Source organism: Xenopus tropicalis, chromosome 3 (assembly GCF_000004195.4).
Source record: "Xenopus tropicalis strain Nigerian chromosome 3, UCB_Xtro_10.0, whole genome shotgun sequence".
Classification (NCBI taxonomy): Eukaryota; Metazoa; Chordata; class Amphibia; order Anura; family Pipidae; genus Xenopus; species Xenopus tropicalis.
Genome location: NC_030679.2, coordinates 133,091,550 through 133,223,365, shown reverse-complemented (window position 1 = coordinate 133,223,365; position 131,816 = coordinate 133,091,550). Strand labels below are relative to the sequence as shown.

Here is a 131,816-nt window from a genome sequence, read left to right as displayed (position 1 = left end):
GTGAAAACATGAATTAACAAATGAGATGGGGCCACAAAATATGCAGGGCTACTGCACCAGGAGAACCCTGATATCAACTTTCTATAAAAGTGTTTACTCCTAATACAGTAAATGCATAAAAAAAAACACAGAATAATATTCCTCAAATATAAATATAACAATATGCTATATTTCTGTAGGCTTGCTTTAAAATTATGCTCAAAATGGATTATGACCAAAACCTTGCTATGGCATAGAAAGAGTTATTGCAGACTGGAAAGGAGGAGTTTTAACACACATTGTACTAAAAAAAAGAGGGTTGGTCTATGTATAAATTATATACCATTGATATACATATAAATATAATTTATTAAATAACAATGCTTTCATATTTATATTTGAGGCATTTAAATAAGTAATTTATCCTTTTATTAGGGAGGCGATAAACCTAGACAACAATTTTAATGGAAAAAAAAAAAAGACTTTTATAGGAACTGACTGAAGAATTTCACACAATAGTAGTGTCCCTAAAGTCTACAGGGATAAAGTGATCCAGACGATCTGTGAAAGTTATAGTTCTGTGGTAAAAGATTTTAGGACTCATTTTATTAAGATGGGGAAAGGTGGAAAGCATGCAAGTTTCTGGACTTTGCCCCAGCTGAATCCCTATTCATACCCAACCCCTGGCACTCACCCTACTGAGGATAATGTGTCATGGTACATTAATGGATAAAGTGTCATTGTACATTAATGGATAAAGTGTCATGGTACATTAATGGATAAAGTGTCATGGTACATTAATGGATAAAGTGTCATGGTACATTAATGGATAAAGTGTCATGGTACATTAATAGATAAAGTGTCATGATACATTAATACATGGAATACTTGCAGCACTTTCTAATACCACATGCATTATATATAAACATATAGATCTAAAAAAACACCACTAAAACATAAAGAAGTGGATTGTATTGGTCCAATGTTTCAGTCACTAAATGTGACCTCTCAGTGACAAATGTCAATTAAACTGAGCTTACAGTGACCAAGGGCCCCTATAAAGCCTCTATCTAAAGCAAAATGGCACAAAAAGTGCCTGGTTGCCATGGCAACAAACCATAAACAAACACTGAGAACATGCAAAAGTAAGGAAGTCTTGAAAATAAAAATCCAACAGAAAGCACAGTAACTTGATAATCAGAGAATAATATAGTTGTTAATACAAACTGGAGTGGAGTGGATATGTACAGTAGTACAGCTGTGTGTGTAATAAACTGCTGGCTAGCAGTGGGTTAATACTTCTGCTGTGTTAGTTCAAGTGAAGTAGTCAGATACACACTGGAACTTTTGGTATATTTATTAGAACATGGCAGGTAGATCTGGCCTGCTCCATGCTGGCTCTCAGGAAGCACAAAACAGGAACAAGAATATCATCATAAGCAATGGCAAAACAGCAAGAATGCCATTAACCAAAATGTCTACACAAGCAGGTTGCTACAGTGTGTTACCTCTGCCCTGTAATGAGATGTGTCTTCTGCTTCCCTAGAACTTCCTTGAAAGTCTTACTGACAACTCCTTTTTTTGGATCGGCCTAAAAAGGGATAATAAGGATAAGGATGAGTGGAGATGGGTGGATGGAACATACTATTATCCACCACAGCGGTAAGATGAAGAATCTGTCCTTGGTCCTTATTTAAAAGCTTCTATTTTCCATAAAGGTTTATTGAGAGTCAATACAAAATGCACTGTGGAATAAACCACTCATAAATTGAGGCACTACCTATAGATTTATAATAGGTTATGAATAAAAATAATTAATAAAATGAAAAAAATGCGCCCACCTTTTTTGAATTATTGAATACTACATAACAGCAAAGAGAAAATCTCTAAAGTATACAGCAACATAAATACCACACTCACAGGACTTATGGTGAAGAAAAAAGTTCATTTATTGTTCAAACATCAAACTGACGTTTCGGCTGTGTCCACAGCCTTTTTCAAAGCCTTTTTGAAATATATATATATATCTATATATATCTATATATATATAATGTGGCTTTAATATGATGTTCACATTTTGCCCTTTTTAGTAAAAATTATATGTATTTCCATCTTAAAACAAATAGGAAAAAAGTATGTACAGAACAAGCATTATTCACTTTTGTTTTTTATTGTTCTTGGTCTATTTTAATATATATTTAAATAGTATGGGTCATTTTATATGTGCACTTTTTTTCATACAATCATTTGTTATGTATAGTGTAAATGTACTGAATCTACTACATTACATATGTCTTTTTCTCTGGCAATTTGATGCTGTCTCCTTAAGCATCACAAGTGCTGGTGTTAGCGGATATGCATATTTTTGCTTGCTCTCAGTTTAACTCAGTTTGCAATTTTTCTGCAGATTCTGGTACAAGGGCGAGCCAAATAATGAAGATGGAAGAGAAGACTGCGTTCACATGTGGAAAGAAAAAAAGTGGAATGATGTTTTTTGCACTGGCCTGTATAAAGCAATCTGTGAGAAAAACTAATGTGCATAGGAGAGGTTTACATATCAGCCATGTCATCATTGAAAGATTCCTCTATTCACCCCATGCTTACTATTTGGGCTTATATTAACTTGCTTGACCCCCAATAATACTGCCCTCTCTTTACCTGCCAATTAACTAGAAAAGAAACATCCTCAAAATATCAGTCTTCAGTCAGCTGTGTGTGTGCCTTCCCCAAATAATTACTTGCCTACAGCATTGGGATCTGTATCTGCTTTTCAATAAATTGCTGCAATGAAATCCTTGAGTCTCTCTGATCAGCGCCAAGTGATGGTGTCAATATATATCTCTGCTTTCTGGGCTGGGTAGGCCTTAGAGCAGGATTTACTAATCAAAGGTACAAGACCCTAAAATAGGTCACCATGTTGTTTAGAATGGGTGTCTGTGATCCCTTCAATAACATTTGCACTGGGTGCACCTTTGTAAACACATCAAGCCCAAGCCCAGAGCTCAGCACATTGGAGCCTTGTACTTTATACCTGCCTTGAGCAAGTGCGTGCCCATGAATCATCCACATCCAACCCAATACATGGCAGAAGCAGTTTTCACCCCCTTGCACCAATACGGTCACCTGTTTCTATACCCCGGAGGTGCATAAAGTCATTTTTGTACAGGGAAATTGGAATGCTGCCCATTATCAGGAAGGAGCCCCATTGTGTGATGATAGTTGGCATCGACCTTTAGTAATCAAGTTGGGTGACAACCTTTTGAAAGACACAAATATATACAGTATTTAAGATAGCACTACTTTACCCACAGCATCTTATATCTCTCATGTGTTCTGAACATTTTGATGCCCAACATGCACAGGATTAACCAAATATGTGGAATATAGAGAAAATTGAAAACAGTGCATACAAATGTTCATGGCTGTTGCAAATTAAGCACCCAGCCCAAGATTTAGGGGCTGATTTACTAACCCACGAATCCGACCCGAATTGGAAAAGTTCCGACTTGAAAACGAACATTTTGCGACTTTTTCGTATGTTTTGCGATTTTTTCGGATTCTGTACGAATTTTTCGTTACCGATACGATTTTTGCGTAAAAACGGGAGTTTTTCGTATCCATTACGAAAGTTGCGTAAAAAGTTGCGCATTTTTCGTAGCGTTAAAACTTACGCGAAAAATGCGCAACTTTTCGCGTAAGTTTTAACGCTACGCAAAATGCGCAACTTTTTACGCAACTTTCGTAATGGATAGGAAAACTCGCGTTTTTACGCAAAAATCGTATTGGTAACGAAAAATTCGTAAAGAATCCGAAAAAATCGCAAAACATACGAAAAAATCGCAAAGTACCGATCATTACGAAAAAAACGCAATCGGACTCCATTCGACCCGTTCGTGGGTAAGTAAATCAGCCCCTTAGAGTATATATGGTAACCCCTAATAGTAAGTTTACCCCAGAAAACCTTATATTGAAGGAAAGTACAAAAATTCCAAATGGGTAAATATGTCTTTCTACTCCAGTCTATCAAACTGCAAAGCTTTGCAAAAAGTAGCTGTTTTTATGATATTTATAAAATCTAAGAGGTTGGCACTGGAGGCTAACTAAATAGTACACATGTAACATGTGATTGTCATGTGTCTGCAGTGCAGCATCAGTCCTTGGAGTTTGGGTGCCATTGCACAGTCCACTTTGCTTGTTCCCCAGGGGGTTGTGCAGCAGGGGAAAGGTAAAGCCCTTTGTCATGTAGATTCTACTTTGCAGGCACTTTAAGCCTTTTCCTGCCAACACAAAGAATCTAGGCGCTTGGCAGGCAATAGGATGTATAGGGCCTATGAGAAATGGCATTAGACTGTTTTGGATAGCTGGTTTTTGGATAATAGATTCTTCAGCTGTCTACAGACACATAGACAAAAAGATACTGGTGATATAGTTAGATAGTAATAGATACACTGCTTGTTGTACTCAGGTAGTACCTTTGGTACTGTCTAAAAAAATTTTGTTTGATCAAGAAGGGTCCCGCTGAAAAAGAGGGTTGCAGTGTATCTGTATTTTGCCCTGAAATAGGGTTACACCAGCATTCACCATATTCTAAAGGGACAGCAAGCAGATCTGCTCTTTAGCTCATTATCAATATGGGATGCACCATTTCTAGTCACTCATATCAAAATAAATGACATATATATATATATACCATTCTCCTTTTTTGTATTACTTTTTTTTTAAATTTTTTATTAATTATAATCTATACATAGTCTGTATGATCCTCAACAGAGAAGGTGTTTATGAAGTCCAAAGTCTTTGGTAGGCAGAACCCATCAGGAAAAACTGGGTGGGATACTCATGGAATAGAGATTGCTAGAACGTACAGCTTGTAAAATGGAAACTGATGGAATTTAGAAGCAAGATTAGTAACTAAAGAGTCTAGGTCTCCAAGTGGCTGCCAGACTGTAGTTTCTCCCCTGTGTGAGGGATTCCATCAGACAAGGGCAGATGATTCTCTGCTACCAAGAGTAATTCATTGGAGTGATTTGTGTTTTCACAGTGGTACCCATGATAGCCACTGTAGTTTAGTAGCGTAGTAGAGCTCTGTGTTAACATTTTATCTCCCTTGACCTTCCAGACCAGACTCACTATAGACACAAGGGAGCTGTGTTGCTGGCAGTTTGGGTGCAGGAATGCAGCAACTACACAACTTCCTTTCTGTCTTAAATTAGTCAGTCGTGAAAGTTCAGGCATTTGTTCCACTTAAACTGCTGTGTTTTGAGAAATACAATTGTAATTTCCAGGAAATCAGGTTCTGGGGTGGCATGGAAGGTTAAAGTTAATAGCTTTAAGAACTCATGATGCATGATACCAGTGTATACAATAATATGAATTTCTGTTTGGCACAAACCTCTAGCACCGAGACAATTATTGACATGTGTTGACATTGTGTTACATGTACAAAAACAGTAAATGTGGTTTCCAAAAATGAATACCAGACAGGATGTGGCAAAAATATTGTACTCAGCGCATCTTTGAAGTTTCTGTATTCTAGCCTGCAAATAGAATGGAAGTGTGATTAAATAAATGAAAGAAGGAACCAGGCAATGGGGTCTTTGTTGTATTGCTTTTTGTAAAAAGTAGAGTCCATTGGCAATGTGCTCCAGAGCAGGCACACTATGGGGCACATTTACTAACCCACGAACGGGCCGAATGCGTCCGATTGCGTTTTTTTCGTAATGATCGGTAATTTTGCGATTTTTTCGGCGTCTTTACGTTTTTTGCGTAAAAACGCGAGTTTTTCGGCGTCTTTACGATTTTTGAGTAAAAAAGCGAGTTTTACGGCGTCTTTACGATTTTTGCGTAAAAACGCAAGTTTTTCGTAGCCATTACGAAAGTTGCGCAAAGTCGCGATTTTTTCGTAGCGTTAAAACTTGCGCGAAACGTCGCGTCTTTTAAGTTTTAACGCTACGAAAAAGGCGCGACTTTGCGCGCAAGTGTTAACGCTACGAAAAAATCGCGACTTTGCGCAACTTTCGTAATGGCTATGAAGAACTCGCGTTTTTACGCAAAAATCGTAAAGACACCGAAAAACTCGCGTTTTTACGCAAAAATCGTAAAGATGCCGAAAAACTCGCGTTTTTACGCAAAAATCGTAAAGACACCGAAAAAATCGCAAAAAATACGAAAAAAACGCAAAATGTTCGTTTCCAATCGGAATTTTTCCAATTCGGATTCGAAATCGTGTCTTAGTAAATCAGCCCCTATGGGTATTTTTACATACAGGAACAATAATGAAGGTTTTATACAGTAAATAACTCAACACAGAGATGTACAAGGCAGTGGAAGCAGCACATAACAGAACTGGATCTTATGATCATTGTTTTAGACATAAGGCAGGTGTTACTTTCTTAATGTCTGCATGGTAAATTATATTAGGTTATAATCTAAAGTAGAATCCTCATACTGTAGTAGTATTAAGAATAAGAGAACAGTAAAAATAAAAATGGTGAGCTGATCAGAAAAACAGACAGAGCTGACTAGTGTTCCTCAGCTCAGTCCATAGTGACAAGGGGTAGTGTCGTTGGCTCATAGTCTCCAGAAGAAAAACTGTTTCTGAGTCTGGAACTTCTTGCTTTAATAATAATAATAAGTCTCCTGTGCCTCATGTTATATTGTGAGTTCTGCCACCTTGTCTTCCTGGTTATTTTTGCCCTTGTCTAAGTCAAGGTTGTCCAGTGTAAGAAATGTTGTAGCATTAAGTTGCAGACTTGTAGAATATCAGGAATGCTGTTATTAAAACTACTTCCGATTAGCCTTCTCAGAGTGCTTTAGTCTAGTGATTTTACTATTCTCCCTCCACTTAAGATTCTTTGATATGTTCAGAAATTTTATGTTGCATGAGTCCCTATCAGTAAGTTGACCCCAGAAAACCCTATATTAACGGAAGGTACACATTCTGATTAATGCAAAATGTCTTCCTATTCCAAACTACCAGCCTGCTCACAGCATATAAATAAGTGTGATGCCCGATATGCATAGGAGTATCAAAGTATGCAGTGAGCCCCCAAAAATAAAATCATGCAGGTGAATTGTTAAAGCTGACACTGGCTGCTGCAAAATAATCACCCTCTCTGAGATTTATTTCGCAAAACGCCTTAAGAGTAATTTCAACACTAAAAACCGTTCACTTTTTCAAAAGATTACAAAAATCATCAAACTACTAAACTACAAAGATTTGCAAAGCTAGCCTTTTTATGAAAAGTCTTAAAATTGCCTCAAAGCTTAATAATCAGCCTTTAGTATTACCCCATATTATAATTTCATACAGTATTGGTCACAGTTTTTTGCACCAAACTGCACCCAAATAAATACATTTTGTTGGCACAGTAATATTTGCCTGGGTACAGTACAGTAAAAATACAGCAATAACAAAAACATTATTCGGCCATTTCATCTTGCAAAGATTTTTGTTGTCCAATGTTAAGAGGAAATACAAATACATGATGAAAAAACAGAAGTGGAGGCACAGGGAGCGGCTGTCTCTAGTACGGAGGCGGCAGAACCACATTGAGAAGAAACCACTCAGCTGGGCACAGAGACTTTCCCATCCATTGGCACAAGATGGACAGAGGTAAGAAATGTAACAATGATGGGGATACACTGTACAGTATAATTATTACAGAGAGAACATCACAGCTGGGAGGAGCCTATACCCTTGCATTAGCCACACCCATGTGATGGGGGCCACTCTCCTCTTACACCTGCCCCGGGCTGTTTGTTTCACTAATATCTGCTCCCTCTGTATCAGGAGACATAAACACATATATTTATCTGTGTTCATATTTACAGTACATTCATTTAAAAATGTACTAAAATCTTGGTGTAGGAAAGAAGGGTCTGGGCGGCCAGAGTCAGCCCACCGGAGTAGTGAGAATCAATCAGCAGCGCTCTGCATTCCAAAGGGCAGGGAAGTAAAGTGATGTTATTTCATGTTTTTGCTTATCACTGAGGCTAACCTCGGTACGAAACAACCCTGCTCTGCTTTCCTGCCCCTTGCAATGTGGAGATATGGAGATCCCTCTGTTACAAAGAAAACAGCCCAATAGTAATCTTAGATCTAATTCTCTGTTACGTAATATAAATATTAGAAGGAGAAGTAAAACCTCCACTGTATGCTGGCAAATGCACGGAGCTTGTCAAGTAAACTAGGAGAGCCGGAGTTTATTACATGTGCTGAGAATTATGATTTCATTGGTATCACTGAGACCTGGTGGGGTGAAACATGTGGATGGGCTGTATGAGAATTTAAATAGTTACACCCTTTGTAGGAGGTACAGAGGGATTAGAGGGGTTTGTATGTAAAGCCAGAATTAAATTCATGTGCAAAAGAAGGGTGTGGAATCCCTTTGGGTAGAGATCTCAGCAGGGTTACAAAGAAAATTATCATTGAGGTTGTGGTTGTTTTCTCTGGAAAAGAGGTGCTTGCGAGGGGACATGATTACTCTGTACAAGTACATTAGAGGGGATTATAGGCAGTTGGGGGATGTTCTTTTTTCCCATAAAAACAATAAACGCACCAGAGGCCCCCCCCTTTAGATTAGAGGAACGGAGCTTCCATTTGAAGCAGCGTAGGTGGTTTTTCCCCAGTGAGGTTGGGGAATGCCCTTCCTAGAGATGTGGTAATGGCAGATTCTGTTAATGCCTATAAGAGGGGCCTGGATGAGTTCTTGAACAAGCAGAATATCCAAGGCTATTGTGATACTAAAATCTACAGTTAGTACTAGTGGTTGTATATATAGTTTATGTATGTGAGTGGATAGATTGGTAGGTGTGGGTTGTGTGTGCTGGGTTTACTTGGATGGGTTGAACTTGATGGACTCTGGTCTTTTTTCAACCCTATGTAACTATGTAACTAACTATGTAACTATTGGTGTATGCTATAAACCACCCCTTATAAGTGAGGAGGATGAGGCCCAGCTACTATTACAAATGGAGGTCAACTTGGTCACGTTGTTATTATTGGGGGCTTTAATTATCCAGACATTGACTGGAGTAATGGGGTGGCCAAGTCAGTGTAGGTTTGTAACTATGCTAAATGACAACTTTTTATTTCAGGCGGTTCAAGAACCTACTAGGAATGATTCTCTTTTAGATTTCGTAATAAATAATAATGCCAATCTCAGCTCTAGCATTTGTGTGGGTGAGCTTTTAGGGAACAGTGTTCATACCATGGTCTCCTTTGAGATAATGCTGCAGAGACAGCTCTACAAGGTTGTTACCATAACACTACATTTTAAACGTGCAAACTTTGCAATCTCTGCAGTATAGAGTATAAACTGGGAAAGGCTTTAACAGGGTTAAACAAAGAAGGACAATGCAAATAGAAAGGGGTATTTCAGCAGGAGTAAAAGGAATCCAAAATTATATATTAAATAGTAAAAAAAATCAAGCAAGAAGAGGTGTGACCCCTTTCATACGGGGGTCAGTTTGTTGGAAAAAGCAGAAATTCGAAACTGTTTTTTTTAATCTGTCTATGCAACTGAGGAACCAGTTAATAAAGGCTTCCTTTTTAAAAGGCCCAATTCTAGTAATTTAGCTACTGACGCATGGGTCACTCAGAAGGAAATTCAAAAAAGACTTGAACATGTAAAGGTAAACAAAGGTCCAGGACCGGATGGGATTCATCCCAGGGTATTATATGAGCTGAGCGCTGTGATTGCTAAACCTCTTCACTTAATTTTTCAGGATTCGTTGAGGTCTGGCATGGTGCCGAGAGACTGGCGAATTGCTAATGTGGTGCCATTATTTAAAAAGGGATCCCGTTCTCAGCCTGAAAACTATAGGCCTGTTTGTCTGACATCAGTAGTATGAAAGCTTTTGAAAGGGGTGATATGGTATAGGGTACTTGAATACATTGCAAATCACACTACTAGTTTGTGCCAGCATTTACTTCAGATAATGTATAAACAGCTTACCTTTCTTTGCAGGAGGGAACCACCAGTCACATAAATACACAGAAATTTTGTTGTGTAATCACATGGGGAGGCCCATTTATCAACATTCTCATTTTGGTGGTTTTATAGGATTTTAAAACCATGACTAAACTCAGTTTCTCTAAAACCACGAATGTCTAGTCGTTTATTAAAAGATCCAAACTGAAAAAGCATGACATAAAAAAAGATTGTGGAAAAACCATGAAAACTGCAAATTTTTCATACTGTTGCACAAATGCAAGCATCAAAAAACCTCCAAAACAGCCTGCGCCAACGTAACTCAAACTATTTACTTGTTTGATTTATTACTGTACTTCCTGAGACCGGTACTGAACTATTTTTTCTTCCTCCTCTATTTCTTACTTCACTATACCTTATCTTATTACTTCACTTCTTTACTTCCTTATTTCTTATCACATTATAGTAATTACTGCTTTTGTTAAAATTAAAACTCTTTAAAAAACCCTTAAGGAACCAACAGGTCAAACTCAGAACTGTTAACCACTGTGCTGCTTCTAACAGTATCTGGTTTTATTTTCATTTCATTCCTTTCTATGGGGCACATTTACTAATCCACGAACATCCGAAAAGCGTCCGAATGATCAGTATTTTGCGACTTTTTCCGCGAATTGTCGCAAATTTTTCGAGCGCTCAACACGAAAAAGCCGTGACAATTCGCGAAAGTCGTAATGGCTATGCAAAAGTTGCGACAATTCACAAAAGTAATATTGCTTATCAAAAGTCGCGACAATTCACAAAAGTCATAATGGCTATGCAAAAGTCGCGACAATTCACGAAAGTAATATTGCTATGCAAAAGTCGCGACAATTCACGAAAGTCATAATGGCTATGCAAAAGTCGCGACAATTCACAAAAGTAATATTGCTATGCAAAAGTCGCGACAATTCACGAAAGTCATAATGGCTATGCAAAAGTCGCGACAATTCACGAAAGTCATAATGGCTATGAAAAAGTCGCGACGGTGACGAAAAATTCGCAAAAAATACTAAAAAGTCGCAAAATGTTCGTTTCCAATCCAATTTTTTCCCATTCGGGATTCGGATTCGTGGATTAGTAAATCAGCCCCTATTTGTACTAATATGTAAACAATATCAGATAAATGTTTTGCTTACAATGTATTTGATTTATTGTTACTCACCTGACTTTACAACATGATATAATGTAATGTTGGAACCTCAAGACTAATAAAAATTGTTATTGAAAAAAAAAAAACTCCAAACCCACAAAGCAAAAAGAAAAAAAAGATCTTCCAGTTGTAAAAAGGACACTTGCCACTGACTTTAACCTGATCTCAGCAGCTTTTAGATGGTGTATTTTTGGTTTCGGATTTGTCACATTTATAAAACATAAAAAAATTGCTTTTTATCCCACAACAAAATTATATTTTGTTTAAAAAAAAGACAAACTGAGAAAACAAATTTACCTTAGTAAATTTAATAAGTAGAATAAGAAGTAGCGGTTTGCACTCGCCCACAATTCTTTAAGGTTCTGGTTGGTCTTGTGCTGATCTCCAAAATTCAACCTACCCAATGATAAAAGAGTTGGAAACTGAAGCAGTAAACCGCTACCCCAGGGGCCCCCAACCTTTTTTTTACCCGTGAGCCCCAGTCAAATGTAAAAAGAGTTGGGGAGCAGCACAAGCATATAACATGTTCCTGGGGTGCCAAATAAGTTCTATAATTGGCTATTTGGTAGCCCCTATATGGACTGGCAGCCTACAGGAGGCTCAGTTTGACAGTACATCTTGTTTTTATTCAACCAAAACTTGCCCCCAAGTCAAGAATTCAAAAATAAGCCCCTGCTTTAAGGCCACTGGGAGCAACATCCAAGGGGTTGGTGAGCAACATGTTGTCCCCGAGCCACTGGTTGGGGATCACTGTACTAACCCAATAAACACTTTGCAGTCAAAGTTTCCTCCCACAACTATTTTATCATTTGATTTAGCTTCAATATAATTATTTTATAACCATAAATATTTTTTGAACTCTAATTTCAGTCACTATGGGGGTGATTTATCAACATTCAAATTCAAATTTTTTCCATGCTTTGAATGTTTTTGCGTTAAAACTCCCAGTATTCAAATTACGGCTCAAAACTAAGAAGCCAATGATAGTAGCAAAACTCAAGCCAATTTTTCAACTCACAAAAACAGGTATTTGAATTTACACAATTAAATTTGAGCAAGTTTTTCATATTTGGAAAAGAAAATTCACAAAACCGAAAAATTGATAAGTAAGCCCACGTGGGCTGATTTATCAAAATTCGAGTTTGCATTTTTTCCCGATTTAAGAAAAAAGGAGAAAAACACAAATGCGAATATACTCAAGAATATTCTTAAGAAACATGAATAGTCGGTATTTATTAAAGGAAACTCTGCGAAAAAGTCGCCAGAAAAGCCCTGTTAAGTAAAAGCTGGCGAGGCTCAATTTACAATTGACTAAATAGTCTTAATAGACTCAATGAGAATTGTCTTTCACAACTTTATTTATATTCCCAGTTTTAACCTCATTGAAAATAAATGGAACAATGTGATTCTTGCGAGCATGCAACTTTTTTCTGAGATAAAAGCACGCGGAAATATTCCCGGAAATATAATATACCCGCCACTGAGCACAAAACTTACTTTCAACGTGTCAGGGGAGGGACACCGGTGGCCGGGAGAATGGCGACAGGCATCGGGTCCGGGCCACTGGGGCCCAAGGGGCCCACTGCGTTTTTTCCCGGTGCCCCAACGGCCCAGTCTGACCCTGGGTGACCTGGACAATAAACTGTTAAAGAAGAAGTGTGGATGGACATACAGATTGCAGACTAGGGGCACCCTTAGGGCTGAATGAAGGTTTGACTACCACTCCTTCAATTAGATCATTGCAAAAGCACTAAAAATGACACACAGTCTGCAAATTGCTATTTTAATGTACACAATTTGTATGAAGCAATGTAGTGCGCATTTTTCATGGGGATATTTATGTAACACTCTAAATCACTCTGAGCTATACTCATGAGGAACAACATGAGGAACTATACAAGTACATGTAATGTAATGTGGCACCCAAGATATTCATAATTAGCTTATGCATAGAATGTTAGGAAGAAATATTGTTATCTTTTAAAAACTGCAGCCTTTCATTGATTCAAGAAAATTGCTTTAGGCAATGTGTGTTAGATAATTGTAAAGCTGGCCATACACGCACCAATATGATCGTACAAAACAAGGTTTTGTACAATATTCGTGCATGTATGGTGGATATTAATGATGAGTGAATTTTTTGTTTTCGCAAAATGCCTGCAAAATTTCACAGCAGAAAATTCAGCAAAAAAGTCATCGTCGCATCAAATTGGGCGAGGTTGCGTCAAAATGAGCATTAAAATGCCCACTGTCACATAAAAATGGGATAAAAATATGCATGATCACGTAAAGAAAAAAAAATAGCATTTCGTGAATTTTATGCAATTTTGCAATGTAAGCACTGAACACAGGTAGAACACAACATGCACCTGTGTGAGTACAGGCTTATACAGAAGAATAGGATGCTTTGCTTCCTGCATTCCTATGCAATGGAACACAGAGGAGTGCACCGCAGGGAAAAGCAGGAAGGAACATGAGTGAGTAGGAGCACTTAGAGAATAGTTTTCTAAATTGAGTGAGCAGAACCAATAATAGCCCCTGGGGAAGTCACGCTGAGCATAAGAATCGCGTTTGGTGAGTCTTGTTGAACATGGCTGGGTGTAGGTGGAACTTTGGTGGAGCAGAATTACATAGTTACATAGTTACATAGTTACATAGGGTTGAAAAAAGACCATTGTCCATCAAGTTCAACCCATCCGAGTAAACCCAGCACACAACCTATACTTACCAATCTATACACTCACATACATAAACTATATATATACAACCAGTAATACTAACTGTAGATATTAGTATCACAATAGCCTTGGATATTCTGCTTGTTCAAAAACTCATCCAGGCCCCTCTTATAGGCATTAACAGAGTCTGCCATTACCACATCACTAGGAAGGGCATTCCACAGCCTCACTGCCCTCACCGTGAAAAAACACCGACACTGCTTCAAATGGAAGCTCTGTTCCTCTAATCTATAGGGGTGACCTCTGGTGCGTTGATTGTTTTTATGGGAAAAAAGAACATCCCCCATCTGCCTATAATCCCCTCTAATGTACTTGTACAGAGTAATCATGTCCCCTCGCAAGCGCCTCTTTTCCAGAGAAAACAACCCCAACCTTGACAGTCTAACCTCATAGCTTAAATCTTCCATCCCCTTTACCAGTTTAGTTGCAGTCTCTGCACTCTCTCCAGCTCATTAATATCCTTCTTAAGGACCGGAGCCCAAAACTGCACCGCATACTCATGGTGAGGCCTTACCAGGGACCTATAAAGAGGCAAAAATATGTTTTCATCCCTTGAGTCAATGCCCTTTTTTATACAAGACAGCACTTTATTTGCTTTAGTAGCCACAGAATGACACTGCCTGGAATTAGACAACTTGTGATCTACAAAAACCCCTAGATCCTTCTCCATTAAGGATACCCCCAACACACTACCATTCAGTAGATAGTTTGCGTTTATATTATTTCTACCAAAGTGCATAACTTTGCACTTATCAACATTGAACCTCATTTCCCAGTTTGCTGCCCAGTTTTCCAATTTTGTCAAATCGCTCTGCAAAGCGGCAGCATCCTGCATGGAACTTATAGTTTTGCACAATTTTGTGTCATCAGCAAAATTAGAAACATTACTCTCTATGCCCACCTCCAGGTCATTAATAAACAAGTTAAAAAGCAAAGGACCAAGGACTGACCCCTGCGGTACCCACTAACCACACTGGCCCAATTAGAAAATGTTCCATTTACCCCCACTCTTTGTACTCTGTCCTTCAGCCAGTTCTCTATCCAATTACAAATATTATGTTCTAGGCCAATATTCCTTAATTTGATCATTATCCTTCTGTGAGGTACTGTATCAAACGCTTTAGCAAAGTCCAAGTAGATGACATCAACTGCCATTCCAGCATCAAGGTTCCTACTCACCTCCTCATAAAAGGCGACTAAATTAGTCTGGCAAGATCTGTTACGCATAAAACCATGCTGGCACAAACTAATAGTATTGTGAACTGCAATGTATTCAACTATCCTATCCCTTATTACCCCTTCCAGAAGCTTTCCTACTACTGATGTCAGACTAACAGGCCTATAGTTTTCAGGCTGACAACGAGATCCCTTTTTAAATAACGGCACCACATTAGCAATTCGCCAGTCTCTCGGCACCATGCCAAACCTCAACGAATCCTGAAAAATTATGTGAAGAGGCTTGGCAATCACAGCGCTCAGCTCATTTAATACCCTGGGATGAATCCCATCCGGCCCTGGACCTTTGTTTACCTTTACATGTTCAAGTCTCTTTTGAATTTCCTCCTGAGTGACCCATGCGCCAGTAGCTAAATTACTAGCACTGGGTATATTAAAAGGAAAGCCTTCATTATCTGGCTCCTCAGATGTATAGACAGATGAAAAATAAGAGTTCAAAATTTCTGCTTTTTCCCCGTTCTCATCAACCAACTTACCCCCCCGTGATAATATGGTTCCCACCCCTTCTTGCTTCATTTTTTTACTATTCACATAATTAAAAAATAATTTTGGATTCTTTTTACTCCTAGCTGCAATATCCCTTTCCATCTCTATTTTAGATTGTCTGATAGCTTTTTTGCTGCTTTATTTGCTTCCTTGTACCTGATGAAAGTCCCTGCTGTCCCAGCTAACTTGAATGCTTTAAAAGCACGTTTTTTATTACCAACCTCGTCCCTAACTCTTTTATTCAGCCATAAAGGTTTTGCTTTGCGATGCCTCTCCTTACTTACAAGGGGAATATACTGTTGTGTATACCTGCAAAGCAATGTTTTAAAGATGTTCCATTTTCCTTCTGTGTCTAACCCTATGAGAAGCCTTTCCCAGCTTACACATTGCAGAGATGCCCTTATACTGGCAAAGTCTGCATGTCTAAAATTGAGCGTTTTAGTTACTCCCTTATAGAGCTGTCTCTCCAGCATTATCTCAAAGGAGACCATGTTGTGATCACTGTTCCCCAAATGCTCACCCACACAAATGTTAGAGATAAGTTCATTATTATTAGATATTACCAGGTCCAAAATAGAATCATTCCTAGTAGGTTCTTGAACCGCCTGAAATAAAAAGTTATCATTTAGCATGTTTACAAACCTACTAGCTTTTTCTGACTTAGCCACCCCATTACTCCAGTCAATGTCCGGACAGAGTGTTTGTAACTAAGTGGCCTTTGTGTTTGTGTCAAACAACCAACTGAGCCACTACCACTTGTAAAGCAACAGTTTTTTAATGGTGATTAAGATGTGAGTCCAGGTTGGACCTTCCATATAATGCTATATTTTTCTGGCATACAGTATTACAAACCAGTAACATATCACTAGGTACCTTGCTTGGGGGTCTAAGGGAAAGGAAGCTGTTTGACAGTGAATTGGGAGCTCACAGGTGAGATGTAACAAGTACATGTATATGTACTTGTTATTACTCCCAGGTGGCTGTGTAAATAAACAGTTCATTGTTCAACGTTAAGAACCTGGCGCCCATTTCTTGAGAGTTACAGTAACACAACTACCTGGCCTCCACCTCAAGCGAGGGAATAAGTCTCATTACGGGTTATATATGGTGTGGTTTATGGCAAACAGTAGAAGCTAATTTACGATAAGCTTACATAAGATAGAACTAAAATTAAAGCTCTTAGTTAAACTCTTCAACTACAAATATAACACTTTATTTCAAATACCCAGGAACATGGCAAAGTGATTCTGATAGTGATGTATATGAAAATTTCCCTGGCACTAAGGAACCAAGGGAGATGATGAAGATTCAACAAGAATCTAAAGGAGAAAACCTCTCACCAAAAGGTAATCTGTATTCCTGTGTGTGGTTTCCCTACTATAACAACTCACTGTAGGGCCAGTGTTTGCATGGCGCTGATGTCTGTGGAGCTCTATACCTCAGCCACACGTGTCATGTTCTAATTAAGCAACATTCTGTAAAGGAGAAAGAAAGGCAGATTCACTGGGCTTATTATAATCACATACCTGAGACCCTGGGCCAGAGCTCCTGTTGGTTGAAAATGACACCAACCCTGGGTACGACTGTTTGTGTCACGTCTCCATCTTCCTCCTCTTCGGTGATCCTGTCTACAGCCCCTGGCTGGGTGTATTTGCACAGAGTACTGAGAAGCCGGCTCTTTGCTTCTACATTCAGCTTGTGCACTAGTCCTGTTCTGTAAATAAGATCCAAGAAGAAGAGGATGATGTAGTGATTACTGTAACACCCCCCCCCCCCCCCCAGTGCAGTTTGTTTTCAGCCTAACATTTTGGCACCCAGCAGTGATTATGCTTTTATTTCCCCTTTATGACACAAGGAGCATAGTTACAATAAGTCTGAACTAGTGAAATGATGGGCAGCTGTTTCTGCTGACCGGTCGGGTTTTTATTTTTCTCCCCAACTTCAGTTCTATGGGACATAAAGGACCAAGATACTGAATTCCAGGGAGCTTTGCAGATAATCATCATTATGGCATCACTGGAACTAGGCCCCAGTGTAAAAGTCTGTGTTTGGCCCCCTCCTTTCCCCATCCCTCAGTGCCTAGATGTGAGGCTGCGCATAGTGCATTTCTTTAGAGATCTGATGCTTTGGGCCAATAAACTTTCCATTAAATATATGTTATTTAAATGCCAAAAACACAGCATTCCTCTCCCAACAGAAGCAATAACTAATGTGTCTGTGTATCCATTTTTTCTTCAGCTCTGAAGGCAAGTGAAACGTTGGGGACACAGAGGAGACTCCTGATGGTTCTGGTGACCCTGGTGGTTCTTGTCTTCATGTTCCTGATAATCCTGACCTGCCTCATGTTTATATACTGTGAGTTTCACCGACAGCGGCAATAACATATATAATATGTAACTACCTATTCTTCATACACTTGACTCATTTGCCAGTTGCAAAAATTTAACACACTTTAATTAGCTGAATTTCCCATAAATGTAGCTACAACATAGGAAACCCTGTTTCTATCTAGCAGGGAGTTGATAGACAGGTCAGTGTTTCCAGTTTGTGTAGGAATGCACCGAACCTGCTGTTTTGGGCTTCGGTTGAACCCCGAATCCTTTGCAAAAGATTCGCCCAAATACTAAACTGATTCAGAATCCTAATTTGCATATGCAAATTGAGCTGCTAAAGAGAAAAAATGTCAACTTCCGTGTTTGTGACAAAATATCACATGATTTTAAGAATTTGGATTCGGTTTGGCCAGGAACATGGATTTGTCTCAATATGAATCCTGCTGAAAAAGGCCAAATCCTAAACCAAATCCTGGATTTGGTGCAGCCCTAGTATTCAGCTCACTCACCTGTTACTGATCTTCTCTTTCCAGATTCTACAGTGAGCCGGCAGCTACAGCAGGCAGGTGAGTATTCTCTATACACTGTCTTCATATTAGTTGTGAATAAAAGACTTTTTGTTTATACATCATGATTCATCCACTGTTTTTTCTTCATCTGAATTCACACCTGCCTGTGTAAAGACCATAGTCTTATAGACACATTATTATTATTACTATTAATAATAATATGCATTTATAAAGCGCCTACTTAATCAGTAGTGCTGTACAAGAGGGTTTATACATACAGAAAAAGAGGTAAAGAGGGCCCTTCCCAAAAGAGCTTACAATCTATAAGGAGAAGGGGTTGAGACTCAAGGTGTCCATGGGCATAACTACAGGGGAAGCAGACCATTGTAGACCAGACGGTTGCAGTGGGGGCCCAGGAAGGTAGAGGACCCAGTCATGCCATAATTAACAAGTAAATCTAAATTGAATTAGCTGTGGGGCCCAATAACATCTAGTTACACCACTGTATAGACAGAAAAAATCATGACACAGGGACTCTTCAAATGTCCCTTTGCCTTAAACCATCCTACGAAACTCCCATTGTTACATACCTTAATGAAACACCAGAAATGGGGTAAAATGGCCACAGCATTAGTGTGATTTTTAAAAAATGTCCTTTTTCTTTTTACAGGTATTGAACCCCTTATCCAGAAACCCATTATCCAGAGACTTCCGAATTACGGAAAGGCCATCTCCCAAAGACTCCATTTTAATCAAATAATTCAAATTTTTAAAAATGATTTCCTTTTTCTCTGTAATAATAAAACAGTAGCTTGTACTTGATCCCAACTAAGATATAATTACCCCTTATTGGGGCAGAACAGCCCTATTGGGTTTATTTAATGGTTAAATGATTCCCTTTTCTCTGTAATAATAAAACAGTACCTGTACTTGATCCCAACTAAGATATAATTACCCCTTATTGGGGGCAGAACAGCCCTATTGGGTTTATTTAATGGTTAAATGATTCCCTTTTCTCTGTAATAATAAAACAGTACCTGTACTTGATCCCAACTAAGATATAATTACCCCTTATTGGGGGCAGAACAGCCCTTTTGGGTTTATTTAATGGTTAAATGATTCCCTTTTCTCTGTAATAATAAAACAGTACCTGTACTTGATCCCAACTAAGATATAATTTATCCTTATTGGAGGCAAAACAATCCTATTGGGCTTATTTAATGTTTAAATGATTTTTTAGTAGCCTTAAAGCATGGAGATCCAAATTATGGAAAGATCCCCATTCAGAAAACCCCAGGTCCTGAGCATTCTGGATAACAGGTCCCATATCTGTAGCTTCAATCAGAAACGAACATCCAAGGAAATAGTAATTTAGAAGATCCTTCTAAAGTACAGCTAAATGCTACTTCTTCCTTCTACTTCTACTTCTTACTTCTTCCTGCAAGCATTAAACTAACATTCTCCCACTGAGGGTATAAGTAATCTGTTTTATTTAAATTCCAAATGCCTAACTTCAGGTTTAGTGAGTATGGGACATATGTAGTAAAGCATATATTTTCTCCTCTTCTTACTCTGCCAGGGCAATGTTCCAAAATTTTGCTGGCAAAAATACTCCTCCCCTGATTTAAAAAATGTTTAGATGACTTTATATGGCAAATTCTTCCTCTTTGCTCCATAAGGACAAACATATTTCATCCTATGCCTGTATCAACCATGACTGGCTAGAAACCAGTGTGTCAGCTAACAGGTAAACAAGCTGTAGCATAGAAATGTTTCACTTGGGGGAACTCTAGATTGAATTATGTGGTAACTTAATGCTTATAAGACAATAAGCCAGCAATAAACATGACTAACCAATAACATTTATCTTTGCAGATGAGCAGAAAACCAACCTTCTAACACAAATCACAATTATAAAACAGACACTGGGTAAGCGACTGGCTTTTTTCTCTTCTGTTATGGGCATATTTATACATTTTTGAATTTGTTAATTCAAGACTGAATCACCCCCATAGTGATATTTTACTGGAGCAGTTCCACAGGCAGAAAAACAGGCCTTGTATCAGTTTGGGAAATAACGCAATGATCTGTTTTCAAAAGTAAGGGAAGAGACCTCTAACTTGGTGAATTCAGAATGGCAAAGAGAAGAAAATATTGGTTTATCTGGGTATCATAGAAACCCACAGGCAACTTAGGTGGCCAGGATATGACCAGGCCATTGCCAAAAGTCTCAGATCGTCATCTGCTTATTTAAAGACTGGGATTATAACATATTTCCATTTAAAAACTATATTTTAAATACGATTACAATTCATTACAGTGCTCAGCAAATTTCTTTAAGAAACAAGTACATAAAATCAAGAAACAAAGCAAAAATGAAAAGTTAATTCATGACCTATAAGTAAGGTCGGCACAAACCAGTACAGGTATGGGATTCCTTATCTGGAAACCCATTATCCAGAAAGTTCCAAATTACAAAAGGGCCATCTCTCATAGACTCCATTATAAGCAAATAATTCTAATTTTTAAAAAGATTTCCTTTTTCTCTGTAATAATAAAACAGTACATTGTACTTGATCCCAACTAAGATATAATTACCCCTTATTGGGGGCAGAACAGCCCTATTGGGTTTATTTAATGGTTAAATGATTCCCTTTTCTCTGTAATAATAAAACAGTACCTGTACTTGATCCCAACTAAGATAAAATTACCCCTTATTGGGGGCAGAACAGCCCTATTGGGTTTATTTAATGGTTAAATGATTCCCTTTTCTCTGTAATAATAAAACAGTACCTGTACTTGATCCCAACTAAGATAAAATTACCCCTTATTGGGGGCAGAACAGCCCTATTGGGTTTATTTAATGGTTAAATGATTCCCTTTTCTCTGTAATAATAAAACAGTACCTGTACTTGATCCCAACTAAGATAAAATTACCCCTTATTGGGGGCAGAACAGTCCTATTGGGTTTATTTAATGGTTAAATGATTCCCTTTTCTCTGTAATAATAAAACAGTACCTGTACTTGATCCCAACTAAGATAAAATTACCCCTTATTGGGGGCAGAACAGTCCTATTGGGTTTATTTAATGGTTAAATGATTCCCTTTTCTCTGTAATAATAAAACAGTACCTGTACTTGATCCCAACTAAGATATAATTACCCCTTATTGGGGGCAGAACAGCCCTATTGGGTTTATTTAATGGTTAAATGATTCCCTTTTCTCTGTAATAATAAAACAGTACCTGTACTTGATCCCAACTAAGATATAATTATCCCTTATTGGGGCAGAACAGCCCTATTGGGTTATTTAATGGTTAAATGATTCCCTTTTCTCTGTAATAATAAAACAGTACATTGTACTTGATTCTAACTAAGATATAATTAATCCTTATTGGAGGCAAAACAAGCCTATTGGGGTTATTCAATATTTAAATAATTTTTAGCAGACTTAAGTTATGGAGATCCAAATAACGCTAAGATCCCTTATCCAGAAAACCCCAGGTCCCAAGCATTCTGGATAACGGGTCCTATACCTGTATAAGCAGGAAGAAAACGCTCACCGAATCCTGTCCATGGCTCGGATACAGTTTGAAAGGGTATACGGTACACTCACTGGGGGGTGCCAAAATGTTAGGCCAGCCCAGGGCTTCAGGTAAGCGATTAGAATCGGTGGGGGGTGCCTAATATTGTGGCCCGGAGATTGTACCTTTCCTTCTCCTTAAATCACATCGCAGATAAGTTCTAAAGTAAATCTTTTATTAATAATCACTAATGTCTAACCAATGCAAGGCAGTTAGCTCTGGTTTCTTTTTTATTTATTTATTATTTTGCACTTATTATGATCACTCATTAACCTATCTTCCAAGACTTATCATTTATTTCCTTTTATATTATTCGTTCTTATATTAAAATGCCCTTTATTTTTCCTTCTGAAACATTTCAACAAGAAACCTTAGCTCTTACATACAGTATGGGGCCCATTTACTTACTCACGAACGGGCCGAATGCGTCCGATTGCGTTTTTTTCGTAATGATCGGTATTTTGCGATTTTTTCGGAAAATTATCGCGACTTTTTCATTACCAATACGATTTTTGCGGAAAAACGCGAGTTTTTCGTAGCCATTCCGAAAGTTGCGATTTTTTCGTAGCGTTAAAACTTGCGCAAAAAGTTGCGATTTTTTCGTAGTGTTAAAACTTGCGCAAAACGTCGCGCCTTTTAAGTTTTAATGCTACGAAAAAAGCGCAACTTTTCGTGCAAGTTTTAACGCTACGAAAAACTCGCATTTTTTCGCGCAAATCGTATTGGTAACGAAAAAGTCGCGATAATTTCCAAAAAGTCGTAAAGGCGCCAAAAAAAATCGCAAAAATACGAAAAAGTCGCAAAATGTTCGTTTTCCAATCGGAATTTTCCAATTCGGTCGGAATTCGTGTCTTAGTAAATCAGCCCCTATGTCTATGAAAATTCTCATTCATTCAGATCCTGATATACAGTATCTAGTAGAATTAACCAAGCCCCCACATCTGTATCTGTATGATGGAAAGATCCCCCCCAATACCCTGCAAATCGCAAAGCACAATGTCAAAATATTTATTCAAGGCGCCCGGATGACGCACAAAACACGCAATATCACAATGTTTATTCAGCACAAAAGCCCCAGAAAAGGCAGGCGATTAAAAGGTGTGCTGTATTAAACAAAACAAAAATATAGTAGTGCAATAAACAAGCTCTTCAGCTGACAGACACTGCCTACAAAATATCTGAGCAAAATTTACAACGCCTCAGGGCCTGGTAGAATACAACCATGTGTCCTTCAGAGAGCTTATCTCAGTTATACCAATCATTATTGAACCTCTACTGTTTGGTATTGCCCTAACCTGATACTGAGCCTAGCAACTAAGAAGCATACTGAGTTATGTCAAGATACAATAGTCTATTGATGAGAAAACTATGGTGGAAACCCACTTGCTTTAGCAATACATAGCACACTGATGGAAAGTATCTTCTACCAGGTCAGTCAATTCACCCCACTGGATCTGGAGATGAGACAATGTATAACCAAACATATGTACGTTTTATGACTTTACTAATTCTGTTTATTGTTTGCAGATGTGCAGAAAACCACCCTTCTAACACAAATCACAACCATAAAGGAGACACTGGGTAAGCAACTGCCTTCTGTTGGATTAAGGCATGCACTAAGTAAAAGGTTCCTTCATCAATCTGGCTGCTACATTCTGTAAAAGAAACTAAGGCATACAATGTTCTAATTCCATCATTTTATATGTCTACAAATGGATGATTTTACAGTTCACATCTCTTCTTTTCAGATTCCCATATATCTGAGGCTAATAACAGTATTAGGCAGGACATCTTACAGACAATACAAAAAGGTAACTATGTGACAAAAGTGATATAATGACATCTCGGTGCTGTTGTGTATTTTCCAGAAGATAAGAAACTTAGCTAGATTTAGGAAATTTGGTTTGGTTTTTGTTTCCTGGCACCTGGATGGGTGGATGGATAGATGGATGGATGGACACCCAGAACTGTACATGTTTTTAATAGAAAGTGATACGTTTATGCACCAAGGTAGCATTACATTGATCAGAAATTATAGTGAATACATTGACACATATCATATTATTTTATTTTATATACTGTAACTGTTCTATTTATCAAAGTCACAGCAACTTCAGCTTTGCAGACCTTCAACATCATAGTTTAGGTTTGGTGATTGTGCCGACAGGTCCAAAGACAATCAAAGACAGTACAAGAAACTCTTGTTTCTTTCCCAAACAGCTTTCACAATAAAAAAAAAACAACAAGTTAATATTTTTACAGCATAATAGGGCTTAGTTACTTGTAGAAGTTGTAACTTGCACAAGTGCAGTTGCCCACCAGCTTTTTGCTGTCATTTTCAAACCCACTAGCAAAATGATTTGCTGACTAATTGTGCAGTAGTGATGGGCGAAATGTTTTGCCAGGCATGGATTCGCGGCGAATATCCGCGTTTCGCCATTGGCGGATTGTTTCACGAAACGGATGAAAAAATTTGCCGCGGAAAAATTTGCCGCACGTCTAAAAATTGTCGCCGGCGTCAAAAAAGAATTGTCGCGGGCATCAAAAGAATAGCCGCGTGACAAAATAATAGCCGCGGGCGACGAAATAATAGCCGCGCGACAAAATAATAGCCGCGGGCGACGAAACAATAGCCGCGCGACAAAATAATAGCCGCGGGCGACGAAACAATAGCCGCGCGACGAAACAATAGCCGCGCAACGAAACAATAGCCGCGTGCAACAAAAAAATAGCCGCGCAACAAAATAATAGCCGCGGGCGACAAAACAATAGCCGCGCGACGAAACAATAGCTGCGTGCGACGAAACAATAGCCGCGCGACAAAATAATAGCTGCGGGCGACGAAACAATAGCCGCGCGACAAAATAATAGCCGCGCGACAATTTTTTTTTGTCGCACGACATTTTCGCCGTTTCGCAAATTTTTCGCCGTTTCGCGGATCTTTTTAAAGATTCGCGAATTTTTCGGCGAAGCGAAACGGAACAGATTCGCTCATCACTATTGTGCAGTTTAGCACCTGGGCCTGTAAATCTGCTCAAGGAACTGAGAATGTCTGCCGGGGTAACAAGAGGTAAAAAAACTTCCTGATTCAGTGTATTAAATAATTTTTGTTTTTAATACATATAAATTACCAAAAGAAATTATTTTTTTTCACCATAAACATCTGTGTTATTAATGCAGCAATCAAAGATCAAAATAATTAAAAATTTAGAAAAAAATGTGTTATTTTGATTAGGGTGACTCCTTTCAGGGGCCCATTTAGCAATGACCAAATGGGATGGCAATAGGGCATCCCACTACTATGATGGAACCCCACTTTGCAGTACAAGCATCGGGTGGAACATGTAAGTTGTACACTTGTACAGACCAAAACTCTATCTTCCCCCTTTCAGACAAACCCCAGTGTGACTCTGGCTGGAAAGCATTTGATGGAGGCTGTTATTATATTGTTACCACTCAGAAGAACTGGGTGGATGCCCAGGCCATTTGTAAAACAATGAACAGTGATCTGGTTATTGTCAACAGTGACAGGAAAAAGTTGAGTTACTTACTGTACGAGGGCCATTGGGAAAAAGCCGGTGGGCCCAGACCCGATCCCACAGGGCGCTTCGCAGAGCTTCCTCCCCCAACGCACTGCAAGTAAGTTTTATTTACGTGTGCTCAGGGAAGGGGGTTGGATGAGTGGTGAGGGCCACTCCTGGGGGACCTGAAGGCTGCACTGGGGGCCAATTGGGGGGGCACAGGGGCCCCTGAGGCAGTTGCCCCAGTGGGCCCTGCACCTCCCACTCGACCCTGTACTGTACATGCAACACAACTGACTCCACTATCTTCAGTATAGATACCTTATTACAATACTGTAGAGATATCCATGTCCCATCTCTAAATGGTACTGTATCAAGGTGACTAATATAATCATTCATACAAACGATTACAGTCCCTGGAAAAGGTTGAAGCAAGCTCCTATGTGTATAATACTGCTAGCTCTGACCAGAGATCTGACCAGATCTGACTGGAGTTTTAGTCTTTGTGGAACATGTTGATATCTAATATACTTTTGTGTTATCTCAGTCCTGTAATATGAAGTGTCTTCTGCTTCCCCAGAACTTCACTGAAAGTATTACTGGTGACTCCTATTTTTGGATCGGCCTCAAAAGGGATACGAAGGATAGGAGTAAGTGGAGATGGGTGGATGGAACACACTATTCTCCACCAGAGAGGTAAGCTGAAGAATCTGTCTGGGTCCCATATGGACCCTGTATTGCTTTTTATTTTATTTCATCTATATATTTAGATAGTACAAGTCATTTTATATATGCACTGAAATCCTTCTTGTTTTTTCTCATACTGTCTCCTCTTATTTATATTGTGATATATTGACTCTACTATATTATAGTATATGTTTTTCTCTTTCTGCTCGTTCCTGTCTCTTTAAGCATCACGAGTGCTGGTATGAGCATATACTGTATTTATTATTTTCTATATCGACCTGTCCTCTGTCCGTAGGGACAATGTGACCCATAACACCATTTTTTTTGTGTGACACCTAAACATGCAATTCCCAGTTTAACCCAGTTTGCTATTCTTCTGCAGATTCTGGATGAAGGGGGAGCCGAATGATGGTGGAGCTGGAGACGAAAACTGTGTTCACATGTGGAAAGAAAAAAAGTGGAATGATGTTTCTTGCACCGATCTGTATCAAGTGATCTGCGAGAAAAACTGATATTCTGTTTATAGTTTTGGAGGCATGGATGAACTTATTAGAAAGCCAATGTCCAGAAAAAAACAAAAGAAAAATTAAAGTCTCCTAATAAGAGAACATATTATTAGTGTACCACGGGTAATATATATACTGCTATAATGTCTGGGGTGGGGCTGAAGAGGTACTTAAAGAAGAATGGGCAAGAAACTTACATTAAAAAGAATAACATTAACTAAAAGGATATGGTTCATAAGCAGCAGTTTATCACTAGAAATTCAGCAAGGTGAGCATTGAAAAAACCCTCAAAATACCTATTATTTGGTATTCTATACACTTTCTAGACCACTAGCCCATTAGCTGATGTGTAAGCCTACAGCATCGGGATCTGTATCTGCTTTTCAATACATTGTTGCAATGAAATCCTTGAGTCTCTGATCAGTGCAAAGTCATGTTGTCAACAGATATCTCTGCTTTCTGGGATTAACCATTATTTACCTAAAGTCCAAGACCCTATAATAAGTCACCATGTTGTTTAGCATGGGTCTTTATGATCCCTTCTTATGTAGAGGCATGTTTTCTTGCAAAACACATTAACAATTAGAATAAAGAATAATTAATTCTACATCAGTTCTTTGGGATGGAGTCTGATGTAATTTAGATTCCAGGAGAATGTGCTTATAAATGAACAGTTTTAGTAAATCATATTTTTGACTATGCATTATGTATCTAGTAGCTGCTAAAATTGAATAAGGCCAAATGTGATTCCCATTAAAGAAGGAAAGGCTAATAAAGAGTTAATCTCAAGCTGCAGGCACACCTTCAGTTCTCTCAATAGTGCCCTTAAGTCTCCCCATGTTTCTCCCATTCAGATGATCAGAAGCCAAACAGGAAGAAAAAACACTGAGCTGTGTAAAGAAACTTCCCATAATGCCTCACTCCTGCACCAAGACCCAGACCGGTGTACATGCTCAGTGTGTAAGACTATGAGTCAGCTTCCTGCTGATTGGCTCAGATCCACATTCCTAAGGGGGGGAGGGAGTTCTTAGCATTCTTGAGGGAGGAGGGAGCAGGAGAGAGGAGAAAGCTGTGTGTCTCTGGCAGAGGAAAACAGACACAACAAATCTTTTGACAGAGAACTCAGTGCAGCGGTCTGTAAGTGCTTATGGCTGTATTTACACAGACCTTTCTGATAAAACTTACTTAGTTTTTACCTTTCTTTCTCCTTTAAAGGGGCTAATACCATTACTGGCTTAGATTTGTTACCTATGTCCTGTAGGAGGGAGGTTTTCCAAATTGGCTCAGGGAAATTGTGATCATAGTTACTGTTCATAATGGGTAGGAGAAGATGGCTCTACCTCTTTTGACTGTTGGAGCATAAATCCCCAGTATAAAGTGTGAGCCTGCCCCTATGACTGAAGTTAAAGGTAGTGGATATCATTGTCAACCATTGTGAACTTGTATTTGTGTTGTCCTATTGTCCCATGAATACTTGAGTGGGACAATATGAGTGGGGTGCATGTCGGCCACAGCTTTATTACAAAACACTTAGTCCTTGCCATCTGTTTTTTTCCACATGTACAATAAACATCTTAATGAACTTATAGCTGTTTTATAACCGAATGCCGGCCACTTCGAACGCAGTGGGCATGTAAGTAAAATGGCCAAGAACTATCATATGCTGTGACAAGTTTTACAACTAGTAAACGAACCATGGTTTATAAACTATATACGTATTTATATGTTTTTTTGTTTTTTTTTGTAACAAACAGTTATTGCCAATTTGAGTTCAGAACAGGGTGGGAGGTGTGGCTCCAGTCACAGCAGTGGGGCAGTGGAGCGCGGGAGGAAACATCAGGCAGAAGAGGAGGGGGCAGGAAAAACAGGGAGGAGATCACTTGCTATCTTTACTCTGCGCGGGAAAGCTGGGATGGGTACGTTAACCCCTTATACAGTATGTGGGGGTCATTAGCATATTGCTAGCGCCCCAGTCCCTCTGCTCTTTCATTAGTCTTTTCAGTGCTCTCCAGGACTTTTATTATACAGCTTTTTTTGTGTGGGTGACAGGTCCCCTTTAACTGAAAGTTAAATAGTATTGCTGTAAGAAATCATGGTGCAGGTTACTGATGTATGCAATGATATCCATTTCTGTTCATTTTAAATCTCTGGCACAGGAACAACTGCTGACATATTTAAAAAGCTGGAGAGTTACTGTATGGGGCACATTCATCAAAGTACAAATTAGTCCGAATGGGAAAAATTTGTATTTTTTCCAATTTTTAGAACTGTGCATATTTTCTATGATTTTTTCATTAATTTCCGCAACTTTTTCGTGCTTTGCGTCAATTTGTGCGACAAAATCATATTTGTCACAAGGAGTATGAAAGTTTCGTTATTCATTCAAGCTTCGGTATCATGACTTTCCTTTGGCCAGGTTGGAGCTGCAGAGTGCCATTGAGCCCTATGGGAGACTTTCCTTGGGCCGGGTTGGAGCTGCAGAGTGCCATTGAGCCCTATGGGAGACTTTCCTTTGGCCGGGTTGGAGCTGCAGAGTGCCATTGAGCCCTATGGGAGACTTCCCTTTGGCCAGGTTGGAGCTGCAGAGTGCCATTGAACCCTATGGGAGACTTTCCTTTGGCCAGGTTGGAGCTGCAGAGTGCCATTGAGCCCTATGGGAGACTTTCCTTGGGCCGGGTTGGAGCTGCAGAGTGCCATTGAGCCCTATGGGAGACTTTCCTTGGGCCGGGTTGGAGCTGCAGAGTGCCATTGAGCCCTATGGGAGACTTTCCTTGGGCCGGGTTGGGGCTGCAGAGTGCCATTGAGCCCTATGGGAGACTTTCCTTGGGCCAGGTTGGAGCTGCAGAGTGCCATTGAGCCCTATGGGAGACTTTCCTTGGGCCAGGTTGGAGCTGCAGAGTGCCATTGAGCCCTATGGGAGACTTTCCTTGGGCCGGGTTGGAGCTGCAGAGTGCCATTGAGCCCTATGGGAGACTTTCCTTGGGCCAGGTTGGAGCTGCAGAGTGCCATTGAGCCCTATGGGAGACTTTCCTTGGGCCGGGTTGGAGCTGCAGAGTGCCACTGAGCCCTATGGGAGGCTTCCAAAATCATGCACTGAAGGATCAAAGTCAGAAAGGTTTTCGCGTGTTTACAATAGTTTGGATACGAAAATGTCGTAACTTTCGGATCGTACCACGATATTTTCATACAACCACAATGCATTTTGTTTTTGTTTTTTTAATTAACGCACATCACAACACTTGTAGTGATCCGAAATTTCGACTTTGCCAAATCTGGCTCATAGTGTTGCCCTGAAAAAATACTATTACAAAACCAGCAAATGTGGTTTCTAAAACATAAATATCAGACAGGATGCAATATAAATATTGTACTCAGCACTTTATTCGAGTTTCTGCACCCCAGCCAGCAACTGGAACTGAAGTGTGATGAAATAAAGGATATTTTAATACAACTTTAGCAGAAGTGACACTTTGTGGATATAAGGAACCAGGGCAATGTGGTACATCAAGTCACGTTTTATTGGCATTTGTACTAGGTAGAGTCCATAGGATACAGGGACTATATACAAAGCTTTATACAGCATGAAGTCAATAACAAAACACAGATAGAATGTACAAGGCAGTGGGAGCAGTAGATAACATCACTGGATCTTTTACTCATTGTTTTAGATGTAAGGTAAGGATCACTTACTAATGTCTGCATGGTAAATTATGCTAAGATATGATCTAATGTAGAATCCTCATATTGCAGTGGTATTAAAATAACAATAAAAAATTGACTTGTTTTCTTCAGCTTAGTTCATAGTGAGGAGGTAGTGTTTTCCTGCTCCAGGAGCTTCTTGCTTTAATAATGACCGGTCTCCTGTGCCTCATGTTATATTGTAAGTCGAGGTTGCTCAGAGTAAGTAATGTCAGTTGCAGGCTTGTTGAATATCACGTCAGGCACTCACACTATACTACTCCTCTATGTTTGTACTCAGTGGACTTCAGTGCCACTTTTACATAGTAACATAGTAAGTTGGGTTGAAAAAAGACATACGTCCATCAAGTTCAACCGTAATGCCTATATATAACCTGCCTAACTACTAGTTGATCCAGAGGAAGGCAAAAAAAACCCATCTGAAGCCTCTCTAATTTGCCGCAGAGGGGAAAAAATTCCTTCCTGACTCCAAGATGGCAATCGGACCAGTCCCTGGATCAACTTGTATTAAGAGCTATCTTCCATAACCCTGTATTCCCTCACTTGCTAAGAATCCATCCAGCCCCTTCTTAAAGCTATATAATGTATCAGCCAGTACGACTGATTCGGGGAGGGAATTCCACAACTTCACAGCTCTCACAGTAAAAAATCCTTTCCGAATATTTAAACGGAACCTCCCTTCTTCTAAACGGAGTGGGTGCCCTTGTGTCCGTTGGAAGGACCTACTGGTAAATAAAACATTAGAAAGGTTATTATATGATCCCTTTATATATTTATACATAGTTATCATGTCACCTCTTAAGTGCCTCTTCTCCAGTGTAAACAGACCCAACTTGGCCAGTCTTTCTTCATAACTGAGACTTTCCATACCCTTTGCCAGCTTAGTTTCCCTTCTCTGGACCCTCTCTAACTCAATCATGTCCCGTTTGAGCACTGGAGACCAAAACTGAACAGCATATTCTAGATGGGGCCTTACCAGCGCTCTGTAAAGGGGAAGAATAACCCCCTCCTCCCGTGAATCTATACCCCTTTTAATACAGCTCAATACCCTGTTTACCCTTGCAGCTGCTGCCTGGCATTGCTTGCTACAGCCATAGCTGACACTGGCTGCTGTTAAAATAAGCAACCCTCTGTTGCTTATGTGTGGCCAAAACCCTTGAGTTCAATCCCAAAAATCATATATTTTTGGAAAATAGACATTCAAAAGAATACAAAAATGGGGAAATATGACTTTCTGCTCCAAACTACTAAACTACAAAGATTGGAAAAAATTGCAATTTTTATGAAAAAGCCTCAAAGCTTACTAATCAGCCATTTACATTACCCCACATTACAATCTCTCAAATGTTGCAGTTTCTTTATGATATACCAATATGACCAAGTAAAAACAATATATTGTGCTGGTACAGTTATATCTGGCTGCAAAAAAACATAAAAATACTACTCAGCCATGTTACATGGAAATAAAAAAATGACAAAATAAAGCAGAAGTGGAGCCCCAGGGACCTACTGTATCTGGCAGGGAGGCGGCAGAACCACACTGAGAAGGAACCACTCAGCTGGGCAGAGAGACTTTCCCATCCATTGGCACAAGATGGACAGAGGTAAGGGGTATAACAAGGGACTGGGATGGGAGAGAAGGAACCACTCAGCTGGGCAGAGAGACTTTCCCATCCATTGGCACAAGATGGACAGAGGTAAGGGGTATAACAATGGTGGGGATACACTGTACAGTATCTATTTCATCATTATGGAAAGAGAACAGCACAGCGGGTAGTAGCCTATACACTTGCATTAGCCACATCCATGATGGGGGCCACTCTCCTTTTACACCTGCCCTGGGCTGTTTGTTTCAATAAGGTCATTTTTATCTGTAAATACAAATGAATATTTGGGTTCATATTTACAGTACATTCATTTAAAAATGTCACAAATTTTAATGTCATGTGTAAATGTCACTGCTACAGAAAGCAGAATCTGTCTGTACTTTGCTATTCCCTGCACTGCTTGCCTGACAACAGAAACAATGTAGCTGAAATCATCTTTCTCCAAAGCAGGACCCCAGTTCCCACAATGCCTTGCATTAGATCTGTGGTTCCTCACAGGACTGTTAGTCACAGGGGCATTGTGCAAATCAGAGATATTTTTTTCACATGGCTGAAGATCTTTATTATAATATATTTTAATTTTGTTACTTGATTTCTGTCACATTAATGAGCCAGATATCAAATATAGGAAACATGTATCTTTCACGCAGCAGTGCAGTAAATGTTACTGAGCCTGTAAGACAGAGGATACTGATACTGGGTTGTCTTGTGAGACTCATTCTACTGTATATCTAGGGTCATTAGGACAGTGAAACATATAGTAAACAGGGCCGGAACTAAGGGTAGGCAGAAGAGGCAGCTGCCTAGGTTGCAACGATTGGGGGGCGCCAGGCAGGAGAAACATAGGCCTGCCCCTGATAGTAACAGATTTTCACCACATAAACATAGGTCAAACCCCCTGTAAAGCACTGCAGGAGATGGAAGTACTATATTAATAATAATAGAAGCAGGGTTGATAATTGAAAGATGCAACAGTGAGATTTGGGGCATTTGCAGCTATTTATATAGCCTGCAAAGGGAACCCTGGTTTTACCTCAACATTCAGGGTGGCAGTAATTCCAGGGTTCCCTTATGAATAGGTGCACTTTCTCACCATTCATCCCTAGAGGCAGGATAGACACATGTGTGCATAGAGAAACCATGCCTAAGTGCATGGAGCAGATTTGCGCACCACATTGCATCCATTTCAGTGCATCTGAACTTGCAGCTCTGTCCCAAAATCTCTCTGTAAGAGAGGGAATGGAAGCAGTGACATGAGTAGCAGTTTATACATACTTTCTGTCCTAAGTAATATGTGAAATCTGTTTTTTTGTCGCACCGACCCACGTGACCATCTGGTCCAGCATACGGGTAGTCACAGCAGCAGGCAAGAGGACTTGAACACATCAGGCAGAGATACTGTAACTTTATAACATTTTATTGTTGTGCACCTGTCTGGGGACCTATAAAACAGTAAGGAGAACAGTAAGGAGAACACTGCTGCTTTCAGGTACATTACAAGGCCAATAAGGCCTTCTGTGGAGTCAATGCACTGAGGTGTCCTAGAACAAGCATAGTGATGGTATAATGGATTTGACATAACAGAGACATTTCAACAAGTGAATATAAAAATACCTGTAAAACAGTAAGGAGAACACTGCTGCTTTCAGGTACATCACAAGGCCACCAGCCCACCTCTTCTGTGGAGATAATGCACTGAGGTGTTCTAGAACAAGCGTAGTGATGGTATAGTGGATTTGACATAACAGATACATTTCAACAGGTGAATATAAACATACCTGTAAAACAGTAAGGAGAACACTGCTGCTTTCAGGTACATCACAAGGCCACCAGCCCACCTCTTCTATGGAATTAATGCACCGAATCCTAGAACAAGAATAGTGATGGTATAGTGGATTTGATATAACAGAGACATTTCAACAAGTGAATATAAACATACCTGTAAAACAGTAAGGAGAACACTGCAGCTTTCAGTTACATTACAAGGCCACCAGCCCACCTCTTCTGTGGAGATAATGCACTGAGGTGTCCTAGAATAAGAATAGTGATAGTATAGTGGATTTGACATTACAGAGACATTTCAACAAGTGAATATAAACATACCTGTAAAACAGTAAGGAGAACACTGCTGCTTTCAGGTACATCACATGGCCAACAGCCCCCATCTCTTCTGTGGAATTAATGCACTGAGGTGTCCTAGAACAATGGTAGTGAGTATAGTGGATTGGACATAACAGAGACATCTCAACAAGTGAGATGCACTGAATCCTAGAACAACAATAGTGATGGTATAGTGCAGTGATCCCCAACCAGTGGCTCGGGGGCAACATGTTGCTCACCAACCCCTTGGATATTGCTCTCAGTGCCCCCAAACCTGATGGTAGTTATTGAATTCCTGACTTGGGGGCAAGTTTTGGTTGAATAAAAACAAGATTTCCTACCAAATAAAGCCCATGTAAGCTGATCGTGTGCATAGAGGCCCCTAATAGCCAATCGCAGCCCTTATTTGGCACCTCCATGAACTTTTATGGTGCTTGTGTTGCTCTCCAAGTCTTTTTACATTTGACTGTGGCTCACGAGTAAGAAAGGTTGGGGACCCCTGGTATAGTGGATTTGACATAACAGCCATTTCAACAAGTGAATATAAACATACCTGTAAAACAGTAAGGAGAACACTGCCACTTTCAGGTATATCACAAGGCCACAAGCCCACCTACATTACAACAGGCAGTTAATTCAGCATATCCCCATTACTATATTACAGGATTTATAAAACTGGAAGGAACTGCAGCATAGCTGAAATACATGACACATTGCCACATAACAATCTCAGCACAGGACAATAGGCACGTCACAACAATCGGGGGACAGTGTGAGGATTAAATCATAGTTTTTTGTTTTCACAGTAGCCATTTTGGGCACATGTTCTCTGCCTGCCTACAAACATTTGGTAGTAGGCTACACACACTGCAAGAACTTCTAAAAGTATGAAATCACTATGGCTGAAGGTAAACAGGTTGCTGCAGTAAATAAATAACCTTTACAACTATATCATCAACTATAACACTTCTGAGGTGATTAGAGCAGTGACAGACACAGCACCTCTTCTGAGGAGCTAATGCACTGAGGTGGGACCAGACCAACTGACAGAGCATACAAGGGGGGTTTGGGAAAGTCCATTTGGCAAAGATCCTGCTCAGTGTTTGGCTATAGCTATGCTTTTTACACAGATGTTTGCTGGTCTGTCAGAAACGATTTATAACTTAATCAGTAAAACATACACACTTATATGTTGCACTCCTGGTCAGTATATTGGTACAATCCAAATGATTTTTCCAGTCAGGAGTTTAACCTCTTGCAGATCAGAGATATTTGGCCAATATTCATATACAGGTATGGGATCCCTTATCCGGAAACCCGTTATCCAGAAAGTTCCGAATTACGGAAAGGCCATCTCCCATAGACTCCATTATAAGCAAATAATCCTAATTTTTAAAAATGATTCCTTTTTCTCTGTAGTAATAAAACAGTACCTTGATCCCAACTAAGATATAATTACCCCTTATTGGGGGCAGAACAGCCCTATTGGGTTTATTTAATGGTTAAATGATTCCCTTTTCTCTGTAATAATAAAACAGTACCTGTACTTGATCCCAACTAAGATATAATTACCCCTTATTGGGGCAGAACAGCCCTATTGGGTTTATTTAATGGTTAAATGATTCCCTTTTCTCTGTAATAATAAAACAGTACCTGTACTTGATCCCAACTAAGATATAATTACCCCTTATTGGGGCAGAACAGCCCTATTGGGTTTATTTAATGGTTAAATGATTCCCTTTTCTCTGTAATAATAAAACAGTACCTGTACTTGATCCCAACTAAGATATAATTACCCCTTATTGGGGGCAGAACAGCCCTATTGGGTTTATTTAATGGTTAAATGATTCCCTTTTCTCTGTAATAATAAAACAGTACCTGTACTTGATCCCAACTAAGATATAATTAATCCTTATGGGAGACAAAACAAGCCTATTGGGTTTATTTAATATTTAAATGAATTTTAGCAGACTTAGGTTATGGAGATCCAAATTATGGAAAGACCCCTTATGCGAAAAACCCCAGGTCCCAAGCACTCTGGATAACAGGTCCCATACCTGTACGTAAGTTAACTGTGTTACATATGGAACCGTCCTGATTTTCATTACAGAACCCGCAGTCCCAAATTGCAGTTTAAATATCCCACTTGGTGTCCATATGATGCCCACCACCAATCTCAGCTTGATGATCATGACTGGACAAGGTTTTTTTCTCATTTGAAAGAGAGACGGAGAATCAAAGATGGCCAAGCCTTCCACTAAGGGAACACATGGCCATCTAGGATTTGTTACAGGAGTTTGAGCTAGGCATCTATCCATTCCACTGGCATGTGTTGGGTTAATGGAGTACTCATTGGCTATTTCTGCAGAGATCTCACTGGAATGCGTAGGGTTATTAAAGTTCTCATTGGCCATTTCTAAAGAGATCTCACTGGCATGCGTGGAGATAATAGAGTGTTCATTGTCCGATTCTGCAGTGATCGTACTGGCATGTGTGGGGTTAATGGAGAGCTCATTGCCCATTTCTGCAGTTGTCTTAGTGGCTTGTCTAGGGGGATTTATGTTTTTTTTATTTTTATGTTGTTGTTATGGTCATGGTGTTTGGGAATGTGAATAGAAGGTGGTGTGGTTTTTAATTTAAGATTTTTAAGTATTGGGAGGTATAGTTAATGGGTTCAGCTATAACAGCATCATGAGTGCCATTAAGGGTTTCAGAAGTAAAATAAACATTTTCTGACCAAATACCACTGCTATATGTATGTTACATATTTGTTTCAGCCAAAAGGAACCTCATTTCTTCTGAGGACAGTATCCCTTTAAGAGGATTCTGAGATTATTGTTTTCACACTCTCTATATATTTATATATAAAACTACACATAAAAACAGTATAAGGAGGAAGTCACAATTCATGTGAATAGACAGAAATACATTTTGTTGTGCAATCACAAAATGACACTTCTGAAAACTCTCTATATACTATATATCTATCTATCTATCTATCATCTATCTATCTATCTATTATCTATCTATCATCTATCTATCTATCTATCTATCTATCAATCTATCATCTATCTATCTATTTATCTATCTGTCTGTCTATCTGTCTATCTATCTATCTATCTATCTATCTATCTATCATCTATCTATCTATCTATCTATCTATCTATCTATCTATCTATCTATCATCTATCTATCTATCTATCTATCTATCATCTATCTATCAATCAATCATCTATCTATCAATCATCTTTAACTCTTTCTTTCTATTGTATTCATTTAGAAACCATTTTGCATCAATATAAATAACCATAAATATGTGTAACCCCTATTTGGCTATGAAATAGTTATAACCCAGGCTAGTATGGTTTAGAGCATGGGCTACATGCGACTCTGAGATTATTGTTTTCACTCTCTCTATATATTTATATATATAAAACTACACATAAAAACAGTATAAGGAGGAAGTCACAATTCATGTGAATAGACAGAAATACATTTTGTTGTGCAATCACAAAATGACACTTCTGAAAACTCTCTATATACTATATATCTATGTATCTATCTATCTATCTATCTATCTATCTATCTATCTATCTATCTATCTATCTATCTATCAGTCATCTTTAACTCTTTCTTTCTATTGTATTCATTTAGAAACCATTTTGCATCAATGTAAATAACCATAAATATGTGTAACCCCTATTTGGCTATAAAATAGTTATAACCCAGGCTAGTATGGTTTAGAGCATGGGCTACATGCGACTCTCTTAGACAGGATGGGCCTTCGCTATATGGAAGAGACCTGTGGAGCAAGGGTGTAGTGGAACTACAACTCATTGTAGCTGTGTGTAGTGCAGATTAGCAAAGATGGACACCAGTAGGTTCTTGCAATTGAAAGACAAGCAGAATTTCAGGGTTATACTCACAAAAGGCAGATATAGCAAAACCCACTAAGGATAACAAGGGAGGATGCACACCAGTTTATCCCACCTCTTTTGCAGACTGGGCAGGGTAAAGCACCTGTCAGCTTGGCACCTCTTTGGAAGTCTGGATAGTTACTGTAATCCTCAGGTTGAAAACCTTTAACTTGTGTGGGTCCTACGGCCTGCATGGATCAGGGTTTAGACTAATCTGCATCCTGTCACTGTGGCCCTAAGCTAAGGCAACATTGCCGGATGGAAGGGTACTTCCAGCTGTCCTTCTAGTTGGGGCCTGAACTGCCCTTGCTATCTAGTTCTAGCTATCTCACTCTCCTAGAGAGTGCTCTTACATTCCTGCTATTCTGACTAATCCTCATTCATGGGGCCCTGTCCCCGACTTCACCAGAGTGGATGTTAACTCTGGGGTAAATGGCTTTACTGGAGCCTATTTCTGATCCCAGGCTCAGTGGAACTGTTACCTTGAGATTCAAAGGCAGCCAAAGAGGAAGCCACACCTCCTTGCTAGACACTATATGAGACTGCAAGGGGTGGGGACAACCATATAAACCAATAGGGTATAGTGCATAGCTATAAACTGATACATGGGACTTTGCCCAGTAACAGCAGAAATAAGGAAGTGGTAGGGTTTAAAGCCATAGGGGCAGATGAACCCTATGGGTCCCTACATACGTTTCAACTCTAATTTCAGTAACTATGTCTGGGGACAGGATCTGTTTTGAAAGTCACCCCAATCCCAGCAGTTTTTGCAGGATTTGGCAACAATAAGCAGGAGGTTTCTGTAAGGCCGGGGGCACTGAGGAACCCAGCCAATGCTTTGAAGGGTAACTTTAAGTGTTTAAACTCCAAACCTAATCCTTGATTCGGTATCCTCATTTAACTAATAAAATTTGTGTTGAAAATTATTTATTTATTTATTTAATAATTGAATTGAAAATGTAATTTTTTAGTTTGTGATTTTATAGAGGAAAAGACTTCATTTTACTTCTGTTACCCTTTCTTGGCCAAGCAGACCTTCACATAGTCTCTCTCACCCAGATGGGCCTTTGCTAAGTGGGAGAAGAAAGCACAGATATTGTGGAACTACACATTTCTACATATAAAATAAAAGACATGTTCTTGCAAACAAAAAACAGGCTTAATTGTTCAAGACAATCCAGGGCGGTTATAGTCACAGATAGTGATGGGCGAAAAGTTTCGGCAGGCATGGATTCGCGGCGAATTTCCGCGTTTCGCCATTGGCGGATTGTTTCGCGAAACGGATGAAAAATTTCGCCGCGGAAAAATTCGCCGCACGTCCAAAAATTGTCGCGGCGTCAAAAAAGAATAGTCGCGGGCGACGAAACAAGAGCCGCGCGACGAAACAAGAGCCGCGCGACGAAAGAAGAGCCGCGGGCGACGAAACAAGAGCCGCGCGACGAAACAAGAGCCGCGGGCGACGAAACAAGAGCCGTGCGACAAAATAATAGCTGCGGGCGACGAAACAAGAGCCGCGGGCGACGAAACAAGAGCCGCGGGCGGCGAAACAAGAGCCGTGCGACGAAACAAGAGCCGCGGGCGACGAAACAAGAGCCGTGCGACAAAATAATAGCTGCGGGCGACGAAACAAGAGCCGCGCGACGAAACAAGAGCCGCGCGACGAAACAAGAGCCGCGGGCGGCGAAACAAGAGCCGCGGGCGACGAAACAAGAGCCGTGCGACAAAACAAGAGCCGCGCGCGACAAAATAAGAGCCGCGGGCGACGAAACAAGAGCCGCGCGACGAAACAAGAGCCGCGGGCGACGAAACAAGAGCTGCGGGCGACGAAACAAGAGCCGCGCGACGAAACAAGAGCCGCGGGCGGCGAAACAAGAGCCGCGCGACGAAACAAGAGCCGCGGGCGACGAAACAAGAGCTGTGCGACAAAACAAGAGCCGCGCGCGACAAAATAATAGCCGCACGACAAAATAATAGCCGCGGGCGACAATTTTTTTGTCGCACGACATTTTCGCCGCTTCGCGGATTTTTCGCCGTTTCGCGGATCTTTTCAAAGATTCGCGAATTTTTCGGCGAAGCGAAACGGAACAGATTCGCTCATCACTAGTCACAGATCCAACAGAGGTAGCATTTAGAGAAGACAGAGGCAGAGGCAGGTTCACCTTTAGGGTTTCTAGCAATAGTGGTCCGGATCCCCTACAGCAGTAATGGATCAGGGGAGATGAGATGAATATAGCCTGAATCTCTCTTCAGTATTGCAGACCCTTCACAAAGGCTAGCAGAAACTAGGGTGAGCTATCTTAAGAACTTTTTCCTGGGCATTGTTGATTCCAGGTTACCCAGAATCATCCACCTTGGTAAGCAGATGAAGTGACACCTCTTCCAATCACTCTATTGAAGTGTGACAGGAAGTGGTCGCTATCTATGGGTTAATATGAAAGATATGTAATTGAACTAACTTATACACATGTGAGTGGGTCAGCACGCACTTTGTGCCAGTTAGGGTAGTCAAGCTGCCCAAAGCTTTAACAGAAGGTTATCAGGTTAGTACCCTGGTGATAAGGAAGGTGTTTCTTCTATAAAGAAGATCTCCATTCTATAAGCAGTGTCCATCAGCAGACCTGGTCGGGTGAGAGCTTCACTCGTATTCTTTGTTAAAGGTTATATTGAATTATTTCCTGCTGTTTTATGATCACTTTGTCTGATTGCATATATTATTGCATTATCACAGCCTAGTTGACGTGTTACCTTTCAGTTGCTGCATAAATAAATATCATTACTATCATAATAGTGCTACATCCTTGCACCCCACGTTGGGTGCCAAGATGTACTGAAAAGATGGAGAATCCCTCTCTCAATGGCTGCCTGTAGCACTTCCCTGTAGGTCCCCAGAGGAAGTATAACTTCTCTTCCTTTCTTCTTATACTTTGGAAGACACCATACTTTCCCCAGAGATAGGGGATGTTGGTCTTTTAACTATTATCAGAAAGGGTTTTTTGATACATGAACTAATGATACTAATGATACATCACTAACGCTAAAGTATTTTCTGAAGCAATTATGGTACATTCTATCCCCAGTAATTCAGATCATGACGGAGATTAAATGAATATTATTTCTGTTGAACATGTCAATGTTCATTCTAATATTAATCTTTAATACTTCTTAGAGATCCAAGAGAAAAACAAAAAATTTATTTTGCTGCATTATCCAACAGTAGTAACTCACAAAGAATTCATTGATCTTCCCATATAACTAAGGCAACTAGTGATCTTGCATGAAAAAACTAAGGAGGTTTGGGGGTTGTACCCCATAGTGCCTTATATGTATGTGAGTGATCAACTAGTGTTTCTGAGAATGGGAGGAGCCAGTAATCATATCTGAACCATAACTAGGCTTGACTTTACTCTAGACCTGAAATGAATAATCTTAACTCAACTTTGATAAAAATATTATATTATACTTCAAATACCCAGGAAAATACCGAAGTGATTTTGATAATGACATATATGAAAATATCCATTGCACTGAGGAACCAACTGAGCCTGCAAGAATGATGAAGATTCAACAAGAACCTAAAGAAGGAAATCTCTCATCAAAAGGTAATCTGTAACTTGTTTTTCTGTGTATGTGGTTTCCCTGCTATAACACTCACTGGCCATAGTTTGCATGGTATTGATGACTATGGAGCTGCATGTGCCATGTTCAAATTATGTAGCATTCTGTCACTGTAAAATAGAAAGAAAGGCATAATCACTGGGGTTATTATAATTGCATACAAGTACCTGAGCCAGTCGGGGATACTACAACGGCCTTGAGTTCCACTGTTGGTATATGACATTGCCATCTTCTTCCTCTTATTGGATTCTGTCAATGGCACCAGTTAGGTGTCCATACACAGCTGGTTTTCATACAGCCCATGCACATCTAGCCAGCTTTGCAGACAGGACCCAAGAAGAGGAAGAAGATGGAGACATGGTGCTCAAACAGTAGTATGCCAGCCTGGTGCACTTTTCAGTGAACAGGAGCCCCGAACTGGAATCTCAGGGAAGCAATTATAATCACTTACCCCATAACATTGTGGCACCCCATCAGTGATTATAACTTTTCTTAATGTCCCCTATGAAACAACAGGCAGCTATTTCTGCTGAAAGGTTGGCTTTCTGTCTCTAGTGGTTAAATAAATATTACACTCACCCCCAACTTCAGTTATATGGGATATAAAGGACCAAAACACTGAATTCCAGGAAGATTTACAGATAATCATCATTGTAGTATCACTGGAACGAGACTGCAACAAGCCCCAGTCTAAAATTGGGCATTTGGCCTCCTCCTTTTCCCCGTCCCCCATTCCTAGATATGATTCTATGCATGGCACCTTTACCCTGCAGTTCTCCAATTCTCTGCATGAACAAAGGTCTGGTGTGTTGAGGAAATAAACTTTCCACTGAATATATGTAATTTAATAGCCAAACACACAGAATTCCCCTGCCAGCAAAACCAATAAATAATGTATCTGTGTATCCATTTTCCTTTTAGTTCTGAAGTTAAGTGAAACATTGAGGGCACAGAGGAGACTCCTGGTGGTTCTGGTGACCCTGCTGGTTCTTGTCTTCATGTTCCTGATAATCCTGACCTGCCTCATGTTTATATACTGTGAGTTTCACCCACAGCGGCAATGAGTTCTGTAATATGTAACTACAAATTCCTCAAAATTATACACTTGACTCATCTGCTGGTTGCAGGATCTAACATACACATACAAAATAACAAGGGTGGGCTTAATCTACTTGGGTATGTTCTAGTTGACATTGACAGGAATATGGATTTGATGGTAGAAAAAGATGGAGGAGGACAATCAACATTTTTCTCAAATAGTTCCTACCACCTTACTATCTGATCCAAGAGGAGTTGAAAACCCTATCTACGGCTTCTTTAAATTCTTCCATAAAGAAGAAAAATGTCCTGCCAAAATGACTAGTCCTTGGATATTTATAAGATTTATTAATGATTAATGAGTATGGTACTTGACTTCTCAGAGCAACTTAACACATTTGGGAAAATTGCCATAACTTTGATAAATCTGTCAATTCGTGAAATGTTTTATCTCATTCCATTCCAAGTCAGGAATGTTTTTAATGTTTTAATACATTGCCAAAAAAAAACAGTTACTGGGAACCCTTCTTGATTCCCCCCTAGTTTGTAGGGATAATGATACAAGCAAAGGTTTAGAAAGTTTTTTTATAATTTCCTCAAACTGAACTTCATATGCAACGAGTACTTTCATAAACATAGGAGACTATACGGCAGGGAAGAATCAAGTTTGTTTTCAACTCAGTTATCTGTTACTGATTTTCCCTTTCCAGATTCTACAGTGAGCAGGAAGCTAGGTAAGTATTCTCTCATACTCATATTCATACATACAAAAAAGTATAAGGCCTTGAGAAACAACCCCTCTGCCACATGATAGCCCTACTGTTGTTTCATTGTCTTACGCCATACCTGCTGGGGAAAGACCATAAGCTCACAGGCAGGAAAAGTCAATATTGTTAGGACCCCTAAGAGATGCTGAGCACTTTGCAACACATTAATTGTTTGTAGGTGTCAAGCCAATCTGGTCCGATGAGCAATGTCACCCACAAGCACCTCGCACTAGGCTGGAGGCTTAACCTGAAGATGAGACAGGAAGCGCAGCAGTGGAGAGAGGCTGGAAGGCCGAACAATGAAGTACCAAGGATTAGGCAGCAGAGTAGTCAAACGGGTCCGGGTCGAGGGCAGGCAGCAGGGTTCACAGACGAGATAACAGGCGTAGGGTCAAATCACAGAAATTCAGAAGTAGGAATACGCTAGGCACACTGAAAGCGATAACCAAGCACTGATTGCTTGTTTCTAGGCCTATTTAAAGTGTCCCGCGAGATAGCGCGACGTCATGGCGTCATTACGCATGCGTAATGACGCAGGCGTCAAGTCGCACGCTCATTGCGTGCGTCAAAGCGCGCGGCGCCTACGTGAATGCGTCAGACGCGGCGCTGTTGCGTGTTGGAACGCACGATGCCGCGTGCATTCCACGGATCCCCGCCGCGCCTTAGGTCCCGGGACTCGCTGCGGGTAGGTAGCCTTACATGGCCCCCCTCCTAGGAGCGGCCTCCGGACGCGAACCCTAGTCTTAGGAACATTTTTCCGGTGAAACTCCTGCAATAGTTTAGGCGCATGAATGTTACAAGCAGGTTCCCAAGAATTTTCTTCTGGACCGTAACCCTTCCATTTAACTAAATACTGGTGTTGCTTCCCTCTTAGCCTATAGTCAAGGATGTTCTTGACTTCAAATTCCTCTTGACCATCCACCTGGATGGGTGAAGGTGGAATGGGAACTCGCCCAACAAAAGAGTTAACAGTCACAGGTTTTAATAAGGCGGAATGGAAAACTGAATGAACACGCCAAGAGTCAGGGAGTCTTAACTGGAATGCCACAGGGTTCACCTGCTTGATAATCTCGAAAGGACCAAGGAAACGATGCCCCAGCTTTCGTGTAGGGCAAGACAGTTTAAGGTTCGCCGAGGAAAGCCATACCTTGTCACCCACCTTGAATTCGGGGTCCTTGCGTCTCTTTCTATCAGCATACGTCTTGAAGTTTTGCTGAGCTTTCTTAATAGACCCTTGAAGGAACTTATAATTCTCCTTTAAAAACAACAGACGATCCTTCACAGCAGGAACAGTAATCTCACCGAGAGAGGAAGGAAAAATAGCAGGGTGCAGTCCGTAGTTGGCAAAAAAAGGAGATTGTTGAATGGAGTGATGAAAATTGTTATTATAGGCAAATTCTGCGAGGGGTAATAAGGAAGCCCAATCATCTTGGCGGTAAGAGGTAAAGCATCTTAGATATTGTTCTAGAGTCTGATTGGTCCTCTCAGTCTGCCCGTTAGATTGAGGATGAAAGGCAGAGGAGAGAGACACCTTAATTTGTAACGCTCGGCATAACGATCTCCAGAACTGGGACGTAAATTGGGTTCCTCTATCTGAAACAACGTCATCAGGCACCCCATGTAATCTAACGATCTCTTTTATAAAATATTCGGCGGTGCAAGCGGCAGAAGGAAGCTTGGGAAGAGGTATGAAATGAGCCATCTTGGTTAGTCGATCCACCACAACAAAAATGGTAGTTTGTCCAGAGGACGGTGGCAGGTCCGAAATGAAATCCATAGAGATGGAACCCCATGGTCTAGCGGGGACTGGAAGTGGAAGAAGCGAGCCTAAAGGTTTGGTACGGGAGTCTTTGGACCTTGCACAGACATCACAGGACCTGGTATAGTCAATACAGTCAGTAGTCAGTTTTGGCCACCAAAAAAGTCTTTTGGCCAATATGATAGTCTTTTTGATACCAGGGTGACCAGCCAACTTAGAGTCATGAATGGTACGAAGGACCTCCAGGCGTAAGCTTTCAGGCACAAAGATCTTATCTTTGAAAAAGAAAAGTCCATCCTTGGGAGTTAAGTTCCAACCAGGAGAAATGGAAACTGAGGCTTGTTTAATTTGGTCCATCAAGGAGCATTGGATGGACAAAAAATTTTGTGGTAAAAGGACAGTCTCAGGTCGAGTCGGAGTGGTTTCCTGAGAAGAGTGAATCCTGGATAGGGCGTCCGCCTTGACATTCTTAGAGCCAGGGCGATAGGTTAGGTGGAAGTTAAATCGCATAAAGAAAAGCGCCCAGCGAGCCTGACGAGGCCTAAGTCTCTTGGCAACACGTAGGTATTCCAGGTTTTTGTGGTCTGTATAAATCAGGATAGGGTTAAGACCTCCTTCCAAGAGGTACCGCCATTCTTCTAAAGCGAGTTTGATGGCTAGGAGTTCCCTATCTGCCACGTCATAATTTTGTTCAGATTTATTCATTTTCCGAGAAAAATAGGCCACCGGATGGAGAGCACCAGAAGGGGGAATCCTTTGGGAAAGTACAGCTCCAACTGCGGATTCAGAGGCATCCACTTCCAAAATAAAAGGTTTCGTGGGGTCAGGATGCTGAAGGATAGGTGCGGTGGTAAAAATAGTTTTTAAAGTCTCAAAAGCTGTTTGAGCTTGGGAAGTCCAAACAAATTTGGAATTCAAACTGGTTAGCTGAGTAATGGGAAGAATGATCTGTGAAAAACCTTTAATAAATTTCCTGTAAAAATTTGCGAAACCAATGAAGCGTTGGACCTCTTTTCTAGAGGCAGGAACTGGCCAGTTCAAGATGGCTGAGACCTTACTTTGGTCCATTTGAACTCCATTGGCAGAAATAATAAAACCCAGAAACTCAACAGAAGTTTTATCGAAATCACATTTTTCAAATTTAACAAATAGCTGGTGTGAACGAAGTCGTCAAAATATTTTCTTCATATGGAGTCGATGTTCAGCCAAGGATTTGGAAAAAATTAAGATGTCGTCTAAGTAAATAATAACGAAAATGTCCAAATAATCTCTGAAAACGTCATTGACGAAGTGTTGGAAAGTCGCAGGTGCGTTACAGAGGCCGAAAGGCATGACCAAGTATTCAAAATGTCCATATCTGGTACGGAACGCAGTTTTCCATTCATCTCCCTCTCTTATTCTGACCAAGTTGTAGGCCCCTCTAAGGTCAAGCTTTGAGAAAATTGTCGCCTCCCGGAGTCTTTGAAAAAGTTCTGGAATTAATGGTAAAGGGTACCTGTTCTTGATTGTTATGGCATTAAGATTCCGGTAGTCAATGCAGGGTCTTAGAGTGTGATCTTTTTTTTCCACAAAGAAGATCCCTGCTCCAGCTGGGGAAGTTGAGGGACGAATAAAACCTTTGGTTAGGTTCTCTTCCAAATAATCGCGAAGCACCTTTAACTCCGGCTCTGCTAGTGGGTAGATACGCCCAAACGGTATTTGGGATCCTGGCAGAAGGTCAATAGGGCAGTCATATTTCCGATGCGGAGGCAAAGAATCGGCCTTTCTTTTGTCGAAAACGTCAAGGAATTCGTAGTACTCGGAGGGTAAACCGGGAAATTTTTCAGATAGTTTCTCAGAGGAGATGCAACACAATTCTTGGTGACCTGAAAGAAGGCAATTGTCATGACAAAACTGAGAAGAGAATGTAATCTTGCCTTTTTCCCACTCCACTACAGGGTTGTGTTTGCGCAGCCAAGGTAAGCCGATAATAATAGGCGACAGAGGAGAAGCCACCACATCAAATTTTAACATCTCAAAGTGGATTTTATTCATACACACACGTAAAGGAATGGACTCCTTTAGGATGGGACCGGAACTAATTGGGGAACCATCAGCAACTCTGATGAGGAGAGGAAGTGACTTGGTCAGTAAGGGGATCTTGTGGCAGTCCGCAACCTTAGAGTCCAAAAAACAACCGCTAGCTCCGGAGTCCAGGATGGCCGGAAGTACCAGGACCTTGTCTTCCCACTGTAGAGAGAGAGAGAAAGTGAGCAACGGAGAAAAATGTAGCTGAGGTGCAGCGGTACTCAGGGAAGGGACCTTACGAGGAGGAGATGGACGAGTTGGACAGGTGCTGATTAGATGACCAGATAGCCCACAGTAAAGGCAAAGGTTTAGCCTCCTACGCCGGATACGCTCCTCGGGGGACAGAGAAGGTCGTAGTGAACCTAACTGCATGGGTTCCGGGTCTGGAGACGAGGTGACCTCGGAATCAACCCGAATCGGAGGAGAAGCCTTAGGCAATACCCAGGATGATGGGAAAGGGGTAGCTTTCTCCAGCCTTCTTTCTCTAAGGCGTTGGTCGATCTGGATGGATAACTGGATGAGTTCTTCCAAGGAGTCAGGCACTCCTACCCTTGCCAGTTCGTCCTTTAGGGTAGCGGAGAGACCAAGGCGGAATTGATGTTTGAGAGCCGCTTGGTTCCAGTCAGTATCTGCAGCAAATTTTCGAAAGTTCATTGTAAAATCTTCCACAGGACGGACACCTTGTCGGAGGTTCCTTAAGGCAGCTTCAGCTGTAGTTACACGATGGGGGTCGTCATACAGCACGGCCATGGCTTGAAAGAAAGCGTCCACTGTTATGAGGCATGGACTTTGTTGCTCCATCAACCGAAAAGCCCACGATTGAGGTTGTCCCCGCAACAGAGACATGACCACACCCACTTTAACTTGTTCAGTAGAGTAGGTCTGCGGTTGGAGCATAAACAAAAGTTTACAGGCATTTACAAAAGTTCTGAAAGTGCTGCGATCTCCAGAAAACTTGTCTGGGAGCGGGATCTTGGGCTCAGGAGCAAGTGGACTGGCTGTGGCACCCATCAGAGGTGGAGGTGCGGACACGGGAGCAGGAGGCGGAGCAGGATACTGAATAGCCTGTAGCTGTTCTTGTACTTCATTGTAGTCCGCTCAGAGTTCTCTCACAGCATGAGCAAGGGCTGCAATCTGTTGCGTGAGGGCGGTAAGAGGAGATACATCTTCCTCTGGATCCATGGCTTGGTTATACTGTCAAGCCAATCTGGTCCGATGAGCAATGTCACCCACAAGCACCTCGCACTAGGCTGGAGGCTTAACCTGAAGATGAGACAGGAAGCGCAGCAGTGGAGAGAGGCTGGAAGGCCGAACAATGAAGTACCAAGGATTAGGCAGCAGAGTAGTCAAACGGGTCCGGGTCGAGGGCAGGCAGCAGGGTTCACAGACGAGATAACAGGCGTAGGGTCAAATCACAGAAATTCAGAAGTAGGAATACGCTAGGCACACTGAAAGCGATAACCAAGCACTGATTGCTTGTTTCTAGGCCTATTTAAAGTGTCCCGCGAGATAGCGCGACGTCATGGCGTCATTACGCATGCGTAATGACGCAGGCGTCAAGTCGCACGCTCATTGCGTGCGTCAAAGCACGCAGCGCCTACGTGAATGCGTCAGACGCGGCGCTGTTGCGTGTTGGAACGCACGATGCCGCGTGCGTTCCACGGATCCCCGCCGCGCCTTAGGTCCCGGGACTCGCTGCGGGTAGGTAGCCTTACAGTAGGGCTAGTTACAAAATTATTCTACCACTAGTTCTTTAAAATTAATTAGGGTAAGCTTTTGTTTCATTTAGAAATAAACATATTCAGAGGAATAGATTTCTATTCCAAAATGATCCAGATTCCAGATGAAAACAGAATTCCTTCCCACCCCAAATATTGAGATTTTCTGAAATAAAAGAGGACAATGGACTGCAAAAAAGCACATCCTACACTGGTACCCCATGGCCAGCTCTTAACCACTGACCTCATAGGGAGCTGGCTAATAAGCAAGCTCTAGCAAAGAAACTTTCATATGATGGCATGCTAGACTAATGTATGTATCTGTAACCCCTTCTTGGCTGTAACCAAGCCAATAGCACGGCTAGTGTAGGTTTAGAGCATGGGGTACATGCGACTCAATCCTTCAGGAGGGGCCTTCACTATGTGGAAGTGACCAAACGGAGCTATGGTGTAGTGCAACTACAACCTACTGTAACTGTGTGCAGTGCAGATTAACAAAAGAGTGCCAGAAGGTTCTTGCAGTTGAACAATAGAATTGGTTTATTGTCAAAGACAATCATTTTGCAGGGGTATTGCAATATACTCACACAGAGGAGATATCAGGTAATTGCAAAGAAGGTAGAAAAATATGGTGTCCATCCATATAGCCCACCTCAGCCGAGGGTGGGGAAGGTAAGGGCCACCAACCAGCACGGTCTCCCTGCGGAAAGTAACCTGGCCAAGTATCTATATCCTCAGGGTGTACCTTAGCAGCCAAGGATCCCTCCCATCGACTATGGATCAGGGATAGGAACTGACCTAATACCTGCCTCTTAACTGGGGTCCTGCTCTAAGGCAACAGTGCCTGTAGGGAAGAATACTTCCAGCTAATCTCTCCTGGTTGGAGCCGAAACTGCTCTTTCTAACTAATCTCACTATCTCACTTTCCTAGAAAGTGATCTTATAAATTATCGTGACACTTACTATTCCTCATTCACGGGGTCCCTGTTCCCCGACTTCACTAGAGCTAGATGCAGACTCTAGCTCTAGGCTTTACTGGGGCCCTGTTTATCCCAGGCTCAGTGGAACTTCCACCTGGGTCAGCAGATGCAGTCAAAGAGGAAGACCCACCCCCTGCTAAGCACTATATCAGAGTGCCAAAGGAGTGGTCTCCCTGTTAATCAATAAGACACACATGCAAACTCAAAACTGATACATGGGTCTTTGCCCAGTAACAGCACAGACTAAGGAAGTTGTGGGGTTTAGAGCCATAGGGACTTGTTAACCCTATGGTTCCTTATATATTCTTTTTAGACTATAAGCTAGCAATATTCCTACTTTCTTCTCTGTCAAGCACTGATCCAGCATACTCCCATTAAGGGTTTTAAAAGCTTTTAAAATTCTAAATGCATAAATTTAGGTTTATTGACTATGGGCCTGATTCACTAAAGTGCGACTTAACGTGCGCTATTTTTAGCGTGCAGTAAAAATTTTACCACTTCTAATTTTTGGCGACTTTTCGCACGATTCACTAATAGTACATTCGCGCTATTTTACTTGCGGTATTTCATGCGATATCCTTGTCGCGATAAATAGCGTGCGCGGTATTTTCCGCATGCACGCTATTTATCGCATGCGCATGCGACAATCGGCAGCATAAAAATGGCGACATTTTGCCCTGGGAGAGCACAGAATGCTAGAGAGGTGTTGTATAAATGTTTATTTGCAAAAAAAAACCCCAAAAACCAATAAAAATATAAGTAAGAAAAAAAAAGAAGTGCACACCATAAGGAACAAAAATACCCGGGTGCCTGTGGCAAAACAAAATCTAGACAGGCATGGGGTGACAGCACACACAGGATTTTCACAAGGAGTCACAAAGATGTGAAATAATATTCAGAGGTTTATTGTGACCAACGTTTCAGTTCCTCACTGGCATTATAGTTGAACGTGATGAACGTATGTCTTTTTTCAACCCAACTTACTATGTTACTATGTTACTTTCATCATCCCTGACATTTCTTACATTTGTACCTTTAGTTCAAATTACTTGCTAAATCTTTTACTGAACGTATACTGTAAAAGCATAATAAAGTACAATAATTACCTTCTGCAATTTCAGCGACCAGTTCTGGGCTCCTGCGCTTCAAGTCGGACCACAGCCGCTGGAGCTGGCGGGGCCCACATCAAGGGCAAACCCGGCGAGCAAACCCTCTCTTAGCTCGCCCAGGATTGCCCTCTTCCTCTCGTGAACCCTTAAGTCCCCCAGCGGTGGGTGGTCATATCCTGCACACAGGAGCATGCTGATTATTTAGCGCCTCTCCCCTGGTAGCAAGTCAGAAACCCCAGGCATGCCCTCTCAGTTTGGTGGCTGCAGGCTCAATGACACAAAATGGCCCAGAGTTGCACATGTCACGAGATTACAAAATCGCCACAAAATGTCTGCAAGTCGCGAGATTACAAAATCGCAATAAAAAAAATCGCCAAAATATACATAGCAATGTATTTTGCGCAACAAAATATTCACCGCTACAGTACAGTACATTATCGCGACAAAATATTCACCGCTATAGTACTGAATATTTTAGCGACAACATATTCACCGCTATAGTACTGTATATTTTAGCGACAACATATTCACCGCTATAGTACTGTATATTAGTAGCGAAATTCCATACATGCCAAGACTTTAGTAAAATTGAGTAAAATACACATACTTGAATAAATAACACTGTAAGTCCATATTTTATTGCCAAAAACTCATTTACTGTACTTTTCTATAATTTTTCGCCTGCCTGTAGTAGGTGTTAATTTTCGCATAGCCGAATGCGATATTTAGCGCGCCAAAGTTATAGTGAATCATGCGATCGTATTCTTTTCAGCACGGAAATTAACGCATGCGGTAAAACTAGAGCGAGAAATACCGCATGCGAAAATGGCGACTTATAATACTATGGTGAATCGCGCGCTAATTATCGCGTCTTTTTTACCGCAAAAAAGCGTGCGATAAACTTTAGTGAATCAGGCCCTATGTGTACTAAAGCATCCTCATCTAACTCCACCAGGGATCACATGAAGTAGTCAGGTATTAATTTAAAGTAAATATACCACTATGTGCCCAGTGTGGCAAATTGTTTCTGCCATCAGTACTCTTCCCCTGATCATGAAATATTTATATGACTTTATATGGGAAATCTGAATTCCTCTTTACTTCCTTCAGATGAGGAAAAAGTCAACCTTCGAGGAGAAATCACAACCATAAACAAAACACTCGGTAAGCCATTTCCTTTTTCTTTTACTTAGTGTTCTGTCGGTGTACTAAACCATGGGCAAAACAACAGCAACTCCGACCTTGCTAGATAAGGTTGGTTTATTAGCTTGTGACCGTTCATGTAAACCTGTAAACAAAATGTAGCACAGAAATATTTCACTTGATGGAACTCCAGACCGAGTTAAGTGGTGACTGAAATACTAGACTACAAATACTAGACTAATATTAGACTACAAACAGCAATAAATAAGATTACACAATACAGTTTTTCTTGCAGATGGGGAGAACGCCAACCTTACAACACAAATCACAGCCATAAAACATACAGTGGGTGAGCAGTTGGCTTTTTTCTCTACTTTTTGTGTTCTGGCATTTTACTGGAGAAGTTCAGTGAGCAAAACAACAGACTCTGTGACCTAATAATAAAATGTATCTGTCTGGGAATTAACACTGTGATCTCTTGACATGAAAAGGAATGGAGTGGACCTGTAAAATGGTGATTTCCAGATGAAAATAGAGGTTTATCTATGTATCATAGAAACCCACAAGAAGCTCAGGAGGCCAGGATGCCATAAATATCAGATTGACAGTTAAAGCTTAGGGGCACATTTACTAATCCACGAATCCGAATCCCGCACAGCAAAAATTCGTATTGGAAACGTACATTTCTGAACTTTTTCATCGCCGTCGCAACTTTTTTGTATTTTTCACAACTTTTCATCGCAAATTTTTCGTATTGAACGGTCGTAAACGCCGGGAAAACCTTTCTGACTTTGATCCTTCAGTGCATGTCTGCATGGGCTCGATCAGTGCACTTGCGCACGAAAGAATGTTCTTTCGTTCAATCCGAAAATTTCGGTTAGGTGACGAAAAGTCGGGGGAAATTCGAAGTCGCAAAAATACCGATCATTACGAAAAAATGCATTCGGACACCTTTGGAGCGTTTGTGGATTAGTAAATGTGCCCCTAAGTGAAGACAGACCACAAAGCAGCCTTATTTGATATATTTTACAAATATTTTTTACACTTAATAATCGTAAATGAGGCTGTTTAAAGAGAGAGATTTACTTCCTTTGATTGGAATATTGTTACAGAACTTTAATCTGATTATACACTATAAAGACTGGAATTATACAATTTCAGTTGAAAAACTGTATTTCAAATAATATTACAATTCACTACACTGCTCAGCAGATTTCTTTAAGAAATGTGCAAAAACTAAGCAAAAATGAAGTTTATTCATGACCTATGAGTAAGGTAATGAATAGGTTAGCTAAAATAGAAAATGACAAATTGTTGTCAAAAGCAGAATAGGCACATGGTCAAAAGTTGCGGTGTATTAACAAAGCTTAGCACACTTTTACCCATCATTATGGGTACATGGCATACATGGCACGCCAATGGAAAAAGTCTTCTACCAGGCCAATCAAATCACCCCACTGGGGCACATAAAAAGACAAGGTTCTGCAGATAAGATAACATGTATAACCATACATATGTACATGTGGAATTCTACTAATTGTGTTAATTGTTTGCAGATGAGCAGAAAGCCAACCTTCTAACACAAATCACAAGCATAAAGCAGACACTGGGTAAGCAACTGCCTTCTTTTCTTAGTAAAGCATGTACTAAACAGAGGGTGCTACATTCTATGGAGGTCAGCTCAAGAGTGTTTTAAGGGATGTAATGTTCTTCTATCATTTTAAAGTGACTACGCCATATCATTTTTAGGTTCAAAACAAATTTTGAGGGGATGACTATGATGATCTAGGTCTATAAATGAATGATTTTACAGTTCACATCTCTTCGTTTTAGATTCCCGTATATCAGCCGCCATGAACAGTATTAAGCAGGACATCTTACTGACAATGCAAAAAGGTAATTGTGTGACAAAAGTGATAGAATGTTATCATTTTGCTGAGGTATTTCTTCTGCAGGACATCATGGCAAAATGAACACTGAAAAAGGATGTACAGTGTGACCTCAACCAATTGAATACCGGAACGCTTGAATTGGAACGCTTATGGCCAGTCAGGCCTGGTCCTCAGTATCATTGCCTATCCAAATTTATAGTTTTAATGCTGAATGGAAGCCATAATGGTGCCAACTAGTCCAGTCTAATCTAACCTCCTGTTTCTTCCCCAAATAGCTTTTAGTTTAGAAATATACATTGTTGTATATATATATATCCTAAGGATTGGGTCCCAAAACAGCACTGCATACTCAAGATTAGACTTTAACAGGGATCTAAAAAAGAAGCTAAATTATTATTTATTTATAGTGATGAGCGAATCTGTTCCGTTTCGCTTCGCCGAAAAATTTGCGAATCTTTCAAAAGATCCGCGAAACGGCGAAAATGTCGTGCGACAAAAAAAATGTCTCCCGCGGCTATTATTTTGTCGTCCGCGGCTATTGTTTCGTCACCCGCGGCTATTGTTTCGTTGCCCGCAGCTATTATTTTGTCGCGCGGCTATTGTTTCGTCGCCCGCGGCTATTATTTTGTCACGCAGCTATTGTTTCGTCGCCCGCGGATATTGTTTCGTCGCCCGCGGCTATTGTTTCGTCGCCCGCGGCTATTATTTTGTCGCACGGCAATTGTTTCGTCGCCCGTGGCTATTATTTTGTCGCGTGGCTATTATTTCGTTGCCCGCGGCTATTATTTTGTCGTGCGGCTATTGTTTAGTCGCCCACAACTATTATTTTGTCGCGCGGCTATTGTTTTGTCGCCCGCGGCTATTATTTTGTCGCCCGCGACTATTCTTTTTTGTGGACGTGTGGCGAATTTTTCCGCGGCAAAATTTTTCATCCGTTTCGCGAAACAATCCGCCAATGGCGAAACGTGGAAATTCGCCGCGAATCCATGCCTGCCGAAACTTTTCGCCCATCACTATTTATTTATAAAATGCCAACAAATGCACTTTTATACAAGACAGTACTCTGTTAGCTACAGTGAACACTGAGTGACACTACACTGCACAGTGTGTTGTCCAAAAAACATCCGAATCCTTCTCAATCAAAATATATATATATGATATGGTGACTGAATAAAGGGCTGTTTTTAGCAGATCTGCTGCCGTGAGTGCCTTCTATGTATTGTATATATATATATAGACAGAGAGAGAGAGAGAGAGTTAACCTTTACAGACCCAAACCCTGTCTTTTTTTTACAGAGAGACCCCAATGTGATTCTGGCTGGAAAGCATTTGATGGAAGCTGTTATTATATTGTTACCACTCAGAAGAATTGGGTGGATGCCCAGGCCATTTGTAAATCAAAGAACAGCGACCTGGTTATTGTCAACAGTGACAGGAAAAAGGTGAGGCACTTACTGTACATGTGACACAACTGACTCCATTCCCTATAGATATCTTATTATATTATACTAGAAATATCAAGGTCTCACCTCTTAATGGTATTTTATCAAAGAAAAGAATCAGTGTTATAAAACAATACATTTTAACCCATGCAATAAAATGAACTTCACCAAGGTTAAAAACCACTAAAACATATAAAGTACATTTGAGTCCCTATATCTTCCACTACTGTCAGCCCTACATTATTTCTACATATAAGAACAATATGGAACCAAAGCTCTGGGCCTTGACTCCCATTTCATCATGATTTATTCAATAAAGCTCATTATTCTGTCCAATGCCCAGTCTATTCTTTATGTGAATTCTAAAGCCAGCAAAATGACCACCTTCTATAGCATGCTTATGATCTATGGTGGATTTACCTAAATATACATTTTTGAAGAAGATCCCAAGCTAGGCCAGCAATATGGTGCTGAGGTGGGAAACTGTGTTAGCCTTAGGAAACCTAAATCTAATAGATCATCCTTATATTCTTCTTGAGTTAACAATCTCAATAGACAAAATGGGCATCATGCGATAAACGCGTTTCGCTAATTTTTTACCTCTTTGCTAATTTTTCTGTTGTTCTGATTCGCTCATCACTACCAGGAAGGAGGCCTCTAACACATGTGAGTCATCCCCTTTTATTTGGGAGAACACCTCCACCTAGTGGGCATTCTTGAACGGCAGGGGAAGCTCTCTTTAACCTGGAAAGAATAATTTTAATAAGCACATTATAAGGATCACCTAAATTAAGTTCACTTAACTGCCATACCATTCTATTACTTTGGTCTAAAGGGGACCAATGTATAGGGGCTTAAATCTTAGGGTCCCAATAGTAATTTATGATTTTAGGTATTTATTGTTATTAAAGTGCTGATTATTATATTGGACAACAAATTTGATTGAAAGAAAGATATTTATAGGAATTTGAACTGGGGGACAAAGTGATCCAGACTATCTGTGAAATTGGAAGTCATAATTCTGTGGAAAAGATTTTAGGGCTGAATGCTTTTAGGACTTCAGATGGGGGAAGGTGCAGAGCATGCAAGTTTCTGGACTTTGCCCCACTAAATTCCTAGTCATTCCCAACTTGGGCACTCACCCAGCTGAGCATAAAGTGTCATGGTATTTTGATGTACACAACATAGACACACTCACCTCTGTCTGTAATAAGAAGTGTCTTCTGCTTCCCTAGAACTTCATTGAAAGTATTACTGACAACTCCTATTTTTGGATCGGCCTCAAAAGGGATAATAAGGATAAGGATGAGTGGAGATGGGTGGATGGAACATACTATAATCCACCAGAGAGGTAAGCTGAAGAATCTGTTCTTGGTCCTCCATTTTTCTTAAAGCTGCATTGAAAGTCAATTAAAAGATATACTACTCATAAAGGTAGGGCTGCTTTAAGGTACCAGCAGGCCCTGGGCAAAATTTTATTGGTTGGCCCCCACTGCCCCAAGAAATTTGTGATAGTATAACCCTCAAGCATTTGAAGTTCAATATAGTAAGGCAGGCAGTGAAGAAATGGTCTGGGGCTACTGAAGTAGACATGATGCCCAAGTGTGCCACCCTGGACCAACCAGCGTGGAGTAGAAAAATGACAAAATGTTGATGCCACAAGAAAACAGGCCAGGAAATTTAAACAACCATACTATAGAGCTCTTCCAGCTGAGGGGGTGAGGGGTCTGCCATCTCTGCAGGATTATTCTGCCAAAAGATGAAATGTGTGCTAGATGCTCCCTATCCTGGTGGGCCCTGGGCAAATGCCTCTTTTGTCCATTTATTAAAAAGGATCTACAATACGTGAGGTAATATCTACAGGTATATGAAATCACTGGATGAAAAAAAATGCAGCCCCCACTTTTTTTAATTATTGAATACTACATACCAACTCTAAATAATGCATATACAGTATATGTGTGTGGCAATATATCTGAGAAGCCTCTGTATAGTGAGCTATTCTTTATCTAAAAAGATAGCAGGCTGTTGCTGTGGGAATGGAGGGGTTTATTTATATAGTGGGCTGCTGGTTTGTTTGACTCTTCTCTTGGCCCCAGGGAGTGAAATATGGCTTAAGTTTTATTTTCACATTTTGCCATGCTAAAACAAAATAACAAATACCATAGATATTGCCTAATTAAAACAGTAAACAACAAGGATGTTTAGCAAAAGCCCTGTTCACCAAACTCATGTTGGAAAATAGGCAGCCAGTATATTACCCCTTGAATGTTTTTTTATTGTTCTAGATCTACAGTATATATTTAGATAGATGGGGTCGCTATATCTACATATGCACTCTGACTCCTACTGTTTTTATCATACAGTTTCTTCTTATGTACATTGTAATACATTGAATCTACTACATGCCATTCTTTGTTTCGTATCTAATGTCCAGTTGCCAGTTTAACTCAGTTTGCAATTCTTCTGCAGATTTTGGATGAAGGGGGAGCCAAATAATGGAGGTGGAAAAGAAGACTGTGTTCATATGTGGAAAGAAAAAAAGTGGAATGATGTTTATTGCACAGATCAGTTTAAAGCAATCTGTGAGAAAAACTGACATCTTGTGTATAGATTTGGAAGAGTTTTGTGGTCACCTTATTAGGTGCCAATGAACAGAAAAAAGCAAAATGAAAAACTCATAAAAACAGCAATGGGCAATGTATCTTTATGGTAACATGAGTAATGTAGATAATGGTATAATATAGGGTGGGGCCGAACAGATATATGCACAAGGAGCTTACAATACAAGGCATAGTATGAATGGTTCCTAAACAGAAGTTTATCATTCTATGGTCCCTGCATCTCAAAGGTGTAGAAACTCAGCAATGTGAGCACTGAAACATTCCCCTATTCACCCCATTCAGATTAATTTGCTATATATATATATTTAACCAGCGATTATACCTGCTGATTAACTAGAAAGGGAAGGTCCTCAAAATTTTAGCCTTCAGATTACTGTTTAAGCACAACCATGTGCCTTCCCCAAAGAATCACTTGCCTACAGCATTGGGATCTGTATCTGCTTTTCAATAAACTACTGCAATGAAATCCTTGAGTCTCTCCGATCAGTGCAAAGTGATGGTGTCACAGATATCTCTGCTTTCTGGGTGGGAAGGGCTAAACCAGGATTATTAATCTAAGGTACAAGACCCTTAACCCTTTAAGTGCCAGCCGAATTCGTCATTTCGGTTCCCCCCAGTGCCAGACGTTTTTTAAGCATTTTGTACTCATTCACTTTAACAATGTTTTTTGGTAGGAAAACCTCCATGAAACTAGGGAAATTATATATCGTTTTTTTCATCACTAATTGGGCTTCGACATACATATCAAATTTTATAACTTTTCTGGAGATATGATGTGTATTTTGGGTGAAATATGTAAAAAAAAAAAAATTATGAAAAATTTCTGTATATTTTGAGGTTTTTTTCCATAGAAAAGTTAATTTTACTCACTTTTTTTTATTGTTTGTAAAAGCCCTGATACTCCCAATTCCAACGATACCAAATATGTGGTGGTACCCCACAGTTCCTGTCCAGAAGTAACCCCCAAACTAAAGCAATACTTAGTACAATATCACACCAGAACAAAGCGGAAAAGCGCTTGTAACAGTTGATGCAGAATAACTTATATGTAAATCTAAAATATCTCCTCATGTTTGGTATCTTTAGAAACTACAGACCTTCAGGTTTCTAGGTGCAATGTAGTTTTCTCTCAAAAGCCAAATACTTTTTGTCAGTGCATTGTGCAATTTGGAGCTTTTTTTGACATTTTTTTTTTTTTTCTAAAACGTAAACTTGGACGCATGATCAAATGTGGATTTGACAAAAAAAAATCTCATAAAAATTTTCTAACAAAGGCAAATTTGAAAGACAAACTTCTCCTGAATAAAATGATGCCCCATATGTATGGGTGCACATAAAGACATGGGCACCAAACACTCCAAAGCAGGGGCAATGCATAAAGGCAATTACAGCTAAAAATTTGGGGGCTGCGCTCTATGTGCACTACCTGCAGTTTTTCAGTGTTAACCCCCCCTACCTGTGAAATAACCCCCACAAACTATATATTTCTGAAAAGTGCACACCTTCAGCTATTCAGAGACACCACTCTTCTCTTTCTACATGGAAAATTGTGGATGCAGTCCCTTGCAGAAGTCAGCGCTTTGGTCAGAAATCAAGGAAAAAAACAGATACAAACCTAGATTTCTCCCCAAAATCTCCATGGCAACTACCAAAAACTTACTAAACATCAATCTGCAAGTTCCCCTGAATAAAACGATACCCCATATGTATGGGTGCACATAAAGACGTGGCCACCAAATGCCCCCAAACAGGGGCAATGCATAAGGGCAATTTCAGTTGAAATTTTGGGGGCTGCGCTCTATGTGCACTACCTGCAGTTTTTCAGTGTTAACCCCCCTACCTGTGAGATAACCCCCACAATCTATATATTTACGAAAAGTGCACACCTTCAGCTATTCAGAGACACCACTCTTCTCTTTCTACATGGAAAATTGTGGCCGCAGTTCCTTGCAGAAGTCAGCGCTTTGGTCAGAAATCAAGGAAAAACCAGATACAAACCTAGATTTCTCCCCAAAATCTCCATGGCAACTACCAAAATCTTACTAACAATCAATCTGCAAGTTCCCCTGAATAAAACGATACCCCATATGTATGGGTGCACATAAAGACGTGGCCACCAAATGCCCCAAAACAGGGGCAATGCATAAGGGCAATTTCAGTTGAAATTTTGGGGGCTGCGCTCTATGTGCACTACCTGCAGTTTTTCAGTGTTAACCCCCCCTACCTGTGAGATAACCCCCACAATCTATATATTTACAAAAAGTGCACACCTTCAGCTATTCAGAGACGCCACTCTTCTCTTTCTACATGAAAAATTGTGGCCGCAGTCCCTTGCAGAAGTCAGCGCTTTGGTCAGAAATCAAGGAAAAACCAGATACAAACCTAGATTTCTCCCCAAAATCTCCATGGCAACTACCAAAATCTTACTAACAATCAATCTGCAAGTTCCCCTGAATAAAACGATACCCCATATGTATGGGAGCACATAAAGACGTGGCCACCAAATGCCCCAAAACAGGGGCAATGCATAAGGGCAATTTCAGTTGAAATTTTGGGGGCTGCGCTCTATGTGCACTACCTGCAGTTTTTCAGTGTTAACCCCCCTACCTGTGAAATAACCCCCAAAATCTATATATTTACGAAAAGTGCACACCTTCAGCTATTCAGAGATACCACTCTTCTCTTTCTACATGGAAAATTGTGGCCGCAGTCCCTTGCAGAAGTCAGCGCTTTGGTCAGAAATCAAGGAAAAACCAGATACAAACCTAGATTTCTCCCCAAAATCTCCATGGCAACTACCAAAAACTTACTAAACATCAATCTGCAAGTTCCCCTGAATAAAACGATACCCCATATGTATGGGTGCACATAAAGACGTGGCCACCAAATGCCCCCAAACAGGGGCAATGCATATGGGGGGGCTGTGCTCTATGTGCTCTACCTGCAGTTATATAGTCTAAACACCCCCATACCTGTGAAATAACCCCCACAAACTATATATTTCCAAAAAGTGCACACCTTCAGCTATTCAGAGACACCACTCTTCTCTTTCTACATGAAAAATTGTGGCCCCAGTCCCTTGCAGAAGTCAGCGCTTTGGTCAGAAATCAAGGAAAAACCAGATACAAACCTAGATTTCTCCCCAAAATCTCCATGGCAACTACCAAAAACTTACTAAACATCAATCTGCAAGTTCCCCTGAATAAAACGATACCCCATATGTATGGGTGCACATAAAGACGTGGCCACCAAACAGGGGCAATGCATAAGGGGGGGCTGTGCTCTATGTGCTCTACCTGCAGTTATATAGTCTAAACACCCCCATACCTGTGAAATAACCCCCACAAACTATATATTTACAAAAAGTGCACACCTTCAGCTATTCAGAGACACCACTCTTCTCTTTCTACATGAAAAATTGTGGCCGCAGTCCCTTGCAGAAGTCAGCGCTTTGGTCAGAAATCAAGGAAAAACCAGATACAAACCTAGATTTTGGTCAGAAATCAAGGAAAAACCAGATAAAAAACTTAGATTTCTCCCCAAAATCTCCATGGCAACTACCAAAAACTTACTAAACATCAATCTGCAAGTTCCCCTGAATAAAACGATACCCCATATGTATGGGTGCACATAAAGACGTGGCCACCAAATGCCTCCAAACAGGGGCAATACATAAGAGGGGGCTGTGCTCTATGTGCTCTACCTGCAGTTATATAGTCTAAACACCCCCATACCTGTGAAATAACCCCCGCAAACTATATATTTACAAAAAGTGCACACCTTCAGCTATTCAGAGACACCACTCTTCTCTTTCTACATGAAAAATTGTGGCCGCAGTCCCTTGCAGAAGTCAGCGCTTTGGTCAGAAATCAAGGAAAAACCAGATACAAACCTATATTTCTCCCCAAAATCTCCATGGCAACTACCAAAAACTTACTAACCATCAATCTGCAAGTTCCCCTGAATAAAACGATACCCCATATGTATGGGTGCACATAAAGACGTGGCCACCAAATGCCCCAAAACAGGGGCAATGCATAAGGGCAATTTCAGTTGAAATTTTGGGGGCTGCGCTCTATGTGCACTACCTGCAGTTTTTCAGTGTTAACCCCCCCTACCTGTGGAATAACCCCCACAATCTATATATTTACGAAAAGTGCACACCTTCAGCTATTCAGAGACACCACTCTTCTCTTTCTACATGGAGAATTGTGGCTGCAGTCCCTTGCAGAAGTCAGCGCTTTGGTCAGAAATCAAGGAAAAACCAGATACAAACCTAGATTTTGGTCAGAAATCAAGGAAAAAACAGATAAAAAAACCTAGATTTCTCCCCAAAATCTCCATGGCAACTACCAAAAACTTACTAAACATCAATCTGCAAGTTCCCCTGAATAAAACGATACCCCATATGTATGGGTGCACATAAAGACGTGGCCACCAAATGCCCCCAAACAGGGGCAATACATAAGAGGGGGCTGTGCTCTATGTGCTCTACCTGCAGTTATATAGTCTAAACACCCCCATACCTGTGAAATAACCCCCGCAAACTATATATTTACAAAAAGTGCACACCTTCAGCTATTCAGAGACACCACTCTTCTCTTTCTACATGAAAAATTGTGGCCGCAGTCCCTTGCAGAAGTCAGCGCTTTGGTCAGAAATCAAGGAAAAACCAGATACAAACCTATATTTCTCCCCAAAATCTCCATGGCAACTACCAAAAACTTACTAACCATCAATCTGCAAGTTCCCCTGAATAAAACGATACCCCATATGTATGGGTGCACATAAAGACGTGGCCACCAAATGCCCCAAAACAGGGGCAATGCATAAGGGCAATTTCAGTTGAAATTTTGGGGGCTGCGCTCTATGTGCACTACCTGCAGTTTTTCAGTGTTAACCCCCCCTACCTGTGGAATAACCCCCACAATCTATAAATTTACGAAAAGTGCACACCTTCAGCTATTCAGAGACACCACTCTTCTCTTTCTACATGGAGAATTGTGGCTGCAGTCCCTTGCAGAAGTCAGCGCTTTGGTCAGAAATCAAGGAAAAACCAGATACAAACCTAGATTTTGGTCAGAAATCAAGGAAAAAACAGATAAAAAAACCTAGATTTCTCCCCAAAATCTCCATGGCAACTACCAAAAACTTACTAACCATCAATCTGCAAGTTCCCCTGAATAAAACGATACCCCATATGTATGGGAGCACATAAAGACGTGGCCACCAAATGCCCCAAAACAGGGGCAATGCATAAGGGCAATTTCAGTTGAAATTTTGGGGGCTGCGCTCTATGTGCACTACCTGCAGTTTTTCAGTGTTAACCCCCCCTACCTGTGAGATAACCCCCACAATCTATATATTTACGAAAAGTGCACACCTTCAGCTATTCAGAGACACCACTCTTCTCTTTCTACATGGAAAATTGTGGCTGCAGTCCCTTGCAGAAGTCAGCGCTTTGGTCAGAAATCAAGGAAAAACCAGATACAAACCTAGATTTCTCCCCAAAATCTCCATGGCAACTACCAAAAACTTACTAACCATCAATCTGCAAGTTCCCCTGAATAAAACGATACCCCATATGTATGGGTGCACATAAAGACGTGGCCACCAAATGCCCCAAAACAGGGGCAATGTATAAGGGCAATTTCAGTTGAAATTTTGGGGGCTGCGCTCTATGTGCACTACCTGCAGCTTTTCAGTGTTAACCCCCCCTACCTGTGAGATAACCCCCACAATCAATATATTTACGAAAAGTGCACACCTTCAGCTATTCAGAGACGCCACTCTTCTCTTTCTACATGGAAAATTGTGGCTGCAGTCCCTTGCAGAAGTCAGCGCTTTGGTCAGAAATCAAGGAAAAACCAGATCCAAACCTAGATTTTGGTCAGAAATCAAGGAAGAACCAGATAAAAACCTAGATTTCTCCCCAAAATCTCCATGGCAACTACCAAAAACTTACTAAACCTCAATTTGCAAGTTCCCCTGAATAAAACGATACCCCATATGTATGGGTGCACATAAAGACGTGGCCACCAAATGCCCCAAAACAGGGGCAATGCATAAGGGGGGTCTGTGCTCTACCTGCAGTTATTTAGTCTAAACACCCCCATACCTGTGAAATAACCCCCACAATCAATATATTTACGAAAAGTGCACACCTTCAGCTATTCAGAGACACCACTCTTCTCTTTCTACATGGAAAATTGTGGCCGCAGTCCCTTGCAGAAGTCAGCGCTTTGGTCAGAAATCAAGGAAAAACCAGATACAAACCTAGATTTCTCTCCAAAATTTCCATGGCAACTACCAAAAACTTACTAAACATCAATCTGCAAGTTCCCCTGAATAAAACGATACCTATGTCTGGTTGCACATAAGTACATGGCCGCCAAACCTGAAAATGCATAATATTGGGGCTGCACTCTATGCACCCCTTTTTTTTTGCCTGCACCCGAATGAATGGAATACGCTCGGGTGCAGGCACATGTAGCCGATATACGCATGAAAACGTGTGAGAATGCAAAGTCTCGTGTTTTCATGCGTATATCGGCTACATGTGCCTGCACCCGAGCGTATTCCATTCATTCGGGTGCAGGCACAAGTAGCAGGCGTAGGGCTGAATTTTCGGCCAGCGTTTTTCCACTTGCTGAAAAAAATCAGCCCTACGCCATGTGTGGCATCAGCCTAACCCTTGGCAATAGAAACTACCAGAACAATCTTAGCCTTTCTAGAACAACTGAAATCAAATGAAGTTAAAATGGAATAAAACCACTAAAAGCAATCAAAGAACAATAATTGCAATGAAATCGGTGGTCAGAGCCCTGGATCCACCAATGTCACTGCAAAAGCAACCTTTTTGGGGGCACTAAACACACAATAAAGAACAATGCAAAGATAAAACACCATAAAATCAGTAAAATCCAATAAAACCACCTAAACCAACAGAAGAACAATAATTGCAATGAAATTGGTGGTCAGAGCCCTGGATCCACCAACGTCACTGCAAATTCAGCACCCAATAGCAATAAAAAAAGTTACAGTGCAATAGAATAATAAAAAAACAGAAATCAATTATGAAAATGCCAAAAAAACACTAAAATGCAACCAAATAAATCAGATAATTATAGAGCAAGATCAGAAATAAAATTTTAGTAAAAAAAAAGACTGCCAAAGAAAGCAAACAAAGAAAGAAAAGAAAAGAAAGATAGAAAAAAAAAAAAAAAAGTGTAAGTGTGTGTGTGTGAGTGTCTGTGTGTGCTTGGGAAAGTTGTAAATAAGTGTGTATGTGTGCAAAAGTGTAATAATGACAAAGATAGAAGAAAAAATTGAAAAAAAAAAAAAAAAATTTTAGACAGTTGAGATAGAAATAAGCAAAATAAACAGTGGTAGAGAGTTGTAGTTCAGCTTACCCAAGGCAGGCAGGCGATCAGGGGCGACCAATCTGGCAGGAAGGCAGCAGGAAGGCAGCAGGGGAGCTCCATCAGGTCCGAAGTGCGCAGCAGGAATGAGGAGCCAACAGTAGGCGGCGCTATTTAAAGGGACAGCAGTGGACACGTCATCATCGCGTGTCCACTGCTGTCATTGGCTGGCGACGCGATCGTGGGACCGGATCGGTGAGTATGATCCGCTCTGCTCGTTGCCTAGGGGGTTGTGAAGGGTTTACAAGCGCTGCGCTGCTTTAAAAGCGAGCGCAGCGCTTGTAAACCTGATAGTGCTGTAGGACGTAGATTCTACGTCCTGTGGCACTTTGGTCCTTTGCTACCCAGGACGTAGAATCTACGTCCCATGGCACTAAAAGGGTTAAATAGGTCACAATGTTGTTTAGGATGGGTCTCCATGATTCCTTCTAATGTAGTGTCATGTATTCTTACAAAATACAGTAATAATAGAACCAGTTCTTTGGGTCAGAAACTGACTTAATCTGGATCCCAGGAGACAAAATTAAAAAAGAAAATGAAGAAACCTTGCCTTAGGGCTTCCAGGCTTATATTTAGTTGTAACCCATTACTGGTTATGCAGTATGTAACTTGTAGTTGCTATAATAGTATAAATGTGATCTCCCTGCAGAAGGAAGCGATGGGTGCACCTTTGTAAACACACCAGACTCAAGCCCAGGGTGCACTTTGTAGCCCTGTACTTTATACCTGCCTAAAGGACATGTAAACCCCACACACAAAATTTTAATCAGTGAACAGCCTCTTTGAAATCTTTACCTGGCACTCTGGTTTAAAGGTTAATAGTAAGGCTGCAAGCTTCCCCTTAATAACTTTTCTTTCTCCTCCTGTAACCCACTCTGCCCCCTCCCGCAGGAATTTATTTGGCATTTGGCTCCTGGACATGCTCTGTTCTTCCCAGCTCAGATTACTAAACACACCCCCAGTCTAGCAGCCAATGAAGAGATGGCATTGCTGGTTCTCATTACAAATGATGCTCCTATTTTTTCTCCTAACCTCCTCTCCTGAGCTCAGTTTAACCGTAACAGTGCTCATAACAAGCAGAACATTTATCAAAGTAAGTTCTGCCTATGTGAGCTTGTATTCTTGATAAAATGTATGCTAAATACGTGTAGGGGGTATTTATACACATATGCTGTTTGCAGATTTACATAACTGATGATGTGTCAGGGAAAATGGCCACCGGGTGAAAGCTGCTGTTTGTTATAGGAAAATGTGATGGTGCTGGCAAACAGAGGGGATATAAATCCAAATGATGCCATTTGGGTGGGGATGATGTGCTCAACTGATATACATTGTAGTAAAAAATAGGCTTTACACGTCCTTTAAGCAAGTGTGTGCCCATGTAAATACAATGAGGGGATGCAGAATCTGTGGCCCACCAGGAGTCCAACTTTAAGGGTCCTCCATGGGAAGTGAAGGGCTGTCCCCTGGAACCCAAACTCACTCTGCCCCCACACCCTGCACACAAGTGTAACGGTGCTGGTTCATACTTGCACCACTTCCACCAATTATGCACTGTGATCGGGTCCGGCTGGGGGAGAGGGGTTGGCCGGGCCTAGGTCAGCAGAGCCAATGAAGGCCTGGGCCCACCTGGATTTTTCCCAGCTTCCATAGATACCATTCATCCACCTTTACCAATGCCAAGTAACCAGAACAACCTATTTTTATTTAGGGAACGCTTTAAGGCAAGCAATGCTCCCTATGTTCACTGAGTGGTCTAGTAGTATCTCCCACATAAAGCTTTCCACAAGGGAATATCAGTAAGTAAATTATATATTCAGCTTCCCAGTATATACAAGTGCATGAACCAATTGGTCCCTTAAATTAGTAGCTCGCTTGTTTGCCATTACAGGGGGACTAGATACCCATGGATGCAGTTTTGGATCCATCTATAAGAATTCCCTATACTGCAATAAAATGTTTTCTTTTTACCTGTCCAGTTTTGAGTAAGTCCTGACAAATGGTCTCAACTTTCGGCTTACCCTTCCCTAGAGCTCAGATCTCTCAATTTTTCCAACATGCTCTAGGGCTCCCTCTAGGGTTGATTCAGTGTATCCTCTGCTCCTTCACTGTTATATAACAGGGTGTAGGTGCAATGTTAGAACCCATTGATGTACCTTGGCTCTGTTCATAAAACATCCTTTCACCCACCCCAAGAACTGTAAAAGCATATTAGGTATACCATCAGGAAGATTACATTTTCCCTAGTCACTACCATGTCTTGATCATGTGGAATAGAGATATCTAGTATAAATAAATCTAAAGCAACTGGACTTGTTAAGTAATTACTCAACAAGTCCAGTTGCTTTAGATTTATTTTTAGTAGATATACCATGGCCTGGATAAATGAAAATCTTCATAGTCATGTGGAATAGAGATGTAATAGAGGTGATGTCCAAGGCAATACTTATTTATTAAGGCCATATTTATTCCCCATATTTATGGGGAAACACTCCCCAGCCACTGCCGGATGTACCTGGCAAATGTGCTACTTTACCAAACAAAATGGCTACAGACAAACAACCCTAAACAATACACACAATTACAGTACTAGAGTGAATAAAGCCATTCTAACACTTAATACTTAGCTTCGTTAAGGTGGAGAAGTTCAAAAGAGGTACGTTCAAATTGCAGTCCTTGAAGTTAAGATCCTGTGGGCCTTTGGTCAAAATAGCCAACTTCAATGGGAGATTATGTGTCTAGGCCCTTTCAAAGTCCTAGAAGAGATCCTCCTGAACAGACCCGTGAAAGCTTATTTCTTGGGTACTCTGATCCAATCAAACATCACAACCTAAGCAAGCCAACTCCACCTGTAACAGGAGGACCTATCAAAACAAACTGATGATCCCTCCCATATTCCTGTATAATGATATAAACTAAACTCCCCCACTTATATAGTGGGTACGAACCAATGTCTAGCCCATTGCCCATTGTTTAGTGTTTACCTGTGTTAAATGGAAATATTAGTATTCTATGCAGGCCTACACATCTGAAAAGCCTACATTATATAGAACAGAAATCATTTATATTTTTTCATCACACTACAATCCACCCTTTGAATTCTGGTGTGATTAATAACTACTTAGCAGAAACTATAGTTAGTATTCCAAAGCAAATATGACTATGAAGTTCTCCATGTGCTTTCCTTCTAATCTTGTCCATTTTTACAAAAATGTCCAGGTTTACAGATGCTCTTTCCAAGAACGCCATATTCTCCATATTCCATGATCTTCCTCTGTTCTTTAACTCCCTCTCGGATTTCACTTCATCTTCTCTTTATGGATCCTCCACTTGGGAGAAAGTCTGTAAGGTCCTGGCCGCCATGTTGGTAAACTGCATCCTCTTTGGTCTCTGTAACCCACAGAACTCAGACATGGAGGGGAAAACCCATAAAACACTACTCTTGTTTCAGGAAGCCATTTCCTCCATGTAACCACCAATTTTGCTTATACTGTGGTATCTTAATTCTCGAGAATTCCTATTTAAGGAAGTCCAGTTCATTTTCATAATTTTGCCATGCATTTTTCAGATTGTAATTTTCCTCACATAGCAATTCTTTTTCAGTTTTAAGCACACTATATGGCACCCATGTACTCTGGTGGTTTTCCTCTCGGATCCCCACCTTTGGGAATATTGATTCCCCCCTTCTTTATGCCAGGAGTTGTTCCTGCAGTAATTAAACCTGGTACAATCCCTTGCTATGTGGCCAGTTTTACAACTGTTATAGCACCTAACTTCCTTCCTTGCTACACTGGCCCTTTCCTCAAGACAGCTAGGCCTCAATTTTGCAGGCTTGTAGTTTTCAGGACAACTTAAATTTGACTCTTCTACCTCTGTGGATTCTGTCTTTGGACTCAAAGAAGAGAACTGGCATTGGCCATTTTTCTGACTGGCAGCAACTCTAATCTTTGCCTTGTCGCCTACCACTTGTTTGCAACTCGGCTGTGGGCACCCCATTTATATCTTCTCTAGGAACTCTTGCTTTCAACAAATCTACTCATATCTGTTTACGTGTTATTCAGTTTCAGGGTCGGACCCGACCCTTGCCGGCACTCCCCCTCCCGAACGCTCCTCCCCTGATGCATCAAATTTATGCGCTCTGGGGAGGACGTCGGGTGGGGGCCTTGCGAGGGGGGCCCCTATGGGGGGGGTTAGAGGACGCGTCGGGCTGAGTGCCCCAGGGACGAGAGCCCCGGTGGGCCCTTCACACCCCAGTCCGACCCTGTTCTCCTTTCTTGGTGTAGAACTCACTACAACTCTGCTGGGTTTATTCTGGACCTCTTCTAGCTCCTCACTGGCATTGGCCATTTTTCTGACTGGCAGCAACTCTAATCTTTGCCTTGTCGCCTACCACTTGCAACTCGGCTGTGGGCACCCCATTTATATCTTCTCTAGGAACTCTTGCTTTCAACAAATCTACTCATATCTGTTTACATGTTATTCGGTTTTGGGGCTTCCCCTTCATTGGTGTAGAACTCATTACAACTCTACTAGGTTTATTCTGGCCCTCCTCTAGCTCCTCTAGTTGTCCTAAGAGAGCAGTGGAATGATGAATCTGGTTTTCTGATCCCAAACCTTCTAACAATAATAATAAAGGAGATCTAAAATTAAATGTTGCTGTTTACATCACCAGCAGTAAACAGTTCCATATCTGTCCCCAACCAATTCTGTGGCTGATTTAGCCCTCTGATACAACCCATCTCTCAGTCTGGCTATACATTCCCTGATATTTTTCCAACAAAAAGTATCTTCCAAATCAATAGGATTGGAGTACACATGCACTATGCTATCTCTTACTAAATCTAACAATGAAAAGTTCCAGTTGTACTTTCTAGACCTTCTAGCCTTTCTGAGCTGTGGTTCAATGGTTAAAACACCCTAAGTTGCATTTGTGTGCCTCAATGGGATATGAGGCAGGGTCAGGGCAGCACTAAATGCCAAAAAATTAAGACTTTTGTTTGGATAGCAGTTTTTTTGGACCGAACAGGCCTGAAAGCTGCATACTTAGATGTATAGACCAAGAGACAGATATTGTTATATAACAACAGATAGATTATAGACATACACATTAATATATTTCTTAACCACTGGACCCTGTCTTAAGGGGAAGTATAAAATAATAAGGAATGATGATTAAAGCAGAAGTGGAGGCACAGGGAGCGGCTGTCTCTAGTACAGAAGAGGCAGAACCACACTGAGAAGGGACCACTCAGCTGGGCACAGAGACTTTCCCATCCATTGGCACAAGATGGACACAGGTAAGGGGTATAACAAGGGGCTGGGATGGGAGAGAAGGAACCACTCAGCTGGGCAGAGAGACTTTCCCATCCATTGGCACAAGATGGACACAGGTAAGGGGTATAACAAGGGACTGGGATGGGAGAGATCTATATGGGAATATGTCTGTATCATTAATATGGAGAGAGAAGAGCAGGGAGGAGCCTATACCCTTGCATTAGCCACACCCATGTGATGGGGGCCACTCTCCTCTTACACCTGCCCCTGGGCTGTTTGTTTCAATAATGTCTGCTCCCTCTGTATCAGGATACATAAATATATATATTTATCTGTGTTCATATTTGCAGTACATTCATTTAAAAATGTCAACAATTTTAATGTTATCTGTTAATGCCCCTGCTACAGAAAGCAGAATGTCTATACATTGCTATTCTTTGCGCTGCTTGCCTGACTACAGAGACAATGTAGCAAAAAGCAAAATTTGCTTCCAGCCAGGAGAAATATACTGTCAAACCTCAATTTTACATTTCTGTAGTTTAAGTTTTCCAGTACTTTACACTGGTTTGTTTTTTTTGTTTGTTTGTTTGTTTTTGTGCAGTCCCACAAATTTATAACGCACTTCAATTGGTGCATTTCCCAGGTGTTACACCAAAATGTGTCCCTGCTTTTCTGAGAAATACATGTTTGCCCTGTGTGAATGTTATTTTTCGTGAAATTAAGATGTTTGAAATACCCACTGCTGCCTATTTTGCCTTAGATCCTTTGGAAAACAGTGAATGCCAGTTTGTTTGCACCTCCAATAGCCGCCCACAAATCCCAAGTGCATCTGACTCTCTTGTCCCTGCCGTCCCATAGTGTAACATTAATGCTGCACATTAATACTCTGTATTACACAGATAAACTGACCACAGAGCTGATATCCTTTGAAAACTTGAACCTGATGATGTATTTCCTGGATTTTATACCATTTTTTTCTAGTTTCCTGACGAACATAAATTGTGGGTTCCACTGCAAACCTATTCCCCAAATGACACTACTTTATACTTATGTAACCCATGGCTGGTAGGTAGAAAAGTGACTTTGGAGGAGGGATTTTCTAAGATTTCCAAGATGAAACAGACCCCCACATTACAGGCTCCATTTTCCCCTGCCCCTCCCCCCCCATAACCACAGGGTTACACCTTTTTTCTGAAGGACATTGTCCCTTTAAGGGGATTCTGAGACTATTGCTCTTGTTGACTGTAGATAAAATGTATGCTAGAAAATCTATCTTTTTTGTGATTGAGGAAGTTCCATAAATACCAAGATGCCCATTCTGCTATGTAAGCATAAATAGGGACCACTTCCCAAACCCACTATTTTTTTTAATCTAGTATCTAGTTACCATCTATTTAGTACCCATTATCTAGTATCTATCTATCATCTATCTATCTATCTATCTACCTATCTATCATCTATCTATCTATCTATCATCTATCTATCTATCTATCTATCTACCTATCTATCATCTATCTATCATCTATTTATCTATATATCTATCTATCTATCTATCTATCTACCTATCTATCATCTATCTATCTATCTATCTATCATCTATCTATCTATCTATCTATCTATCTATCTACCTATCTATCATCTATCTATCTATCTATCTATCTATCTATTTATCTATCTATCTATCTATCTATCTATCTATCTATCATCTATCTATCTATCTATCTATCTATCTATCTATCTATCTATCTATCTACCTTTCTATCTATCATCTATCTATCATCTATCTATCTATCTATCTATCTATCTATCTATCATCTATCTATCTATCTATCTATCTATCTATCATCTATCTATCTATCTATCTATCATCTATCTATCTATCTATCTATTTATCTATCTATCATCTATCTATCTATCATCTATCTATCTATCTTTCTATCATCTATCTATCTATCTATCCATCTATCTATCTATCTATCTATCTATCTATCATCTATCTATCTATCTATCTATCTATCTGTATCTATCTATCTATCTATCATCTATCTATCATCTATCTATCTATCTATCTATCTATCTATCATCTATCCTATCTATCTATCTATCTATCTATCTATCTATCTATCTATCTATCATCTATCTATCATCTATCCTATCTATCTATCATCTATCTATCTATCTATCTATCTATTTATCTATCATCTATCTATCTATCATCTATCTATCTATCTATCATCTATCTATCTATCTATCTATCTATCTATCTATCATCTATCTATCTATCTATCATCTATCTATCTATCTATCTATCTGTCTGTCACCATTATGCCAATAATTCTTTACATAGTACAGAAATTATATTATATCTGCTGGTCAAAAATGTTGCTATTGGTTACATTAGCATCAATGCTGAGGGATCTGCCCCTGCCCAAAGATTCATATGGATAAAGCAATTGGGTAAGGGAGTTGTGTTTGGACCCAGATTGTTATACTGTATTGGTTCTGGAATGATGAATACATCTTAGGTTATGATTCAATGGGAACTTGGTTCCCCCTTTATAAGCTGCAAGTGGACAGTGTTAATGTACATAAATGCAAACTGTGGGTATTTGTGGGTTACGTACTAGAGGCTGTAATAGCGTGATTTTGTGAATGGGTTTTTATGTAATGGGGAAGGGGGGAACAGTTTTGTTAATGTATCTATCTGTACTGTGAAGGGAGTGAGTCTAGGACTGATAATAACCATGTGCTATTAAGGCACCTTCGATCATAAGTGTATATTTTATTTTGCATCCCCAGAAAAATGCCAGCGCCATGTTGATAATGAGTATGAAACGCATGAAAATATGGAAACCATTCAGTCTGCCATGAAGAACATGGAAGTTAATGAAGAAGATAAAGAAGAGTATAATGGTTAGGATAGATTACTCTGAAACTGAATGCATTTATAACAGCCTTTATTTGGCAATACGTAGGGTGGCCATACTTATTTATAGCCAGTTACGTTGCCCATATAGCTATGCATGGCACCTTGGGGTCAGTTTAGAATTACAGGCAGTCTGTAGCAACTGAATATCTTAACTGGCAATGCGTGTGGATGGGGCAATGGTATATTTATAGATGAGAGGAGACACTACCTTTGATTTCTGGTGTGATTAATAACTACTTAGCAGAAACCATAGTTAGTATTCCAAAGCAAATATGACTATGAAGTTCTCCATGTGCTTTTCTTCTAATCTTGTCCGTTTTTATAAAAATGTCCATGTTTACAGATGCTCTTTCCTAGAACGCCATATTCTCCATATTCCATGATCGTCCTCTGTTCTTTAACTCCCTCTCAGATTTCACTTCATCTTCTCTTGATAGATCCTCCACTTGGGAGAAAGTCTGTAAGGTCCTGGCCACCATGTTGGTAAACTGCATCCTCTTTGGTCTCTTAAACCACAGAACTCAGACATGGAGGGGAAAACCCATAAAACATTACTCTTGTTTCAGGAAGCCATTTCCTCCATGTAACCGCCAATTTTGCTTTTACTGTGGTATCTTAATTCTCGAGAATTCCTATTTAAGGAAGTCCAGTTCATTTTCATAATTTTGCCATGCATTTTTCAGTAATTTTCCTCACATAGCAATTCTTTTTCAGTTTTAAGCACACTATATGGCACCCACGTACTCTGGTGGTTTTCCTCTCTGATCCCCACCTTTGGGAATTTTGATTCCCCCCTTCTTTATGCCAGGAGTTGTTCCTGTAGTACTTAAACATGGTACAATCCTTTGCTATGTGGCCATGGTATATTTATATATACCTTTCACTTTTTCACACCTGCAGACCAAATGACCATTCTTGTACATGACCAAATATAACTATATCTAACCATCCCACCTGTGGTTTTGACCAGTTGGATAACTAGTAGGTCAACTCATGCTCATGGCTATGCTTAAATGACTGAATCCAGGGCTGGAACTAGGGTTAGGCACCTCCATAGGCAGTGGGGTGGCACTAGGCAGGTACAGATGACGCCATCGGGTTTTTACATTTTGTCTCACTGTCAATTTTTAGTGCTAAATCCTGCCTCTAGATGGTGCTAGAGTGCAATGGCCTTCAGAAGCAACGTAGCACCATCTAGAGGCAGGACATAGCACTAAATTGTGTTTGGCACGTTGCTCCAAAATGTGCAGTCCCAATGGCTTCATCTGTACCTTTTCTGCCTACTCCCCCATGATGTCATGGGGGCGGGGCTGTGACGCGGTGATCGGTGATTGGCCGACCGCCGTGTCAATGTTAGTGAGTCCTGCCCGGTTTTCCTGATTTGGGAAACCAGGCAGGAGGTTTTGACCCGGACAGCACTTCTGAAATCCGGGCTGTCCAGGTCAAAACCAGACAGACCCAGCCGATCATGCATACATTTTCCAGCTCTCTGGAGCTCTGTTTAGATATTGTCACATAATCTGTCAACATTTTTCTCTAAAAATACTGGCACCATCAGTAGGCACATATTAGCCACTTATATTACCAGGGCTGTATTTAGGGTGACACTGGACCTAACTACGCCCCCTAGGTTGTAAAAGTGACCTTCATGTTGCTATTGGCAACTACAAACATTGGTAACAGTTGTTGGTGTGCCTGCTTCTGTGTAGACATGACCTGAGATACAAGTCACATCTCCATGGTGATCAGACACACCACTTCCACTTTCTTCGTGCGTATGAAGTTTGATATTGGCGGTGGTTGATGCTGGGAGATACTGACACAGAGACGTGCTTGAGAAAGGGAGGGCAGAAAATAGGATTCCATCTCACTACTGCAATGAAGCTCAAATGTGAATTGTTAATCGAACATCTTAATAAATACCATGTTACTAAGGGCTGTGATTGGCTATTAGGGAACCTCTATGCACCCTATCAGCTTACAGGGGGCTTTATTTGGTAGTAAATCTTGTTTTTATTCAACCAAAACTTGCCCCCAAGTCAGGAATTCAAAAATAACTACCTGGTTTGGGGGCACTGAGAGCAACATCCAAGGGGTTGGGGAGCAACATGTTGCCCCTGAGCCACTGGTTGGGGATCACTGGAATAAAGGATGCAGATGGCAAGATGCTCAGTATCACTATATATATATACACAATACATCTCCTTCTGTTTCAGATCTGAAGGCAAGTGAAACACTGAGGACACAGAAGAGATTTCTGGTGGTTCTGGTGATCCTGCTGATAACTGCATTTATTTTCCTGATAATCCTGACCAGCCTGGTGTTCATACATTGTGAGTTTTATAAGTAGTAGGCAGATTTAAGACTGATACGTGCTCTGACCTTGGTTGGGTTTGAACCAGCAGCCTGCGTGTATGCACCACCTCTTCTCCGCCCTACACGGTTGCTGATCTTTCCTTTCCATTGCTCACTGCCAATGAGCCTGAATCTTAGATTGATATTTACAGAGAGATCCTTATTGAGCTGACCATACGGCACTTTCCAGCTCTTTCCTCTAACTATTTATGGGTTAACCACAAAATTTGGAATTATTTGTTGGTGGGATCTCACTTGTGGTTTCTAAGAGACAGAAGAGTCTGCCACACTTATTTTGTTTACTGTCACAATACTAACCATTGTTCCACCTCTAAAATTAATTATGCAATAAAAAGTACTACGTTTGCCCTGGAGCAGTAGCCTATAGCAACCAATCAGCAGGTAGAATTTACTGGTTGCCTGTTTAAAAGCCAACATCTTATTGGTCACTATGGGTTACTGCTCCTGGGCAAACTTAGTGCCTTTTATTACATATGGGGGATAATGTTCTGAAGTACCTGTGCATAAGTTAATTTCAACCTTAACCAATACCCAATGAGAAGTTCTAAAGGCCATTCAATATTCTGGATGCTCCTTGTACCCAATTCTAAATCACATCATGTTTTTGTTTCTAGATTCTATTGTTACAAGTCAACTGCAGCAGGCAGGTGAGTATACTTCAAATATTATCTATCTATCTATCTATCTATCTATCTATCTATCTATCATCTATCTATTATCTATCTATCTATCATCTATCTATCATCTATCTATCATCTATCTATCTATCATCTATCTACCTATCATCTATCTATCTATCTATCTATCTATCTATCTATCTATCTATCTATCTATCATCTATCTATCATCTATCTACCTATCATCTATTTATCTATCTATCTATCTATCTATCATCTATCTATCTATCTATCTACCTATCATCATCTATCATCTATCTATCTATCATCTATCTATCTATCTATCTATCTATCATCTATCTATCTATCTATCTATCATCTATCTATTTATCTATCTATCTATCTATCTATCTATCTATCATCTATCTATAATCTATCTATCTACCTATCATCTATCTATCTATCTATCTATCTATCTATCTACCTATCATCTATCTATCTATCTACCTATCATCATCTATCATCTATCTATCTATCTATCATCTATCTATCTACCTATCATCTATCTATCTATCTATCTATCTATCTATCTATCTATCTATCTATCTACCTATCATCATCTATCATCTATCTACCTATCATCTATCTATCTATCTATCTATCATCTATCATCTATCTATCTATCTATCTATCTATCATCTATCTATCTATCTATCATCTATCCTTTAATGGGTATACAGTAGAGGGAATCTTTATTAGAAATGTACAACAATAATACCAGACGTATGGCCCATAGTAGGGTTCATGGGAACAATGTGTAGGAAATACATGCATATTTCCATGTAGCCACATTTTCTTGAGAAATGTAAATAATGGATATTTTTCATTTCCAGATGAGGAGAAAGCCATCCTTGTATCACAAATCATGACCATTAACCAGACTTTGGGTAAGCAAAGGTCTCTGTAATGAACTTCCCAGTGATGATAGGGATGTTGTGGGGAAGGAGATATAAAGAAGGCAAGATATTTGAATTCAGAAAAAGGTAAAAAGGGCAATGGCTGTTATTAGGGCATAGTAAGGGGTATGTTGAGGAGTTGGGGCATATCAAATTATCAACATAAACATACACCCACTTGAATGACATCAATCATGGTTTTCTTGCAATCTGGTGAATCAGGGATGTCTGTGTTCCCAGCTCCAGCTTGTGCTGAGTGTTTTTAACACGTTCTTGTTCTATACTTAATTAGAACTAACCTGCCGACGCTGCCCCTCTGGCTGGAGAATGGTGAATTCCTTTTGTTACTATTTTGATAACAATCAGCAGACCTGGGAGGAGGCTAATAGTAACTGTGTCAACACAACCTCTGTGCTTCTTATTCTAGACGATGATAAAGAAATGGTAAGAAAAGTTCCATAAGTTGGGTGCTCCTCACATCAATGTTGCCTGTACTTATTTGCTGATGCAGTTTGTATACTGAAGCAGAAAGAGGAGTAAATGGGTGGAGCCTGTATTTCAGAATATACAATTGGACATTTGGAATGAGAAGTGTTGACACAAGGTGCTTCCTACATTAAAACTGAGCCACTAAAGGTCCCCATACACCTTAAGATCTGCTCGCTTGGCGATGTCGCCAAGCGAGCGGATCTTCTCCCGATATCCCCCACCAACGGGTGGGGAGAATCCAGGGCCAAACAGTCGAATTGTAATAACGGGTATAGGCAAAGTTGGTTCAGGGACCAGGTATCGGACCAGATATTGGTTGGGCAGGCCCGTCGGTAGTGCCCATACAGGGGCCGATTAGCTGCCGAATCGGTCTAAGGGACCGATAGCAGCTAGAATCGGCCCATGTATGGGCACCTTAAGGCCAGTGAAAAACATCACAGGTTTATATTGCCATCCATAAGTATCTATGCAGGGGTTCCCTTACAATATAAGGGGTCCTAATGTAACCCATGTTCTATGCAATACATTTTTAGAGACCCTCATAGCAATACACTTTATTCAAAACCTATTGCTTTTGAAAGGCTGAATGAGTCCTGGGATGGTGGGTTCTCAGCAAATGCTCCTTTTAATTAAAATATCTCTGCCAAAATATCTCTTCTTGGGTTTAGTCTACAATGATTGAAAATGATCAAACTGTAAGGAGCACAGGTTAATTTAAGTATAATGTTCCATTTATAAATATATTCCAAAGGCAAATCATGGCTGGCACACCCATACAGTAGGGATATAGTTATCTTGTACAGTGAATATTTAAGGCAACATGTTATAGAGAGAACCATCCAGAGGCTGGTGTTTGCTCATGTTCTCTGCTCCAGAAGATGAAACTGATTAAGATTTATTCCCTTGGTGCTCAGCAGCCAAATGGAAGCCATCCTGTAGTAGGAGAGGACCCTTACATAGTCTTTCAGAAGCAGGCAAATACATACTGTCAATATACTCAGATCTGGATTCTTTTACAGCTATATATTGAATAAATATATCCTAAAGCATCTTTGGTTTCCCTTGTCTCTGTATCTCACACACAGAAAGCTCTGGTGCCATTAATTGGTTCTGAGCACTACTGGATAGGCATGTATCGTGTAGCTCCTGGGCAGAATAAGTGGAAATGGATCAATGGCAGAGATCTTCACTTCACGTAAGTAGGGATGTTTGTAAACACATGTATGTTGGGGTGATCCAAGCCCATTTACGTTGCCACCTGGCCAGTGTTTAACCAGCCTAGCCAGTAAATCCCCAGCCTGGGCCGGCACTGGTATTACAAATTTATCAGCAATGTACTTGTGTGAAGGCTGACTAGCCTACAAAGGCCCACCTCTGCCCCACCCATTTCCCCACTTAGTCCACCTTTTTCTCACCCTATCTGCTCATTCCCCTCCCTTATGTCATATCCCCACCCCAAATTACATTATAGTCCAATAGTCAGTACAACGGTGGCCAATTTGTATAAAAAAAGGTAAGCACAATTGTGTGTTTTGATACCTCAGCTACAATTGCATCAGGGATAACTGCCCCTTGTGGCTGCTATAGAATGTTTTTGTAACAGAGCCGCACACACAAATATATGCAGTCGGGGGGCTTACCCCATTTATTGTGACCACCTTGATCATATAGAATGTTGCCAGTGTTTAGTGCAAGGCAGACTGTAACGTGGGCCTATCCCAAAAGCCATAGAGCAAGTTAGCAGCTACTATCATTTCCAAAACTCTAAATGTTAAAATAAACTCGCTAATAAATCTTGTTTTATAGTTCCTGGCTCCAAAATGAACCCAATAATCTAGGGAACGAGAACTGTGTGGAGATATACAATGGGGGCTGGAATGATCGTATTTGTACTGCAAAGTACTCATATATCTGCAAAATTCCCCAGCAGTATTGTTAGAGGCTCCCAACCATGGCGCCGTACCCTTAAATAATCAAACCCGATGTATATCTGTACGTGTTTTTTCTTATTTACTTTGTAATGTGCTGCTATACTTTTTGTAATTGATGCTGAAAAACAAACATTATGACAAAACAGTATTTAACAATACAATTACATTGGCAACAAGTCAGTTGATTTCTGCATGTTTTTAACAGTAAACCTTAGCAGATGTGTTTTATTTGTGCTATGAGCTATCTATTCGTTCCCCTGAATCTTCCGTAGCAAAACTAATGCTTCCTTGTGCATTTTCAGGCCAAGAAACCTTTAGTTTTAGTAATTTTGTCTGCCAGATAAAATATTGTGTCCAAAAATCTGCCCCATGTGCCATTAGCTTCAGACTCTCTGAGTCAGTGAGAGTAAAGCCCATCAATACACTTGTAAATAATAGTACATTATTACATCCAAGAGAAATATCCCCACATCCTAAATACATTTCACAGTTAGAAGCAGAGAGTACTGACACCCCAAATACAGTGGGTGGAAGCCCAAATACATTATATACAGTAAGAGGCAATGGGTCCTATAACTCTCCCAAAAAGCAGGTTACCTGAAGGCTGGAGTAGGTTTCAGCATCCTACAGGTCAATATTAGCTCAGAAATTGTCTGCATTGCTCAAAATGCATTCATCTAGTGGCAGATGTGAGAATAGCACCCAAAAGGGTAAAATAACAGCCAATAAAAAGGTATTACTGGTATTATTTTTGGAGGAGGGTGGATGAATGATGCCACCAGTCTGGGTAGGGTTGGGCTGGAATAAGGTGCAAACCCTGGGTTAAAATCAAATCTCTGTAGAAGAGAAAGCATGTAAACAAGGATCAGGTGGAGCAGGCTAGATCCAAAGGGATGTAATTACTTAAGTATACATTTTCTCCTCATCTAATGCCATCAGGTTTGTGTCAAAACATCCATTGTATTTTCATGGCAATAATGTATATTCACTTAAAATTGTAATCACACCATTGTGAGCATAATGTGAGATAATAAATCAATTGTTGTACAACCATTGGCACCCAATAAATGTGTGTTTGAGTGAAGCTGTGATACTTTAAAGGTTATTGCTGCCTTCCAATAAAAAGCTTAATGCCCCAATGCCTTTGAAAGTGCCCGAACATCATAACATTAATACTTAATCGTCAGATAGGGGTAAAGAATTCCTTTGTTTATACCTACATATCTAACATTTTGGCCATTAACATTACTAGAGTGGAAAGATTGTTATCTTTCCTAAAGACCAGTGGTCAGTGTATCGCCGGTGGGATGGCATACGCGGCGCCTTGAGAGGAAACTTCCGCGATTTCAGGGAAATCGTGCCACCACGTATGCCATCCCACCGGCGATTTACATTTTCGCCGGGGGATGGCATTTCGGGGAGATTAGTTGCCCGCGAACAGGGAGTTTTGTCGCGGGTGACTAATCTCCCCGTGTGCCAGAGCCCTTAGTCACCGGACTTTGGGCAGGTGTTAGCATGGCCATATGGCACAATAATATACAGCCCAGTAATAAAAAAAGAAAATACTACTTGTGCGTACACGGATAATTTAGGACAGAATATTTGCAGGAAAAGTGTGCTTATTGCCCCTGTGATGGCACAGAGCCAGAGAAGGACGTAGACATAGGGTCGGACTCACAAACACAATTCCTTTAGAAAATGAGGCTCTTTATTGTAGCTTCAGCATTACCAGTTTGCTCATAGTTCCTATGGTAGCCAGCCTGCACTTTGCGGTTCTACCTGGGGTGGGGGGGGGGGGGCAGGGCTGGGCACTGCTACTTCTAGGCACTGGAACTTGTGGGTTCAGCTGTGATGGTTACCGCTGGGCAGTTTCTGTGATCTCCCTTGTGTATAAAAAAAAGACTAACAAATTGGAATTGTTGGCAGCCAACTTTGTAAGCCAGAAAGGGAGCAGCCCCTGTCGTAAATGCAGAACAGTGTTTGATTCCTTCTGCCAACCCAAAGGCAGCTTCCAGAAGGGCCAATCACAGCTAATATCACTGGGCCAATGGGGTGTCATTTAGTGAGCATGCCCAGTTTAGTCTGTATGCAGGATCCAAACAGAGGGTCTTGGGGCGAACTATGTGTATTGAAATACAGAGGGCACGTAGGAGGCAGAACCAGACTGAGAAGGAATCACTCAGCTGGCCAATGAGAATCAAAATGATGGAGAAGAACCTAAGTAAGATAGAAAGTAACAGATTATTGGTACATAATGAAGAAAGGTAAGGGATGGCACAGAAATTTATTCACTGAGATAGATGAACATCAGATGATCAGACAGTTCTTTTCCACAATAAAGTTTATTTATTACATACAGTTCAGACTCGGTTTCCAAACTGGTGCTGTTCCACGTAGGTTAAACCATTATAAGAACCAACCCAAGCTGTTCCACACAGGCTAAACCATTATAAGAACCAACCCAAGCTGTTCCACACAGGCTAAACCATTATAACAACCAACCCAAGCTGTTCCACACAGGCTAAACCATTATAACAACCAACCCAAGCTGTTCCACACAGGCTAAACCATTATAACAACCAACCCAAGCTGTTCCACACAGGCTAAACCATTATAACAACCAACCCAAGCTGTTCCACACAGGCTAAACCATTATAACAACCAACCCAAGCTGTTCCACACAGGCTAAACCATTATAACAACCAACCCAAGCTGTTCCACAAAGGCACAGGCCTTCCCTCTCTTAGTCTGTCTGGGAACCTATGTTTCCTTTTCAAAAAGGTTAAGTTGAAGGGTATTATAAGTAAAGTATCAGTGTTTTCTGATGACACAAAACTATGCAGGACATTTCCACCCAGGGTGTAGCAGCAGGATCTGGACAAATCAGCAATTTGGGCAGCTGAGATTTGATATTGAAATAATTATGGTAGGGCACCAGGGATTTAAAAAATGGCTTATGCAAGCTCTAATTAGACCCCTAATTAGGATTAAGTTAGACATGTCCCTGATGGAGAAGGAGGGCCTTGGAGTCCTTGACTTGACTGTAGCAAGCAATGCCAGGCAGCAGCTGTAAGTGCCAGGAAGGATACCAGAAGTGACAACATGCTCATGAGAAAGGTCCAAGCTGAAGCCGAAAAATTCTACATACGCTCCCAGAATTCACAGCAGGACTTCAGGAGACTGGAAAAATCGGGAGAATGCTGTGGGACGGGAGACCGGGGGAAAACCAACAGCTCTGAGCATCATGTATTGAGAGGGGCATTGATTCATGGGAGGGAACATACTTCTTTTTCACAAAGCGCTGGTAATGGCTCATCTAGAATATGAAGATTAGATAGACACATAAACTCACGCAACCACTTGACCGTATCTTATCATGGTGGTTTTTTTTTTAATCAAAGTTAAGAGGAAGTTAAAAAAAAGTAAAAGAAATACTAAAAGAAAGCAGAAGCGGAGCCCCAGGGACCTACTGTATCTGGCAGGGAGGAGCCAGAACCCCACTGAGAAGGAACCACTCAGCTGGGCAGAGAGACTTTCCCATCCATTGGCACAAGATGGACAGAGGTAAGGGGTATAACAAGGGACTGGGATGGAGTCCGAGACAGGGTGTTTGTAGTCAGCAATAAAGCTTTGAAGCAGGTAAGCTGCCTTTGGTGCTCTCCTCATCATTTTGAATATCGTACTACTAGGCTTGGGGTTAGCCTCAGGGGATCGATGCATCGTGTCTAAACACTGTTCTATAGAAACGTAGTATCCTTTATTGCATAAGCCCATCTATGTTTGTATTATTTTTGAGTGAGAGACTGATATATTTATAGGAGAGGACACGAACAAAAAAAAATAAGTAATACAAAGTAACAATAACAATAAAATCATAGCCTCACCAAGCAATAGTTTATGGGCTGCTGGGGTCAGTGACCCCCCCCCCCATTTGGAAGCTTGAAAAAGTCAGAAGAAGGCAAATAAATTTAAAATCTATAAATGATTAAAAATGAAGACCAATTAAAAAGTTGTGGCCATTCTACAACATATTAAAAGTAAACTTGAAGGCCAGCCACCCCTTTGATATCAACTTTTGAGTGTTAAATCCTGCCTAGAGAGCAAAGCCAGCAAAACACAATAGGAAAACGCCATAGACTATGTGCCACCAGGTGGTGAAACACAACAACATGGTAAGGGTACTTGGCTGGATCTGTACATTTCCTTGGTAGTCACCTCATTCCCTTCGAAATTTCTTGTTAATTGATGCTCCTGCACACCTCCTAGCTTTACCTCCTTAAGTAGCCTGACGTAATGCTTGTGAGCCCCTAAATTACAGCAAAAGAATACATTGCAATCACTCTTGAGGCACGCCTGAGTTTACCCAGCAATGCTTAAACCACCCAGGCCATTGCCTTAGACCTCCATAACAAACATTATACTGATCTTTTTAAGTCTTGTAGTAGCTAAGGCTGTTTGTCAGACCCCTATTTTTGTCTGATGTCATGAGCACCCCAAAATCTTTTGCCACCTGCTTTAGTGTAACCAATATTCGGTAACCCACCACTGGCACTGCAGGCACAGGTAGAGCACCAAGGCATTGGAGCCATTGGATTTAGCCATTTTGCTTGCGTTTAGAAACAGAACTGGTTTCACCCTTCTTGGGGTTTATCAGTGTAGTGATCAGAAAACCCTGCACGACACTGATGAGCCCCAAGAAGGGTAAAACCTGTCTGTAGTTGGGAATCTGATCAGCTATTATCCCGGCTTCTGCTTTAAAACCCCAGTGGGTGAGCTTTAGCCTATAGGATAAACCCATGTAAATGGGATTTTTTTAGGAGCCTTATGGAATTAGCTCCCAGAATCCCTTTGGTCTGTGTATAAGTATGAGGCGGTCTCTTTAACCCTTTTGATTTGTTCAAAGAGTGCATACTAAGCCCTCTTGCTGGGTTAGAAAAAAAAGGTAACCAGTAAAGCATATATGATCCTTCCAGTTAGCCCCTATTCTTCCCATTGTCTAGAACTGGCCCACGTTAATACATAATCAGGCAAAGTGCATGTAATTGATGGTTACACACAATACACATTACAGGCCTCTGCTATGTTGAGTGACAAATATTGTTATTGTGCTGGGTATGTATAATAATGCTCTGTTAACTTTGTCTTATTTTGATTTCCCAGGAATATTCCAACCCCATATTGTTACTGATGATACATATGGAAATTTGGAAACCATTAAAGCTGCAATGACGATGGAGATACCTGAAAAAGACAACCATTCATCAAAACGTATAATTTTTACTGTAACACACGCAGCATCTTAATCCATTTGCTCTCCAACTATGAAAGGCAACTTATTGCTATAGCCATATACACAGGATAGTCCCTGATACACAACAGGGTTAGTAAAGGGGATGTAAAGTCAAAAAACACCTGCAATACTTTGCTATGTATTCTCCCCTTTTCCGCTCTTTCCACCTCCCCCCATTCACCCCTTTCTGATACTCACCTAATTCCATATTAAGCCCTTGCTGGCCTGGTTCTGCCTATTTGACATTACAACCCATAATAAACAGAGAGGGAGCAGACAAGGGGAGAATCACTGCAATGGATCATAGCTTCCATGCTTTTATTTGTTTAATGTTGCTGTCTATTGGGGGTGTCCTGTGTACAATGGGTATTTGCGGATAACTCGGATAAGTTTATATGTAACGTGTCTGTGTTGGGAAGATGGGGCCTTTCTAACAAACAGAATGTAACATATAATATACGAAAGAAGAAATATTTATTGAAATCTAAATGTTTGATCCCTCTATTCTTGGCACATATAATAATAAGGTCTACATGATCACGTTGATGAAGTCCTTATCCAATAGGTTTCTGTAGATCCTGCTGTATGGGCTAATTTTTGGCTCCTGGCCCAACAATTGGATTGTCCTAATTTGGCCTAGTGCAGGGCTGGCCAAATCCACCCAAGATTCACTCATTTGGTGACCTCAGTCTAAAATGTACGGCCAGCCTAAGTCTATCTAGGGATGACTGGGATATACAGATATGATGGTTAAGAAATGTTACACTAGAAAGTTCCATGGGCTGGTGTAGGATTAACCCCAAACCCCTTCCCACATGTTACTTGTCCTTTAATTGGCATAAATCAGTGCTGTCCAACTTCTGCGGTGCTGAGGGCCGGAATTTCTCTTGCATACATGGTGGAGGGCCGATAATGGAAGCCAGTTTTGACCACTCCCCCCTTTAAGCCACACCCACTTCAAACCACACCCATTTTATCACAATGGTGGTAGTGTAGCAAAAACCCAAATGCTTCATCCTCACTGCAGGGATATCAACCATCATTCATATGTGAAAGAATTACATTATGTCATATTAAGACGTACCCTTAAATCCATTTGCCTCCTCTTCCCCTGTGGATAGCACAGCAACCCCCAGCACATAATTATACACCTTAGGGACCATTTAATGGCTATTTCTGCCAGGTTCACCTCCCACAGGCAGTATAGGGCAAGCAGAGTATGGCACATACAGTCAGCACTCTACCTGCCCTATGCTGCCAGTGTGTGCCATATTCTGTCTGTCCTATGCTGCCTGTGTGTGCCATACTCAGCCCTACTCTGCCTGTGTGTGCGAAGCTCTGCCAGCCCTATGCTGCCTGTGTGTGACATACTCTGCCTGCCCTACCCTGCCTGCCTGCCCTACCCTGCCTGTGTGTGCCATACTCTGTCTGTCCTATGCTGCCTGTGTGTGCCATACTCTGCCTGCCCTACCCTGCCTGTGTGTAATATCCTCCCTGACCTATGCTGCCTGTGTGTGCCATACTTTGCCTGTCCTATGCTGCCTGTGTGTGCCATACTCTGCCTGCCCTACCCTGTCTGTGTGTGCCATACCCTCCCTGCCCTATGCTGCCTATGTGCCATACTCTGCCTACCTTATGCTTCTTACACACAGGCAGCATAGTCCAGGCAGTACATACAAGGGGCGTGAACAGGGGAACAATGTGGGTGATTACAGCCTGAGCCTGAGGTGTGAACACTGCAGGGGGTGAACAATACAGAGATTAATAGGTGTGAACAGTACAGGGGATTACATTTTTAAACAATACAGAGGGATTACAGCCTGAATCTGAGGTGAGAACCATGCAGGGGGGCAGTTAATCTCAGTACTGATACCATTTAATGCTTACACAAATTTAAGACATCAAAGCAGCCAGACAGGTGGGGGGCCATAAATATATATTTAATTCAAAAGGCCTATGACACACAATGATTCTCAGCAGAAAACACACAAGAGTCACGTAAAATCGCTCGGCCTTTTCTCATGATCCTCATTGCCAGGTGTAATGATACTGCGTTTGAGAGGTAAAGTGCCCAAAATCTCTACCTAAATGATTGCTGATCCCATATATCTCTATATTTCAGATTTGTGGGCACAGAGGAGGCTCCTGGTGGTTCTGGTGATCCTGCTGATACTTGTGTTCATTTTCCTGATAATCCTCACAAGCCTGGTGTTCATATACTGTGAGTTGTATAAGGGCAAGGCAGAAAGATATAAAACAAAAATAAAAAACAATAACAATATAAATATACATATAATTTACTATTTGAATTAACTAGCATAGACAGTCAAACACTATGGGGCTGATTTACTAAGACACGATTTCGAAACCGAATTGGAAAAATTCCGATTGGAAACGAACATTTTGCGACTTTTTCGTATTTTTTGCGATTTTTTTTGGCGTCTTTGCGATTTTTGCGTATTTGAATTAAGTAGCATAGACAGTCAAACACTATGGGACTGATTTACTAAGACACGATTTCGAATCCAAATTGGAAAAATTCCGATTGGAAACGAACATTTCGCGACTTTTTCGTATTTTTTGCAATTTTTTCGGCGTCGTTGCGATTTTTGCGTAAAAACGCGAGTTTTTCGGCGTCTTTACGATTTTTGCGTAAAAACGCGAGTTTTTCGGCGTCTTTACGAAAGTTGCGCAGTCGCGATTTTTTCGTAGCGTTAACACTTGCGCGCAAAGTCACGCCTTTTTCGTAGCGTTAAAACTTAAAAGGCGCGACGTTTCGCGCAAGTTTTAACGCTACGAAAAAATCGCGACTTTGCGCAACTTTCGTAAAGACGCAAAAATCGTAAAGACGCCGGAAAAAACGCAAAATTACCGATCATTACGAAAAAAACGCAATCGGACGCATTCAGCCCGTTCGTGGGTTAGTAAATGTGCCCCTATGGAACTATCTGTCCCAACTACCTTAGAAAATTGCACCCCATTATGTGGACTCACAAAAGGTGCCCCCATATCAGTGCATATGTGCCTAGATAGCGGCTAACACGGTGGAACCTCAGACAGTAACTGACATGGCCAAACATGGTGATTAGTGGTGAGTGAAACTTTTCCCCAGATATGGACTTTCTGGAACAATTACACATTCCAATTTTCAAAAAATCACTGCAAAATGTCACCATGGAAATTTTCATTAAAAATAAAAGGCCCATAGACCCCACTGTATTTCATGGGGAAGAATAAGTCTGCACTGAAAAAGTTGTGACAAAAAGAAAAAAAAACTGATAGATGCCAATCTGTATTGCACGGAAAAAAAGCCAGGGCAAAAAAAGTAGACAGGTAAATAATGGCAAAATGGGACAGATTTGGCAACACTCAGCTCTCTATGAAATGCAGAGCATTATGTACAGGAAGGGGAGAATGGGGCGCCTTTTGGAAGTCTAAATTATGTGGTTGGAGAAGGGGCGGGGGGTTTTGGCAGAGGGGCCCATGGTTACAAACCCTGTGAGGGGTACAGCCAATGGCTATACTAACAATAACATTTCATCTTATTATCTGGAATTTCTTCCCTAATTTGGTTGGGTGGAAACTAGGTGGGGGGTGTGATGCCAGGATATGGCAAAGCCACAGAACTCCAATATTTGGTTTTACTGGTTTAATTAAACAGTATAATGCATAACAAGACAGCAAAAACTCCACAGGTAGGCAGCCAATAGCTTTCCAACAATGGATGAAATGTCCCACACTTAAAGATTAGTCACAGAATGTCCAGCAACACAGGGGTTAAACCTGCCCCCCACAATACAACCCAGTACTTCCTGGCCAGCAGAGCAAGCAGTCCTGGTACATCTTCCTCCAAGGTTGTAGCAGCTCCCCAATTCCAGCAGTGATCCACTCTGCAGGCAATTTAGATCCTCAGTGGTTCTGCTGGGGTCAGTTGCTTGGACCTTCCCTGATCCAGTAGCCAGTAATCCGGTCAGACGTAGCACCGCAGCCACTATGCCCAACACTCAGTGCCAACTAACTGCCCCAGCTCCTCTGTAGCCATTGGCTGGACATGCACTTCAACTGCCCAGGGTGGGGCATTAGTACTGCCTCCCATTGTTCAAGCAGGCCTGTGTATGTGACCTGCAGCATGTCCCCAGTTAACCCATTGCCTTCTGGCACTTCAATCCACTGCAAAAGTCAGTTAATGCTGGAAATCTTTACTGAGGTCTCCACAGGGGGGTTGGTTGGTTGGTTGGTTGATTTGTTTATGGGCAATATAAGCCATTTTTTCTGCCTATAATAGGTAGTAGTGTATATTTTCTATTCTGCGCCCGGTTTGATTTGTAGAAATAAACATGAAGTTTCAGGCACCTAGCTATAATTGCAGGGGTAGTCATGGAGTACTGAACTGGTCCACTGGGAGGTGCTGTTTTAACATTTTTGATATTTTGTTTTGGACTTGCAGGCAGGTGGTTCCCAATCACTGACATTTTTTTCAATTTTTTTTGTAACCCTATTATATTCTACTCTTGCAAAAACATTACTTTTGCTCCCGGTTTCATTTCCAGTGCCCCATTTTCTCCTCCTTTATTTTCTTTTCTCCCCATTTAATTATTTTATGTCCCCACTTTCTAAGCCTAAAAGGTCTTTAATTTTCCCTTCTCTCCCAACCCCAAAAATGGGGTCCTCCCTTACCCTTTTATTATACTCATTTTTTGCTTTCTCTACTTGTTTTACTCTTTGCCATTTCTCTTGTGCCTTTTCTCTTCACTGTAATATTTCTTTTTTTCTCCGAGTAGATTAAGTTTTGCATTTATTTTCTCTTAATCCCATAGTGTAACATTCTCTCTCTGGTGCCACCCAGTTATGTTTCCTGCCCCTCTCATCATTTCCCCTTTAATACAGAGCCGACGCTTGCACTGCTAACATGGCTATAATTATACCACATAACTGAGCTGCTACGTGATTGGTCAAGTGGGGCAACCCTGCCAGTCATTAAGCCGCTGATCTATGTGACAGTATTATAGTGAATACAAGTGACAGATCTATATTTTGGGGGGGCGGGCAATGGGTACAAGCAAGTAAAAACTATGCTGATTTCCCCCCTACCCAGTCATAGAGGGCTGGGGACCACCTGGTTATTTCCCATTATCCTGATGGACCAGTAGACCCCAATTTGGTACATCCCGAGTAAGGGTATAGGAGACCTTTCTGAGTGGGGAGCCTTAAATATCTCCTTTTTTATGTTGTTTTCCAGATTCCACAGTTTCTTCTGAAATCAGCAAGCTGCAAAGCCAAGGTAACAACACTTTATTTGTCTCACATACACAAATGATACACTGTTATTAAATCTGTTCTTCATAAAGAGAAATTATTATGAGTGAATATTGTTCATCAGAGTGATATACACACTAATTAATCTGGCAATACACAGGGAGTATAAACAGTTTATTGGCCCATGAAAGGGATCTGTTTAATGGCCTACCTCAGCAATATCTGGATAAAATTGCCTAGATTTCTAGATTTCATCTCCTTTATTCTTTCTCCTTTACTTTCTCTAATACCCATGTTTCTCTCAACCACAATTTTTTTTAATGTACCTCTCTCCCAATCACCAATCGTGGTCTCCCCTTTGTATTCTCTCTTTAAATATTTTTGCTTTCTTCTTTTTCCATGTATTGCCATTTCTCTTGTGCCAGATTTTTTCCTTTTCCCTTCAGTGCAATCTTTCTTTTTCTCAGGACACACTAAAACTCTCTCTTGCAATTGCTCTTGATCACATAGTGTAAGGTCCTCTCTGGTCCCACCCAGATGTTGTATTCGCCCATCCTTCTGAGCATTCACTTTCCCCTTCAATACAAAGCTGCCATTTGCACTGCTACCATCACTCAGTCATTGAGCCCCTTAGTATTGTAGTGAGTGCAATTAATACCGTAGTGGTCTGCTGGTCTGCTGGGTTCACCGGGGCTTGGGCCCACCTGGATATTTCCCATTATTCCAATGGGTCAGTCCAACCCTGATTCAGTACATCCTTAGTAGGGTTATAAAGTTATGCTGTTTTTAATTTCAGATTCTTCACTTTCTTCTGAAATAAGCAAGCTGCAAAGCCAAGGTAATAATATTTTCTGTGCCTCAGATACACACATTATGGGTAAATATTGTACAACAGGGCTGTATTTTTTAATGAATTATATTGCTGGCTTATTTATCTTCTATACAGGCAGAAGATAAATAAGCCAGCACAATCTGATTTTTTTTTTGCATTTTGCACCCTGACATTCACTGCCCTAAACTTCCACAGGTTCCTGTGCTTTATAATATCTCCTGTTTTTACTAAAGTTACAGCATTTTTAATTTCAGATTCCTCAGTTTCTAATGAAATAAGCAAGCTGAAAACTCAAGGTAATAACACATTTTCTATAATTACATTTGTTATTTATAAAGATAATGTATAACAGGTATGGGACCTGTAATCCAGAATGCTCGGGACCTGGGGTTTTCTGGATAAGGGATCTTTCTGTAATTTGGATCTCTATACCTAAAGTCTACTAAAAAATCATTTAAACACTAGTAATAGGATTGTTTTGCCTCCAATAAGGATTAATTATATCTTAGCTGGAATCAAGTACAGGTACTGTTTTATTATTACAGAGAAAAGGGAATCATTTAACCATTAAATAAACCCAATAGGGCTGTTCTGCCCCCAATAAGGGGTAATTATATCTTAGTTGGGATCAAGTACAGGTACTGTTTTATTATTACAGAGAAAAGGGAATCATTTAACCATTAAATAAACCCAATAGGGCTGTTCTGCCCCCAATAAGGGGTAATTATATCTTAGTTGGGATCAAGTACAGGTACTGTTTTATTATTACAGAGAAAAGGGAATCATTTAACCATTAAATAAACCCAATAGGGCTGTTCTGCCCCCAATAAGGGGTAATTATATCTTAGTTGGGATCAAGTACAGGTACTGTTTTATTATTACAGAGAAAAGGGAATCATTTAACCATTAAATAAACCCAATAGGACTGTTCTGCCCCCAATAAGGGGTAATTATATCTTAGTTGGGATCAAGTACAGGTACTGTTTTATTATTACAGAGAAATTGGAAATCATCTTTAAAAATGGGAATTATTTGATTAAAATGGAGCCTATGGGAGATGACCTTCCCATAAATTAGATTTCTAGATAAACAGATGGATCCAATACCTGTATTAGGAGAAAAATTGTTGAGCAGAGCCAGAATTGTGACATGCACACTAAAGCTAATCATAAATATGTAACGATTAATATAATACCCAGTGTATCAATACCAAGGGGCATAGAAATCATACAAAGATCCAGGTATAGGTGGTATTTATCACAGGGTACCAAAAGAGCCCGCCTCTGTGATTGCCAAACCTCTTTACTTAATTTTTCATGATTCTTTAAGGTGCCACTATTCAGAAAGAGATCCCTTCTCAGACTGAAAACTATGGAGCTTTCAGTCTGAAATTAGTGGCAGGAAAACTGTTGAAAGGGTTAATAGGGGATAAGATACTTGAAAATATTGCAAATTGCAATGCTATGAGTTTGTGCCAGCATGGTTTTATGTGTAACAGATCTTGCCAGACTAATTTAGTCGCCTTCTATGAGTAGGTGAGCAGGAACCTACCTAGACTCTGGGATGGCAGTGGATGTGATCAACTTTGCTAAAGCATTCAATCCAGTGCTACACAGAAGGTTACTGATTAAATTAAGGAACATTGGCCTGGAACATAATATTTGTATTTGTATAGAGAATAGTAATGAGCAAACATTTTTGCCTCATACAGTTTTGCGGCAACATTTTTCACAAATCTACGTTATGATTGTGGCATTTCACAGGAGCACATAGGAAGTAGAACAAAAGTCCATCTTTTTATTTCTAAGTTTGGATTTCCCTCTACTGAACATGAGCACATTAGGGGTCCCGGGGAGACAGAGGACGTTGGCAAAGCAGTGCTTCTACAGTAATACCCCCGGCTGGTGTAGTTTTCAGTGAAGAAGAGCAACTACCTAGGGTCTAAGGCCCAGGCCTAGGGTCTCAGAAGTTTAGGGGTGGCATGCCGCCCAGCCACACTGGAATTTTGCTTGCATACGGAGCAATGGGGACCAGACACACAGAAACGTTAGCACATCCTTTGAAGGATTAACACCTGCATCAATTTATTGTCTCTTGTGCCAGATTTTTTCCTTTTCCCTTCAGTGCAATCTTTCTTTTTCTCAGGACACATTAAAACTTTCTCTTGCAATTGCTCTTGATCACATAGTGTAAGGTCCTCTCTGGTCCCACCCAGATGTTGTGTTCGCCCATCCTTCTGAGCATTAATTTTGCCCTTCAATACAAAGCTGCCATTTGCACTGCTACCATCGTTTGCACACTCGCTATAACCCTACCACTCAATGAGCTGCTAAGTGATTGGTCAAATGACACAACCTTGTCAGTCATTGAGCCCCTTAGTATTATAGTGAGTGCAATTAATACTGTAGTGGTCGGCTGGGATGCCAGTGAGAGGGGTGCACCGGGGCTTTGGCCCACCTGGATATTTCCCATTATTCCAATGGGTCAGTCCAACCCTGATTCAGTACATCCTTAGTAGGGTTATAAAGTTATGCTGTTTTTAATTTCAGATTCTTCACTTTCTTCTGAAATAAGCAAGCTGCAAAGCCAAGGTAACAATATTTTCTGTGCCTCAGATACACACATTATGGGTAAATATTGTACAGCAGGGCTGTATTTTTTAATGAATTATATTGCTGGCTTATTTATCTTCTATATAGGCAGAGTGCAAAGTGCAAAAATGGGCACAATCTGATTTTATTTGCATTTTGCACCCTGACGTTCACTGCCCTAAACTTCCACAGGTTCCTGTGCTCCATAATATCTCCTGTTTTTACTAAAGTTACGGCATTTTTAATTTCAGATTCCTCAGTTTCTAATGAAATAAGCAAGCTGAAAACTCAAGGTAATAACACATTTTCTATCATTACATTTGTTATTTATAAAGATAATGTATAACAGGTATGGGACCTGTAATCCAGAATGCTCGGGACCTGGGGTTTTCTGGATAAGGGATCTTTCTGTAATTTGGATCTCTATACCTAAAGTCTACTAAAAAATCATTTAAACTCTAATAATAGGAACACTATAAATATTCTGCAGAAAGCATTACCATACCTGAGTAAAAAGCCTTAGAAACTACCTCAGTTTGTTTAAGATAGCAGCTGCCATTTTAGCTTGGCCTTGGTAGCTTCCTGCTGCAGCTCTAGCCTGGTAGCTCAGATCACACATTCCTAAAATTTTAAAATTTGAGTACCCTACAGGCATCTCTAGCACTAACTCTATAAATTGGCGATTAGAGATATAGGGTAAAAGGAACATGACAGACAAGTGTCTTACTTCCCTTATTGAACAACATCATTTTAGCCTAATTAACAGAATGCGATTATACCACTGCACTCAGCAAGTAACAGCCTGGAGTGTACCAATAGCCCTTACCTAAGGTTCTGTAGCATTAAATATCAGTCTATGTGGAGCTGGGTATGTGGATCCTGTGGCTACCTGAATCACTGCCTCTTTTATAGGGTTAGCAAGTTACATCGACTGGCATTGGGTCAGGCCTACTGGGATATAGCAAATGTAACTTGGGATCATCTCGCTCATCATTTTGCCTCCTGTGTATAGAAGTCATCCCATCTTTCTAGGGATAAGTGCTAAGTCGTTTGTTATTTCTAACATTTTGCCCTTGTCAATTTCAGATTCCTCCATTTCTGATGAACTAAAAAAACTAAAAGGCCAAGGTAACAGTGCCTTTCATTTCTCAAATGCACTAATGCCCTAATATCATTTCTAAATGGCAGACTTATGGGAACAAATGGTTCAGCGGACCTCAAAATGTGTCATATACATTGAATTTAGTACTTCTTTTCATAACTCAAGTTATATTTATTTGGTAGAATTTCCCAATCCTGATCCACTGTCTTGTGGGCCCTGTACCGCCCCACGGGTTTATATTCTGATTTATATTTGTGTGTAGTATCAATTCGTTCCTTTACTAGTTGTGTACCTGTGTGCCAACACTCCAAAGACGGCTTTGGGCACTGACTAATGATTCCATTATTTTGCTTTGCTTTGAACATCTGAGACAAGAGGAGAAATTAATTTTGCGTTTACACTGAAATGTGTTTTTGACACCCAAGCTATAGAGAGTAATTGCACTGCTAATGTGCAAAAAATTGTGATTTTTGTGGGGGAGGGTCAACTTACTTTTTGGGAATTTTACAACACAAAAACTCTCAGGAGTTTCTAAAAACAAAATAAATCGGATTTTTAGTAATTCTGCCGCTTAGCATCCATTTATACTATGAATGAATATTAAATATGGGTGCTTCTATGTATACTACAATAATGGTGGCCATACATGGGCCAATTGTAGCTACCGATATCGGTCCCTTAGACCGATTTGGCAGCTCATTGGCCCAAATGACAGGGGGATATCGGGAGAAGATCCACTCGCTTGGCGACCTCGCCAGGCGAGCGGATCTTTACGTGTATGGCCACCTTTAGGGTATGTTCATTGTATGGGGAATTGTGGAAGCATCTGGAGGAACCTGAATAATCCCAGGCAGTATAAATAAGTCTATTTATTTTTCTTTGCTTCTCAGGGTCCATTTGTGATACATGCCCAAGTGGCTGGAATCGGATTGGTGCCTCGTGCTATTATTTCTCCAAAGAGACTGCCACGTGGGAAAGAGCTCTAAATGCCTGCATTGGGTTAAAGGCCATGCTTCTGATCCTCAGGGACCCAACAGAAATGGTAAGGAGGCCCGTGTACCTTTGGTTCCATGAGCAGAGCAAATGAAAGCTGCAGCTGTTACCATTAAAGGTTGTAGTGTGCAGATGTGCCACTTGACTTCACCTCGTTTGCCTTAATAGAGTCTCAAGTAATAAAGTCTTGTAAGGCCACCCCTTCAATTGTCCCAGGTCACAGCTGTTTACACTCAGTTTTGTCCCAGATTAACCCAGGGTCGGACTGGACCAGCAGGACACAGGAAAAAAAAACCACCAATCCAGGCCTGATCCCTGCCAGCAAATAAGACCCTCTACCTTCACCCCCCAAGAACACAACGCACTGTGCAACGCAGCAACTAACATGGCACGGAGAGGTGTAGGGAGGAGGAGGCACACCTGTGGGTTGAGGAGTTTGCGTTTGGGTTGGGGGGCCCTAAAGTGGCAGCCAAGGTGGACCCAGGACATCCCAGTCTGACACCCCAAACTCATGTTTCTGCGAGCCCCACCAGTTGTATATGCTTACACCCAAATCCTTCACTGTTTACTCAGATTTTCAATGTTCATAAAAAACGTTCAGCCAATGTTTTCCTCTTTATTTTAGGAATATGTGAATAGACTCGCTGAGAGAGGTTCAAGGCACTGGATTGGGCTGAAAAGAGAATCTAGCAATGTATGGAAATGGCTGGATGGGACACAAATGACCTTTAGGTGGGTACAAGGTATTTGTGTATTGACATGTGGGGATGCAGTGCCTTTGGCCTTCTCACTATTGGGGTAACGGCACGCAGTACTTTCTGTCTCCTGAGCTTATTCATAATTATGAGTATAAAAGTGAAAACTATACCCCCAAACAATGTAAGTATTACAATATATTGCATAAAGCAGTTCATATGTAAAACCCTGCTTCATCTAAATAAACCATTTTCATAAAAAAGTGCCATTGGGTAATACTAAATAGAAAACTGCCATTTAAAGAATTAAGGGCCGTCCCCTGGGATCATAGGATTCACAGTGCACACAAACAAGCCAAGGCACACATACATGCTAGGCCCCATCAGCCAATGAATGGGCAGAGTTCTGCCTTTTGCTCCAACACTACTTCCTGTTACAGTTAGAGCTGCATTATTTCCTGTCAGCTGATCTCTGTGGGAGCACACAGCCCATCACTAAATGGCGGTTTAAGGGAAAGGATGCAAAAGGGCAATAAATACTGATATATATATATATTCCAGTTTGGTGAGATTCTTTAATAGGTCACTTAACATGATATAAACTGTCTGTTGGTTAAGTATTCATTCTGGGGGTATACAGTAGTTTTCCTTTAAGCGACATATTCTGAAAGGCAAATGTAGGATGAATCATGTATTTCTTTCCCCTATGCAAGTGCCTAATGTTGGATGGGAGAATATAGACAGAGATAGGGTTGGCACCCATCTGGTTTTAAAGCAGACATCTCAGTTTTGCAAAGGGCTGTCTGGTTCAAAACTGTCTGTTCAGTTAAAAGAAACTGAAAAAACATTAAAAAAAACTGCCTGGCATCTTAACCCCACCCACATCATTGTGCCCACCCCCAGCATCACTGCCAGACCCCCGATGCCATCAGTCTCGTCCCCCTTGTTTGGGTTTAGCCACTGGCAATGGTGGCAGCCCAAGGTGGCCTGCAACCTCTGTATCTTCCTGATGCCAACCTGCGTCATTCATACACACAGGGGTGCCCAGACATTTCCCCCAGCGATCTACTTTTGACTCCTCCCTACGTGCGTACATACCCAATAAAAGCGCAGCACTTCTGTATCCCAAGGCTTAGACGCGGTTCCCCAGAAATCCACAGGGGATCAACTGGTGGACCGCGATCAACTTCTTGGCCACCCCTGAGTTAGGGGATATGTGGGGGGAGGGGACATGTCTGGGTACCACACTCCTCCCAGCCCCAAATACATCTTTGTTAAACCTGGCAGTATTGTATTCACTGGGTGGGGCACAGGCCTCTGTGTTCCTCCCAGGAGAAATGACAGTGGGGCTCATTTATAAACTGTGTGCAGTGCAGAATTATTCACACAAAGAACATATTTGCCCTGCCCGTGTTTATATGTATAAAGCTGGACAAGATTAGTGTATTAAATGTGCAAACAAAATTGTAATTCTTTTATTCACAGAAAGCTTTATGGTATATTTGGTATATTCCCAAATTGCAAATATTTATGGGCACACTATGGGGCCCATTTACTAAACCTTTTTCAAGATAATTTCGTATTTTTTCTAACTTTTTGTTTAACTTATAGAGCATTTCGGAATGTATGGGAAAAGTTTGTTAAAATTCCACGAGTTGTTCGTGGTTTTCGTTAAAAAAAACCACAAACAAATTGTATTTTGCACAACGACTGCGAACGTTTCAGAAATCTTTAAAGCTTTGGTTAAACTTTCCTCAGGACTATCTTTTCCCAAGGTTTGATCTGTCGAGTCCCATTGAGTCCTATGGAAGGCTTGCAAAGCCAGACATTGAAGGTATCAAAGGTTTACATGGCTTAATGAACTTTTCGGCACAAAAATTTCATGACTTTCGGAACACAATTCGTACGAACGATAAAAGCATTTTCGTGACATTTTAGAACATCAGAAATGATCGTGGTTACTACGAATTTTTACCATATCGTGATTTAAGCCCACAAAAACATCAGATTTTAGTAAATGTGCCCCTATGCGTCTGAAAAAATGTTCGCTAAACTGATTCAGCAAGTTGCAAAATTCTATTCGCAAAGTGAAAAATGTGCAATTCGGCGGGTACAGCGGTACAAAATGTAAGCAATTAGGGGAAATCATCCACAAAACAAACATTTTCTCTATGACCCCCAGTGTGCATAGGCATAGAGGCGGAGCAAGTAACATATGATTGACAGCTTGTTTTTATAACAGGTATAGATGTTTTCATTAAAAAAAATATATATATTTGGGTTTCATGTTTTATTTGTTTTTACAGTTTGCAGCATTGTATGTGTGTGGGACTAATTGGATTTGAATTGTTTGTGCAGAAACTGGGGTGTTGGTGAGCCAAATAATGATAAAAATCAGGAGAGCTGTACCGAGACTATGGAAGGACCCTGGAACGACCGTAACTGTGAACACTCCCTGCATTATATCTGTAAGAGAACCTTGAGCTGCTCAGCTCAGCTGCTCAGTATTTAGCCGGAACGAGAGGCCGGGGCAAATCACAGAATAACAGGCGCCCGAAAATGACACTCAAGCTCCAAAGGAATCATGTTATACATTTCTCCTCCATCGCTGATTACTGAGTATTTCTTTAGAGTTCAGCTAATCCATGTGAAAAAGGTGATTGATCAATGCATATTCCCTGGTCCCCTTACTTTTTAGTAATTCAGTATCTGTGCAAGTGCATGTACAGGTATGGGATCCGTTATCCAGAAGGTTTTGAATTACGGAAAGGCCATCCCTCATAGAGTCCATTTTAAGCAAATAATTCTAATTTTGTAACAGTTTCCTTTTTTCTTTCTGAAATAATAAAATTATTAATGTTAACTAAGCTGCATGAGTTTTTTGGGGGGTTATTAACACCCATATGTAATAAAAGGCACTAAGTTTGCCCAGGTGCGGTAACTCATAGCAACCAATAAGATGTTTGTTTTTGAACAGGTGACCAGTAAATGCTGTCTGCTGATTGGTTGCTATGAATTACTGCTCCTGGACAAACTTAATACTTTTTATTACATAACCCCATTAATGTTTACATTATTCTTAGCAGACTTAGGGGCCATTTACTAACCATCAGATTTTTTTTTCTCGATTTGGATTTTTAGCGCTAAAAGTCGCAGGGAAGAAACCTGCAACTTTTTCGACATTTACTATGCATCTAAATGGCTAAAAATCAAAATCCGACAATTCACCAGGTTAACATTGCCGCGTTCATGTAGAAGTTAATGGCAGAGGTCCCTTTCCTTTCCTTCAAGATCCTTCTTTTGCCACAAGACTTTAGAGGTTTACGATTTTTGATGCAGTTTTCTTTGTGCGGTGTCTCGCAGCGACAATTCGAAAAATTCGAGTTTTTGCAATTAGGATTTCTGCTTGTTCCACATCTGCCTCCATTGTGGTGCTACTCTGCTTCTGCCTATAACAACTGCCACTAAACGCTGTGTTAACTACCTCAACTATTGTGAGTATAACCCTGCTTCAACCTTGTCTGTGACAATAAACGTTCTACAGTTATTCAGCAAAGAACCTTCTGGAGTCCTATTCACTACCTCTACACCATACAGACTCAGAGAGTTGTAGTTCAACAACATCCTCATCTCCAAATTAGCTCCTATAGGCTATCTCCCACTTAGCGGAGGCCCATCCTGGGAAAGGGGGATCGCATGTAACACATGCTCTACTATATACTAGCCTGGATTAACCCCTAAACAGCCAAACAGGTGTTACAACACAATAGGAGGTACACAATAGGAGGGCTATGGGAGGGTGTAAGAAACCCTGTGTCCTTTTTAGAAGACTGTGACATTGCAGAAGGGTTGTGGGTGGCAATTACCAAGGTTGTGACCAGACCAACAGTCTGAAAACTGTTTGATAGACTCTACTAAGAAGATGTAATAATTATGGCTTTACATTTTAATATCTAATATTTCCATTAGGCAAACACCAAGGAAACCAAAAAAAGTCAAAGTTGCCCATTAAAGAGAATGTTCACCCTTGAATTAACTTTTAGTAGGATGTAGAGAGTAATATTCTGAGATAATTTGCAGTCGGTCTTCATTTTTTTTTTATTTCTGTTTTTTTATTTATTTTGTTTCTAATTCAGCAGCTCTCCAGTATGGAATTTCAGCAGTTATCTAGTTGCTGGGGTTCAAATGACCTTAGCAACCAAGGAATTGTTCAAATGAGAGACAGGTATATAAATAGGAGAGGACCTGAATAGAAAAATAAGTAATATAAAGAAACAATAACAATAAAATTGAAGCCTCATCTAATTTCTTTACACAGTTATGATTATAACATAGCCAAGCCACCATACCAAGTCAAGGTAAACCCCATATAATAGTTTTTTGGCTGCCGGGGTCAGTGACCCCTCATTTGAAAGCTAGGAAGAGTCAAAAGAAGGTGGCAAATAATTTAAAAACTCTAAAAAATAAATAATGCTTAGAATTGGCCATTCTATATCATACCAAAACTTAACTTAAAGGTGTCTGACGCGATTCACATGCATCAAAATTTTTTTTGTTTTGTCATAGCAACTTCTAGTAAACATTATAATACAGCATAATATTATATAACATTGCATTGTACGTGGATAGGAGTGATGGTTGCTTGTTTGTGTTGGACAAAATAAAGAAATAATGTACAGTATCCTAACCCACATTCTTATAATGTATAACAGAATAAAAACATTCTTACTTTGTGTGTCCTTCCAGTGTGTTACACTATGGATGATTTCAGGTGATGATCGGGTACAGAGAGTGGTTTTCCCTCAGGGTTCTGTACTGGGTCCACTTTTGTTTTAACTTGTTCCTTAATGACTTAGGGGAGGGTATTATGAGTAATGTATCAGTGTTTGCAGATGGCACAAAACTCTGCAGCCCAGTCAGTTCTACCCAGCATGTGGCATCCTTGCAGCAGGATCTTGACCAACTGGCAATTTGGGTGGCTAAGTGGCAGATGAGATTTAATGTGGATAAATGTAAGGTCATGCACCTGGGATGTAAAAATATGCAGCCACTTATACCCTTAATGGGACTGCACTAGACAAATCCATAATGGAGAAGGACCTTGGAGTCCTTGTAGATAATAAACTTGGCTGTAGCAAGCAATGCCAGGCAGCAGCTGCAAGGGCAAACAAGGTTTTGAGCTGTATTAAAAGGGGTATAGATTCACGGGAGGAGGGGGTTATTCTTCCCCTTTACAGAGCGCTGGTAAGGCCCCATCTAGAATATGCTGTTCATTTCTGGTCTCCAGTGCTCAAACGGGACATTATTGAGTTAGAGAGGGTCCAGAGAAGGGCAACTAAGCTGGTAAAGGGTATGGAAAGTCTCATTTATGGGGAAAGACTGGCCAAGTTGGGTCTGTTTACACTGGAGAAGAGGCGCTTAAGAGGTGACATGATTCAGTTGTCCTTCTAGCAGTTGTTGTTTTGAATAACTGTTTTTCCATAGTTGACGTGGGAGCCTATAGGAGCACAGGATATGTCAGTGCTAGTGATATATCTTCCCCATAATTAGATTTGCTGCGAAATTCTGCAATTTGCCGAACATTCCCGGAGTGAGGAAAAAGTCACCGTCGCATCAAAAAAAGGTCGCAGTTGTGGCAAAAAAAGTTGCGGTTGCATCAAAAAAGTAATGTGGTAGCCGCATTTGGCGAATACTACGCTGTTTCCCTAATTTGTATTCTGTTAAAGGAACAGTAACACCAAAAAATGAAAGTGTATAAAAGTAACTAAAATATAATGTGCTGCTGCCCTGCACTGGTAAAAGTTGTGTGTTTACTTCAGAAAGTCTACTATAATTTATATAAATAATCTGCTATGTAGCCATGGAGGCAGCCATTCAAAGGAGAAAAGGCACAGGCACATAGCAGATAACAGATAAAACACTATTGTATTCTACAGAGCTTATCTGTTATCTGCTATGTAACCTGTGCCTTTTTTCCTTTTTTCCAGCTTGAATGGCTGCCCCCGTGGCTACACAGCAGCTTATTATATAAATTATAGTAGTGTTACTGTAGCAAACACACCAGTTTTACCAGTGCAGGGCAACAGTGCATTATATTTTTATTACTTTAAAGCTCTTTCATTTTTTGGTGTTACTGTTCCTTTAAGTGACTTTTTAACGGGACAGATTCGCTTGTCACTAGACAGTGAATTCAATAATCCATTACTAGGTCAGAAGTTATATGGGGGTTCTCTATCAGCCCAAGCCATTACGTGGAACTGCAGCAACAGATATGCCATAAGTGTTTGGAGGGGATGAGGCCTTTGAACTTACAGAAAATCGTATGAGGCCTTATCCAACTCATGGAAGTGTGAGGGTAAGATTTTCAAGAGCATGACGCATGGCTGAATGTGCTTTTGGAATTCTTTTTGACAAGTATAGACTTTCCACACTGCTGTAATCCTGGTGCCTTGGAGGCTTAGATGAGAAAGCAAGCAAGCTATCCATGATGCACCTGTATTATTATCTCATTAGGAGCTCCAAGCATTTCTTCAGATGTTCAGTTTGTACCACAGCTTCCTCTCTCACAAGGCAACAGTATATGACTCCCTTTTTTTCAAAATTATAAAAACAGGCCATTAATACTTTATACATGTAGTACTAGTTAGAATGATGGACCCCTTGGTACCTGGACTGTGCTTGTTCTCACCCAGCGTGGAGCCAGCCGGTTGCACCTCCCAGAACTCCTAGTGGCGCATCATGTATTACACAGGTCTCTTTCTCTCAGGGGAGCCCTCGCTGTAGGTTGGACGAAGGGTTAACCATACTGATATCACACACAAAACAGAGCTCTCAATAACCTAGGTAACCATGGTTCATAAAACAAATAGATAACTTTCTGGAACTCATACAGTGATTGGAATCACTTCGCAAATGGTACAATATTCAATCACTTCATAGATCCTTCAAAAAATTACCTTCCCATATGAATTAGTCCCCAGTGATAACAGTAGTGCTTACTCCAGGAATCTCTCTCCCTTAGCCTTACTGCTTAGGTGCCTATGCTGCTTTCTTCTGGCTCTCTTCTGGGTTTCTTCTGGCTGCTCTACTAACTACCCTGAACCTAACTTTTACTCCTAGCAGCTACTAATGCCTACCTCTAGCCAGTGGTACTCAAAGAGACAGATCATGATATAACCCCCTGTATAAAAACTAGGGGCATCACACACCCCTGACCAATTACAGAACTGCCAAAGACTATAACCTGGAAGGAGAAACAACTCACCCTCCCAAATGTGAAACAAGCCCAGCCCTTGGCTGGATAAACCCTTATAGAGACTAATTAAAGTAAAGGTGAGTACTGTACCTTCACCTACAGACACAGCCTCTCTAATGGATTTGGTGATGTTTTTGCCACATTCTCCAAAATGGTAAAGAATCACCAGTTGCTTACTACTCTCAGACCATGACACATCCAGCGAGAAGCTAGGTGCATTATCCATCAGCAAAGAAGCATTATCCGTCACAGCTAGTGGTAAAAAGTTTCATAAATACCTTTAAAGGCATACATTTGAAATTCATATTGTTCACAAGCCACTTTTGGGGTTGCTATCAAAGATACTCCTACTCATAATGCAGTATGTGGTGAACCTCAATCTCCTCAAATAAGATTAATGGATCAGAAAGGATTTACAAACAAGTCAAAAGGTTTGAGGAGACCGCCTCATCCATATGCAAAATAGACCAAAGGGATTCTGGGAACAAATTCCTTAAGGCTCCTAAAAAAAATCCCATTTTCATGGGTTTATCCTATAGGTTAAAACTCACCCACTGGGTTTTTGAAGCAAAAGCAGGGATAATAGCTGATCAGATTCCCAACTACAGACCGGTTTCGCCTTTCTTGGGGCTCATCAGTGTAGTGCAGGGTTTTCTGATCAGCTTAGGTAGAGCCAGGAGTGGGGATTCACAAACAAGTCAAAAGGGTTGAGGAGACTGCCTCATACATATGCAAAATAGACCAAAGGGATTCTGGGAACAAATTCCTTAAGGCTCCTAAAGCTCACCCACAGGGTTTTTGAAGGAAAAGCCAGGAAAATAGCTGATCCGAAAGTTAATGGTCTGTACTGGTAACCAGGCATTTTTTGGGCAAGTGTTAGCATGGATTCACATGATCTGCATATGGTAGTAATTCTGAAAAAAAAGAGGGCAAAACTAGTCCTTTACATACAGTATTTCCCATGAAACAATAACAAAGAATGTCTGTGCTTTGTTACATGAGTCTGAATAAATGAGAAGTCATTTAAAAAGCAGAAGTGGTAGAAATGTGTGAGAGGGATCGGGATCCAATGAGACATGGGCAGGGAACAGCCGAGGGAACGAGAAAGAAAATATATTGGCACAAAATGAACAGAGGTAAGGAACGGCACGGCCACTGGGATGGGATAAAAGCAATATAGCTGTAATATGGGAATTTGTTTTGGATGTATAGGGATTCATTGCCAGGGCTGAGCAGTAGCCTGTGCTTATAACTCATGTTCATAATAATATTTATCGTTCGAAAGTATGCACCTCTCTGTGTGTGCCTGTGAGCCTACTAATCGTATTTCTTATGTTATTTTAAAGGTTGTAGTCAATGAATGTGTCTCTTTATTTAACCTATGTGATGTTATCTATGAAGTGTGTACTATATGTAGACATTTATATAGATTTGCTTGTTTATATATAAATATATTTAGAAGTCAAAGAAAGACATTGACAAATGTATCTATAAAGATTACAGAGAGAGAATGATAGATTTATAGATAAAGAGACAAAAACAGAAAGCTACCAAAAGAGAGACACAAAAGAAAGAGATATAAGGGAACATTTACCAACTCAGCAGTACATGTATGTATGTAATCTTACAATATACAGAATTATACACAGGGAGGACAAGTGTTATAATAAATATAACATACAGGCACAAACTGGAAGGTAAGAGTGCACCAGGTATGGGCATTTGCCCTTAAGCGCAGGATTGGGCAAAATAGTGTTTTAGTGACATGCAAGTACATGCAAGGTACAAAAATATAGACCTAAATCTTCATGTTTTTTGACAACAATGCAGCATTTTACCAGAATTCCAGTTTTATCACAAGGAAACTAATTTGTATATGGTTTTATATCCATGGGTTCCTTGCATCCACTGGGCCCTGATCTAATTTATAACAGTTGACTATACAAAAATAACCATATTAAGATTGTATCATTAAACACTACTATTCTATCAACTACTTACATGATGCTGTAGGTTGGGACCCCAACTTACGTATTTCCCATCCCATTCCCCCTCCCCCTTCTCTTTTAAAAGGAGAAGGAACGTCATTTTGGCATTTTACTGCCAATAGATTCGCCACATTAGTGCCACCTAGAACCCTATATTTATTCTGCAGAAAGCTTTATTATATCTGAGTAAAGAGCCCTAGAAGCTCCCTCTAATAGCAGCTGCCATTTTAGCTTGGTCTTGGGAGCTTCCTGCTGCTGCTCTAGCCATTGGAAGCTCAAATCACACATTCCTAAGGGTGGGGGAAGTGAGTTCTTAGGCATTCTTATGGGAGGGGGGAGAACTGAGCAGACTCAAGCCCCAAACCTGAAGGAGCCCTAAAAGAGAGGAAGTCTGATACTGAAGAACATGTTTCCAGAAATCCTGTGTTTCTTTTGATAGAGGACTCTGTAAGTGCTTATGGCATATTTACCTTTCTGATAAAGCTTACTAAGTTTTTACCTTTCCTTCTCCTTAATTCTACGTAAGAAACAGGATTGATTATTATTATTTATTGATGCAACTGTATACAATTACATGTATCAATGGCAATATTATTATGTAACCTGCCATGTTCTATAAAAAAAAACTTAAAACTCAAAAAAACAAAACAAAAAAATGTGTAGGCAGATGAATGTGTATTGACATAAACTCTGCGCATACCATCCAAAAAAATAAATAAATAAATAAATATAAGTCAGTTATTCAGAACTAGGTGCGCCCTATGGTGCAAAGACTGCTCCACAGCGAGTCTCATAAATAGAGATGTAGCGAACTGTTCGCCGGCGAACTAATTCGCGCGAACATCGGGTGTTCGCAAGTCCGCAAATTCGCGAACTTTTCGTGATGTTCGCAATTTGGGTTCGCCGGCACCGAAAAAATTGCAAAACTTACGATAACGGTACGAATGCTCCGAAAAAGTCGCAAAACTTACGATAACGGTACGAATGCTCCGAAAAAGTCGCAAAACTTACGATAACGTTACGAAAGCTCCGAAAAAGTCGCAAAACTTACGATAACGTTACGAAAGCTCCGAAAAAGTCGCAAAACTTACGATAACGGTACGAATGCTCCGAAAAAGTCGCAAAACTTACGATAACGGTACGAATGCTCCGAAAAAGTCGCAAAACTTACGATAACGTTACGAAAGATCCGAAAAAGTCGCAAAACTTACGATAACGGTACGAAAGCTCCGAAAAAGTTGCAAAACTTACGATAACTTTACGAAAGCGCCGGAAAATACGAAAAAGTCGCAAAATTACCGATCATTTCGAAAAACGGCGTGTGTCAATTTTTCAGAGGTTTTTGCCCTTGATCCCCCTCCTGCATGCCACTGTCCAGGTTGTGGCACCCTTTAAACAACTTTAAAATCACTTTTCTGGGCAGAAATGGGTTTTCTAGGTTTTAAAGTTCGCCTTCCCATTGAAGTCTATGGGGTTCGCAAAGTTCGCGAATATTCGCAATTTTCGGCGGAAGTTCGCGAACAGGTTCGCGAACTTTTTTTTTGAGGTTCGCTACATCCCTACTCATAAACAAATCCAAACAAACATAAACAAATCTGAGTATTGTATTGTATTATGCGGGTCAGTGATGTTTCTATGCCTTTCTGGTTTAGAAAGAGATACTGGGGTAGTTAATGGTGGTTCCAACTCTATCCGCACCTCCAAGACCTGTGGGGACCCCTGTGACATAGACAATACAATGTTTCCCCATTACATCATTAGCTTGAAAGGTCATTACATTATAAGGGTATAAGGGGGCAGAGCTAGAGGGATTTAGACATTAGTAATAGGGGCAGGGTATGTGGCTGACAAGTACAGACACAATAAAATACATTTGCATTATGGCCCTAAAGCCTACAGTTTTATTCCTTTAGATGCAATGAACCTACAATGGATCTCAAACAGTGTAATCATTTACATTTGAATTTCCACCCCCACCCAGGAATATGTCAGTGCCACGATGATGACAATATATATCAAAATGTGGGAGGCTGCAGGGTGAAACCCGCTGAGCCCCCACTAAAGAAGAAGAAGGAGATTCATCAAGATCCAAGAGAAGAATCCAAATGTAATCTCTATATTCTCATTATGGTACTTTGCCAATACTCTCTTGTACAGTATAGAAACCAGCATTTAATCTGGGGGGTAGATCAAAGAACACTGCTGGGAAACTGCACACTCATGGTATCTGTTTGGGGTTTTTTTTATATATATATATATATATATTAGCAGAGCTAACAGAAACATTTTTCCATCAGTTTCCATTGGTCTCTGTCCCTATTTCCCACTCTCATTCTTGTATTTCACCTTATTTATCAAGGCATTGGTCTTCCCTTGGCTAATTCTCAACCAAACCTGCCAACATTTCACATGTGTTTGGACTCTGACTTAGGGGTATATTTATGAAAGAGTAAAGGTAGAGCTTAACAAAATCCACAAGATTGAAATTCACTCTCTATTCATTTCTTTGCTATTTTTCAAAGCATATTAATCAAAGGGTGAACTTTTACTTTTACTCATTGATAAATACTGTTTTAAAAATCCCATAGAAATGAATGGAGACTGGTGGAATTTCACTGTATTTGACCATGCTAACTTCATTCTTTAATAAATATGCTCCATAGTAGAGTTAGTATACCCTTTAGTATAGTATAGTTGCTTGAGCTGATAATGTCTGCTTAGTCCAGAGAAAGGTACAGAGAATAGCAATGCCCAAGAAAGTAATGTAATAGGCATGAAATGGGCATAAATATCCAGAAACGACCATGTATAACAGTGATCCCCAACCAGTGACTCGGGGGACAACATGTTGCTCCCCAACCCCTTGGGTGTGGCTCTCAGTGCCCCCAAACCAGGTAGTTATTTTTGAATTCCTGACTTGGGGGCAAGTTTTGGTTGAATAAAAACAAGATTTCCTACCAAATAAAGCCCCTGTAAGCTGATAGGGTGCATAGAGGCCCCTAATAGCCAATCACAGCCCTTATTTGGCTCCTCCATGAACTTTTATGATGCTTGTGTTGCTCCCCAAGTCTTTTTACATTTGGCTGTGGCTCACGAGTAAGAAAGGTTGGGGATCCCTGATGTATAAATCAGTGATAAGAGAAGATAAGAACGTGTGGAATTAGATCTGGTGGGAATGAGCGCATATGGATCTCGAGAGGATAAGATGTAACCTGCACAGCAGAGAGCAAAAATGTAAATAATGCATTCTCTATTAGGCAGGTTGTAGGAGGAAGAGACAGCAGAAATAAAGCTTTTACTATATAAATACAGACGGGAGGAGACAGTGTGAGAAGAGCTGACGCTCTGTTATAAAGAAGGGGAGGCAGAGGTATAAATGCTGAGGAGGGATATTTGCATGCCCAGTGAGGAGATTTTCATTTGGATAATGTCATTAGGCAAATGTGACTGTCTCTGAATGTGAAGCCTGTTTTATATTGATCTGTGTCTGTCTCTTTATTTATTTTATTCCCAACTTCCCTTTCTGCGCTGCTGTTTCTGTGTTGTTGTCTCTCTGCTCTTTGTGTTTTGTGTGGGTTATGTTTTTCTTCTCCCAAAATGTTTCTCACGCTTTATCTTATGTCTTTATATTTCTCTTTAGATGTTTCCCTTCAGTCATGTCTCCCCATCACAAAAATAGTGATGATAAAAAAAAAATAGTTGTTTCCTCACATATTCCCCTTTTCTTCTTCTCATACTCTCTCGTGCTCTCCCTTTATACTGTTTTCTGTTTCTCTGTTTAATATTCCATTGACTTTATCCATTTCCCTTTATTTTCCACCTCTATTTCCCCATCATTCACCCTTCCAAGTTCACAATATTTACACCCTTAGTTCTCCTGCTTTATCAGTGAGTAAGTTCCCGTAAGTACATTTGTGAGTGGGCTTGTTTCTCCGGGGCTGGGCTGTTGTGGGTTGTGACTAGCAGGAGGAGTCTGGAGAGTATATCAACACTAAAGGTGAACTACAACTCCCATCTAAGAGACTTAGAAGATTCCCATGTTAAGGATTAAGGGCGGCCCTCTGGGATCACAGGATTCACAGTGCACACAAACAAGCCAAGGCACACATACATACTTCCCAACATTTGAAAAATGAAAAGAGGGACAAAAATATTTAGCGCGCCAAATTTTTTGACCACACCCACTTTGTGTGGCCACGCCCCAATTGCCACTCCCCATTTTTAAAAAAAAATACTCCTTTTATATAGATGAAATGGCGGGATCAGACGCAAATGTGCTATACCCTCATACTGTACTACCTAAGGGAAACAATATAGCAACTCCTACATATAAAATACAAATATAGAGAGAAGGCAGTGAGTTATAAGTGAGTTCTAACTATCTACCAGTTTTGCCCCCCCATACACAGTACCCCCCCATACACAGTAGCCTCCCATACACAGGTGCCCCCCCATACACAGTAGCCCCCCCCCCACAGTGTCCCCCATACACAGTAGCCCCCCATACACAGTGTCCCCCATACACATTAGCCCCCCCATACACAGTAGCCCCCCCACACAGTGTCCCCCATACACAGTAGCCCCCCATACACAGTAGCCCCCCCATACACAGTGTCCCCCATACACATTAGCCCCCCCATAAACAGTAGCCCCCCCATACACAGTGTCCCCCATACACATTAGCCCCCCCATACACAGGTGCCCCCCCATACAGAGTAGCCCCCCCACACAGTGCTCCCCATACACATTAGCCCTCCATACACATTAGCCCCCATACACAGGTGCCCCCCATACACAGGTGCCCCCCCATACAGAGTAGCCCCCCATACAGAGTAGCCCCCCATACAGAGTAGCCCCCCCCACAGTGTCCCCCCATACACATTAGCCCCCCCATACACAGGTGCCCCCCATACAGTGCCTCCATACATGCTGCCGATGCTGCCGCTTCTTCTTCAGCGCCCCCTCTCTATATGCGGCTCCTTGTTCTGTGGAGCCAGGCCCTTTTATAAGGTTGCGCCCGTGCGTGTGTGTGACGTCAATACGCACGGGCGCAACCTTATAAAAGGGCCTGGCTCCGCCGAACAAGGAGCCGCATATAGAGAGGAGCCACTGGGGGAACGCCTGACTGCAGCCAGCGCGTCCCGCTGTCGGAATAGTTCCATGAATGTCCCGCATTACGGAAATGCGGGACATTCATGGAACTATCCGGGACAGCGGGACGCGCTGCCAAAACCGTGACTGTCCCGCGGAAAGCGGGACAGTTGGGCGGTATGCACATACATGCTAGGCCCCATCAGCCAATGAATGGACAGAGTTCTGCCTTTCGCTCCCACACTACTTCCTGTTACAGTTAGAGCTGCATTATTTCCTGTCAGCTGATCTCTGAGGGAGCACACAGCCCATCACTAAATGGCGGCTCAATGGAAAGGATGTAAAAGGGCAATATTTACTGATATATATATACTGTATATATTTATTCCATTTTGGTGAGATTCTGTAATAGGCAACTTAACATAATATAAACTACCTGTTGGTTATGAATTCATTCTGGGGGTATAGTTTTCCTTTAAGAATTCTACTGCTTCATTATACATTTAACAAAGGTTAGTTTTTACCTGCAACTTACTTGTTTTCAAGGTGAAACCCCCAAATGGTTGCACTTTTAGTGGCCCCACTGGGGTCACCTGACCGTAGCTGGGAAGGGTGGGAGCTACAACATGGAGCTGGGCGCTGCTCCTGTATAACGGATAAGGAATTCCCTGTATAATGCTGTATCTATGCCTTTGTCTCTATTTCAGATCTGAAGGCAACTGAACGACTGAAAGCACAAAGGAAACTCCTAATTGCTATAATAAGCCTTCACATCCTGATGTTCATCTTCCTCATCCTCTTCTCAAGTCTCCTGTTCATACACTGCAAGTTACCTTGTTTTTTTTTACCCACAATTAAGTGAAATTCCTATAATTCAAGTATAATTGTGGCTGTTTGTCTGATGCACACAAACAAGGACACATATTCCAGCCCTTACCTGTGGCCCAGTAACCCCCTGAGTACAGGTTGCTATCTCCTTACTATTGAACCAGACATACAGATAACTTTGATTCTTCTCATTGCTAATGAGGCTAAAAGATGTACAAAGTGAAGAGCAAGCTGAGCCCAAAGCTCTAAGTAGGCAGGGGCCAACCAATAACTCACTGTATAGAAAGTGCAGTAATATAATAGTCAAGGAAATAAACACCCAGAAAGACAAAAGGGATTGATCAATGCACATTCCGTGGTCCCCTGTTTCATAAGTAAATTGTCTATTAGTTTCATGCTAGTGCATACAGTATATTGACATGAAACAGGGGTTTTTAGTTACAAAATTATGACCATAAGATTGGTAAGCCACCATACCACGTCAAGGTAAACCCCGTATGGCAGTCCTATCTATTTACCTCTGGTCATATTTTTCAAAGGCTGGCACTCCCGTGCACTATTGCCATTCTTGACCTGGGGGCTGGTTTGAATCAGAGGGCTTAGTCACTCCCATGCCTTTTGCTTATATAGAGAGAGATTGCCTGGTTCCCCAGACCAAATCCTCCCCCGCTTGCGGCTTGTAGAGGAGAAGACTGCCCATTAACCAACACCCATTCTTTTTAAAGGCATAAGACCACCATTAAAGGGACGGGTGTGGGGGTGCTGAACCCACATGGAAGTTTGGCCATTCTTCCTGCAGAATTAAATCTGCTAAAATACATAAATACACAAAAAGAGGTTGTGGGAGCACTCCAAGGCTAAATAAAGTATACAAATACAATGGAAGTGCAACTGATCTGGCCAAATTAACTACAAACATACAGAAAGACAAAAGGGATTGATCAATGCACATTCCCTGGTCCCCTGTTTCATAAGTAAATTGTCTATTAGTTTCATGCTAGTGCATACAGTATATTGACAAGGAAATAAACACCCACTCACTATGGCTTATTATAGAACAGTAACACAATTTAAATTACTATTATATAGAATATGCAGCAACACAGATATAAACCTGCAATATTATACTAACTCCTTTTACTTAACTCCTCTTAACTCACAGTCCCAAATAATTTTGGCAAGTTGGCTGCCAGGCAATGCGGTTCACTGGAGTAGAAGGGAGGACACTGACAATAAAGGGTTAAATAAATGGCTGTGATCCTGGGGGCTTAAGATAAAAGAAGCCTTATATGAATTGGAAAGAAGCACAGCAATGATGAGTGAATCTGTCACGTTTCGTTTTGCCGAAAAATTCGGGAATCTTTGAAAAGATTTGCGAAACAGCAGAAAAATCCGAGAAACGGGGAAAAAAAAATTTGCCGAATTATTTCGCCCATCAGTAAAGCACAGTTAAATAGTAAATAAGTGATAAATAATAGATAAGTGATAATGCTCTATTCTATTGTTTCTTTCAGATTCTGTTATTATTGGGAAGCTGAATCAGATGGGTAAGTCTTCTCTATAAACCTTGTACAGATATCGAACCTGCTACCTGCTGATTGGTTGCTATGGGTTACTGCACCTGGGCAACCTTTATTGCATAACCCCATATCTGTCTATGCACTTCCTGGCTTTGGCTAACGCCACTCTCACTGACTCCCAGTTGAACCAAGAGCCAATAAGTATACAGGGTGGGCCATTTATATGGCTACACCTTAACATAATGGGAATGGATTCGCCCACCCTGTATATTGCAAACGTATTTAGGGGAGCACCCTGATTACTTTGCTTTACGGTGATTCCTTTTTTGGGTTCTTTAAAGCCTAACAAGGCCGTAGCTTGGGGTTTATTCACCTCTCAAAATGGGGGAGAAGTGGGGAGAAGTTCAGCAAAACCAAGACTTTTCCCTGTGCCTAAATATAGTAATTAATTATGAATATGCTATTTTAATTAAAACAATATGCAGAATTCAATTTATATTTATTGTGGGGTTTTTTGTAAAAAAAAAGGTCAATATAGAAACCTTCCCCTTTAAGTAATTCCAGACACACTGTAAATTGCTTTTTCTGGGCAAGAACATGCCAGAACCTGTATATATAACCCTCACAGCTCTGTAACATATGGGCCAGCGCCACAAACGCTCAGGGTGGCAGCAGAACAGATTGGTATTACAGTGTAGTACAGGTGTTTTCCTAAATTTTTTGGCAAAGCAAAACGGGACATATTCGCTCATTACTTATTGTATGTGTCCATATGTCTTTCTTGCAGACCTCTCCTAATTGCCATTTATTCTTTGCAGGAGAGGAGAAACCCGTCGCTGCCCCGCTAATAAGCATTAATGTGACTTTGGGTAAGTAGGTTTATCCTGCCACCTCAGGTGTATGGGTGGGGTGGGCAAGGGGATGGCTGGAAAGCTAGAGGCCTTGGGGGAAGGTAAAGAAAGCAGCACTGAGACAGACAGTCCATACATGTTGTGTTTGGTTTATTAAATTCAACCAATATTACATGTAGGGGACTGTTAAAGTATTTACTCTTCATGTTTGCAGGCAGCCCCCCCTAAAAGGTTATAGGCAGCTAAACTGGGTCCTAAATTGCAGTGAGGAGGAGAAACAGTTTCCTCATCTTGTATCAGAGTATGTTCCAGGCAGTTCCATAACTGGCCAGGAGGGGTCATTGTTCTATTACATAAACAAGCTCCTAGGGGTTACCATCTTTCTTCTTATATTCCGTTTGGGCTGGAAGATGGAAGAAGGAGCCTGGGAGGAGGTAGGCCCCATAGGGGAAGCTAGTTGTAAGGATATTCTCTTTTATAACTGATTGTAGATGCGAGAGATAGTTTCAATGTATTTAGTGATCAGCCTGAGGATTTTATGAGAAAAGTAGAAGGATTAGAGTCCTGCAGTGTCGGACTAGGACCCCAGGGGCCCACCAGAAACCCTTAGACTATAGGCCCACTCTCCAAACTATTTTTCCTCCTTTACTTACTCAAGCACTTTATTCTCCTAGTCTCTTTTATTTACATGCTAGCATTTATTCTTCCATCTATTTCTCCTCTTTCTTTCCATTCAGAAATAGGGAATGACCATGAAACAGGCCAAATGCTCAGAAGCAGGAGGGCCCACTGACACCTGGGCCCACTGGGAGTTTTCCTGGCATCCTGGTGGGCCAGTCCGACACTGGAGTCCTGGGTGTGAAACCCCCAGTATAGGGACTCAAGTGTACAGACTTAGTGATAGATGCTGTCCCTCCTACATCTCTGAGTCTGACCCTTGGGGGCAGATATAGCTTAATGTGAGTTTAGAGCTTGAAACATAAAAACCCACCCCCATTCAAATTATTCCTATGGGATTTTTAGAAGGCTCTTTATCAATGGGTGAAAGTTAGAACTCACCATTTACTAAATACACTTCTAAAAACCCCATAGGAATGAATAGAACATGGGTGAGTGTTTATGTATTAAGCTGTAAACTCACATTTTGATAAACCTGCCCCTGACAAGCTGCCTGCCTGCATACATTCCACTGGCTGCTGATGGCCAAGCACTGTAGGAGGTTCTATGTGTGGGTATGTGCTGGGCAACTGCGCTACATTTTCTGTGCCTGTTTCTTAAGAGATTAAAGTCACATTTTTACTAAGAAAGAAGTTATCTTTTATTTTAAGAACCACCTGTGCCCATTTATGCTTTATTCTATGGTTAATTTCAGATTCTGTTATTATTGGGAAGCTGAATGAGGCAGGTAAGTCTTCTCTATAAACCTTGTACAGATTCCAAACCCCAGAACCGACCTACAACCAAACAGCACGCTCTTTCCTGTAATGTCTCACAGTCAGCCCATTGGAGAAGTCACATGTCTCGCTACACACTTATAGGAATTGTTTGTTTTCATGATAGTTCCCCTTTAACTATGCCGACAATAGGAGCTCTATGAGCCAAAAATGAAGCCCTGTCAGAAAAGCAATTTCCAACCGTTACAGCTCATCAGTACAGACAAGGATTCCTGGTCATATTTATCTGTGTACAGTAAAGGGTGAAACATAGAATAGAGAGGGAACCTACCACTGTTATTAGTTCCGTTCATTAAAGGGGCATTATACCCCCTCTCTAATATGAATGCAATGAATAGGGCTTGTGCTTAACGTTTTGATACGTGTTGCCTGTTGTTTTAATTAAGAAATATCTATGGTTTTTATTTATTTTTTGCAGTAGACACAGATGAGCCCTCCTTATCTTAAAATTTGTGTAAACCTTTATTAATGTGGTTCTCTGAGCACTTTCTCAATTTATATTCATTTTATGTTTTGAGTGGTTTCAGAGATATTCACAGATATAGATATGTGTCCATATGTATTTCTTGGAGACCTCTCCTAATTGCCATGTATTCTTTGTAGGAGAGGAGAAACCCATCGCTGCGCCGCTAATAATATGCATTAATGTGACTTTGGGTAAGTAGGTTTATCCTGCCACTTAAGGTGTATGGGTGTGGTGGGCAAGGGGATGGCTAAAAAACTAGAGGCCTTGTGTTCAGTTTATTAAATTCAACCAGTATTAAGTGTAGCCCCCCTAAAAGGTTATAGGCAGCTTAATAGGGTCCTAAATTGCAATAAGGAGGAGAAACAGTTTCCTCATCTTGTAGTAGAGTATGTTCCAGGCAGTTCCATAACTGGCCAGGAGGGGTCATTGTTTTACTATATAAACAGGCTCCTAGGGCTTAAGCTGGCCATACACCAGCAGATCCGCTCGCTTGGCGATGTCGCCAAGCGAGCGGATCTTCCCCCGATATCCCCACCTACAGGTGGGCGATATCGGGGACCATTTAGGTAAAAAAAATAATAATCCGATCGTTTGGCCCTGGGGCCAGACGATCGGATTATGTGGGCGGCAGTGGGGCAGTCGGATCGGGGACCGCATCAACGAGCCGATGCGGTCCCCGATCCGACCAGATTTTCTAACCTGGCCGATCGAGATCTGGCCAATTTCAGGCCAGATATCGGTCGGCCAGGCCGATCTGCTCTCCCCATACACGGGCCGATTAGCTGCCGAATCGGTCCAAGGGACCCATATCGGCAGCTATAGTCGGCCCGTGTATGGCCACCTTTACTCTCTTTATTCTTCTCTGTTCTTCTTGGATTCCGTTTGGGCTGGAAGATGGAAGAAGGAGCCTGGGAGGAGGTAGGCCCCATAGGGGAAGCTAGTTGTAAGGATATTCTTATTCTATATGTGAGAGATAGGTTCAGGGTATTTAGTGAGTAGCCTGATGAGATAAACAGAGTAGAGTCCTGGGTGTGAAACCCTCAGTATAGAGACTCAAGTGTACAGACTAGTGATAGATGCTGTCCCTCCTACATCTCTAAGTCTGACTCTTGGGAGCAGATACAGGTATAGGACCCGCTATCCAGAATGCCCGGGACCAAGGGTATTCCGGATAAGGGATCTTTCCGTAATTTGGATCTCCATACCTTAAGTCTACTGAAAAATTAATAAAACATTAATAAACCCAATAGAATTGTTTTGCATCCAGTAAGGAATATTTATATCTTAGTTGGGATCAAGTACAGGTACTGTTTTATTATTACAGAGAAAAGGGAATCATTTAACCATTAAATAAACCCAATAGGGCTGTTCTGCCCCCAATAAGGGGTAATTATATCTTAGTTGGGATCAATTACAAGGTACTGTTTTATCACTACAGAGAAAAGGGAATCATTTAACCATGAAATAAACCCAATAGGGCTGTTCTGCCCCCAATAAGGGGTAATTATATCTTAGTTGGGATCAATTACAAGGTACTGTTTTATCACTACAGAGAAAAAGGAAATCAGTTTTAAAATTCTTAATTATTTGATTAAAATTGTGTCTATGGAAGACAGGCTTTCTGTAATTCCGAGCTTTCTGCATAAGGGGTTTCTGGATAAGGGATCCCATACCTGTATAGCTAAATGTGAGTTTAGAACTTAATACAGAAAAACTCACCCGCATTTTTTTGACCATTTATCCATACAAAATCTCTCCAGTTCAGGTCAATTTGATGGCTGCCGAGCAGGGACAGCCTGCTGCAAATCATCCCATAGATTTCCCATGATATTCAAGTCGGGGGACTGTGACGGCCATTCTAGAATACTGTACTTCTCCCTCTGCATAAATCCCTTTGTAGATTCCAACTGTGTTTATGGTCAACAGATTTTTTTGTGTTTAATTTTGAAATTTCACATGGGGCTGCTGTGTGTGTGCAAAGGGAGAAAACTGTATGTTATAGGCCAGCGTTTTTCAACCACTGTTCCGCGGCACACTAGTGTGCCGCGAGATGTTGCCTGGTGTGCCGTAGGCAGGGCCGCAATTTTTACTTTAAAAAAAAATCCGGGCCCTGTCATTGGTTGCACCCCGTGTGTACGGGTGACGTCAGTACGCACGGGGCGTAACGTTATAAAAGGGCCTGTGTGCGGTCGCATGTAGGCAGAAGTGCAGAGGCGGCGCGCGTGAGGGGAAGATGCTGCTGAAGCCGCCGAAGAGCAGAAGTAAAATGCTGCTGGGCACCAATGTATTAGGGGGGGCCACGGGGCACACTGACTTATGGGGGCACTGCTGCTGGGAACCAATGTACTAGGGGGGCTGGCTCTTGGCACCAATGTACTGGGGGGCACTGCTGCTGGGCACCAATGTACTAGGGGGCACTGCTCTTGGCACCAATGTACTAGGGGGCACTGCTCTTGGCACCAATGTACTAGGGGGGCACTGCTGCTGGGCACCAATGTACTAGGGGGCACTGCTCTTGGCACCAATGTACTAGGGGGGCACTGCTCTTGGCACCAATGTACTAGGGGGGCACTGCTGCTGGGCACCAATGTACTAGGGGGGCACTGCTCTTGGCACCAATGTACTAGGGGGGCACTGCTCTTGGCACCAATGTACTAGGGGGGCACTGCTGCTGGGCACCAATGTACTAGGGGGGCACTGCTCTTGGCACCAATGTACTAGGGGGGCACTGCTGCTGGGCACCAATGTACTAGGGGAGCACTGCTCTTGGCACCAATGTACTAGGGGGGCACTGCTGCTGGGCACCAATGTACTAGGGGAGCACTGCTCTTGGCACCAATGTACTAGGGGAGCACTGCTCTTGGCACCAATGTACTAGGGGGGCACTGCTGCTGGGCACCAATGTACTAGGGGGGCACTGCTCTTGGCACCAATGTACTAGGGGGGCACTGCTGCTGGGCACCAATGTACTAGGGGAGCACTGCTCTTGGCACCAATGTACTAGGGGGGCACTGCTGCTGGGCACCAATGTACTAGGGGGGCACTGCTCTTGGCACCAATGTACTAGGGGGGCACTGCTGCTGGGCACCAATGTACTAGGGGAGCACTGCTCTTGGCACCAATGTACTAGGGGGGCACTGCTGCTGGGCACCAATGTACTAGGGGGGCACTGCTCTTGGCACCAATGTACTAGGGGGGCACTGCTGCTGGGCACAGAGTTAAATTTTTTAACATTTTCTAATGGTGGTGTGCCTCGTGATTTTTTTCATGAAACAAGTGTGCCTTTGTCCAAAAAAGGTTGAAAAACACTGTTATAGGCAAGTGGTATCTGGGATACAGGAGGGGATGGGTCAAGCACGGCCTTTTCAAAAATAGACTAGACACAGAAGCCAAGGGTATATTCCAGAAGCAAGGGGAACAATGGGATGGATAGGTAAGAGCCGGAGTAAGAGTTTCAATAGAATTGCAAAGTAGAAAAGAAGGAATAGGGTCAGTGTGGGTATGACAAGAGAAGTTGGGAGACTTTAGAGTAATTTAAAGAATAAAAAGCATCACATTAGAAAAGGGGGCTTGTGTACTGGCAATTCCATTTAACAAATTACCAGACCCTATGGGGCTGATTTACTAAGACACGAATTCGAATCCGAATTGGAAAAATTCCGATTGGAAAACAAACATTTTGCGACTTTTTCGTATTTTTTGCGATTTTTTTCGGCGTCTTTACGATTTTTGCGAAAAAACGCAAGTTTTTCGTAGCCATTCCGAAAGTTGCGCAAAGTCGCGATTTTTTCGTAGCGTTAACACTCGCGCGAAAAGTCGCGCCTTTTTCGTAGCGTTAAAACTTAAAAGGCGCGACGTTTCGCGCAAGTTTTAACGCTACGAAAAAATCGCGACTTTGCGCAACTTTCGGAATGGCTACGAAAAACCCCAAAAATATGAAAAAATCGCAAAATACCGATCATTACGAAAAAAACGCAATCGGACGCATTCGTCCCGTTCGTGGGTTAGTAAATGTGCCCCTATGTCACGGATCTTATATTGCTATAATGTTACAATATAAAGGCTGTCCAATGCTGCCATCTTGTGGTAAAAATGTAAAACAGTACCCCCCTCACACACATTGTTGCAAAAATATGAGATTATTTTTTTCGTAGACTTGCTTTGGGTTCTGATTACTATATATGATTGTACCTGTGAGTGTTCTCTTCGCCATTACCTATCATTGCCTATCATTGCCTATCATTACCTATCATTACCTATCATTGCCTATCATTACTTATCATTATCTATCATTACCTATCATTACTTATCATTACTTATCATTATCTATCCCTTGCAGATCAGGAGAAATGTGTCCCTGACCCACAAATCACATGCAGTAACAGGACTATGGGTAAGAACATTCCTCTTCTGTTGTCTATGGCCCTATTCATGCTATTCATGCTTTGTCCAGGAGTTTGAATTAGAATTCATAGTTAGGAGGCATGGTCCATAGTTAGGAGAATATATTTAGGACAACACAGAAGCCCCTAATATACCTCTCACTGTAATCTGTTTCTTCAAAAAGTATGAATAAATATCATTTTTATATGCTGAAATCCAGCTGCAAAACAGTTCTTCTCTTTCTGCATCATATGAAATCCTGGCAGGGAAGGAGGGACTAAAACACTGATGTTACAAATTGTAACAACTTCTCCACAGCTTACAGACAGCATGCAGGAAGTACATAACCCACAATGCATTGCACTGTGATGTCTCTTTCCTTATTGCCATCATGTGTGCAGGGCATTGTGGGATTGGGAGGATGCAGGCTGAAGGCAGACTGAGGACATTCGACTACTGTTACATTTTATTTGAGTCTCAAAGTAGTCAGCCAGATCAGCAGGGGGGCGGGGCTTAGGGAACTGTTCCAAACCGTATTATTACATTAAAAATCATGAAAAGGGCTGCATATTTTTAAACTGATGTACAGGTATATTGCAAAGTTGCTTGAAATTATCTTTGGTTTTCAAAAAGCTTAATTTGTGTTTGGGTGGAGTTCCCCCTTAATTTTTCCATGATTGATTTCTGCTATGGTGCTGAGAGACCGGGGTGTTGCTGATGTGTTGCCTTTATTCTAAAGGGGATCCCCCGCTCTGCCTGAAAACTATAGGCCTGTTAGTCTGACATCAGTGGTAGGAAAGCTTTTTACAGGCATAATAAGGGATAAGACACTCCAATACATTTGAAATCACAATGCTGTGAGTTTCTGCCACTTTTCATGCCCATCATGCAGCAATCATTGCATATTCAAATATATACCATGTTTTTAAGCTGAATTGCATATCTGTAAAAAGTTACATAAGCCCCAATTTTATTACTGAAATGATTATAACAGAATGTATTTTATTTCATACAGTTCCTGCCTGTTGCTGGAATTCCCTGCCAGGACCTACTGAACTGTACTGTTCTTCCTGTATCTTAAAAGTCCCCCCCAAAGACCTACCTGTATAAAGAAAACTGAATGATGCACCCGAATTTATCAGCAGTCAAAACGCTACAAAGAATCACCAACTTTTCCCAACAACCTCATGGCAGGTTTATACCCATCCCTTTAGATTGTAAGTTCTTGTGAGCAGGTCGGTCTCTTTATTCTTAATAATATTATTATATTAGCCTTGTTTATTTATAAGTCCCCTGTTTGTTACAATGTTGTTGTAAAGCTCTTACTGGTACTGTAGAAATTAGTGAGGATGATGATAGTGATTGCTCCCTTTGAGAGGAATCCATGTATATGAGAACGGTGTTCACTTTTGCCTTGGAGCGAACCATTCTCCCAACCATTATAGGCAGGTAAATGGTATCAAGCCTGTCCCAAGCCCTTTCCTAAAGGAATTATGGGAAATTATACTTCTAGTACCAATCATTGGCTGCTTAACTCTACCTCCTCTGCTTGTAACCCCTCACCCTTTCCTGAATCAATACATTTGTAGCATAAAAGATACAAGATTGCTTTATCATATAATTATATTTATACACAGGTATGGGATCCCTTATCTGGAAACCTGTTATCCAGAAAGTTCTGAACTACGGAAAGGCCGTCTCCCATAGACTCCATTATAAGCAAATAATTCAAATTTTTAAAAATGATTCCCTTTTCTCTGTAATAATAAAACAGTACCTGTACTTGATCCCAACTAAGATATAATTACCCCTTATTGGGGGCAGAACAGCCCTATTGGGTTTATTTAATGGTTAAATGATTCCCTTTTCTCTGTAATAATAAAACAGTACCTGTACTTGATCCCAACTAAGATATAATTACCCCTTATTGGGGGCAGAACAACCCTATTGGGTTTATTTCATGGTTAAATGATTCCCTTTTCTCTGTAATAATAAAACAGTACCTGTACTTGATCCCAACTAAGATATAATTACCCCTTATTGGGGCAGAACAGCCCTATTGGGTTTATTTCATGGTTAAATGATTCCCTTTTCTCTGTAATAATAAAACAGTACCTGTACTTGATCCCAACTAAGATATAATTACCCCTTATTGGGGCAGAACAGCCCTATTGGGTTTATTTAATGGTTAAATGATTCCCTTTTCTCTGTAATAATAAAACAGTACCTGTACTTGATCCCAACTAAGATATAATTAATCCTTATTGGGGGCAGTACAAGCCTATTGGGTTTATTCAGTATTTAAATGATTTTTAGCAGACTTAAGTTATGGAGATCCAAATTACGGAAAAATTCCTTATCCATAAGGGGAATTCACTATGTGCTAGGGCTTTTAGTGCTTCACCTGAGAAGCTGGTGAGGGAACTGGGGGTCCAGAGACGTAACTAGGCAGTTTAGTGCCCCCATTTAAGAGAATAGTGTTGATAATACTCTCCAGGCCATACTTGCATAGTGCAGGGACCACAGTGGAAAGGGACCCAGGGCTCCTGGATGGCATTAACTGTGGACATTTCAGCATTTAGCAGTATTTTACCCCATAGAGAGATTGTACCCATATAATGTGTGCCCCACTGGAGTGAGTATGTTATTTTGCATCATTGTCTCTTCTGCTGATATTCCATGCTCAGAGGCATGTAGACTAAAAGGCAACTAGGTATCATTATGCCAACACTTGCTCTCCAATAAAGTTCCTTTTTTTAAGAACCACTGGCGCACAATTGATTTATTCAACCTGAGAGCTTTAGTTCAACTTCACCATTTCCACTGCTGATACCAGGGCCCATCCTGAGTGAAAGAGTTGAATGCACTACAGCACTGCATTTAGCAATAGCCATACAACTGGCGCCCAATGTGGGGCATCAACAAGTTAAATTGTTTAAAATTGTGGCCATAATAGGAAATAGGCAAGGAAGGGCATAATAGGAATATTCTGTGGTTTTTAGTTGCACATTGAACACCTGGCATTGGTATTTGTGGGCTGGAGCCTATATTACTATAAAGATGAACATTACTGGAGAAAGTTTCTTGGTGCTACTTTGTGGGGGCTGCAGCCTGATTCTCACTGTGGGTCTGTGAGAGGACATAAGTAAGAGGGTTGGCTGCACCACAAACACCTATTTGCTAATCATTTAAACCCTATATTTAATTGCAAATAGTACAGAGACAACAGGGCTAATTTACAATGCCCCACACAGTGTGCAAATGGCCACAATCAGGGTCAGACTGGGCCAACAGGATACTACTCCTAGCTGGGGTCTCCATCGTCTTTCATTTCTTTATACACCAATGGGTGACAGGTCGGGACTGCAGGCAGGGGGCCAATTTAACACCCGGACATTCTTACTACATAGCTGTACTGCTGTAATACTTTCAGAATGTGGTTTGGCATTGCCTTGGTAAAATGAGCAAGGGCTTCCATGGAAAGAGGCCATCTGGATGGCACCATATGTTGTTCCAAATCTTTTATATATGGCACAGCGTTAATGATGCCTTCCCAGATGTGCCAGCTCCCCATGCCATGTGCACTAATGCACCCCCAAACCTTCACGTATGTGCCAGCTCCCCATGCCATGTGCACTAATGCACCCCCAAACCTTCACGTATGTGCCAGCTCCCCATGCCATGTGCCCTGATGCACCCCCAAACCTTCACAGATGTGCCAGCTCCCCATGCCATGTGCCCTGATGCACACCCAAACCTTCACGGATGTGCCAGCTCCCCATGCCATGTGCCCTGATGCACCCCCAAACCTTCACGGATGTGCCAGCTCCCCATGCCATGTGCCCTGATGCACCCCTTAACCTTCACGGATGTGCCAGCTCCCCATGCCATGTGCCCTTATGCATCCCCCTACCTTCATTCTCCCCATGCAATTTGCACTAATGCACCCTCATACTATCATGGATGTGCTAGCGCCCCATGCTATTTGCACTGATGCACCCCCATACTATCATGGATGTGCTAGCTCCCCATGCTACGTGCACTGATGCACCCCCATACTATCATGGATGTGCCAGCTCCCCATGCCATGTGCCCTGATGCACCCCATACTATCATGGATGTGCCAGCTCCCCATGCTATGTGCACTGATGCACCCCCATACTATCATGGATGTGCCAGCTCCCCATGCCATGTGCCCTGATGCACCCCATACTATCATGGATGTGCCAGCTCCCCATGCTATGTGCACTTATGCACCCCCATACTATCACGGATGTGCCAGCTCCCCATGCCCCCATACTATCACGGATTCTTCTGGCTTTTGTACTGTGTGCTGATAACAAGCTGGGGTTCCTTCTCTGATTCAGCCCACAGGACTAGGTGTCCATCAATGTGGCTGTGGAGGACTTAGTTCTTATGACCCAACTTGGTCACTTATAAATATCAGGTGAGGACACAAGGTCCAAAGTTTAGGCCTTACCTTGCTGGTTAGGCTTTCTGAGTGCCAAAGGGACATTGGTGTCTGCAACGATAAAGACTGGAATATACAGATAATGCAATGCAGGATGTGTGTAACCTATTCCTTCCTTTTAAGCTATGCCACTGGTAAGGATATGTGTGGGTTAACACTGGGATGACAAGAGGTTATACAGAAAGGTTCAATATGAATCACAAAAAAGCCCAAATCTAATTATGCTCCAATCATGCTAATACAATCAATACCTTACCTTCAGGAGATCCCTGACCCCATGCTGGTTATAATAAACAGATTATGCAGACTGGAGCAACATTTCAGGGTATTTATTCCAGGAAGATCTTTGTCATTCTAAATTGAGAAAGCCAGCAAGACTGACGAAACGTCCTCATAAAAAAAACACAGCAAGTCCAGTTGATTTGACTTGTTATTGTTTCTTGGAGCCTTTTATTTTCAGGAACCATTGTACCTTGGGTTGGCCACTGGTGTTCAATGAATATTTACTGGAGATTAGCAAAACTATCAGTTATGTAGGGTCTATATATTCACAGTATATAAGGATGTGGCATTCTCGACAATGCACAAGTAAGCACAAAATCTTTAATTCTCTAGAGCACTAGAAGTTAAGTAATTCACAGCAAATTCAATAGATTCTCTGAGAGTGAAACTAGGCTAGACACACACATACAATTGAACCCCTTCACTGTAAAGCTTCTTTACACAACCTTAAAAGGAAGTAATAAAGTACAATATTAGAAATACTGAAAATAAAGCAGAAGTGGAGCCCCAGGGACCTACTGTATCTGGCAGGGAGGCGGCAGAACCACACTGAGAAGGAACCACTCAGCTGGGCAGAGAGACTTTCCCATCCATTGGCACAAGATGGACAGAGGTAAGGGATATAACAATGGACTGGGAGAGATCTACATGTTATAGAAAAATGTCTGTATCTATCTATCTATCTATCTATCATCTATCTGTCTATTTATCTATCATCTATCTATATATCTATCTATCATCTATCTATCTATCCATCATCTATCTATCTATCTATCTATCTATCAATCAATCATCTATCAATTATCTATCTATCTATCTGTCTATCTACTATCTATCTACAGTATCTATCTACTATCTATCTATCTGTCTGTCTGTCTGTCTGTCTGTCTATCTATCTATCTATCTATCTATCTTTCTATCTATCTATCATCTATCTATCATCTATCTAATCTATCTATCTATCTATCCATCATCTATCTATCTATCATCTATCTATTATCTATCTATCTACTATCTATCTATCTAGCTACTATCTACCTACATATCTATCTATCTATCTATCGATCTATCCATCTCAATTATTTATTCATAACTCAAATAGAAAATATAATTATTATTATTATTCTTTCTGGGAACTGGTTTATATTTCACTATTATATAATATATATCACTCCTATCCAATTCCAAACTGTACAGCAATTTAGTGTGGGATGGGTACAAGTTGAGTAATTAGAGCCGCCTCTGTTTGCTGAATCCCAGACAGACAGGAACAGGTGACAGCAAATCACCCTTTCAGACAATTTCCCATACACACACTAACTGGCAAGCAACTTTCAGCACTTTCTATTCATTTCGTTTATAACATCTACCAGAATTTTGTTCATGAAATTCCATGTATTTAACAAGATATAGGTCTGTAAACACCTAAAGAATAAAAAAAATGCCTATAGTATAGAGAAAGGAATCATAATTATAGTTTTGTGCAAAAATACAGCTTATTTGGAAGGTCCTTTATTCTGAGTGAGCTAATTTCAAATGAGTATTGTTTAACATTCATTTCAGCCTGTATAGACTCCTATATAGAAATACGCCACTGAATTTTCAAAACATTGCATCAGAAACCTGCATCATTTTGACTGCAAGGCATAAAATGCCACTTACAGTATGTCTTCCCCAGAAAAGCCCATATTCTGAAGAATCCAAAATGGGTACAGTTATCGTTCTAGTCTAAACTACCAAACTTAAAAGTTTTGTAAAATGTATCTATTTTAATAAGGTTTATGAAAATCACTTCACTGAATTTTGCAGCATTTTATATCCCACATGTAATAAGGTACTAGGATAAAACAGAGGTCTGCAGAACAGTTTGATGGCCAATATTAGTGATGAGCGAATTTTATCTCCAGGCATGGATTTGCAGTGAATTTCCGCATTTCGCCATTGGCGTAAGTGCTGAAGGGAAGGTTAAAGTAATTGTAATTAAAAATCTGAGTTGTCAATCATAGATTCTGTGATTGGCAGTTCAGATTTTTAAAACTATTTATAACAGATATGGATAGGTATGGATAGATCCCCAATAACCCTAATTTTCTTTGACTGGTTTTGCCTTGGCTCATTACCGGTCTTATTGTTTAGTGGGAGCTGGGAAGCAAATAACTGTTACTACGGGGAGGTGAGACTGCCGTGAGAAGCTCAGACGAGTAAAAGCAAAACAGGAAGAAGCCACAAGGGCATTTCCCAGAATTCTGTATCTTCGAGTTCCACTGAATTGTACTTGTTTGTGTTTTACTTGCTATGTCGCAAAGAGGAGCAAAGGCCCTATTCAGCAAAAACTGGTAACCGCCGTGTAATATTTTTTCTGTGACAAAAGAGAAACACAATTTTCAGTTTTTTCCTAAATAAGCTACTGTTCGAGGAATAAGAACCAAAAAAAAAATGCTCATGTTCTGTCACCTTTTGCGCTTGTGTATTTTATTTCACAATCTAGAATTTTTAAAAATATACCCCTAAGGGGCACATTTAGCAAATGTGAAACAAAATGTGAAATTAGAGCTCGTCACAGCAAAACTCTACCCCTCGCTATTCATTCGCGTAGGATTTTTCTTTTTTACGATTCATTTTTTTTGCACCAAAATACAATTTTGTCATGGAAAAATGATACACAATAAAACCACGACAAACCCAATGCGAATCCAAAAGCATTTGTATGCATGTTTATATATGTATTAGTGATGAGCAAATTTTTTCTCCAGGCATGGATTCACAGCGAATTTCCACATTTCGCCATTGGTGAAAGTCCAGTGAAAATCTGGCGCGGAAAAATTAATTGTGCATCAAAAAAGTGGCAGTCTCGTGTACAAAAAAGACACGTTTGGCAAAAAATTTGTGTGACAAACGCATTTCGCTAATTTTTCACCGTTCAGCTAAAATGAAATTTTAGTATGTATAGCTTTATTAGTGATGAGCTTTTTTTTCACCCGGTATGGATTCGCAGCAAATTTCCGCATTTCACCATTGGCAAATTGCTTCACAAAACGTCTGTGAAAATTGGCTGCGGAAAAATTTGCTGCGCAGAATTTTTTTTGTCGTTCGTCAAAATTGGCATCAAAAAGCTAGGTCGACGAAAAAAATTGCAACGGGCAACAAAAAAAATAGACGCGGGCGACAAAAAAGTTGCGTGACAAATGCGTATTTTTCGCCATTTCGTGAATTTTCTTGCCGTTTCGTGAATTTTATGGCAAAGCGAAATGGGACAGATTCACTCATCACTAATCTTTATCAATAAAGCACTACTTATGTACGCAGCGCTGTACAGTAGAACAATACATTAATACAACAGGGGGTTATATAAATAATTAGATAAATACAAAGTATAACAATAAATACAAATAAATATAAGATACAGTTGCAATAAGTTATGAACCAAAGAGATGAGAGGATGGAGGTCCCTGCCCTGTAGAGCTTACAATCTAAATTTGAGCAAAAATACAAAAAAGTTGCAGTTTTCCTATTTTTTCTGCTTCTTTTTTTGATCAAATTTTTTACATTCGGTTCTTTTAATAAATGACTAGACATTTGTGGTTTTAGTGGAAATGAGTTTAGTCGTGGCTTCAAAAGTCTCTAAAACTATGCAATAAAAAGGAGGATGTTAATAAATGGGCCTCTAACTTTCACCCATTGATAAATAGCCTGTAAATTCCATTGGAATGAATAGAGAGCAGCTGAATTTCACACTTAGATAAATCTGCCCCATTCTGTACCATGTCTAAGACTGTTCCTCTGATTCTCACCCGAGACCCCGCAGAAGGAAGTATCTGTTCACACGAATAGCGAGAGATACATATTTCTGTCATTGCAAAAGGAGTCTGGTTCTTTCAAAACTGGACACTTTCACTTCCCAAATCTCTGTTTCACCAAACCCGTCATTGTCATTTCAAGTCGGTATCTCTTGGCCGTATCTATTATTGTTCACAATTTTTCTTCTAGAAATCCAGATTTACTTATTAAATTTGAACAAAACCCCAACGAATCGGAATGACATTAAGCAACAACATTCAGTGGAGCATTGCTTTATAGTCGGGTATTAAAAATCAAGTAAAGTGAAGATCCCTGGGTGGCCCAATTTGCCAGGAGCCCCACAGTGATTATGGTTCCTTAACTTCAGCCCCTTGTTCAGCCACTTCCCGAGGCTGTCGGCGTAATATAGTAAAATTCCCAGTTTGTACTATAAAGTACATGCATACGGTCACAGACAGCCATGGGGATAGGACTATTACGGTACTAAGAATTGACCTGGGGTCCAAGGTTAGCCATAGTAATCTGACAATTTTGCACCCCCCCCCCCTCCACCACCAAGTGATTTTCACTCACCTTGTTCTTTAAACTACTATTTTATTTTAGAAAAACTGCTTTATCTAAATAAACTATTTCCCTAAAAATATACTTTTTTAGTAGTATGTGCCATTGGGTAATCCTAAATAGAAAGCTGCCATTTTAAGTACTAAGGGCCGCCCCCTGGGATCATAGGATTCACAGTGCACACAAACAAGCCAAGGCTCACATACATGCTAGTCCCATCAGCCAATGAATGGACAGAGTTCTGTCATCTACTCCCACACTACTTCCTGTTACAGTTAGAGCTGCATTATTTCCTCTCTGAGGGAGCACACAGCCCATCACTAAATGGCGGCTCAAGGGAAAGGATGTAAAAGGGCAATATTTACTGATATATATATTCCAGTTTGGTAAGATTCTTTAATAGGCCACTTAATTTGATATAAACTGTCTTTTGGCTAAATATTCATTCTATGGGTATAGTTTTTCTTTAGGTGATTGCATTTGATTTCCCTGATCACAGTTCAGCAAGATGGAATCTGGATGAATCCCAAAACAAATCCTGGTGTACAGTGTACACAATTCATATTGAAAAACTGATATAAAATATTTTTTCTATAAGAAAGATTCGTCCATTTTCTTTCTATTCTCTTTCTTCCAGTCTTGGCATTTTAGCTGCCCATAGAGCAGGGAGTCAGACATGATTTAAAAAAGGGTCTAAATCCCTAATGATTGCTTTCTAATCCTGCAGCCTGCAGCAGTAGAACAGTAAATAGATAATATTATTATTAAAGTTTATCTGTATCGTACCTGAACTGTGTATAGGGCTGTATTCATAGGCTATGTATTCATAGGGCACAAACAGGTCTCTGTGCTCCATTTTGGAAAAATGCAGCGTATAAATTGCAAAATAACATGGGGGTTTTTAGCACTTTGCCCCCTGCCCTGCACACCCTTGCCTTGGGTCTCTGTGGGAAGGAGGAGACCAATGTTGTTATTGTATTTGTCTAAACGTAAACTCAACAATCATTATTTTAATTTAAATCCCCAGGAAAATGCCAGCGCCATCTTAATGATCATTATACGACATATGAGAACGTGGTACCCGTTAAACCTACAACAAAGAAGCTAGAGATTTATGAAGAAGTCAAACCAGAAAATCCTTCAGCAAAATGTATGGCTCTTACAGTAAGACATTGTCAAGGGGAAACTGTTGGATAGGCCAGTTTGATTGAAGATAAGTTTATTCACGTGAATGGAGTATAAGTGACGACGCAAGCTCAATGTGTGAGCGCACAAGCTCACACATTTATACTGTTAAAGTTATACAAGACTTGTTATCTTTAAAAGCAGACAAAAGGTGGAGGAGCCCTGTAGTCAATCCAACGAGGCAAATACAATGGGTGGAGGTGGAGGGGCCTACGTTCATTAGAAGCCCCTCTACTTGGCAGAATCAGCATAGTTTTAACAGAACAACAATTTCAGCATATTTCAAAACCCTTTAATATTTATGATATGAACAAGGAGTACGGAAAACAAAATGGTTCCTGTTTTCTTTCACACTCTCCTCACTTTATCCTTGTGTTTTTAACCCATAAATAGTGATGGGCGAAAAGTTTCGCCAGGCATGGATTCGCGGCGAATTTCCGCGTTTCGCCATTGGCGGATTGTTTCGCGAAACGGATGAAAAATTTCGCCGCGGAAAAATTCGCCGCACGTCCAAAAATTGTCGCCGGCGTCAAAAAAGAATAGTCGCGGGCGACAAAATAACAGCCGCGGGCGACGAAACAATAGCGTGCGACAAAATAATAGCCGCGGGCGATGAAACAAGAGCTGCGCGACGAAACAAGAGCCGCGGGCGACGAAACAAGAGCCGCGCGGCGAAACAATAGCCGTGCGCGACGAAACAAGAGCCGTGCGACAAAATAATAGCCGCGGGCGACGAAACAAGAGCCGCGCG

General features: G+C 40.9%; 2 protein-coding genes and 2 long non-coding RNA genes across 7 annotated transcripts; all 4 read left to right on the top strand.

The window, feature by feature from the left end:
• The first annotated feature begins 19,663 nt into the window (after window positions 1–19,663).
• Window positions 19,664–25,526, top strand: LOC116409799. Of its 2 annotated transcripts, XR_004222078.1 has the most exons (5): window positions 19,664–20,152; window positions 20,281–20,334; window positions 23,517–23,570; window positions 23,738–23,800; window positions 25,382–25,526. It is a non-coding gene; the product is annotated as an uncharacterized LOC116409799 (long non-coding RNA). The 2 variants fall into 2 exon arrangements; XR_004222077.1 differs by having other exon boundaries at window positions 19,664–20,334.
• A 6,365-nt stretch (window positions 25,527–31,891) lies between these two features.
• LOC101731464 (CD209 antigen-like protein C) lies at window positions 31,892–81,262 on the top strand. Of its 3 annotated transcripts, none has more exons than XM_031899342.1 (11): window positions 31,892–32,006; window positions 41,500–41,625; window positions 42,563–42,679; window positions 43,390–43,413; window positions 52,190–52,243; window positions 52,518–52,571; window positions 53,779–53,832; window positions 54,056–54,118; window positions 55,411–55,556; window positions 56,792–56,907; window positions 58,029–58,173. In XM_031899342.1, exons 1-11 carry the CDS (start codon window positions 31,997–31,999, stop codon window positions 58,153–58,155), a joined length of 891 nt encoding a protein of 296 aa, XP_031755202.1. In that variant the 5' UTR covers window positions 31,892–31,996; the 3' UTR covers window positions 58,156–58,173. The 3 variants fall into 3 exon arrangements, with proteins under 3 accessions (XP_031755202.1, XP_031755201.1, XP_031755203.1); XM_031899341.1 differs by lacking the exon at window positions 31,892–32,006 and adding an exon at window positions 32,020–32,099 and having other exon boundaries at window positions 58,029–58,646; XM_031899343.1 differs by lacking the exons at window positions 31,892–32,006; window positions 41,500–41,625; window positions 42,563–42,679; ... (6 more) ...; window positions 56,792–56,907; window positions 58,029–58,173 and adding exons at window positions 32,021–32,099; window positions 73,675–73,788; window positions 76,021–76,137; ... (3 more) ...; window positions 79,328–79,437; window positions 80,049–81,262.
• Window positions 81,263–85,112: 3,850 nt separating this feature from the next.
• On the top strand, window positions 85,113–99,793 carry LOC116409797 (CD209 antigen-like protein C). The gene is made up of 11 exons (XM_031899340.1): window positions 85,113–85,441; window positions 87,586–87,684; window positions 90,703–90,744; window positions 91,516–91,557; window positions 91,806–91,847; window positions 94,101–94,142; window positions 94,394–94,435; window positions 95,229–95,270; window positions 96,135–96,286; window positions 96,863–96,969; window positions 99,291–99,793. Exons 1-11 carry the CDS (start codon window positions 85,288–85,290, stop codon window positions 99,442–99,444), a joined length of 918 nt encoding a protein of 305 aa, XP_031755200.1. The 5' UTR covers window positions 85,113–85,287; the 3' UTR covers window positions 99,445–99,793.
• A 16,729-nt stretch (window positions 99,794–116,522) lies between these two features.
• On the top strand, window positions 116,523–122,430 carry LOC116409501. Its single transcript, XR_004221882.1, has 3 exons — window positions 116,523–116,576; window positions 120,725–120,778; window positions 121,784–122,430. It is a non-coding gene; the product is annotated as an uncharacterized LOC116409501 (long non-coding RNA).
• Window positions 122,431–131,816: the final 9,386 nt, after the last annotated feature.

What these genes read in the sequence shown, in the direction of transcription:
- LOC101731464 (XM_031899341.1), top strand. An exon ending in CTGCCTCATGTTTATATACT is followed by an intron (nt 42,680 to 43,389) that starts GTGAGTTTCACC and finishes TTCCCTTTCCAG; the next exon opens with ATTCTACAGTGAGCAGGAAG. An exon ending in CTTACTGACAATGCAAAAAG is followed by an intron (nt 54,119 to 55,410) that starts GTAATTGTGTGA and finishes TTTTTTTTACAG; the next exon opens with AGAGACCCCAATGTGATTCT.
- LOC116409797 (XM_031899340.1), top strand. Translation starts at nt 85,288, where the DNA reads ATGTATAATAATGCTCTGTTAACTTTGTCTTATTTTGATTTCCCAGGA. An exon ending in AAGCAAGCTGAAAACTCAAG is followed by an intron (nt 94,436 to 95,228) that starts GTAATAACACAT and finishes TGTCAATTTCAG; the next exon opens with ATTCCTCCATTTCTGATGAA. An exon ending in TCAGGGACCCAACAGAAATG is followed by an intron (nt 96,287 to 96,862) that starts GTAAGGAGGCCC and finishes TCTTTATTTTAG; the next exon opens with GAATATGTGAATAGACTCGC.